At 38.7% G+C, this 122,500-nt stretch overlaps 6 protein-coding genes, 2 long non-coding RNA genes and 9 pseudogenes across 10 annotated transcripts; 11 read left to right on the top strand and 6 right to left on the bottom strand.

Moving 5' to 3' along the window:
• Nucleotides 1-1,669: 1,669 nt before the first annotated feature.
• On the top strand, nt 1,670-63,239 carry LOC148716566 (uncharacterized). Its single transcript, XM_088745141.1, has 2 exons — nt 1,670-2,099; nt 62,768-63,239. The coding sequence occupies exons 1-2, from the start codon at nt 2,042-2,044 to the stop codon at nt 63,166-63,168; spliced, it is 459 nt and encodes a 152-aa protein (XP_088601267.1). The 5' UTR covers nt 1,670-2,041; the 3' UTR covers nt 63,169-63,239.
• Nucleotides 3,708-5,435, top strand: LOC148716573 (uncharacterized; annotated as a pseudogene).
• Nucleotides 5,404-8,069, bottom strand: LOC148716572 (uncharacterized; annotated as a pseudogene).
• LOC111347513 (uncharacterized) lies at nt 16,505-19,200 on the top strand. The gene is made up of 2 exons (XR_015995359.1): nt 16,505-16,663; nt 16,750-19,200. It is a non-coding gene; the product is annotated as an uncharacterized LOC111347513 (long non-coding RNA).
• Nucleotides 25,610-45,355, top strand: LOC148716569 (uncharacterized). The gene is made up of 3 exons (XR_015995360.1): nt 25,610-25,661; nt 31,724-31,793; nt 45,328-45,355. It is a non-coding gene; the product is annotated as an uncharacterized LOC148716569 (long non-coding RNA).
• On the top strand, nt 27,233-28,117 carry LOC148716571 (uncharacterized; annotated as a pseudogene).
• On the bottom strand, nt 31,215-33,989 carry LOC111347510 (uncharacterized; annotated as a pseudogene).
• LOC148716570 (uncharacterized) lies at nt 33,718-37,380 on the top strand (annotated as a pseudogene).
• Nucleotides 49,980-53,807, bottom strand: LOC148716568 (adenosine receptor A3-like). Of its 2 annotated transcripts, XM_088746002.1 has the most exons (3): nt 53,648-53,807; nt 51,634-52,597; nt 49,980-50,438 (listed from the first exon to the last, which is right to left on the bottom strand). In XM_088746002.1, the coding sequence occupies exon 2, from the start codon at nt 52,556-52,558 to the stop codon at nt 51,671-51,673; it is 888 nt and encodes a 295-aa protein (XP_088602128.1). In that variant the 5' UTR covers nt 52,559-52,597; nt 53,648-53,807; the 3' UTR covers nt 49,980-50,438; nt 51,634-51,670. The 2 variants fall into 2 exon arrangements, with proteins under 2 accessions (XP_088602128.1, XP_088602127.1); XM_088746001.1 differs by having other exon boundaries at nt 49,980-52,597.
• LOC148716567 (uncharacterized) lies at nt 58,644-59,957 on the top strand. The gene is made up of 2 exons (XM_088745632.1): nt 58,644-59,197; nt 59,775-59,957. Exons 1-2 carry the CDS (start codon nt 58,793-58,795, stop codon nt 59,955-59,957), a joined length of 588 nt encoding a protein of 195 aa, XP_088601758.1. The 5' UTR covers nt 58,644-58,792.
• Nucleotides 63,240-64,647: 1,408 nt separating the features above from the next.
• Nucleotides 64,648-65,174, bottom strand: LOC148716565 (uncharacterized; annotated as a pseudogene).
• Nucleotides 65,175-66,335: 1,161 nt separating this feature from the next.
• On the top strand, nt 66,336-67,746 carry LOC148716564 (uncharacterized; annotated as a pseudogene).
• A 1,211-nt stretch (nt 67,747-68,957) lies between these two features.
• On the top strand, nt 68,958-71,739 carry LOC148716563 (uncharacterized). Its single transcript, XM_088745713.1, has 2 exons — nt 68,958-69,343; nt 69,701-71,739. Exons 1-2 carry the CDS (start codon nt 69,222-69,224, stop codon nt 70,194-70,196), a joined length of 618 nt encoding a protein of 205 aa, XP_088601839.1. The 5' UTR covers nt 68,958-69,221; the 3' UTR covers nt 70,197-71,739.
• On the bottom strand, nt 71,112-73,290 carry LOC148716562 (uncharacterized). The gene is made up of 2 exons (XM_088745712.1): nt 73,043-73,290; nt 71,112-72,903 (listed from the first exon to the last, which is right to left on the bottom strand). Exons 1-2 carry the CDS (start codon nt 73,214-73,216, stop codon nt 72,442-72,444), a joined length of 636 nt encoding a protein of 211 aa, XP_088601838.1. The 5' UTR covers nt 73,217-73,290; the 3' UTR covers nt 71,112-72,441.
• A 9,629-nt stretch (nt 73,291-82,919) lies between these two features.
• Nucleotides 82,920-84,558, bottom strand: LOC148716561 (52 kDa repressor of the inhibitor of the protein kinase-like; annotated as a pseudogene).
• Nucleotides 84,559-108,028: 23,470 nt separating this feature from the next.
• Nucleotides 108,029-109,694, top strand: LOC148716560 (uncharacterized; annotated as a pseudogene).
• Nucleotides 109,695-116,822: 7,128 nt separating this feature from the next.
• LOC111334391 (melanocortin receptor 5) lies at nt 116,823-118,499 on the top strand. Of its 2 annotated transcripts, none has more exons than XR_002695236.2 (2): nt 116,823-116,982; nt 117,129-118,499. XR_002695236.2 is itself a non-coding variant. In XM_022940112.2 (2 exons), exons 1-2 carry the CDS (start codon nt 117,030-117,032, stop codon nt 117,965-117,967), a joined length of 864 nt encoding a protein of 287 aa, XP_022795847.2. In that variant the 5' UTR covers nt 116,964-117,029; the 3' UTR covers nt 117,968-118,499. The 2 variants fall into 2 exon arrangements, 1 of the variants encoding a protein (XP_022795847.2); XM_022940112.2 differs by having other exon boundaries at nt 116,964-117,054.
• The last annotated feature ends 4,001 nt before the right edge of the window (nt 118,500-122,500 follow it).

Raw genomic sequence — 122,500 nt, 5'->3', positions numbered from 1 at the left:
TGCAGATTTTCAGTTCAAAGTTACAGGGTTTTTTGGCTATTTCTCCAATCTCCTTCACTCAATTGCGCTCATTCTGGTATCGTTTGTAAGATATTTTCAGCCTGTTTAAGTACGTGCTCAAATTCGTGCTCCAGGGTTAAAAGCGATGACGTCACAAGGCGTAGAAAGGGTGTGGGTCCCCATGGGCGCATACGGGCGCACTGGACGTCAATAGGTTAATATTGATTCTTTTGGTTTTTTTTTAAGTAATTAGGTATATGGTTTAAAATTGTAAATAGTTGCTGTCATTATTATCAAACAAAGTGGGCCAATTTTTAAGAAAGAAAATTGGATCAAGATCGGAGTTCTTTTGCTACTCTCACTACTCACTCGTTCATCGCGACGACATATGTGGCTTTCCCTCTCATATGATGCAGAAGCCACAATAACAATACTATTATTTATATTATTAACCCTTGTGATAACTTAGTTTCGAGAACGTTTGGGTTTTTAATTTTTTAAAAATATTTTTGTCTTTGAAATAGCATATTATTATTATCATTCTATTTTGTGAGGTTTGATTCCTTTTAAAATGAAGTTTATTCATGCACTATCAATGACTGTTTTTAAACGACCTTGAAAATTTTTATGAGTACCTATTTAATTTATATATCAATGCTATGCAAACATTTACCCTCATTTCGAACGTTCTGTGGTATCCATTATGATGTATAAATACCAGGTATATGGGATTGATTTTATGGAGCATTTGGGGTACTATTGAACGAAACAAGCAGCCTGCAGACGGTCTTTTTCTTGGCACTGCTTTCTTGGTTAAAAACCATTAGGGAATGGTGATGGTTCTTTTGCAACTAGTGCAAATGTTAAACTAAACTTCTGTCAGTTGGGAGCAAGTGATCATAGTCATCAATCCCTATATAAGAGGGTACGTAACAAAGTCGAAGTTTGATCCCATTTCCTTAGCCTGAGTATCAGGCGTTTCTGGGGGAAAGGGACAAGAGAGAAGCGAGAAAGGAAGAGAGCGAAAGGAAGAAACGCCTGACACAGATGCTTTTACTAAAGCCTTCCACCCCCACACAGCATACTTCAAATCATCCAATCAAAATCACTTCCGGTCATTGCGTTGTCAGCTTCACGTGTCAAAAAACGGGAATTCCGAAGCTGGGAACTTTTTATGTGAAATTTGCAACGAGAATTTGCGATCAAAAAGCGGTGCTTGCGTTGCCACGGTTTCTCTTTCTTTTGAAACCTCCAATAAAGAGTTTTGAAACGCCTGTAATGGAAACCCTGTCGTTTTTGTCGTTTTAGGTGTTTTAGGAATTGTGCCATTGCAAGATCGTCAACGCTCTGTTTGTAAAAAGTGCGCTCGGAAGATTGTGAATTGCTACAAACTGTTGACAGAGTTACGGCAGGCGTTCACTGATAAATCAGGCAGAAAATCATCTGACAGAAATACAGAAAAAGCTTCTACCTGCATTCTTCAAACTCCTGAGAAATGAAGGAAAAAAATTACCGGCGCGTGTCTCAACACCAGCGATCGTCGACTAGAATCACCCCCACTGCAAAGCGTCAAAAGGGCACAGGCGACAGGCGTCCTTATTATCAATATGAAAAAGAAACAAAACTTGCAGACAAATTGGAAAGAACAAAGAACACGGCTAGGGCCCTAAAGAAAAGCTTTTTATACCTTTTTTTAATTTTTTTTTGTAATAAGTTGTTGCCAAGTTGCATATATCTGTATTTTCAAAACACTGCTTTCGTCTTCCAAATAATATTTTTAAAATGAAAATCATGATATGATTCTGTGCTTCCTGATTCGCCGATGCAAAAGCTTTTTAATTAGATCGTTTTCCTTGGTAGACTGATTAGTAATACTAAAAATACATAAGCCAAAATTTGATTGAGTGGAAAATGAACGTCGCTCATAGTACATCAGTGATTTGGACATGATTTGGAAGGAAATAGACAGGAAACGCTTTGGGAACAAAAAGAAGAGAAGAAAAAGGTTTCGAACATTGCCAAGTTCTGAAACCATCTTGCTATGAAAATGAAGAGCATCAAATTGTCATTGGCAACGTCGAAAGAGAGCAGGAAGAAAGGTAACTAATTTCAAACTTTTCCATTATTTGATATCTGCACACCGGAGATAGCTTCATAATCCAAACAGTGGGCAGATACAAGAACTTTATTCGCATAAGTTGTGTTTTTTAGGTCGACTCACGCTTTTAAAATATACTAGCTTCTTGACCGATTTAAAGTGCTTCATAAAACTTTGATTCGGTGAAATTTCTCTCTAGCGATTTGCAATGTTTGCCTCGCGGCGATCTCAGAAATCTTTGCGCAAACATAGGGATCCGATTAATTGTAACTCATTCATTCCTAGTCAACTTATCTAGCACATTGGGTATCAGAGGGTTGTCTGCCGTGAGCTGATCATTCTTGGAACTCATAAAAATTTCCACGGTGCTGAAAATGATATCCAGCTATGTTGGATGGTACCAAGGATCAAAAATCTTTCTTTGGCACACAACCATAGTTGTAGCGAGGGTTGTATTTTTACCGTCTATCGTTTCTTTGTTGAGATTGGCAGGTTTTCTCGCATCACGCAAACGACAATTAGATTGAAATTACGAAAAACAATGGCGGACAATTTAAATTATTTTATGTCGACAAAGAGTCGGAATGGGTGGCGGATATTAATCCAAGTTTATCAAGTAAATCGAACGAAGAAAAGCAGTTAGACGACAATGAAATTTCCGTGCAAATTCCGTTTCTCTTCGTATACTTCTGTCGCGCACATCCCGTAAATAAATTTCCGCGAAATTTTCCCGTACTGAAATAACATTTTGACGAGTTGGATAGTAAATCTCTTCTTAAACTTTTTGTTGTGCAGAATCGTTGAGTATTTTTACTCGTTGTTTGTATTTTGACTCGCACGGGCTCGATAAAATAGGGCACAACTTGTAAAAACAGTCAGCAATACTACACAACAAAACTTTAATAAGATATAGATATATTCTCATGACCAAAAGCTATTAACAAAATGTAGGGCAAAATGACCAAGAAATATCTCCGTACTCAAAAAAGCACTAAAATAGACCGTTCAGAGGCAAAGATGAACGAATTTTCCGTTTATGATAGAGCCCTGTAAAACCATACTTTTTTTTTTTTTTTGCAGTTTTTGATCACGTGAGTAGTCACGTGACACTCGTTAATATGCTTGTTTATGAAATTTCCATCGATTTTTAATCGCATTCGCTTATCTTTGGCGAGTGAAATAGATCACATCCTCGTTTCCATGTTAACAAAATAGCTGTGTATTTTGAAACAAATGAAACTCAACCACTTAAAAATGAACAATCGAATGCCTTCCCGAAAATCCTTGGGCGGTCCAATATAACTCGATCGTTTGTTCCACAAATTCACCTTGAATATATGAAATAAGAAATCACGGACGTTGCAATTGGTGTAAAAGAAAGTTCTTTTAGGAGTAAAAATGACCAAAGATTCGAAGACACTTCCACTCGTCCACCAGTAAGGTATCTTTGTGCGACAAAACTCGTAGAGCGAGTTTCCATAACGAAGCAATAGGCTAGTTTCGAATTGTTAGTGCGAGAAAGTCTGGTAACTAATTAAGAGCACCAAGTCGAGGCTGAGGGGAATAAGCGCTTATTTTGAAAGCAGATCAGAGTGACTGTAAGTGTGATATGAGGTTTTGTGCGATCGCTGTGTGCAAAAACAACTCTAAAAAACGGCCGGATCTCAACTTTTTCGAGTTTCCAGGCGAAGAGAGACTTAAAAAGAAATGGATTGCCTTCTGTCGTCGGGCTGATATGGAGTTTACGTCAATCAAGAACTTACACATATGCTCTGAACACTTTGAGACGAAACAAATCGTAAAGAAACTTTCTGGGATCAAAAAATTAGTACAAAGGACGGTTCCAACAATTTTTAATCCATATTCAGACCCTAGATGTCCGAATCAACGCGAGGAAAGGTCCAGGGAGCGGAGAAAACGAAATTCAATTGAAGGCAGCAAAGAAGTAGTTCCCGCCAAAATTTTCCATGTCTCCACTGATATTGCTTTAAAAGATCATGACTACGTGGTAAAGGAAGACAAAGTTCATGGAATAAAAGAATTCAAGGAAAAGGAATGTGCGTCTGTTTCTTGTCAAACGGACATTGATCACCAACAAATGGACGATTTAATGAAAAATGTGTCGATGCTAAAAGCGGAAAACAAAAGAATTCGAAACGAACTCAATGATAAGCCAGCATTAAAACGAAAACTTTCCATGGACGATATACTGAAAAATGATGAATCCGTGAAATTCTACACGGAATTTCCAACATTGGCCTGTTTTATGGCGATGTTTAATCTACTGAAACCTGCAGCCGAGAAACTGAAATACTGGGACAGCAATAAGGGGAAAAAAGTAAATTTCTAATACAGACCTGTAAAAAAGAGTGGCAAAAGGAGAAGTCTAACCATCTTGCAAGAATTTATTTTGACCTTGGTAATACTTCGATTGGGTTTACTTGTTCAACACCTGTCAGACACTTTTTCCATCTCTAAATCTTCTGTTTGTAAGGTGTTCACCACTTGGATCTCCTTTCTTGCCATTACTTTGAGAGATGTTTTGTTGATTTGGCCTTCTAAAGAAATGGTTCGCCTAAACTTGCCCACGTTTTTTAGAAATTATCCATTCACTAGGGTTATAATTGATTGTGCGGAGATATTCATTCAGAAACCTACCTCTCCTGCTGCACAGCGAGCCACGTGGAGTGAATATAAGAGCCATAACACTATAAGAACGTTAGTTGGAATAACTCCATCAGGATTTTTCAGTTTTGTGTCAAAATTGTGGAGTGGAAGTACAAGTGACCGCAAACTCACCCAAAAGAGTGGAATTTTGGATTTGATTGAGGAAGGGGACCACATCATGGCTGACAGAGGATTTGCAATCAGAGACTTGCTTACAAAGCGAAAGGCCTTCCTAAACATGCCTCACTTCTCTAAGAAAGGTAACTCAATCCTTAACTTATTGCTATTTACAGGACATTCCCCTACTTACCCATCATGCACACAACAGTCATTAGTACTTCCTTTCCTCTCATGGATGTTTGTAACTTAAGAGAGTCACATTATAAAGACAATCTCAACTTGAAATAAAGACTTAACAAAAGACTGAAAGGTCAATATTAAACATTAATTTTTTATTTCTTGCAAAGTAGGTCAGCAGCTGTCCAAAAAGTCACTGAAGACAACAAGATCAATTGCCAGTGCAAGAATTCATGTTGAGAGAGCCATTCAGAGACTGAAAGACTTCCATATTCTACAAGGAAATCTGCCTATACGACTTGTACCTCTTGCTGATAAAATATTAATAGTTTGTGCTGCTTTGTGTAACCTACTACCTCCAATTACAACGTAGAACTCTCCAGTATGCTTCCAATTTATCATAGAAACAACTACAACTAACTTCATGAAGCAAAGAAATCTTTCAGATTTATCTTACCCTTAACTTAACCCACTTAAAACTGTTGCTTCAGTTCACAAAGAAAGGATGTTTTTTGGAATTCATCCACAGAAGATAACACTAGTTTACCAAAAAAAAAAAGACTTGTGATACCACAATCACTTCCGTCATGTTTACAAGATCTGCATCTTGAAGTACTGTCATATATTTCTTGAGTTCAAAACAGTACAACATGCAAAAAAACATGTGTACTCTCTAACCTGCAAACAGGCCATTAATACTATTTTGCATCTTGTAAGTGTATAAATTGACTTTATGATAGACAGAGCTTGAATTGTTACTCAGTTGCGAGTAACCTCTTCAAGAATCTTTCCACTGAGGAGTTCAGGCGCCATGTGTTCCAAAAAGAACTTTGATAGCTTCCCCACCATTTAATCCCACAGTTTTTTGTCAAATTTAACAGGTACCACTAACATTCCCTTAAGAGTGTAAATGATGAGATTACACTGTTCTAATCTAGCTAAAGCTAGCTTTCCTTGCATTTGATAATTCCAAGATGCTTCTTTTTTTACATAATATTTGCCAGCCACTACATCAAGGCAGTGAGCTGCTGCAACATGGGGTTGAAGATTTCTCTTGCTAAAAATGCTCTTGACCTCTAAAAGTGCCTTGGCACATCACTTACAAACTTGAATTCTGTCTGGAGAAGCTCCCAGATACGGATACCGCTTGTCTACAATAGGACCACTTCGAAAAATCTCCAACCCCTATGTTTTGTTCTATGTTTCTTGATATACTCTTTGATGGCCACAACTTCCTTCTCATGACCCCAAGAAAGCTGATGTGGGGTGCTGTCCTCACTAAGAGGACAATAATTCATTAACAACTTCACTGTATTTTTGGAATTGGTTGTCTCTTTCATGTGGCATACCTTGTAAAAATTGGAGGCAGTTATCCTCCCTGCCCTCTGTGAAAACCAAAATTCTGAATTACTTGTACTTTGACTCAATGTTTTCTGAAATATTACCTCAGTTGCAAACTCAGAATGATGCAGAAACTCTAAAAAGCTACTACAATGCTCATACGTAGGATTTTCCAAACTTTAAAAATTATTTTGAACAACAAATATGTCAGCTAAATCTTTAAGGAAATACACCTCTGCATATTCTACTATTTCCTCACGATCAATGTCAGCAGATGTGATCTGGTCCAAGAGTTCTTCCTCGTTCACAGCCTGGATGGGGGGTTTTGTTATAAACTGCAAAGCTACACATGAAGGGGCAGCTTCTAACAAAGTATTATAAAACTTCTCTTGGAATGACTGGGAGAGATTATCAGAGCATAAAGGGTTAAAGTCATGAGGTTTTTGGACAATCCTTGGATATTTTTCCATACTCTGATTTTTGAAATTTAAAATTTTCCATTGGAACAGCATTTTCTGTGATTCTTTTCCGTTTCACCCAAAGGCAAGAAACTGACGTGCAAGTCTCCGAGTCATTTCTTCTAATAGTTGCTTCCAAATCAAACAGAGCAGCAGCTGTATGTCTGCATGCACCATCAGCACTATTATAAGAAACAAAATAATAGGACACTAGTCTCTTATACCTTAAAGAGTCTGAGTTCATTTGCACAGAAGTCAAATAAAACATTAAAAAGTAAAAAACCATCAGTTCATTCGCTTGTAAGGAAAAGGAAAAAATATGGCACACACATGACTCACCCGCCTTTGCAAGCACAGTAGGCAGAGTAAATGCCTCCAGTATATTGAAGAACGATAAAACCCCAGTAGAAGTCTTTTCCATCTTCGGTTTTGGACCTTTCAGTAGGTTTTACTTTGAACTGGAAATAACAGTATCCATCCTTTTTACCTGTCTCGTCATCACTTAAATCGTGGTAGTTCAGATCCTCCACATGCCCGTCCACAAACAAGCGAAAACCCTCGAGACTTTTGTACGAACTTCAACAGTCTTCATCATAGCCATCTTTTCCAACAAGATAATGGTAATAATTAAAAACTAGATCATTGGATAATGCAATTCAAGACTTTTTATTGGCTTAGCCATTATGGTATATCAGCCAATATACCATAATCTACAAATATGGCAAGCGTACGTGTCCGCTTAAAATTAAAAGGGAGCTAAAGATTTAATAAAATTTAATAATTTGATTTAACGTTTTTAATAAAACAATTATTCCACTCGAGCTTGTTGGATATGAGATGATTATAGCCAACGAGGCGCGTAGCGCCGAGTTGGCTATCTATCATCTCATATCCAACGCGCGCTCGTGGAATAATTGTTAAATGTCAGGAAACCTGAAGTATGGAACACCAGTAAAGTCATGAGTCCAATCCTTGAGCGAAAGTGGATGGGGAAGTAATTTTCCTCCTGGCACTGTTATCTTGGAATTAATTAACTCATCGCGTTTCGTTGATTCCTCTTCAATTTTTGGAACTTTTATTTCCGCTGCATTCTTACATAGCTCCAGTAGTTCTGCTCTTCTCCTACTCTTACCGTTAATAGAAATTTGAATATCTCTTTCTATTAAAAACTTTTGAAGCTCAGATACTTTCATATCGGCAAAGTTGACATGGTTCGCTGCCAAGCTGAGACGACTTCTATTCCCCTCAGCCTCGTCTTGGTGCTAAAAACTAATTACCAGACCTTCTCGCACTAACAATTCGAAACTAGCCTATTGTCAACTAGCTTCACTCAGGGAAACAAGAAGGAGGGAAAATGCAAGGGGACTAATTGAAATAAATCTTCGAGTTCTTTACCGTTGGTACCTCACCAGATCGAAGTAAAACCCGTTACGTAAAAGTCCTTTCCAGCACCACAGAATGCCACTGTGGACGACTTTTGCCAAAAGAAATCAGAACCATGTATCCTATATAAGTCCTACTTATACACTTCTGATCAAAATCGTCAGTAAAGTCGAGGAGAAAACTCTGACAATAGACATTAAGTACTAAGAACTTTATACTACATGACCTGATAGCTGAGTTTTTGGCAAAAGTTTGGCCTGAGAATCATTCAGAGATGCGACTTTTAATGAAGCCGCAATATGAGTATTAGGCTGTAGAGGCACTTCGTCCTACAATCAATCAATCAATCTTTATTTTGCACTATTTACAAATAATTATTTCTACCTTAAAGTACATGAAAAAGGAGAGACATGGGCAAACTAAATTACACAAGTAGTGAAAAGCAAAATGTGCGCAGTGACCAAAGTAACTTAAGCTTTCGAGTTGGTCACTGCCACAGACAATTAATTGGCATGAACATTTACATTATAGACATTTACCTAACAGTACAGGTGTAAAGAGGCTTGGAATAGTTTTATCGAAATCAACGCCGCTCACGAGCTGTGGTCTACAGTGTGGTAATGCCTGCTATCGTGATTGAAATGGTGATTAGGGCTTTGAAACAGACGGTGATGAGTCTTAACAAATGAGAATGTAAATGTGTTTTTCTTCTGGGAGTAATGCCCATGACTGTTACTGTGTAATTGTTCACATGACTGGGATTTTGATTCACCCGGCCTAGACTGTATTTTATTCTGTGATTCATTTATTCGACTAAGACTGCAATTTTCAATCACTCAATATCCCTTGGTGAAACACGTAATCTAGCAAAATATTTTCCAAAAGAAGATTTCGATTTCGATTTTTCTTAGAAAATCTCCCCAAAAGGTTGCTAGACAAATACGATCTCCAGCTCCGCTATTTTTGCCCGAAATTAAGTTAGGACCTATAAACACCAAATGAACACGGTAACTAAGTGTTCAAAACTCCAGGTTCAGTTAAACTCGACCATTTACAGGTAGCGATGCGAGATAAAGTGTGCTCCAATGGAGTTTAAATCAAAGACATGTTGAAATAAATTGGAAACTGATCAAAAAGAAATTGACCCTGACGATATGATTTACTGCAACTCCAATGCTGATAGTCTTTTAGTTAATTACCTTGTCTAAGTCTTCAAAGAGTGAGTTCTCTTTACCATTATTGCAAAGGTGGTTAATCGTCAGTCTTTCTTTGGGAGGTTGGATGGAATGTATGTAAAGGAACAGTGTTACTTTGTTTGTACAGTGAAAGACCTCTTTAGAATAATCGTCTTCAAATACATACTTAGAAGTGTTTCGGCATTTCGCATCATTTAGCTTGAATGAAATCAAATGAGATCGAGGTTTTCTTTGATAAGCATGTTGTGCTTTATTTCATGTTTATTTACCAGTGATGCAGTTTTTCTAACCGAAAAGTAGGAATCAAGCTCTAACAGATTTTTTTCTTGAATATTGTTTAGATTTGTTTCATGGAGCTGGAGTATTGTATTGTATTGTAATCTTTATTTAGACACGATCAATTCATCAGCCTATAAAAATACATATCACATACGCTAAGATATTTAAAATTAAAACTACATACTATAACACTAAAGCTGTTTTCCGTGAATGCCGTGCGTTAGACTTTAAAAATGTCATTGATCTTACGTTTAAATAACCCCAGAGACTCTGTGTTCCTTATATCGCGTGGTAAACTGTTCCACTACCATGGATTGGGAGGCAGCTTCAAAGATTATTTTGAATCTTAGAAGTTTTGTAATGCATCCTGTGCGTACCGTTGGACAGATGTTATAGTGTGTGATCTTTCCTTTTATCGATAGCTTCTCAAAAAATATATTTCTAGACTTAACACGTTTCCAAAAAGAGTCAATCAAATGTTTTTTCTTTCAATTTTATTTTTTCATACATTACCCAAATAATATGCCCCTGCACAGGCATACTCGATCAAGGAAAAAATTTTCAAGTGCTCCTAAAAGGAGTCAAGCCTACGACCTCCTGATTAGTACTTCGGACACTTTACCACAGTTCGTTAAACTTCTTCTGCGCAATGAAGAATAAGGCAGATAAAAAAAGTTTTAGCCTGGTAATTCTTAAGAGAAGGATGAAGTTATTCAGTGAATGACCCAGGCATACTCAGAGAAAAAGAACTGCGAGTGCTCCCAACAAGAGCTGAACCTAAATGTGAAAGTCTGCGTCATTTTTTTATCTAGCTTTATCTGCAATGGCGTGTGTAAATCTTGTCTTTCTTCCACCGAAAAACTGAAGTCAAATGAGACGCTTTTTCTACCTAGACACAAGGAGAATGAATAGGACTTTCACTCATAGAATTTCTTCGGTTTCCATTGTGAAATGTATGGTACAAACGTCCACATTCAAGCTAGGGCTTTGCAAAGAATAAGCGAAAGTGTTCTTATAGAAGATCTCAAAACCTCACTCAATGTTTCGCAAGCGAACACATTGTTTGGATAATTCAGATATCAAATGAACGAGAGTCACATTAATCGATGTAATTGTTAACTGAAAATGCCACTTGTTTTAACTTTCTGAGGTACTTTTTGAGAAGGATTATTAAATTACTAATGGTTTTTAAGGCCGCGTGTCAATCTTTTTCCGGCAAAACAAATTTAGTACAACAAAATTTATTCGAAATCAATTTTTGAGCAAAAGCCAGAGTGATTGAGAGAGAGAGAGAGAGAGAGAGAGAGAGAGAGAGAGAGAGAGAGAGAGAGAGAGAGAGAGAGAGAGAGAGAGAGAGAGAGAGAGAGAGAGAGAGAGAGAGAGAGAGAGAGAGAGAGAGAGAGAGAGAGAGAGAGAGAGAGAGAGAGAGGGAGAGAGAGAGAAGACCGAATTAATATTAATTCTTGGCAAAAGGTCGTGACCGAAGTCTTTGCTTATTGATGAAATTTATAATCTCATGTATAAACTATTGTTAGTGTCAGTATTTGTGTGCAATTGTTATGCGTATATGATTATTTTTGTAATAGAATGTTCGCCACACAAATGACGAATACTATCTCTAAATATTATTCTAAAGCAGTGGATCCTGGACAAGTTTCTTGACAAATTTCTCAGAATCTCAGAATCAATTCCCAGCTACGAATAACTCCAAGTTAAAAATGGAGAATTCACTCAACTCCTTCCAGGCACAGGAAGCATTTCTGCATAATTCACTCGTTTAAATACTCCGTTTTGAACAACGCAAGTTAAACCTTACAGTAGAGTGGCTTATGTTGTTTGCTTTCCCGGTTTTCAAAAATTACCTACGAAATGGACTTCAATCTTAACTGTGCAAAAATTAATTTACAACTGACTTCGTAGTAAAATATGCACATATACTGAATAAAACACACCAGAAACACATTGGGGCAAATATATAATGCGTTCTTCTACGGCATACTTTTTCATAAGCCATCTGGGCGTATTTTGAACTTTTCATTTTCGCGATAGAATTTTTGAAAATGGTTCATCAAAAGAGTCCTTAAGGAAAAATAAAATTAATTACGAAATTTTGCAAGTGTCGGTAGATACTCGAAATTTATGGCCAGTAACTCTTAAGACTTCGTCCTTCTCAAGGAAAATTATAAACAATACCAAAACATACCTTTAGCTTCCAAACTTTGCTCTTTAATTTTAAAGTTAAGCAAACCTGGTGTTCACCCTCATTTTTTCACTACGATAAGACAAGTTTTGCTTAGGACTTCCCAAATTCTTATGGACGTTATACTTTATCTTAAATCGTCAGTGTCTCCCTAACTGATTCATAAGTTCGTCTACTTCTGCAGTTCATTAAGACACATGCTAGCAAAGTCTCGAAAGCCACTTGATCGCCACCAAGCTAACGTTTATTAGGAGGCGACTACTTGCCCAAATTTGCCTCATAACTCGTTAGAAAGGCTTATTTTGGAAGCTTATTTCGTCTGGAATACGTCTAAAATACGTCTGGAAATACTGATAAATTTGACCAGCGGTCCTTCTCCCCAAAAACTTACGCTTAACGCTTTTGTAGCTTCCAGGCTCCCGGCTGCTATCTGCTTCTTAGATTCAACTTTTTATTCAAACAATGCAATGGTTTAGAACACTTAAGTGACAATATAGCGAGCTCGTCTATGTTTTGTGCCGAACATACAATTGTTTATTTAATTAGGTCAAGTCTAAGGTTGCAAAATACACTTAATGTGCTACTGAGACCAAATTTAGCGTTTGCCAGATTTTTCACATTTTAGAAGCCTTACTGGCTACTTACCACTCTCACGAAATTTTGAATGAAAATTCGAAGAGGAAGTCTGGTTTTTTTTAGACTTGTTATTCACGATTCAACGTTCGCCATTACTCAAGCTACGAAATGGCTGCGCGTAAGTCTGTGACGTTATATTATCCCCTAAACTTTCGCACGAGCTCGTAGCCAAGAAATAGACAGAGATTGTTGTATTTGAAAAGGTCTAAGAGAGTCTAATCGTCGTTTTGAGGCCGGAAATGGCACCCTAGAGTTGACTTGTACAGGATTGAGCAATTATTCTTTTATTAATACAAATGCTGAAATATCGCTACTCAGGCCAAACGAAATAGTTACGAAAGCTAATGGATGGCATTCGTACGCCTACATCGCTCAAACCTTCACCCGAAAGGAGTATCCACGAATATAAGGCATGAAAAAGGACTGCCTCGGGTGCCATTCCAAGAATATGTAAACCACTTTTCAGCTGTTCATTTCTCCAAGAAGTCGCCAAAGGGCGAATATTGTTAGATCGTGATCGTTCCGTTCCTTCTCACTTCACGTTTTCTAGACTTCGAGAACGCGCAGCGATTGAACTTTCCATGAGTTAAATTTGTTTTGGTTTTCTTTGTTATCTTTTCATTTATTCTCTAAGACTCATGATCAGCCATGTAAGATTTATACACAAAAAAATTTGTTTTGCAGGAATTAAGTCTTACCTTTCCTTTTAAAACTTGCTTTAATGAAGGAATATTAGCTTCGATTCATGAATATCAATAGCTCTATATTGCTAAAGGAGTATGAAACATTGTCTACACTCCTAACTTAACCAGGCCAGGCAAAAGCCATGGAAAAGGCCTTTGCAGTTGAGACGACAAGCTTCCCAGCAGGCTACCATTCTCTGGTTAATCCATTTGCCCCAAAGATGTAGACCAGCTTATACCTATACTCTGCAGGTTTATGAAATTTCATATAAAGCACAGTACAGGTAGTTAATTTCACTTTAGTATAATTTCAGAGCTGAGCGAAGAGTTTCCAGCAATGTGATTGGTCGAGCGGTTCCTTATATGACGCTATATAAACCATTCCACGCGGTTTATATAAAATGTTAAAATAAAATGTTAATAAATGTTACTAAAATGTTATTATTTTAGAAATTTCTCTATTGTTCAGCTCTGAAATTATACTAAAACAATTATTCGCCTCGGGTTCGGTAAATATTGTCGAATAATCCCCGCGACTTCGTCCCGGGAATTATTCGACGATATTCACCTCGCCTTCGGCGAATACCGTAATTGTTAAGTATAAGAATAGCAAAGCACCAGGTACTATTTGGTTAAAAGCAGAATACTTTTATTAGCTAAAAAATTATCAGGAGTATTTATATTTTGGGGGGCAGGTCAAATTAGTTCCTCCATGATATGCATAGCATGGCCACACTAATCATTTCAAAGAGGAAAAGCTGGGACATGTACATTTATTTACTTATAGTTACGGTTTACCATATTATTCTGTTTTCTAACTCTTGGTTCTAAAAAAAATTGGTTAGTCAATTACTTATTCTCAATTGTTGTGCTAAATATGGGTTATCAATCCTGCCACTGGCAGCACTTCATTTCGACTATAACCTTCGAAAGGAAACAAAGGTGGAAAATCAAGGCCAGCCAAGTCTTTGGGTAACCTAGCCAAAGAAGTAAGTAGTACTTTGTAAAAGTTTATCAGCATTCTGATTTTTTTACAAAAGATGAAAATCTGCACAAACACGAGTCCAAAGTAATGTGTAATAAGTAAAACACGATTCATAGAAATAAACCGGCTATTGATCTTCTTCGAAACCATGGTATACCACAGATTCGTTAGGAAAAGTATTGCATAACAGCCTAAAGGCATTGCATGGCAAAGGGAAAAGATTTGAACTTCCAGCAAAATAAGAACAAGGTTAGACTGGCCGGAAGAGTACTTTTCGAAGACACCTTAAAACAATAAATATAGCCTTTCAAGAGATATTTTCATGCTGCTACAAAAGCTTAACTAAGAACAAATGCGCTGGACTTTGTATTATGAACTTCTGCTTCACAAGTAAGCCGCTTTTGAAGCTCTAGCTCCCTCATTTCTTCGCTAGCCACGTTTAAATGTTTTTCTCAAAAGCGACGGCCTCTTCCTCGGTTGCGCGTGGCTCTACTTCTTCGTCATACGGTGCGCGATCTATCCAATATTTCTCCTCCACACTACAACTTTCATGGACCCCTCATTGGAAGAAACAGAACCATTACTGTCGTTTAAAATAAAGAACAGCGACGATTTTCGAGCAAGATCGCCACTGAATTTACTATTTCGTTCGACAGAGCTTCGATGAAAGGAATAATATGACGTCATAATGGGGAAAGACGCTGAAAATTATCGTTGGCTCAGTAGTTGTAGTTTGAGCAGTGGCGGACGAAATTTAGCGAGTTTTAATCAAAATTTTTTTCGGACTTTTCTTGCCGCGATAGGTCTGAATTGTATTTTTCCTTTTCGTTTAGGATCTAAACTTCAATTGTCGGCATAAAAAATTTGTTTTGAAGAACATCAATTTTCGTCTCAGTAGCACTTTAACATTTCATCCCAAGCCTCCTAAAAATGCTCTCCCCAATCTTCTAAGTCTAGATATATAAAAAACATGACTCCACATTGCAAGTCTTGCAGAAAAATTCGTGTAAAAATATCTTGAAGAGGAAAAAGGCACGTGGTCCGAAGGCATTATTTATCTAGAGGTGCTGATAAAGTGTCTTTATTCGATCGTAAACATCGACGAAGGTTTGTCTTTGAAGCAGTTGTGTACAGCCGTTTTAAGGAGAGTATAACGGGGGGTAGCAAACTAAAGAGACTTGGGTGTTTTCTTTATTTAAATCACACCCTCTCACCTCCCCTCTTCCCTCCTTTAGCAACTTAGCTACACTGGTGACGCCGGCCACAGTTTTCTGATAGGTTTAATTATTCATATTGCATTGGTGAAATCTAGAAAATGTGTCTCAAAATGCGTCTCTAAACAAGCTAAGTATTCGTACAATTGCTGTTTTGCTTTAAGTCAAACGTTTATAGTTCAAATTTTATATCGAGGAGAATCATGAAAATTGTAACTGCCAATAAGGGGAGTTGGGGTCATTAGAATACTATTGGCACTTACGGAGGGTGGTCAGGTAAGTTTTATTGTGACACAGCCAAAATTCTACCTCAACAATAAAAACAGTTAACGATGGTCGACATTTTACTCTCCACCACAGCATTTCTAGAAAAACTTTATCATCCTTGATGACTTTAACAAAGAATCTTCCCTGCAACAGCCGTTCAGCCTTTCCATGCTACTTAATGAGTTCCCGAACAATAGAATCTTCAGTTTTCGTTAAGCGCGACATCATGTTAAGTGTCTTTGATGACTATAGGGTCACCATTTTGTGTAACTATCTCAATCGCCTTGTTCCAAGTAAAGTTCCTCACTCTCGATGTAAATTTTTTAGTCGTCCAAGTGTAAAGCTAGGATTACGCTGGTTTCTATTGACTTTCCCTACAAAAATTTATGTCAGACACTATCTGAAATAAAATCATTTTTGGATGAGGAAAATGTAAATAGTTTCAAAAATTGATTAGAAATAGATGTCATATGTCTACCATCTGCATGAATTAAAAGTCCTGAGGGCATTTAAAAGATCAGATACGACCTGTGCGTCCTGCTAAGACAATTGAAAGACATGGAAAGATGTTCGGGTAAACACGTTGTTGAAACGCACACACAATTGAGTGATACAAATTCTACCTTAATATATCTTTATCGTTTATTGTGGTCTAGAATAGAAAAAAATTGGATCCTTTGTGTTTCACTTCATGTCACATTTCAAAATTAATGATAATTAATGCAGGACACCCGAGCTCTGTGACGTACTTGGCAGGCTGTAAACCTATTTAACAAAACAAACGTATTTGAGGATGTTTCTAAGGAGATGCTGCTAAGAAAATACGATTAAAGAGCTTGTTGCTGAGCTGATTTGTTCAGACGACGGAATATATCTCTTTGCAATAACAGGTACCTTTCGAGAAAAAGGAGTCAACCGTTTATTGAGCTGCGAGGTGATGGCGACAAATTTAACAGGAGGTAGAACACAGCTTAGTTTTGAAGAAGTGGCTTTATGCACCCCTTCGGTGGATGAGTTGTATTAACCGATCAATTTTGTTTTACAGCGGTGCACATTCTTTTATCCGTCACAGCATTTCTTGGGAATTCTTTCATCCTTGTTGCCCTTCACAAGGAATCTTCCCTCCATCCGCCGTCCAAACTCTTGTATCGTTGTCTGGCAACAACTGATCTGTTGGTTGGTCTTGTTGCCCAGCCTCTCTGTGCTACCTTGGTCTTCTTGGACCCCTGGACTCTCGAAGACTGGAAGATTTTCCGTTACGTAAATAATGCGACCTTCATCACAACCTTTGTGTTATGTGGAGTGTCTTTATTGACGATGACGGCTATAAGTGTTGACAGACTTCTCGCCCTGTTGTTGGGGCTGAGATACAAGCAGATCGTAACTTTGAAGCGCATATCTATCATTGTAGTTACCATTTGGGTTTCAACTATTTTTGCTTCTGTATGTACCATTTTTGATAGGCGTATAACCGTTTTGTGCGGTTACATATCTTTCCCAATTTGCCTGATGATCTCAATCGCCTCATACACAAAAACATTTTGCGTTCTTCTTCACCATCGAGCTCAAGTACAAGATCATTCCAGTCAACAACAGCCGAGCCAACCAAATGTACTGAACATGGCGCGATACAGAAAGGCAGTTTTCAGTGCGCTGTGGGTGCAGTTAGCACTAGTTGTTTGTTATGCACCACGTTTTGTGGTAGAAATTATATCCAACCACAGTACGACATATCCATTGCACTTATGGGTCATTAGGGAAATAGCAGTGGTCTTAGTTTACTTTAACTCGACATTAAACCCGTTTCTTTACTGCTGGAAGATCAGTGAGGTGAGACAAGCTGTAAAGCAGACAATCAGGCAAGCACTTTGCTGTACATGGAGTTAGATCCCTTATGCGTTGTAGTCGTATTTAGATACTTTAAAGCTGACCTTTAAAATAATGGGTTTTTCTAGAAAGCTCTTAGGATATTTTATCAAAAGGAAGAAATGAGAGACTCAACAAAACCGTCGCACAAGCTGTCGTTCATATTGTTTATTTTCATATGGAAGACATAGTACCTCTTATCCTGAAAACGACAGCACATAATTAAACAAAACAAAAGATATGCGCGCATGGTATAGAAAGGAACGAGATGTTTAATTTTACTCTCTTGTCTTATACTAAAGTATGGAGTAAAACGGAGAGCTGTTGGAGTTTTAGTTGCAATATTTTGGATTTTTTGTTCTTTCTAAAGCGAATTTTGTTTTTAGTTATTTAATGTGTTCCTCCGTTTCCGGGCCCAAAGCGCTAAACAAACGTGTCTGCGATTTGCCATATTCAGTTTCAGTGAAAAGTTACGAACATTTTTGAAATAGGATTAAAAAATGTGGAGTGACCATACAAAAATCGCTCTTGAAAAAAAAGGATTTAGAAATAAAAATTCGGAGACAAGTTTTTGTTGTTTATATGTAAAACTAGCTACTGTCAAACTTTGAGAACAATCGAACAAATTCCCTTTGACTTGTATCTCTTAAAAGGTGATTCGGGCGCTCGCATTTAGAAGTCGTGAAAAATTCGACAATTAATTTTTTTTCAAAATTTTTGGTATAGTCTGTCTGATAGCCAGTCCTATAAGCTTTAATTTGATATAGGCGTTTAGATATCTACAGTTTAAACCGGACGCGCTATATCGCTTGCACGCGAGACACCCCTGAAGGTGCACGGTAACCTTAAATGGAAACTGAATCGTACTTCTCTGTAGAGAACGCCGTAGACTACTTGACTTTGAAACTTAGGCATAACGAAAAGTTTTCTCCATCACGCTATTGTCATAGCATGACAGCACGACTCAAGTTGCGCATATATGTCATGTTTGTTTGTTTGTTAGTTTGTTCGGTTGCTTTGATTGTTTTCGTACTCTTGGCGAATGATATGCCGTCCAAGGCTCCCCGTTAAAGTGTTAGGAAATCTGAAAAAAAAATTTTTTGCCAATGTGTCGCAAGAAAAAACTCTGTTGCTGTATAATTTTGAACGAGATATTTTTGAAATTTCTCGTGATAGGCTGATGCAGCAGTCTCGCCTTTCAGAACAGAATTTTCCCCCTTTTTTTAGCATTTACTGCGCCTAAATTTTCACCCTTTGATGTATGATGTAAACACGTGAACGCATGTGCTAATTCAGTCCGTTACTGTACGAAAAGCATTCTAACCAAAACCAGTTAGAATTTTGATTAACTACTTTGTGGTTACGTAGTTAAAATTGCTAAAGACTAAAATTTAACTTCTATTAAGGATAATATTACTAGGGTGGTGAGCTTTGCGAAGAAGATCGAATCATGTTCACAAGCCAACGGAAAACCAAAATATTAAATCGTGACCTCTTCGAGCTTTCATTTTCCCTCAAGCGTGTAACAAAACGGTTCACTTAGTAACACGAGCAGTTTGGATGAAGTTGAATACTGTTATAAGCATGACGAAGTCGGTAGAAACCGAAAATTATAAACTGTTTCTTTCTACTCATTCGTAAGACATGAATTTATTCTGTGGCTATGCTATTTCACTATTTATTTGCCAAGTTGGACTTGGACGTCATATTTTAGCCCTTGATTTTCATAAATCTGAACTATGGCGCAACTACATTAATCTTCATCCTTTTCAATTTTTTTTCGCTAATGTGGCTGGCCGTTAAGAATCATGTCTTTTCGAAGGTCAATATTACATTAATATTAAAATTACTTGTAGCCTGGGCGTGAGGGTGTGGGAAATGAAAGAGAAGAAAGGCGTCACTGAGCTGTTGGAAATTTCATCATTGAGCATTCATTACTGTATTTTAGCTGTTAAACGTTGTTGTTGCCTTGCTCATCGAAGGGAAAATCGCATGAATAAAAGTAGCCCCTTAAATGGTCACGTGGGCAAACTGCAAATTCAAATGGAAACGGTCGCATTTTGACCGGTCCCTACAGTTAAGTGACTTTGGCAGTATTTCCAAACCGTCGTTTTCGCGTATGATTTATTTAGATTGTAATGCATGCACATGGAGTTAATGACAAGTGGGTTGTAAGGGTATCTTTCATGCCTTGTCAATAGGGTCTCATCTCCCCTTTCCCGGCTGTTCTCGCGCTGCTCGTCTTTCTTCTCACTGTCTGTTTGCATCATCCTTGCGAGAGCCCGTTCACAAGCTAGGCCTTTTCTTGTCAGCGTGTTAAAAATTTTTAACAAAGGTGTTTCTCAGATGTACAATTGTAATGTTCATTCGTGTGACTTATTTCTTATAGTTACATCTGACTACATTATGATTTTTGTCATGAAAGACAATTTCAAACCTGTCCATGTAGGCTTTTGATTGTTGCTGTCATGTATTTTTTATCATGAAATTCAGCATGTCCACAGTACAGTTTATAACACGATAATATCACATGTCCAAGTTCTTTATCAATGTTCAGATGTATGTACGTTGACTCAGTGTTAGAGTGCTGATTAAGTCCCTGAAAATTTAATATGTCTCTTTATCTGTACACATATGCATCACATATGTTCTGTTTGCTGACCAATGCTGAGAGGATAACAAACTGCATGCTCCATTTATGGGTGTGATATAGTTCCTGGTGCTAAAATGCAGTTACATATTGTGTTCTTAAATAAATATAATGTTCGGTGGTGGTAGATTTAATTTGGCATAAAATATACGAGTATCAAATGAGCTTCTCAACTTAGACTTGGCAGCCGCATGGTACAATGTAGTGAAGAACAGCTGGTCCTGTTGATTTGAATGTATGTTTGATGTTCATAGCATTTGGACCGTCTTGGTTGTCCCTCTTTGACATTTAGCATGTTACACTTTTGAATGAATTTATGTACTGGAAACGGTCGATTACATCAACTAAAGGCAAGTACATTGTAGAAGTTGATACATCAATACGGACACTTTCCACAATGCTCTCAGGATGCATATTAACACGCTTTGATTGTAATTGATTTAATATTATTTTTCATTAACTGTTTCAGTCTCAAGTTCTTGATGGTTATTCTCCTTCCACACATAATTTGTTAGTGTTGAGAATTTGCTGTTACACTGGACAATATTCCCTTGATGATTATTTTGTTTATTGTCATCAATTGTCTATTCAACATCATTTTATGATACTGGTGATGGGATGTTTATAACTCCTAGTATTCTAAGAGTTAAACCATAGGTGCTTGGTGTTCATGAGGAATGTTATCTACATGAGCAAATATATTTATTTGTCCTAAATTGCAAGCAATTATCTCTGGAAAAATTTATTATTAGTGACTAGTAACTTTACAGGTTGTGGGAACTATTATTTTTAATATGAAGGTGAGCACAAAATGTCACATTAGTTACAGAGCTGTCAATGACATTAAGATTGGCTTATGGTCACTATAATAAGTCCCTCTTGTACTTATGGGTTGTACAAGGTGTGGCACATTTGTACATGTGTACATGTGATCTATCTGTTTACAGTAGTCAGTAGTATACTGGTTAATCAACTTTGTGTATCCTCTGTTAACTATTAGAAATGCTTTCAGAGCTTATTCTTAAGTGTCCTCCTGCATCAGGTTGATATTGAAATCTCCAAGCAGTACTGTAGGAATTGTAGGTTCCATCGATATTGAGTCATGAAGATGAGTAAGGGCTTCAATCAGCGGTGAAATTTTAACAAGTGGTGTAGTGTACTGGGAACTAGCCTACATCCGGGGAACTGAGCGAGAGGTGTTGTGATTAAAGAAGCGAAGCGGTTGTGTTGTGATTGCTGACTTTGTGTCGTTTCATTTCGGTTGCAAACACTACATTAGCGACGAGGATTTGCCTCAATGGCTGAGAGAGCCCTTCCAACGCTAGATCTATCGGGATCTTCATCACAAGTGGCAAACAAATGGAAGAAGTGGAAACGAGCGTTTGATTATTATGTTGAAGGAAAAGGCTTGGATAACGCGAGAAAGAAAACTTCACAGTTTCTGTACTATGCAGGAATGGAGGTACAGGATATTTTCGAGGATCTTGTCGACCCCAATCCGGCGGGTGATGACGATCCATACGCAGTCTGTAATAGGAAGCTCGATCATCATTTTCGCTCCGACGAAAATATTCCATTTGAGCGCCACGTGTTCCGGCAGTTGGCGCCAACGGACGGTGAATCGGTGGATAAATTTGTTGTGCGTCTCCGTCGACAGGCAAGAGCTTGTAATTTTGGCGATGCTCTCGATGATAACATACGTGATCAGTTAATTGAAAAATTGTCCGACATGGAATTCAAAAAGAAGCTGTTGGAAACCAGAAACATTACTTTATCACAAGTCTTGGAGAAAACGAGAGCTTCGGAAGCGGCGGGACAACAAGTAAAGCACATGGCAGGTTTAACGGACGTAAACGTGGTCGGACGAGGGAGGGATAAAACTAACGATCAGTCAGCGAAAACGTGCTTCAGTTGCGGAAAAGTCGGACATTTTTCACGGGATCTGTGCTGTCCAGCAAAAGGTAGGAAGTGTTCTAGCTGCTCGATGTATGGCCATTTTGCAGTGTGCTGCAGAAACGTCGACTGCAACGTTCCTGAGACAAGACGAGGGCTTCGTCCAAAGAGCACCAGCGATAATCGTACGGTATTCCGAAGACAAATAAGCCAAGTGGAAGATTATGGGGCGAGTAGCAGTCAAGAAGAAGAAAATCCTGCCTTTGCGTTTACTGTAATGGAAGAAAAGGAGGAGGGTGTTTGCAAGGTGTCGACTGCAAGTAACGTACCAACGATGAATGTGAGTATTAATGGCATTGTTCAGGAAGTTTTGATTGACTCAGGGTCTGTGAGCAATTTGATGGAGAAAGATGATTTTCAAAAATTGTCGAATGCGGGTTTCGAAGGGAGCCTCGAACATTGTTCAAAGAAATTGTTTGCCTATGGTGGCAGAGAAATTGAGGTCGTTGGCCAGTTCAAGGCGGACATTGCGGTGGGAAATGCAAAGGTAGTTTCCAGTTTTGTCGTAGTTAAGCGTGGGCGTTGTGTCCTGGGGAATGCTACTGCCAAGGAGCTAGGTGTTCTCCACATTGGTACAAAGGCCAGTCTCAGTGAGGCCAGTTGTAATGAGGTTAAGAGTGACTTTGCCGACCAGCTCAAAGCCTAATACCCTATGGTGTTCACAGGAGTCGGGAAATTAAAAGACTTTGAGTTGAAACTGCATGTTAACCCCAATGTACCACCAGTGGCACAAAAGTTAAGACGAGTTCCTTTCGCGCCTCGAGACAAAGTGAAAGCCAAGATCGAAGAACTGTTAGAAGGGGATATCACTGAGAGAGTGGAGGGCCCCACCCCATGGGCTAGTCCCGTTGTCGTAGCACCCAAGCCGTCAAGTGATATAAGACTTTGTGTGGATATGCGTCGCGCAAACGAGGCCATCATCCGAGAACGGTTGCCGATACCCACTGTGGACGAAGTATTAGAAGAACTAAATGGCAGTACTGTCTTTTCGAAGCTGGATCTGCGTCATGGTTTTCACCAGGTACAGCTGCATGCCGATTTCAGAGACATTACCACCTTTATAACACATGACGGTTTGTTCCGTTATAAAAGGCTAAGTTTTGGGGTCAATGCGGCACCTGAGAAATACCAACACATCATCAGTCAGGTCGTAGCAGACATTGATGGAGTTGTAAACATCGCTGATGATTTGATTGTTCATGGAAAAACAGTTGGGGAGCATGACCAGAGCTTACACAAGCTGTTAGCTAGGCTGGGGGAGAAGAATCTTACCTTGAATTGGGAGAAATGTACCTTTGAAATGGGTAAAGTAGTTTTCATGGGCATTCTCCTTTCAAAGCATGGCATAGGGCCCACGGAGGAAGAGGTGCAAGCATTGAGAGAGGCAACCCCTCCGTCGTCGGCCTCCGAAGTGAGAAGTTTCCTGGGCCTTGTGGGCTTTAGCTCGAGATTTATTCCTGATTTTGCGACCAAGGCAGAACCTTTACGAGTACTATGTCGAAAAGATGAGAAGTTTCTGTGGGGGAAGGCACAAGAGGAGGCTTTCAACACACTGAAAGAAGACATGGCTGGAGCATCCATGCTGGCTTATTTTGACCGGGCCGCGCCCACAGAAGTCATAGCAGACAGCAGCCCAGTAGGACTGGGTGCGGTTTTGGTTCAGGAGGTAGATGGGGAACGCCGTGCAGTTTGCTATGCTAGTAGAAGTCCTAGTGACAATGAACGTCGGTACAGTCAAACTGAAAAAGAAGCACTTGCGCTTGTTTGGTCCTGCGAAAGATTTAGTTTGTACCTGTATGGTCTTCCCGAGTTTGACCTTGTGACGGACCAACAAGCTCTGAAAACCATCTATGGCCCAACCTCAAAGCCATCCGCGCGCATAGAACGGTGGGTGCTGCGGTTGCAACCTTTCAATGACAGAGTTCGCTTTGTGACCTCCAGGGAGAACATTGCTGATGCTCTGTCCCGCCTAACTAAAATTCCAGCCTCCAAAGGATATTTCCAGGATGAAGAGTATGTGCGTGAGGTGACTATACAAGCAGTACCAGTGGCCCTCCGGATTCAAGAGGTTGAAGATGTCTCGTTTCAAGATGAAGAATTAAAGGCGGTGCGTGAGGCATTGGAATCTGGGTACTGGAGCAAGGCCCCAAAAGCCTATGAACTGGTATCCCATGAATTAGCTCGTATTGGCCAGGTCGTACTACGAGGAACGAGAATTGTGGTTCCCAGAAAATTGAGAAATAGAGTGTTAGATTTAGCCCATGAGGGGCATCAGGGCATAGTGAAGACCAAGGAACGTTTAAGATCCAAGGTGTGGTGGCCAGGAATTGATAAAGAAGCAGAGAAGAAGTGCAGAGAATGTTTTGGCTGCCAGATGGTATCGAGGAATGTTGCGCCTCCACCCATTAAGCCCACAAGATTACCTGAGAGAGCTTGGCAAGAGGTTGCAGTTGATTTGCTTGGGCCCTTACCTACTGGAGAGCACCTTCTTGTGGTGGACGATTATTTCTCGAGATGGATGGAAGTAGACGTGCTTCGCTCTACTACAAGTGCTGAAATCATCACATGCTTAGACAACCATTTTGCAAGATATGGTGTACCAGCCGGTTTACGAACTGATAATGGTTCCAATTTGGTGTCAGAGGAGATGGAGAAGTATTTGGAAGAAATGGAAATCGTGCATCACTACAACACACCTTTGTGGCCCAGAGCCAACGGAGAGGACGAGCACGAGAACCGCACACTTCTTAAGGCCATGAGAGTATGGCAAGCGGAAGGGAAAGATTGGCGGCTGGAGCTCAACAAGTTTCTACTGGCCTACCGATCGACTAGTCACACCACGATCAGTGTTAGCCCAGCGGAGTTGTTTTTCAAGAGGAAATTAACCACCAAGCTGCCAGAGTTTACGGATAGTGGAGAGAATCAGATGGATGCGGTTTTGCAACAAGTGAGAGATCGGGACTCTGAAAAGAAGCAGCAGGCAAAACACTATGCTGACACAAGATATCACGCCAAGGATAGACCCATTGCTGTGGGAGATGCTGTGCTGCTTGAGAAAAAGAGAGAGAACAAGTTTAAAAGACATTTCTATATATACCTGCTTGCGTTAAACTACTGCAAAGTTCTTCAAACCATAGAAGATCCAGTAATGAGAAGTTATTTTATTCTTTCCATGTATGCAAATCACCTTCAATTAAAAGGTTATATAAGGAGGGTAGCTACAACTGGTACTCCCAGTTGGGATGCAATTGTCAGGAAAATATTTGAAAGACAATAATTCCTATTTTATTTGGTTTCTTTTTTCAATTGATATTGGACATATTGCTCTTTTTAGTTTCCCAAAAAATTTCAAGAGTTCTTTGACCTAAAAGAAATGGTTCTGGTCAGTGATTACAGGAAAAAGGCTTTTAAGCTCGTGCTGCTTAACTTAAGGTCGGAGTTCCCATCGGAAATGTACCTGACAGCGAGGTCAAGGCATTCCTCAAGGGGTAAGTTTGTTAAAAAGCTATCTATCTATCTTTTTCAGACAAAGATAAATCTTGAAGGAGTCCAAGGTACAATGTACAGTTGGAATGTGTGGGATGTTGGCAGATTGCAAACATATTTAGCCAGGTTATAGTTGTATGTTCCAGTAGAGGACACAATGGAACAAAATGGGAGGATGCACTTGTGTCCATATACATTGGCCCTTTTTCTGTTGTCACACATGAGCATTTTGTTATGCGCTCTAAATTCTACTCTGTACTTTGTATACATCAGAACTAAAGATGACAGAAGAACTGCTGAAACATGTTTTTTATAAAAATGTTGTTTATTTTCTTAAATAAATACACCGTAAGTAGTATTGAAGTTCAATATCAATATGTCCTCATTGTTCACTTGATGAATTTACCTCAAAAAAGAAATTAGGGTGTTGATTTCCACTATTCATGGTTTTGCTGCATCCACAAAGTATACATTACTAGGTATAGGCACTTTCAGTCCTGATAATAATGTGTCTGCTGGTTAAATTGCAGTCTTTCATTGTTGAGGTAGAAAACAAAACCAAAACACAACCGAGGATCGTCCGTTTCAGTAATTACAACGCAAAACATCAACTTTATAAAGCCAGGGTAAATCTACGAAATGCAACTTTACATGACCAAGGAGCGGAAAAGATCTTTGTCAATGAAAACTTAACCACATAGACTGTCAACAGAAGTATCTCTTTGAAAAGTTTTAAAGATTGACGATGATGAGGATCTAAGAACCCTTTTAACTCTAAACATGATCGCTAGAAATTCGCTAGGGGACTTTTTTCTATTACTGTTTTCTTATTTTCTGGTATATATGAAAATCAGAATATGCTTCCTTGTACTTAAGATTAGAATAGAACTGATAGCATTCCAGACGTCTTCCTTGATGTCCTGGCCCCAGCATGCGAAAAAAAATAATACAAGATTTCCTGGTAATTTCAACTTTTTTTTTACCACGAGTATCCATTAACACGGGAAAATCATGACTCGAATTCTCTGGTTCAAAGATCTGGGAAACCGTACCCACCAATTTTACCCGCCTCCCAGTTACCTCAATTAGTTAGAGCGCCAGATTGTTGTGTGGGAGGTCGAGAGTTCAAACCCCGGCTGGACCAACACTCAAGGTCTTAAAATAACTTAGGAGAATGTGCTACCTTTCTATAATATCAAGGAATGGATAGACATTCTAGTCTTCTCGAATAAGGACGAATAAACTGTAGGTCCCGTCTCCTGCATCTATTAAATAGTTAAGTTGGGGCCAAGTCGCACTAAAGGACAAAACTGTTTAATTATATCAAAAATCTGTCATCACGATGAAAAACCAAGTGCGACCGGTTTGATCATCAAAGGACAAAATTTGGTCGTGGAAGGACAAACTTCAAAGATGACGTCGACTACCTCTGGAGCAGGCCAAATTGAGACAAATTTTGGAAACAGTAGCTAGGGTGTTTTAATTCGGAAATGATTTGACAGGTGATATGCAGCACAATCTCTATGCTATAGACTTCGTTGTAAAATTAATCACGTTCTCATTTCGCAAAAACATGAATCGCGGCCCGGGCGACCAATTTTTTCCGTGTGAATATCCACAATATCGACCAGGATGGTTCTATCCTTTGCCAGGCCCTTACATGGTTAATGATGATCGAGGAAATCCCAGCCCATTCTCGTTCGACCACGAGTACTGACTCGTTGCCAGAATCCCTCCAGTTCAGCGAAGATAGTTCAACGCCGGCATCAACCTCATCCTCTTCGCGCCGTGCATCTTCGTCATCCGAGAACAAGAAGGCTCAGGACAGTGGAGTAAAGAAGAGGAGAAGCTTTTAGTTCAACTGTGGGCTGAAAAGCATGATCAGTTAGAAAGCCGAGAGTCAAGGAAAACGTGGGCTTGGATCCCCGAGAAGATTTAGAAAACACTCGGAACCAACAAGACGGCCGACAAATGCATTCAGAAAATAAAGTACATCATTGAACGATGTAAGAATGCTAAAGACTGGAACAAAAATCAAACAGGCGGAAGCCTCGGGAAATCCGTGCACTACGACGAGGTCGATAGAATCCTCGGTTGCTTCGACGTAGTAACCTTCAATCATGTAGCTGAGGCGGGAATCAGCAGCGAAAGTGCCACGGAAATTAATGCGGGACCTAGTGATACTACTAGCGAGATTAGTACTTCATCCAGCCCCAGCTTGCCAGAAACTCCAGCTGAAAGGAGACGAGCATCAAAGAAAGGGAAACGCGCTGCCAATCGCAAAGCGCCTGATAATGAGAGCGACGATGAGGCTCTAAAGAATGTGAGGCAGCAGGGGGAGAAAGTAGCAAGATTCTGGGATTCTTTGCAACAAACACACACGCAGCAGCTTGCCATGATGAGCCAGTTTATGGGATCAATTGTGAAAATCCGTGACAAGGAATAGAATGAGAAATGAACTTTAATTCAAGACCATTTTCGACTCTTGAGAGACAACCATCATCATGTTCATAATGAACATCGCGCTTCTTCCCTCTTTTCGCAGTAACCTCTGCCATACTAAAATCTTGAAAGGCATCCTGTAAAGAGTTCTGGGTTTTTTGGCAGCCCTCGGCCATGTGGCAGCGTTCGGCCAGGAAAAAAATTTTTTCCGACCGCGAAATAAAAAAAAAAAAAAAAACTAGTGGCAGCGCTCGACCGGGTAGTATTTAATTTAGATTTGATTTCATTTATCTTTGGTTTCATTTTATTTCTATTTTACATTTTACTTTCACTTGCTTTTATTTTCAAAAGAAAAATGAGAAATAAATCGAAATTTTAAAAAAATAACAAAAATAATTCCTATAAATTTGAATATTTTCAATGGCAGGTCTCGGTCACCATAGACAACTAACTAAAGCGACGTTCAATTACGACATATGACGACCACAGGAAGAGTATCTGTCAAGAGACAAAATATTTACTCGCCCGACAAAAAATTGTAGGCCTCCAAACCTAGTTGATAGCCTGCGTCGCAGACAATCTAAACCGCCGATACACCGGGGATTGTGTGACACGTCCGGCTGCAACGCAGGTTACTAGTTGACGGCATCTTTGAAGTTTGGTGGCTATTACGAAAATTTTGGTGGGTAAAAAAATCGTTCGCACTGAAAATGGTCTCGCGTTGACAGATTTTTTTGCAAAACAAACAAAATTTCGCGTAGTGCGAACAGGCCCTAATAATCACCGACACCTGAAATCGCGACCAGGTATTCGTTGCGACTCCCCAAGGTTTAATTGTTTTCCAATTTGTCCTGGTCGCTGCCGATCACTTCTTGCGTAAAAACTTACGAAACCTTTGAAGTGGAACTAGGGTGGCTACTGTTGCTTGCCGATATTATCCGTCGACAAAACGTAGAAGTCAGTAAAAACGACCGATTCTGCCAGGGAAATTTTATTGTCTGGAGCTTGAACTTGTCAGGAGAGTTTCCTTGACAGCTAGATTACACCCTATGTTGTGAGACCAATTGTGAAGACATCGCGTTTATTCTTCGCTTTTTTTGTCCCATTTCTTCGCTTCGTGATGTTACAGTAACACGGGAAATCTAACCGGATTTATTGTCGAATATGAGCTTTCTGTGGGCTCTTAGTTTAATGTCCACGTGCAATCCGCCAAAACCTAGCGCGTGTGCCTAAGTTATTCGGCACTGTCACAGGTAACGCAATCTCGATCGCAGACACGTAGAAAAACATCCATCTCCAATGGAAAGCCAATTTTATGATTTAAAGGATAAACAACAACCCCATCTAAAACCACCTATAACCACCTACAACCACCTTCAGAATACTATTGTGACAATGTAAATGCACACCGGAAATGTTATCGCATGTCTCGCCTGTCTCGCCTGTCTCGCATGTCATTACCAGGGAAAATCACCAAGAGAACATTGTTTATACAGGAGTAGCACCAAGAGCATTTAGGTTTTTTGAGTAATAGATAGACTACGTTTTCGTGGTCAGTGTTTTCAAGGTCTGAGTTTTCGAGGTCTGCGTTCTCGCGGTCTGCTTTGAGGTCAACTGGACACCAAGCAGGACCCCCCAGTAGCAGGAAATTTGACGAAGTTGCGTAATTATTTTGTTTATTTTTACAGCCGTGTGAAATGTACGGCTTCATTTCTGTGTTCTGCCGGCGGGATGCCACTTTGTCACCGGAATAGTAAGGAACGTATGGAACAACAGGGAAATCAAAAGCAATCAAAACCAAGAACTAAAATCGGAACAAATTGAAGCCAGCATGTCCGGCAGATTGCGAGAGCTGATTGAATCGATCTATTTCGCGTGTGGTACTCATGTTGCATGTAACTGCGGTAATTTTAGGGAATTTATAAGCTACATGCGTCTCTCGAGATTTGCAAGTTCTGTTTATCACAGCTGTTACATCGTTTAAACTGTCACTGTTCTTTTCCCAGTTTCGTGTTACCAGTTGAGTTCACTTCTCTGAACAATAGTTTCTCATTTTACGCTCACTACGCAGCCCAATTTAAAGCAGTTTAAAATGTTTATCTCCCTGTCTGTTCTACGAAAAAAAAATCAAAACAAAACAAACAAAAAAACCGAATAAATTGTGAAGTAATGGGAAATTAGAGCTTCACCATCAGCCTTTTGTGCATACAAGGTGACCATGACTGAACGATGATAATTTTAGATAAATAAGAGTGTGCGCATTTTCATAATCAACCAGGAAATTGCATCGACTATTATTAATATTAAGTTTATCATCCTCTTCTTCCTTCAATCATTCCCTGATTTGCTACTAATGTAAGAAAAACAAACAGCCACTCTTGACCTTAAAATCAGAACAAAGACTGTTTTTTCGGAAAACTGGATTCCTTATTAGCTCTGTAAGCAGGAGTTACATACATCAGTTGTAATTCTGATACACTTAATCTCCGCTGACCAGTGAAACACCAACAAAATGGCGACTTAGGATTTGAGAGCAATTTTTGCAGTGCAGGCTAACAAACTGGTGACCTCGAACCCTATTTCATCTCCCATTCAATGTGCTTTATGTGTTCAGGCATTCTATGAGTGTTAAAAAAGCGGTTTATACTCATTTTGGAGCCATCAAACAGATGAATTATATGGTTCGACCCCTCTTGTTCGGCAAATATATAATATAATATCTAGATTTAGCCAAGCCTAACAGCAGAGCTCCCAAGTTCGTAATGTTGATGATAACATAAAAGATGTGCATTTGCCAACACTCACCTGAGACAACCCTCCCTTATATTTCTCCTACCCTACCCTACCCGTGCAATCTGAAGGTGTTATGTACTGTATAACACAACAGACCTCACGGTTTACTGCATCCATGATGCTTATAGTATTTTCGCGATAGCATACATGACAAAGGGTACGTACGCTCGGTCAGTCACGTGACAATCAAACAAAAAGAGGTTGGGGCTCTGCCACACGAAGCGCGCGTGGGAGCCGGGCTATAAACATGGTTTGACCCCTCCCGGAAATATATGGCGACCCCCTCTAGGAAATATGATTCAACCCCCCAGGAAATATGTAGCATTGAACCCCCCTCCCCCTAAGAAATCCCGGGCCTTCAACAGGGGGGTGCGGATATTAAATGGAATGGCCCATTGTTTATGTTACGAATAGATGAAACGGAATTATGGAAACAAATGAAAGTAGTTTTGACTGATTTGTTTTCATTGTGAGGACAGAAAATATTCTTTGATAAACTTTTGAACAATAACAATAGCTATTTAACTGCTGAAAATATTTATACAGTAATGGAAATCGTTTCTAATGATTCAACATGCATGTCAAGCACAAATTACAATGAAATATTTTTCATAGTATTTGATCATTGATTTTCTTCTATTTTCTTTGTGAAAAATCAAATAGAGCAAGCGTTCAAGGTCTATGGATGAAACAATTAAAATCCGTTTGAAAAATAAAAATCAGAGACTGTCTTTTAGCAACTCTCTTATATCTTCCCCGTCCTGCATGAAGTCATTGTTCTGTTCATTTCTGCGGTCATCATCGTAATCGTTGAACGTTACCTCGCCAGGGTCACGCGTGGCTTCAGGATAAGGCTTCATAAGCCATGGGGAAATAGGATATGCACTGTCTCCTACTAGGTAAGGGCGAATATCTGTAATACCGATTCTTTCAACCGGTTCTCTGAGTATATCTTCGTTGCTTGCTCTTTGATAAAGAGAGCTGTTTCGATATACCCTAGCGTCGTGAAGACTTCCTGGATAACCCGTAGCAAAGTCAAGGAATAATCCCTTACCGTCAGAAACGGCCTGAATTATAAAATCATGTTGCTGATTTCGACTAAAGTAATCAACAGCACTGTCTCTGGGAGAAATTATTTTGATACGGGTCCCATCTAATAATAATAATAATAATAATAATAATAATAATAGTTTAATATTTGTAGTGCGCAAATTCCATTTACATATGATCAAATGCGCAATCTATGGCTCCAACAGTGTTTGGAAGTCGTGATTTGTCCGTAAATGTCTCTATACACCTCATTGTCTCAGCCACCGTTGTTGGGAATTTGATGTACTCGTTCCTCAATTCATAAAGAACCTCAACGACATCTTGACAAGCCTCTATTGCTATAGTTCTACCGACGTTTAGCGCAGGTCCTATTGTTTCGTACAAATTTCCATCTGCAAGTCGAAGCAAACCACAAGCAAGATCCTTTTCCGGAGTGAGACAATTTCGCAGTATTGTATTGTCTTGTCAGCCGGTTGCGAATTACGTTGAGCAACAAATCGAAGCTTTCTCTGTTCATTCGTAAAAGCCTTCGAAAGCAGTCCCCTGGTATTGTCCGATCAGTGTAATGGGTCTCGAACCACGATTCGACTGGACGAGGAAGAGTCCAATAATATGGTAACGATTTTGTCGACGGCGAATTCGTCGTGTCAATAGCAAGCTTTCTTTTTGTAAATTCTGCATAAATAACAGGCACCTTATCATTAAATTGATATTTGCCTGCTGCTGAATAACCAGAAAAAAGTAGAAAACAATCACTGCGAGAATTCTTCGTGGTAACATGTTCTTAGCTCCCTCGTGTCGCGGTTTTGTGGATGTAAACAGCGAGTGAAGGCAGCTTCGCGGGAAATCGCGGGCAATCGCAAGGCGCTCACAGCATGGTGTTGTGTTTTGTTCACGGATTTTGTTCTGAAGTGCGACTGTAGCCTTCCGGACAAATGTTTTGTCACTGGCCGATTTCAAGTCGGATTTGTCCAGCACAAATCTGAAATTTCCCTCTAGTGCGACTTGGCCCTTGGTTAGGCAGGGGAAGTTAAAGAACTCACTCACGAGATTACTGCGATGTAGTCTGGCCTGTTTACTTGGAGTTGGGGGGGAGGGGGTATCTTCAAAATAAGTTTCTTTCGATTGATTGTCAACTGCTGTTGCAGTTCGGAAAATTCCCCCAAAAAGTGTTGTGATGCGCACTTGATCATATCCAAATGTTAATTTGCGCACTATAAATATTAAATTATTATAATTATAAATTATTATTTTTATGCCCTACAATACCATTAAGAAAGAATGGACACGTCAGCTTTTGCTTAATCAAACTTGATTAATTTGCTTTAGTTTAATTTACTGCTGATTTATTCTTAGTATAGGCTGCTATTTATCTGACCATTAAGGTGTCCAACCAGAAAGCCCTTGCTACCTTGGACACCATGTACATCTCAGCCCTATTTTTATGGCTAAATTTTACCTTTACTTTTTCTCTTTCTCTTATCTTTAATAACTCCTATAAATGTCATCTATAGTGTAAAATAAAGAATCGAATTGAAATGAACTGAATCTTATTGCTATATTTCTAGTTTCTTTTCTCTTTACGAGATCGTTAATAGAGAGTTAACCTCTGGGCTTCCTTTTTCTTAATAACAATTCTTAGCGTAACAGTGCTTGTTATTTTCTTTAAAAAAGTATTGTACTGTATACACTACCCTTCTCTTCTTGACCAAAATAAGAGCAATCATATCAATGGAGACAGCATAAACCCAACTTGCGAACAGATTCTGTAAAATGCATGGAAAGGCTGGGAGAAATATTTCGATGGATTCATTCGTTGAGCACAAGAATAATTCCTTAACGTCAAACTTGGATCTCCTTGACCCAAATTTCAAAGAAGAGTCTGCCCAGAGAATAGAAAGTTTAATTGGTGTCACTGATGGTATTTTGATTGATGGTAGTGAGGATCAGGATTGTAAGAAATCAAAAGAAGATACCAGATTCAAACCTTTTGTGCACATGCCAGGAAGAGAGGGTTATCACTCCTTTCCAAAACTAAGAGCAAACCTTGCGAATGAAATATATTATAGAGACTTGTACAGGTGGATATAAACAAGGCTACACGAAGAGGCTGAGATTTATGAAAATTAATTGCTCTGAAGTTTCTTCATACTAAAGCAGACAGTATATAGTAAAAGTCATAAATTGCAATTGCAATGCATTGTTTTCATTATACTTTAAGGCACGGAACGGTACGTAGTTCTTGCAATAACAAAGGATCACGTGTCCACATTTTTTTTCTCAGCTTGAAGACGTTTAACTTATCAATTAAAAAAGATTTCCATTAGCCAGAAGGTATATAAACCTGAAGCTGAAATATTTTGTTTTGTCTCCAAGTTAAATAAATAAAAATGCAAACTCTGCTGCACTCAAAGTGAAGGTCAGCTGTAGAAGCAAGAGGAATATAACAAGGAGGAGTATATTGATAAACTGGATGTCAACACAACAAACTTGTTAAAGAACCTGAGGTTACAGGTCTCATAGAATGATAGGTATCGAGTGTCAAAGTAGCAACATCACTTTTAGTAGTAATTAGCTTGCCAAGCTTTAACATTACACTTAGCGGCAAGGTTGCAGGCATCATGGATGGTTGGGGGGGATTTTTACCTTCTATTCCCACAGACTTGCTTGAACTCGCAGGTGCTGATTGAGGATATTTGTCAACAGTGTTTAGCACATGGCACATGGCATAAACACAAACCCAAAGTGCATTGTGGGATATTTAAAGTCGATGTCTGATGGGCTATGGCCTCTGTGGGCCTCATGGGCCACGTGCAAAATTTTTTTTCAATTTCGAAAAAAAGATTGTCTTATTTTTTTTTTTTTTTTTTTTTTTACTTTTTATTTTCTTTTGTTGTTATTTATCTTTTTTGCAAGATAATTACAGTGAGAAAATTTTAAAAACTAAATAGATAAAAATGAATAAATTAAAAAAGAAGAAACTGAAAGTAAAAGGAAAAAAAACATAACATAAAAACATTAACATAAGTAGCAAATAGTCTAGGGCCTAGCAAAAATCCTTGAGGAACTCCAACTCTTACAGGTTTTAGATCTAACATTGTTAACTTGAATCCTTTACATACAGTTGCTGAGATAATCATTAATCCAGTTGCACGTAACCTAATATACCGACTGCTTTAAGTTTTTTTGCAAGAATTATGTGGTCCACGCGATCAAAACCTTTGCGAAAATCAATGAATAAGACTCCAACCTTGTGACCTGCATTCAAAGCTCACCAAGATGGAGGAGAAATCTTTCAGTAAAGTATCCTTTCCTAAAACCCCATTGTTTATTAGTTAAGATACCATTAGAAATAATATGCGGTAAATGGTTTGAACCTGGGGGTAACATGTGAAAGTGTAGTGTGATCGTCCAGGTGGTGGTGACTGATGTTTCAACAACCTTTGCGGAAGTCATCATCAGAGTCAAGTGAATTGTTGTTGTCAGTAGAATGATCTTAGTCCAGTTTGTGTAAAACGATTGGTCAATTTTTCCGTTATATTATTGGCTGTAAGACTCAAGCGACGTTAATCGGTCTTGATTAGTCTGTTTCAATCCTTTGTTAAAGTTAGGCCGTTCTGTTCGGTTCATTTGCAGCGTTAATATTGTGAATGAGTCATTTGTATGGAGCCGCTAGTAGTTAACACCTGTTTAGGGGAGTGGGTTCTAAGTAAGTAAACCAGCTTTCCAGAGTCGTCAGTGAAAGTAGTTAGTGCTGTGGGTTAGGCATTGCGCAGTCCCAGTCAATATTGTGGTTCGGAAGTCAATGATGTTCAGCAATGTGATTGGTGACCTCTCCTCGTGGCTCATCTGTGTTCAGTCAGTCTTGTTGCGAGGTTTCTTCCAGTCTCTGATGTAGGAGGCTTGGCAGTCGGAGCAATTGATCTTATAAATTGCTCCCTGTCTGTTCCTCGGTTCGCCCTTGTTTTAACGTTGGTTAGTAACTGATGTAGTGTGGTCATGAGTTTGTGGACAACGCGGATATTGAAGGGTTGTAAGATGCACGAGATGTTCTCAGACATGCCTTTTACGTACGGTATGGTTGCTGTAGTCGTAGGAGTTGCGGTGTCGTTTCTTTCGGTAGTAAAGATATTTGTTCTAATAAGATAAGCTGCCTGTCCTGTTGCATACTAGTTGTGCGCATCGTGTTAGAGTTCTGATAGTTGTGGCTTTGTGTGATGTAGGGCTGTAGGATGACTCATCTAGTAATCTGTCGGTTTCCTGTATACTGTCGTTCATAGTGAGTTGTCGTCACAGCTTAGCAGACAGTCTAGAAAAGGAGGCCATTTTCCTCGACTTCTCTGGTAAGCTGTATGTCAGTGTTTCGTCCATCAAGGTGGTGGCGGAATGCGTCAGGTTTGTTGTGTCCTAAGGCGATGAATGTGTCGTCAATGTAGCGTAATCAAAGCGGTATCATTTGTGGGTAAGTCGATGGGCCCTTTCGACCTACCCACAGACGATGCCGGTTTGGTTACGCTACATTGACAACACATTCACTGCCGTACAACACGATGAAATTGACGCATTCCACCACCACCTTAACGGACAAAACACTGACATACAGTTTACCAAAGAAGTCAAAGAAAATGCAAACTTACTTATCTAGAATGTCTGGTGAGCCGTGACGACAACTCACTACGGACAACAGTTTACAGGAAACCGACACACACCGACAGATTACCAGACAAGTCATCCTTCAACCCTACATCACACAAAGCCACAACTATCAGAACTCTTACACGATGCGTGCAACAAGTATGCAACATGACAGACACCTTATCCAATGAGAACGAATACCTTTACCGTGGTCTTTCAAAGAACAACTACAACCACCACTTCATCCAATGAAACACTCACTGCCCTACTACTACTACCAAAACAAACGACACCGCAACTCCTAAGACTACAGCAACCATACTGTACGTAAGAGGCATGTGTAAGAACATCTCACACATCTTAAGATTCTTCAACATCTGCATCAACCACAAACCCATCACCACACTACGTCAGTTACTAACCAATGTTAAAGACGAGGACGAACCGAGGAACAGACAGGGAGCAATTTATGGGATCAATTGCCCCGACTGCCCAGCCTCCTACATTGAAGAGACTGGCAGAAACCTCGCAACAAGACTGACTGAACACAGACGAGCCACAAGGAAAGGCGATGTCAGCAATCACATTGCTGAAGATCATCGACTTATAAACCACAATATTGAGTGGGACTCGGTGCAATGCCTAACCTACAGCACTAAATACTTTCAATGACTGACTCTGGAAAGCTGGTTTACTAACTTAGAACAGACTCTCCTAAACAGGTGTTAACTACTACCGGCTGCATACAAACGACACATTCACGGCATTAACATTACAAATAAACCGAACAGAACGACCTAACTTTACCGAAGGATCAAAACAGACCAATCACAACCGACTTACGCCACTTCAGTCTTACCACCCAATAACATCACGGAAAAATTGACCAATCATTTTAAACAAACTGGACTAAGAACATTCTACTGACAAACAACTGTTCACTTGATTCTGATGATGACTTCTGCACGGGTTGTTGAAACGTCAGTCACCACCACGGAGAACAATCCTTCTCAGGACAACACTCGCCCAGACAATCACACCACACTTTCACAGGAATAATATGATTATCTAAAGACTTGCATACTACCCTCTCCAGTAGTTTCTCTGAAGCACCAAGCAAAGATATTGGTCAAAAATTGTTAGTATAGACCACTTTCATAAATGGCTGCCGGATTAATACTCTTTTGTTTAAATTTAAATTTGCCTCGGTGGCCTCGTTCTCCAGTACAAAATTCAAAAGAATACATTATCTCAAGCGAGGCCACCCAGGCAAATTTAAATGTAAACAAAAGAATATTAATCTGGCAGCCATTTATGAAAGTGGTCTATAGGGTCAAAAAGATAGGTATAACTGAAGATTCTTCCCACTACTGAGGGAACTTACAACAATCATTGCTCTTTTTTAAGACTTCAACCAATTCTTGGATAATAGATCAGGTGAGATTTGATCTGGTCCAAGTAATGTAATCTATTGCCCTGATAGTCCAAATAGCAACAATTTTGAACTAAAATTGAGGAATCAAATTAATATTTAATTAATGGACATTCTATACCTTTTTAATGGTATTTCTGTGATTTTTATATATTTTTTCATGAACTTGCATTTATATTAATGTACATTTTATTTTTTATTGCTATATTTTTTATAGTTCTTCTTTATCTAGGATATGAAATCCTTAATATGGGTTAACCATTAGAAAGATAAGGGACTGCCTATCTCTAGCAGATACTGAAAAGTTAGTTCATGCATTCATTACATCTAAGCTAAATAACACCAACTCGCTACTATACGGACTACTCAAAGTCCTGATAGATCGCTTACAAAATGTCCAGAATGCCGCAGCTCGTGTCGTCACTCGTACAAGAAAGTACAACCACATCAAACCTATCTTAAAGCAGCTGCACTGGCTCCCAGTTAGCTAGCGCATAGATTACAAGATACTACTTCTGACCTACAAAGCGCTCAACGGCCAGGCCCCTAGTTACATCATTGAACTGTTGAAGCGACTCAAATGAAAATAATCTAATTTCTCTAAAGAGAACGCCGTAAATTACTTGTCTTTGAAACTTAACCATAACGAAAAGTTTTCTCCGTCACGCTATTGTGATAGCCTGACAGCGCGAGTTTATTTGTTTGTTGCTTTGATTGTTTTCGTACTCTTGGCGAATAATATGCTGTCCAAGGTTCTCTGTTATATGCATGTGACTCCTGCTTACGTAACGAAGCGTTACTTAAATATGAAGGCTACAGATGCACAGATAACTGTTTTATTTCTGGACTGGTTGCCAATGGTAACATCAGCACAGTCAAACCGCAAAGCAAATAAATGAATTGCGTTTTAATTATGAAATTACACTTTTAAAGGGCTAAAATATTCGCAGCGAGATGTTACTTACAATGCTGTTGGGTAATCCATGCATCTTTGCACGGCTCTTAACATGTTCTTTTAGTGGATGTGTTCGTTTGATTGTTAGACAAGTATTTAGATTCGTTGCGCCTATTTAAATATAAAAAAGCTAATTCGTCCTCAGACTCTTTGTGACTGCATTTTGGCGCCAAAACGAATCAGCTACAAAAAATGTTATATACTTGAAGTGTAAGTTGAAATTCTTGGTGCAAATCAGCTTGTGTTGACAGAAACAGACTAACTGCTCACGTTAGGCATTGAGAAAAATACAACAAATCTATGCAGTTGAGACTCTTTCCTTGTTCTCATACCCTCATCTAATCACGAGCGAGGCTGGGAGAATTCTCCAAAGTTCTTCAAACAGTATCTCAGTTGTGAGTCTTGATTTTACTATTAAATTTATACGGTAACGCGTTTTCACACGGCGATTTTAACACATCATGGAGAGCAGGATTAAAAAAGAATATGTAATGGTTTTTCAAAATTCTGCGAAGCTTTCTTGAATTCAGTCCTGTTGCGTTTTCCAAAGTCAATAGTTTGGGCAAATTAAGTATTCCACAAAACATTTGGTTGACCGAAGTAGACTGAAGTTTTGGGAAATTTAAAAAAATATTTCTCCATGCATTGCCGAGAGAAAAAAACTCTGTTGCTGTATAGCTTTGAACTAGATCTTTTTCAAATTTCTCGTGTTAGGCTGGTGTAGCAGTCTCGCCTTTCAGAGCAGTATTCTGCGCCATTATTAGCATTCACTGCGCCTAAATTTTTACCCTTTGACATATGATGTAAACACGTCAACACATGTGCTACTTCAGTCCGTTACTGTACAAAAAGCATTCCAACCAAAACCAGTTAGAATTTTGAGTAATTACTATGTGGTTACGTAGTTCAAATTGCTAAAGACTAAAATTTAACTTCTGTAAAGGATAACATAACTAGGGTGGTGAGCTTAGCGAAAAACGTCGAATCATGTTCACAAGCCCTCGGAAAGCCAAAATATTAAATCGTGACGTCTTCGAGCTTTCATTTTCACACATGATCATGATCCACAATTAGCAGCAAACGTCTTTGTGGGGTTAAAATTTTCACTATTGTCAGCTTCTATTGACGTTTTCTCCTCATATTTTTATGTTACTCTCATGCGATGAAAGGAAATCTTGTGCTCTGATCGGCTAACCGAAAAGGCACAATCAAAATTTGCTCTCCGTGATTTCCTGCTTTGATCCCGCAGAATGGTTATTTTAGGAGGCTTAATACTTTGTAATTTCGGAGCCAGTCAATTTTTTTGCATTTGGCTCATGTTGTACAGGTTTTTCGGCCGTTCTGGCTACAACAGAGTCAACGATATGTATTTACGTCGATCAAAACAAAGAAAACTAGGACGAGTCTCACGTATTCATCTGGTAATCTCTTTGTGTCTTTATTTCCTTATTTTTTTATTGTCATAACGTTTGTTGTAACGCTTAATTTCGTTTTCTAGAAATGTTGCCTGGTTTAGCTATAAATACAACAGGTACGTTACCCATTCTGTTGAGGAAATTGCATTGTGCGCGGACTTTTCATCTGTAAACCAATTGAGAGAAACCTAGGAATGTATCAGTGATACATACGTGGCATACTCTCGAAGCGGTTCACAATAAACCAGGAATATTCGAATGAAATTGAGACTTCGCTTTTTTTAAATGTCTTAGGCTTCAGACTGCTGTCATAAATGACATAATGAGAACTAAATATACCTGTCAACTGTCATCCTCTGAATCCGTTTATTCCCCAAAAGATGTCATTTTTCAGTTCTAAATGCCTGAAAATATCAAAATTGATATTCTTCTTCACGATTTCGATAAAAACATCAAATATTTCAAAATTACGATCTAGGAATTAACCCCATGTAATGTCCAGTTTTGTTATTAAAATTGGTCTGCTACTTATCAAAAGTCATCTTGTACATTTATTTGCTGCTTTTTGTCAGCTTCTTTCCTTTTAAGGTTTTTTTTTTGCATTTTTCTGTATCACGATGAGGTCATTCTGCGATTTAAACTCAGCTATTTTCCTTTCGGCGAAAAACATCCCAACATCCTGATTCCTCTCAGAGCAGGACACTCTCCGTCATATAAAACTGAATCGAAAAGAATGAAGTCAATCCGTGAATTTTATTATTGTACCAACAGGACATGCACTCTTGGTTGCACAGATTTGTTCGAAAACAGTATCGTGGCAACGAGGTGACATCGAATCAAACTCTTCAACTACTTAATCCACAAAATCCAAAGATACGGTTGATGTTTCCCCTGTTATTTTCTTATGAATTTCCTTGCAATTTATTGGGGAGAATATATTACTCAATGGAAAACAGTATCGTGGCAAAGAAGCGACATAAATCAAACTCTTTCATTACTTAACCCACAAAATCCGAAGATAGAGTTGATGCTTCCTTTGTTATATTCTTATGATCCTCGCAATTTAATAGGGAGAATACGGTACGGTGTTCAATCGACAAAATATTCTCTTTTTTTCGGTTTTTCTATAAGTCTTGTGATAAATTGTTAGATTTACATCAGTATTTTTAGGAAATGTTCCATCTCCAGCTCTTGTGGGGACTGTAGAGCTAAAAAACTGTACATAAAATAAATTTATAACGTTACCAAAGTAAAGCGCGCGCTCTGATTGGTCAATTTAGCTTCCCCCATTTGCCCATGGGTGTACGCTGCTGACGTGAGCAAATGCAAAGACTATTTTTCCGCGCGAGCGCTTGTTTTTTTCTGGTCGCGTAAGATTTGTTAAATAAAAGGGAACTCTTTGGCTACAATGTATCAATGTTATGTTATAAAACAAATGGTAAACACCACAGCGTACACTATTGAGTTATGGATGCACTTGGGAGGTTTGCTAAGCACTCAAGAAGCTAGAGTCGCTCTCGGCTATCGCCTTGAGCGACTCTTACGCTTCTTTCGTGCTTAGCAATCTCCCGCGTGCATCCATAACTCAATAGTGTACGCTGTGGTGTTTACCATTTGTTAAATATCTTATTAAACTTTTTGTTGTGTAGTATCGCTGAGTACTTTTACGAGTTCTGCCGTATTTTGACGAGCCTGTAGGGCGAGTCAAAATACAAATAACGAGAAAAAATACTCAGCGATGCTACACAACAAAACGTCTAATGAGTTACTTATTATCCAACACGCCAAACTGTTATTTCAGTGCGGGCGAATTTCGCGGATGTTTATTTACGGGGAGTGCGTGACAGGAGTATGCGAAGCGGAACGGAATTGTGCTGCTGTTTCTATTTTCTTCATTAAATGAAGAAATTTCTGGTCGTCAAGCTGTTTTTCTTCGCTCGATTCATCTAATGAACTTGGATCTATATTTGCCAGCCATTCTGACTCTTCGTCGTCGGAAATATGATTCAAATTGTCCGCCATTTGTTTTTTTTCTCGTAACTACAATCCAATTCTTTGCTTGCGCGATGCGAGAAAACCTCTTTAACCGGTACTACAATAGACGAGTACAAATACCGCGTGATATTTGTACTCGTCTATGGCGTTATTTGTACTCGTCTAGGTGTAGTTGGATAATAAATATATCTTATTAGACGTTTTGTTATGTAGTATCACTGAGCATTTTTACGAATTGTGCCGTAACGAGTAAAAATATTCAGCGATACCACACAACAAAACGTCTAATAAGTTATCCATTATCCAACACGCCATACTGTTATTTCAGTGCGGGCGCATTTCGCGCATGTTTATTTACGGGGAGTGCGTGACAGGAGTATGCGAAGCGGAACGGAATTGGCGCGTTGTTAGTTGCTCTTTCTATTTTCTTCATCAAATGAAGAAATTTTCTGGTCGTCAAGCTGTTTTTCTTCGTTCGATTCATCTAATGAACTTGGATCTATATTTGCCAGCCATTCTGACTCTTCGTCGTCAGAAATATGATTAAAATTGTCCGTCATTTGGTTTTTTTTTTTTTTTTTCGTAACTACAATCCAATTCTTCGCTTGCGCGATGCGAGTAAACCTGTTTAACTGGTACTCTACAATAGACGAGTACAAATACCGTGTGATATTTGTACTCGTCTGTGGCGTTATTTGTACTCGTCTAGATGTAGTTGGATAATAATTAGCGATACTACACAACAAAACGTGGAATAAGTTATTTATTATCCAACACGCCAAATTGTCATTTCAGTGCGGGCGTATTTCGCGGATATCTATTAACGGGGAGTGCGTGACAGAAGTGTGCGAAGCGGAACGGGATTGGCGCGGTGTGGTGTTGCTTTTTCTATTTTCTTCAATAAATGAAGAAATTTCCTGGTTGTTTAACTGTTTTTTTTTCCGTTCAATTCATCTAATAAACTTGGATCTATATTTGCCAGCCATTCCGACTCTTCGTCGTTGGAAATATGGTTCAAATTGTCTGCCATTTTTTTTCGTAACTTCAATCCAATTCTTCGCTTGCGCGATGCGAGAAAAACCTGTCTAATTGGCTCTCTGAAGTACAAATACCGCGTGATATTCGTACTCGTCTATGGCGTTATTTGTACTCTACGGAGTGTAGTTGGATAATAAAAGTCTTTCCCGTTATCTTTCCCTGAAAAGTGTTGGGATTTCCTCAAATTTTCACTTTTCCGCTTTCACCTCTACAGCCCCATGAACCTTCTAAAATGATAAGGTGAAGTTATTTCGTGTAAATGACGCGCGCCAATTCTGCACCGAAGATGTTTGCGGTGAAACCTACAGATGTTGCAGGCAAATTCGATGGTGTTATAGATCTCATCCCTATACAATTATTTTGGAATCACCAAAGCTGTTTTTTCTCTTTCACTCATGCAGAGGACGTGAAGATGGAAGAATATAAACGGCGAACTCTATTTCTTAAATTTACATTCATTAGTTTTCTCTCATTAGAATGAAAACTTGGTGCAAAATAAAAATAGATTTATCTGTTATAATCTCTGATGTTCTTTTTGGTATATTGCATTCATCTTCATTTTTTAAGAATAAGTAACATAAATTAATCACCGTCAACAACCTGCATTAGCTTTTCTCACCTGAAGAATGCTTGCAATAAAACTCCAAAAAGCTCTTATCCAAGTAGGATACGTGACTTTTCATTGAAACTAGAGGAAAACAGATTCAAAGCGTTACGCGTCTAATGAAGAAAATGACAGTTTACACCGGATAAAATTCGTGCACTTCTTAGAGAAATATTAGCTATAGACATTCAGGTCGTTGTAGAAATATCTCTTTTCGGAGAAACACTTGGAGTGTCTTAAAAAATCTTTTAAAAAAAATGTCACTGAAGCAGATTTCTGCAAGCTGGGACAGCGTAAGAAAAATCAGAGTCTCTCTTTGGGGTTTTAGAGCCCCAGTTTTTCCTGATTCTGGGTTCAATCGCTGTAAGGGAGGCCGTATACTATAATTCGTATGTGACAAGCGCCGGTCGTAATACTGGAATCAACCATGCATGTTGTAGTTTCATAGATCCTTCATGGGCAGATAAATCAGCTACCTCAAGGTCTATTATTTGAATCTACAGTCAGCATTGCGAGAATTTTTCTGTCTTTAATCTGATAATAGAAGAAAGAGAGGAAATAGTTTGCTTGTTTGTTGATCGAGTAAAGAACAGTTTGGTTCGTTTTTCACGATGACATGATAAAGAATAAATCTGAGCTTCTTTGAAGGTTCAATATCTAAACCCGCAGACCTCCTTTTTCGAATTTCTTCAGTCGACGAAGGAGCTCGAAACTTACTCTCTTTCTTTATCTATTTTCAGACGTGACGCTTTCGAAATTGACTCGTGTTTCATATGAACCAGGTGTATGTCTCATGAAAGAGCGTCCTGTAGATCTAACAACTCGTAAAAATACTCAGCAATGCTACACAACAAAACGTCTAATAAGATATATTTTTTGAAGAAAATAGAAAAAGCAACTCATACTTCTGTCACGCACTCCCCGTAAATAAATATCCGCTAAATTCGCCCGCACTGAAATAACAACTTGGTGTGTTGGATAATAAATAAGTTATTCGACGTTTTCTTGTGTAGTATCGCTAAGTATTTTTACTCGTTATTTGTATTTTGACTCGCACTACGGGCTCGTCAAAATACGGCACAAATCGTAAAAATACTCAGCGATACTACACAACAAAACAACTAATAAGATGTATTTCTCTCACACTTGTGAGGAATAAATATATTTCTTTGATTTTTCATCTTATACTTAACTTATTTCTACCTATATATTTTATCACTACCCGTTTGACATTGTATATCTCTTATATCCCAACTAACTAATTCAGTTCTCACCTTAACTCTTGTGAAAATGTGATTTTTCCCGAAAGCGTGTAACAAAACTGTTCACTCGGTAACACGGCAGTTTGGATGAAGCTGAATACAATTAGAGGCATGAAGAAGTCGGTAGAAACCGAAACTTTTGAACTGTTTCTTTCGACTCATTCGTAAGTCATGAATTTATTCTGTGGCTATGCTATTTCACTCTTTATTCGGCAATTTGGACTCAGACGTCATATTTCAACCTTTCATTTTCATAAATCTGAAGTATGGCACATCTTCATCCTTTTTAATTTTTTTTCTCGCTAGTGTGGCTGGTCGTTAAGAATCGTGTCTTTTTGAAGGTTGTATTCAGAGCGTCAACTCTAAGTGTAAAATTAAGATTTATTTCAGAAATAAAATCGACCAAAACTAGCCTGTTCGTTTCTATCGTCTTACATGAAAAGAAGAGTAGGGGGCGCTCTGTTCTCCTCAGCCCTGCTTCACGTTCCTCTTCATTGCATCCGGTTGATGCAAGAAGCTACAGTCGCTATCGCCTCGCGCAACTCTTACGCTTCTTTCGTGCTTAGCAACCTCCCGCGTGCATCCATAACTCAATAGTTTACGCTGTGCTGTTAACCATTTGTTAATTGTTATTATGTTAATTAAATACTGGTCTCTATCACAAAAAAGTCACCCTCAGCCTCACTCCAAATCAAAGGCTTGGCAACTAAGTACACAACTGTAACATGGCCGTATTTGGACTGAGTTACAGCTGAGAGAAAAATTTTAGTCTAATTATTAGAGGTAGGAATTTTTCTTATCTCCCTTCAGAGAAAACTATGCTGGTCAATTTGGAATTATCTTTCAACCTGCGTGCTTTTGAAAGTTTTTCCTCTCCCAACTATGATAAAAATGAGCAAAGCCATTTATTATCTGAAGATTGATCTGACAGAGCTGTTTCCTTAGACAACTCTTAGGTTGATTCGTCCTCAAAGTGTCTTCAAATTCACATCTCACCAAATTTTATACTCGATTCTTTCCACTTTAAAGAATGATGCAAACATCGAAGGCATTCGTTGTAAAAATGATCATTGTATGATACTCATTTCTTTCTTTTTTTCCGCCACAAATGAATATGACTTAAGAAGCGAGTGATTTAGAGAACCATGGACAAACAAGGAAGTCAAAGCTCTGGATGAAACGCGCAGCCCAGAAATCCGATGACTAAAGGAGATGCGTCAAGGATTCAAAGTCCAGAAGCCGCAAAGAAGTATGGCGGCGGAGTTCCACAAGGAGGCTTTTCATCGCGCGCTCAATCTACTGCACACAAGCAGGAAAATCAGAACAACTAAATGCCTGTGGAACTGTATTTTCATTCTAAGGGAGCGTGATTTCGTTCATTATAATTTGTGAGAGATGTTTGATCGTTGTTTCATCTTTCAAAGTAGCTAGGTTGTCCTTAACTTACAATTCAAATTCCTTGTTCAATAATCATCATCCACCATGTCGTGGTCGTAGCAGTTTGTACAGCGTCGAAGTAAAAACCTCATCTGCCGATTAAGGGAAATGATTGCATTACAATGGAAGTAACTGAAAGAAAATGGTTATGAATGCTACCAGCCGAGAGTGAAGGTAATTTGATTTTACACCAATTCATATCCCCGAAACACACAAAATGCCTGGATCTCAGAATCTCACAGAGAATTCATAGTATCATACAGTCTAATAACGAGTCGACTTCCAAGAATATTTTTCGATTATTATCGTCATCTTATTTTGATCATTATCACTTTTCCAGTGAAAGCCTACAGAGATTCGCGTGTCATCATCACCGTGAACCTGTGTTGTTGGTATTTATTTATTTTATCTATTTATTTATTTATCTATTAGATTTGCCGACAGGCAGGGACACCGCAACAGCTTGCGCCAATTACTGCGGGCCCAGTAAACCCACCCATTCCACCCCAGGGGAGGACCTCCACCACACAATAATCTCTAACCCTGCGGGAGACGGTACCTACGGTTTATTCGTCCTTATCCGAGAAGACTAGAATATCTATCTATTTCTTGATATTATAGAAAGGTGGCAAATTCTTCTCAGTAATTTTAAGACCATGAGTATTGGTCCGGCCGGGACTCGAACCCTCGACCTCCCGCACAACACAATCCGGCGCTCTAACCAATTGAGCTAACCGGGGGGCCAGCTATCTTTCAAATTATCAGATCTTCCCACCCTCCTTCAGCTCCTCAATTGCATCTTTTCTGTCATTTTTTGCGATGTTGTTGAGCAAGAAAAACTCAGAAAAAAAACTGATGCATTATCCTATACCTAAAGCTTGAATTTACATGAAGGATGAAGAGTTCCAAGTCTAGGTTTTTCTCATCCTTGTAATTTCAGCCATGGTATGCACAAGCGTGTCAGCCAGGTCATATGTCCAACTCATCACTGATTTTAGCGTCGGTGGAGAATGCCATCTCAGTCATTCTTTGATAAAGTAATTCTGCTCATAGCCTCGTGTTATTGTGAAAGTTAAAAGAGACACATTTCGATATTTTGAGTATCTTTTTGCGACGAGGAAAATTAATGACAACATAAGTGAACAGTGTCAACGTAAGTGAAAAGAAACCAGAGTATTAGTTTGGTGATAAAAAAACTTTAAAGTGGACCCTACTTTAAATTCGGAGTAATGCGCGGAAATAAAAATAGAAAGTAAAATTGTGGAGAAAACTAATGTGGACTTTTAATTGTTTGCCTTAAGACTCAGAGCCACTATCGATTGTGGAGTCAAGGTATTAGTTAAAATTGGTCACATTTCAACCGTAATACGACAAGTCTTAACCAAGCGCCTTTTCAAAACTACGATGAAGAAACACATTTTTTTCCAAAATAATTTTCAAATTGCAAACTTAAGAAAACTTAGAAATCAAATCAAGCCTTGTGCGCCAATCGTGTGTAATCATTGATGTATCTTTTCTTAACTACATGAGGTCCGCGGGCGAGAAAAGTGTCTAAGCGAGTCAACGGCACATATACTATAACAGATTAGCTTGTAATAGGTATAAAATAAAGCGAAACAGCCAAAACGCCTAGTCACTCTCTAAAAACGTTATCAAGACCATCACAATCACCTTTTATCGTCAGCTTTGACAGGAAGTACAACGTCCGTGGGACTATCCCTTAGTAATGGGTTATTTGCAGACCGTCATGATTGCAAATTGCACAGATCGTGTATTTTCTCCGCCCCCGATGATTGAGGGGTTGTTGCTCAAGCAGATAGATCATAGAAATAATCAGTGTTTCAAAAGTTTTCGAATTCAAAGCTCCAGATTTTTCCATGATAGGTGCTGGGTGATCGCCTGTTCTTCGAACCAAAAACTGACCGAGCGAGCCTTAATTCTGGCCATGTCCACATGTATCCGTTTTCATTTGAATACGCAACTTTTTCATTTCACAGTGAACAGCTATAAATCGTAACTGAAAACAAGCTAATAAAAGACCCATTTTTGAATAAATCTTCTTTTAGTATCGAAATTAGAAACAAAAATATCCGAATTTATTAAAGGGGCTATGCCATATCGTTGAAATGAATTTGGTTGATTAAAAGATCAAGAAACAAGAGAGCAACAAACAGAATTCTGACTCGAAACTTCAAAAGCACATACTTTAGACGACATTGACTTTCTTATCAGGATATAAGTAGCTGCATTGTTTTATAATGGCTCCAGGCGTATCCCTAAGCAAACTCCATTTTTTCACCCTTCTTGTTCTAGTCCATCAACACCTATCGCCTTGTCCTTCTCACCAGACAAAAACAAATTTGGTACACACAGTCCATGCAAGAAGTTATATCTATCCGGAAAATTACCAAAGGCAGAGACCCTAAAAACACGCCTAATTGAAAAAAATATATATGTACTTCAACTCTTCTCTGGATATTATGACAAAAAAAGCGATTCACTTTAATCAAAGCTGTTCGGGTCAATAATTTGTTCCATGTAAGGTGAGTCTGTGCCTTGAAGAATTTTCTTTTTCACTGGGGCAGACCGTTTACCTCAAGGTCCCCACGTTAAACAACTGGATGTGAACAATTCATCTCACTGAGCAAAGTAAACTTAGATAAACATAACTATGTTTCCCTTTCATTCATAAGCAACTATTCTGTTACTTACGTGTGATGCACGATCCTATAAATGAACTTCATATATTTCATTGTATCTGACCTATTCTGTTACTGAAATGAAACAAACAGCAACTTTTGGTGGGTATAGTCGTTTCTATAGTAAAGATATGTACAGATCAAAATACAACAAAACAGCGGCCAACTTTTTCAAGAAAACAAATAGGTAATAATGCGGTATAAGATAGGGTGAATAAGCAGAAATTCTGGACTATTGGTTGAAAAAATAAAGAATGTCACACTCAGCTTTTCCGATAACTTTAGACAGGAAGTCTGATATTGAGGTCTATTGAGGTCTGGGGGTGTGCTTTTTATAGTAAATATTTAAGTAGAATTGATAAGCTCTTTGCCAGGTGTTATAAACTGGGTTACTGCTTAAAGCAACACAGTATCTTGGATATCCGTTGTAATAGAGATAAGAAATTATGGCAAAGGATCTCTTCCACCAACACTGCGTTGAGCGATCTCTTACCTCCCCAGAGAACACGGCAGTTGAGAACTAGGTCTCATAATTATATTTTGCCTAAGGTCCAGACAAGCCGTTTTAAATCAGTTTTTATTAATAGATGTCTTTTCAATAGTAATTAATACCTTTTCTTTTTCCTTATTCATTTTATTCATGTTATTCATGTTAATTGTAGCACGTCTGTTTGCACAATAATTCTTAATAAAGACCTTTAACTGATATCCAGCGCGATGGTAATGATCATTCTTATCAAACTACATCTTTCTCGCCTGCGCACCAGTTGGGGCCAACGAACTTATCTTTTTCGAGCTTCTTACGACTGGAATAATCTAGACAATGACATTATAAAACACCAAAACATTATCTCTTTTTAAAGCCAAACTTACAACCTTGAAACTGAGATAAGCCATACATTTCAATTTGAATTTCCTTCTCTTAATCTTAATTTTTATTTTTAGATAGGCTTTTATCTTTTATTCTTTTAAAAATTTCTTTTGCAGGGCCCCAATGATAACTGCATAGGCGAGTGGGTTCCCTGGATAAATATAAATAAATATTATTATTATTATTATTATCATCATCATCATCATCATCATTACTATAATATATTTACTACAAGAAGCACGAGAAAAAGAAGAGGCAGCATACAGAAAGGGTAATGGAGAACGAACAAGGAACGTTAACTCCCCTAATTTCACGACAATGGCAGATGAGTGTGTTAAATACCGCAGCAGACTTGCGGAGCTGATCGCAAGCAAGAAGGGAGAAAGTTACTCAAGCGCAATTTCCTGGATAAAAGCTTAAATGTCTTTCACCATCATACGCTTTGCGATCCTATGCTTAAGACACTCAAGATCCAGAAGACGACAGCTAGACTTTATTGAATCAGGTTTACATATTGAAAATATTAAAGCCTGGCCGACCTAATCTCTGTTTTTTTTTCGTTTTTATTTAGGTTTTACTTTCTTTTAACTTGTTTCCTTTAAAATCATTATTAAATTGTTACCATAGTAAACGAAGCGTGTATCCACTAGCTTTTCTTTGATTTTTATCAGACATTTTAGTGCATTTTTCGATTTCTAAGCATTTTATCATAATTTTTGTTCATATGTTTAGTGATTATAGTGAATAAAGGTCTATTACTAATTACAATAGATTATTATCGTTATTATTATTACTATTATTACTGTTATTATTATTATTGTTGATATTATTATCGCATTTTAAACACATCGTCGTCGGCGTAACAAATTACTGATGGAATGATCCATTCTATTAAAAAAGTTTACAAACTTCAGCTGCTCTCTTCTGCTATTGTGAGACAGTTCTGAAGTTGTAGACTCGCGCGTATTTTTGAGAAATGCATTTCATAAAATCAATAGAGGATCTTTCCCCGTGCTTGCACAAGTGGATTAAAATCTGAGGTGGATTGGGTGAGTTTTCCAAGGTTTTGCAAATGATGCAACGTAATCTTAGAAAAAGTCGCCACTTGCTTGATTATATTTTCCATACATTACAAATCAGTGTAGCTTTTAAAAATTTCGGTTTGTTTACCCGTTATAAAAACAAACTACGATCAGAAGAAATTACAATATGCACCACTGGAATAGTCCCTTTTACTCAAAAGCAAACCTATCGTACTGGTTTTACCGGTACTTTAATTATTTCCCCCTAAACTATCAGTTTTTCTTTAAAGCAACATCGTCTCCAGCAAAACAAATGGGCTTCACCTGAACATATCAAACCAAACTTCATTCGCATCTTGGGTTAATCAATGAATAAATGTGTCCCTAGGTTTCGAAGTGGCAGATCGACAGGCGCTATCTGTACTACGCCTACTCTGAATCCTGGTATCCGCAGAGCATAAACTAAAGGATTTATAAGCGAGTTGGCCAAGAATAGTATAAGCACAGGCACAACAATAACATGAGGAATCGTAATCTGTGCTGCAAAAAACAAAATTACATAAACCAATGCTGGTAGAAAACAAACTAAAGATACAAGTGTAACGATAAGCGAGGAACCCGTCATTTTTCTTTCTCTTTTAGCCGCTAAATAAAATTGAGGATGACGACTGAAGCGTACTTTGATAAAAATGAAAATGTAAGATACACAGATAACAAACAGAGAAATGCTATAAAAGGGAATGTATAAGGTATTGTTAACAAACCTCTCATGGCTATCTAGTATCTCATATAACACTATTTGAGCGGCTTCTCTAGCTATCGTTGTTAACCAAATGACAATTATTATCCCTCGATAAACCCATTTCTCAATAAAACGATGCCTAAATGGAAATAATGTTGCGTGCAGCCTTTCTAGTGATATGGCAACAAGATTTGTAAGGGAAGTGAGCGGGACTAGATTTAAAAATGCCAGTTTCAAAAAAACAGACAATCTACGCTCCCCATTGTAAGTCCATAGGTTACAGAACGTCGGCATTCTGATTTCAATCTGTAGCGGCCCAGAGACTGCTCCAACTAAAAGATCGACTATCGCCAGATGGATGATCAAATATGTACTCCGCCGCTGCAGCTGACGCTTCCTCTTCACAAATACAACAATGGTGATGATATTAAGGATGACTATGGCCAGACACTCAATGATGAGGACTATGAGCCAAGGAATGCACTGCGAAGCCGAATACGATGGCATGAACCCCTTCTTGGTGTTAGGTAAAGTTTCTGATGTTAGCTGCAATAGAAGTAGCTGAGCTACAGTAGTTGAACTGTAAGATACGATACAATGTAAATTACAAATTTGAAAAACAAAAACAATTTGGTCGGTAGTTGGCCTTCACCGTTGATGGAATTCTTCTTTTTTCAACTTTAAAAATTGTCCTAATAGGGTCCATACGTGACCCGCGTTCTACGTACTGCTACTGATCAGCATTATCGCAAATGTCATGTGTGTAAACAGGTTAAGGGCCCAGGCGCACTAAACAAATTTTTGTTTATTTTGTGAAGAGATCTGTCTTCAGGTCAGTGAGATTAGTGCGCTCGGTTATTTTTTTATCCTACAAATTTTGTGAAGCCTTACCGAACTTCAAAGGCGCCTTCGTCCAGCCTCGAGGCAGGACAACTTTTTGGCAGCGTGAAAATCTGCCAGACATTTCAATTTACAAGCCACGATTTGAAGGACTACGTCAATCAAGAAAATTATCTTACTTTTTATATGCGAGTCTTTCAGGCTAAAGGCCGCCCAAAATATTTAATTTTTACACGGTAATCAAACGGTGAAGATGGAAGATTCGTACCCCGGGATGCTGCATACATTCAGTACCGAGGGCACTCAGAGTACAACTATTATGGCTCCCAAGTTTATTTTTAGCTGAATCCCTAGGTCTTAATATTGCTCAAATTGTACCTCCATGTCACTGAAATTTGGCGGAAACAAATTTTGTCGAGATGTTTGCTGGAGAAAAAAAAATTTTGTCAACCCAAAGCACTCAGGCCCTAAGCGAGTAAATGAATTTGGTCTCAGGAATCAAACCAAGAAAGATGCTATTTTTCGTTTTTTCATGAAAGTGGAAGAGAGGAAGGAAAAAACAAGCTTTAAACAAGGGATGTGAAATAAGAATTCATACAAATCAAAAAATGCAAGCAAACATTTAAATTCCGATATTTAACCACAGACTTAGTAAAGGCTATATCCATCACATTAGGCTATCCATACTGACTCGGTTTTCCTCATCTCGTCAAAGATAGAATTTGCAAAGGATATCATGAGATATATCTAACATACCTTACTGATATTCAAAGTGCTTCAAATCGTCTTAATTACTGAGTTAGAGTCACAATTGAATAAAAGTTAAGCCAAGGCACAGTGAGACAGAGTAAAGATATTATTATCAAGACTCGAAATTAGTTGTCCGAAGGACCGACAGATGTGTGGAAAATGATATGGTGACTGTAAATGAAAAGGAACAACAGGTAACGCTATACTTCACCTGTACGTCGTAATATAATGAAGAAAGTTCTGGTGCCTTCATGAACCCAAATTGAAACCGCCGGGAAAACAGCTTAGTATAGGGAATCAATATATAAATATCAGTTACACAAGGACTACTAATTTCTAAAAAGCCTTGAATGGAATTTTAAAAGCTTTTAGTTTTTACTCGAGAAGAGGCACTGGAGGAGGCAACTTAACTGACCGAGAAAACATTTACACTGTGAAAATTTAAAAACCATTGTTTTAGCTGATTAAAGTCCATAAAAAATAAATGTTTTTTTCTCTCTATTGTTCTCCCTTTTGAGACTTTTCAATTTAAAAGCCCGCCATGTTACTTTTTACTCCGCATTGAAAGTGGTCGTTCTAAATTGTAACTTGAGAGAAATGGGCTGCCGTAGAGTTTTGCACAAGTGATTAAAAAGCTAATGCAAATGGGTAACCTGCCACCCGGAAGGGACAGATGATGGCTAAATGGAAAATGACAATTTAACAACAGTTGAACGGAAATTCTGGAAAGAAGCAAACACCTGCACTGTGTTAATTTGCAAAAAGGTCTGCATCCTATTATACCCCTACTGCAAAACATCAGAGATGTACAATTTCGTCGTTGTTTGAAAACACTTTTTTAGTTCTCGGTTAGTGAGAAGTTGACATTGAAGTGAACGGTTTATCAAACCGAGGAAACTTGCAAAATAGATTTACGAGTTTTTTTTTTTATTATTATTATTTTTGATCTGCCAGTGCATTTGTTGCTAACAGCGGTGGAAAGAGGGAGTTTCGTGGCTGCCAAATAAATTCCAAACTCCACCATGCTGGGTATCATGCTTCAAATTTGAAGTTGAAATTCAACCCAAGTTTCTCGTTTAAATTGTCTTCATTTCAAGATCATTTTCGAAATCCTATCGGTCTGGATTCTGAGACAGCATTATTGAAAAAGGAACATCATCAATTTCAGTTTTTAATGCGTTAGCAAGATAAACTAGGAAATAAAAGAAAAGGTTTCCTCCAAGTGTTTCTCATGGTTGGCCCCTTCGAAATACACGGTGTTACTTTCATGACTGGAACTTCATCCACCTAAATGCAAATCAGCTTCATTGTTTATCAAATACGATGAATATATGAAGTTCATATAATTTGAACTGCGGTTATAGATACGTATGATGCATGATCCTCGCAGTAGAGAGCGCTATTTATGCAATAGCGAAAATCAGACCTGAAAAAAAAAATTAGGCCTGTATGAACTTCATATATTCATCATATCTGATTTATCATCACGGGTTTACTACGAATCAACTTAACGGCCTGCTCCCAGTTGGCTTGTCAGCTCAATTGGTAGAGCGCTGCACTAGCATGGCAGAGGTCAGTGGTTCGAATCCCATACAAGCCTGAATTTTTTCAGGTCTGATTTTCGTTATTGCATAATTAGCGCTCTCTACTGCGAGGATCGTGCATCATACGTATTGTTTATCAAACTGGGTAAAAAGAGAGTACTGACCTAAGCGGACTTCGATTGATTGACAGTGAACATACATTTTTAATTTGACTTGAAAACTAATGACTTGAAACTAATTAAGTCCTTATCGGATATCTTGTGTGGACACTGAACAATGTTTGAATAAGACTTTCTTGTTAACATTTTTTTTTTCATCGCCTTAATGAAAGGGTTGCAGCGCAGGTGTTCATAATTTTCCTCGAGTTAGTAAATATACCTTTAGTAATTTGAGAGTTTATAAAATGTGAATGCGAACAGTGGACGAAAGAGAAAATAAATAGAATGGAAGAAAATAAAGTTCTAAATATCATGAAAATCTGTGGTGTAACTGCGTAACATCAGTAAAATCTATAGAAAGTTCCAATTACCTGTGTTCTCTGGTTTTCCTTCCTCCTCAAAAACAGTGGAAATGAGGAGCCCATTTCCTCTTGGCTTCCACGAGTAAGAGAATAAATAGATTTCTCTTGTCCCGGAGATAAAACCTTCGGAGCAAGGACGAGAACCAACAATAAAGTCAACCTACGTGAGACGTTAGGTTCGGGAATTGAACCCAGGCCACATTGGTGAGAGGCGAGCGCTCTCAGAACTGCGGCCTCGCTTCTCCCTTAAATTGATTTGTCTAACTAAGCAGTAATTCTTTTTTTTAAAAAGAGAAACTTTATCTTCTCCTTGGGATGGTTGCTGGGGAAATGAATGTCTCAAATCGAGAAGTCATTAACTATGGCAGCGTCTGTGCTAAGCCTTTGATCAGAATCATTTTCGTTGCGAATAGCTACCAAGATTGTCGGTGATGACAGAAAAAGAATTTCTCTTGCCCTGATTGTAGTTAGACAGTGTATTGTAATCAGATGGTGGGTAATGCTGAGCCCTAATGTCGTCGCTTTTGCAAAGTATTTCTCCTTAGGAAATGTCGACCGTTCACGTCTGGGATTTAGAATCAAAAAGGTTTCTCCTTCAGCCCTCAACCATGCTTAAGGGAGTGCTAAGGGCTTTTGGATATAACATCCGATCGCCTATTCTTCAAACTCTTCCGAGATGCGCATACTGCATTGTTTTGGATAAATCAACATTCGTATTTGTTATTCTTTCGTTCCAACTTTTTACAATACCAGTGCCTCTTTTAGAATCACTGGAACACTCTTATCTTGTGTATTTATACCAGCATTGTAATTTTTTTATTTCACTTGACAGCCACATATTATCATGACTAAGAACTGCTTTATCAATGCAAGGAAAGGGCAACAAGGAAACATTAACACAAAACATATGTCACTATTGAAAATAATGTTGCATTATTCTGTAGTAACATAGAACTCTTGATCAGGTTTAAAAAGAAAAAAGAAAAGGAAAGATATAAAAACTCTATGGCCCTCATGGGCCACCATACACCACAGTACCTGTGCTCAAAGTTAATTAAAAGAAAGGATACTCACAATTACACAACAAGGAATAAAGAAGATCTTCACATCAATAAATAATGAACAGCAAGTGGCCAACGTACATTCTTATACAGAGCAACTAAGATTTGGAACTCTTTAGACACTTTTTAAAATCTATTCTAAATATTACTACTTTAAAAAAGAAGCTCAAGTCTATCTTGATACAGAAATTTATTGATGAATGATAAAATTGAAAGTTAAGTTTAAAGTTGATTGAAAGATGATCCTTTTATAAAGATATTTGTGAATTTTTATGTTTTGTAAATTGGCATTGAATAGCCATTTATTTGAATGTCAATAAAGTTTGTATTGAGGAAGGACACAATGAATCACGGGATGAAGGCTTACTTCAGTATTTTCATATTCACAGGCATAATTCTCATGTACTGGTCTCAGGACTGCTTTGAAGAACTGACTAGTATTTACACTTATTGAACTCTGAACCCAGGGGAGAGGTCCAGCAAAGCCACTGTATCAAGTTCAGGAAGCAGTGATTGTGATTGTTAAGGGTGATCACTAGAAAACTTGAGCCAAACGGACCCTTATTTAGAGCTGTACCATGGACAGGAAACATCAGAAAGGGCAGAGAGAGGATGATTTTTATAAGTCATCCATATGCATATCTGCACCAGTCTTGTTCAAGAACATGTTTTGTGTATAAAAGCAACCCAGTTGATAACAACTTTCATTTTTTATCGATTAGCGATAACTTGAGTACAATCAGCTTGCATATAATTTATTTTTAGGTACTCAATTAATCTTCCCTACTTTAATATGAGAAACAACTACAATCTTCATTTTGGCCATAATGAAACTAATCTATCATGTGACTTTCAATAGTAAATGTTACTCGTCCATCAGTAAAAATATTGATGTCTAATTAGCATTTGATTCTACAAAAATGTAGTTCACTTTTCACTGATCTTTCTCACTGAAAAGACATTAATATTGTTCCATCTTTCTACCAGAGTATAAAGTGAAGGGGTACAACAAATCCAGAACACTGCTGCTCGTTATGTCACTGGTACAAGAAATTATTACCAGTTTACTCCTGCCTTAGTACAACTTAATTGGTTGCTTGTCTTATATTGAATTGTATTTAAACACGAAGGCGCGCTATGAAAGGAGCCTTAGGTCCCACTGGACCATTTGTCAATCAACCGTCGTGTGATGTAGAACTCTTAGAGTCAAGTCAGCTTGAGCTACAGCTACTCCAAAGCAGTGAACAGCGGGCGCATTTCTCAGAATTGTTTTATGTCTTCGTCACAATACAAGAATTTCTGAGATTTGTATTTCCTTTCTCCAATGGAGACTTTCTTTATTTGTGGCAGTAAATTTGAGATCGAAGTAGGTGGTTCGCACGTTACCTCATGCCACCATGCTGATGGAAGTAAAAAACAGATATCTCATTAGCTCCCTTTGTTCGTCAACCAGCATTTAAATTTGACCCGCACACGTCAACGGTGAGTGACAAAGGAGCCCAGGTCTTCCCAGGGAAGACTTCCTTATATAGCGCGCCTTCGTGTTTAAGCACCCTTTTGTCAATAAATCATTGAATGGTCTCCGCCTGCAATATCAAATGGAACTCTTGGAACATCGCAAATCGACTAGGTCTCTACACTCGAACCTCCAAGACCTGCTGATGCTGCCAAACTGTAAAACTAAAACTTAATTATGGTGATAAACTTTCTCTATATGCACACCAAGATTTCGAACACTATTCCATTGGAAGTAAGACAATCCAGTACAGTATTATCATTTGAGAAAAAACTCAAGACCTTCCTTTCAACTAAATTTACTAAGGCCCCGTTCAGACTAGGTGCCTGTGCCCGGTTCTCGGTAAAGGACACTGACTGGTCTGAACATAGCTTTTTGTTGGTGCCCGCGCAAAAATCTGGGCACCGTGCCCCGGCACGGGCACTACCTCCAAGGGTAGTACTCGGGCACCGTTCCCGGACACGGGAACTTGTCTGAACACGCTGTTGGTGGTTCCCACGTTTTTTTCCCATGCTTCCCTACAAGGCAGTCACCAAGATGGCGGCAGGCGTGAACTGGACAAGCGAAGAAATCATTGCTTTGCTTGATGCATACAGCGAGAAAAGCGTTCAAGACTACATCGAAGGAATGGCGAGCAATAAAAATGTCAACGAAGAAATTCAAAAGATCATGAAGGAGGAGAGTGGTATCGAGAGAACGATACAACAGATCGATAATAAAATTAAGAAGTTCAGAAACGGTTATGCAAAGTTAAAAGATAGGATGCAATCATCTGGTGCAGAAAGACCTTACTTAACAAGTGCCCTTACCTCACTTGAAAAGGTTGCGTTCCAGCATTGGGACGCTTGGATCAAATTCTTGGATCAAATATTATTGAACAACGAAAACAAAGACCATGTTGTTGAATTTTTACCGGTACGTAAGTCTTAAGTGTAGTTCAATAAGCACTAAACACAATTCTTTGCAAGGTATTTTATAGTCCACCCACACATTGGTGAGAGATTTTTTTTTCCGGTGAGAACTATAACTAGTATACAGTCTGTTCCCTGTTCAATGTGCCTTTAATCAGTTTGTGGCACCCATAAAATGTATAAAAAGATTCAAGGAAGTTGATAAATGTTACCCTTTTTTATTGCAAGTTTATACACCATAAAAAATGGGCTATGCTGATTTCCAGAGGTAAAATAGTGAGGGGAATTGCCACTGAGGAATTTGGAAATTCCCCCTTATTTCCAACCTTTCTACCACTTATCCCCATCTCTGTGAAACTTACAGTCCTGCCACATTTCAAAGATGTACTCTTAACCCCTTGGTTTTAGGTTCTCGCCCAGTGAATGACCCTCCACAAGGTCATGTGTTCGAAAGTCAAGTTGAGGAAGAGCACAAATCCACTGTAGCCACAGATGGAGCAAGCTGTGAAGAGCCTGACCCATCAGAGGAAAACTAAACCACAACAAAGCTAAGAAAAGCTTCAAAGAGACCCCTTTGTAAGAAACCACGCCTGGCTGATGCACTTCAACAATCAAATGAACAAATGGAACAATCGAGGGAAACAATATCACAAAATGTCACCACTCTAGAGATGCGAAGCACTGAGAGAAGAGAGGACAGAGAATTCTTTCGTGAAAATTATTGTGGACTGATGAGTGGTGTAAACATGTATCCCCTCATTTAGCTATGTACAGATTGTATTATGTAATCCATAGTTCAAAGCAGGAAAAATTTGTTCTTTAATAGAGATTGTGTTGTACAATCAAATTTCATCGTATTATAGTTCAAAGCTTGAAGCTGTTGCCCTTTACATCTCAAGAGTTGGCTAGTGAAGGCTGAAAAAGAGATTTTGACAGCAGATGAAGTACCTTCCTGGTTATCAGAACCTGTTTCCTACTCTCTGCTGGATACCACATTCCAGCCAGACATTGTCTTTATAAAGACTCAGTTTTCATGCTCAATACAGGTTTGCTAACTCTGGTGCTATAAATTGCTTTCAGTGTCCGAAGGGAGCATTATCAGGGAACAGGTTAAGAGTACATCTTTAAAATGTGGCAGGACTGTAAGTTTCTCTAAAAATAGCAACATGAGCAACGGTTCGTCCTGGGATGAAGACAGTAGGCCAGACGTCAGTGATCTTAAAAGAGAAATTGGTTCAAAGGAAAATAAAATACAATCTTTGGAAAACGAACTTAGGCGCCTAAAAGAACATCATGACGCTAAGATCAAAGAGCTAGAGGGAAAAATAACAAAACTGGAAAACGAAAAAAGACTCTTGGAAGAGGAACTTAGAAAGTTACGGAGCGAGGTCGATCAAATCATGAAAAGAAAAAATAATCGGGATGAAGATTCCCCTTCAACGCTTAAAGCTTGGTGTATCATAGCAACTATGTGCGACGATATGGAAAACATGATGTTTAAAAGAGTTTTCCCTGAACAATTTAACGACAACTTACATTACAAGGTGAAAGATATCGAAGAGAAACTGAATGAAGAAGGACAAAGTTCGAAGAGAAGGGCCTGGAATGCAGTGAAGAGAGAGTTTAATTGGGACAAACAACACCTCAATACGGTCAAACATCTAAAACGGAAAAGAAACGAGAAAGCTCACCCCAAAGAAAACCTGACAAAAGAATCTCTCATGGAAGCTATACAACTGTTAAAGGAAATCGGGGCTTTTAATGCAGGTCTGTCGGTGGACGTCACAAACCAGTTGATCACGATATGGGAGACTCTAACAGATTCCTAGGGTACCTCCATCGGTCACAATCGAAACTTCCCCAGTTAAGATCAATAATTTATTGTTGATGAACGATTTTTTTAACAAGATTTAAAGCATAAGTTGAGCACACGGCAGAAGGGTTGAACTGTGAAGTAAGTGGAATTGTAATTTTATTGATGGTAATTGTTGGTACGTCCTGAACAAGAAGTTTACAGAAGCGAAGGTCACAGGCTGTCCAAAATGCAGCAGTTCTCCTTGTTACACTTGCTAAAAAGTAAGACCCTTATGGTTTCCTGTGCAACTTAGCATCATTTCATTATTTTTGCATGCTTTTGTTAGTTGGCCGAAAGCCCTGAATGGTTTGGCACTATGCTATATTTCTAGTTTTTTAAGTCATCCGAATTATAATTCTAGGACTTAACGTTCTAACATCAGTGGCTTTTTAGGCGTTCTTAGGAGTAGACTAAAAAATTGTGGTGATAAATCTTTATCTGAAGGACAAACCAGTGAACTTGTAAGGTGAGGTTGCCAAAAAATGATTTTTATCGAGGAAAGACTTGGCCAAATGCCAAAATTTTGACAACGAATTTCAGACTCGTAATTATGTCCCATCTTAATTTCTGGGAAATTATTAACGAAGATATCCAAATACCTAAGGGTAAATTATTCCATAATTTGGGTGGTCATAAATTTTTACTTTTGAACATTTCTCTTTATTTATTCATTTGTTTATTTATTTATTTCAAGGTTTTTCACACAAAGTTTGAATGAAGTATGCATTTAATTTACATTTGTGAAAACAAACGATATTAATCCTGAATTTCATAAGAAAATATGCAATCAATTGCTTGAAAAATTTAGCTCATTTATTTAAACAGAATTTTACTTATGGATATTTCTCTCTTTTATTTATGCATTTCTTTTTTTAAGGTCTTTTATGCATAGTTTGAATGAAGTGTACACTTGATTGATATCTGTAGTCAAGAGATTGCTATAGTAACTTAGAATATTTTCATTGTTCTATTATATTTTGTAATTTATCACACAAAGCGTTATGGACAAGTGGTGGATCTAGGCGCTGTGTAAAAAACACACAGTCTGAGACTGCATGTGACTATTAAAAAAGCACAATTTTATAGTGTTAAACAAAAATAGAGTTTGTCTAATGACGCTATAAGGTAGTGTTGTAGAGGATTTATTTTTCACATCCCACATATTTATGAGTATCGTGTACCACTAGAGAAAGACGATTCAAGAATTTATTATTTATCCAACTACATTTAGACGAGTACAAATAACGCCATAGACGAGTACAAATATCATATTGTTATCCAATGCTAAAAAAAAGTTTCAGCTTTAGAATCTCTCTGTGGTGGCTAATTCAAATCATCAACTCAGTTGATAAAACCAAATTATCTTGTAACACTAGTTCTCGGCACTTTCTCAGTTGCATCATCAGTCTATTCACTTTGGAAATGTACTAACAAAGTATTTTATTTTTCTTTCAAGACAGTCACTTTATTGTGGATTGCAACATTGTTATTGCTTATTTCTGGCCTTCTTCCAGTGATGATGTTGAATTGTCATGCTGTTGAATGCATGATAAGTTGCCTCATAACTAGTAGCTTCATGATTTAATGAGGACTGCAATCTAAAAGTTGAAATGTTACAATCCATATGGGAATTGACTTTGTCCTGCAGCAAAGAATGGGTACTTTTTTGTACTGTATCTAATAAACATGAATGATCACAAATTTTTATTCTAATTTCAGATGTGATGCAGTACTTGAAAACTAATCTCCCTGCTGGTGGTTACTGCATCATTGGTCTTACCTGGGCGGATCTTTACCCTGGTGAGGATTGGAACTTTAATCTTGGAGAATCATCATGTGAGGATGGTTGTGCTGTGGTTAGCTTTGGCCATTTTGAGCCACAGTCCCACCACAATAGACATTTAAATGATACTACAGGTCAGAATATTGCAGGAGGGCATTGTGACAAAGCTGATAGAACAGTGCCCCAAGTCCTCTTAGAAGAGAATGACCGAAGTGATGTAAACTTCTACCTGGAAGATTTTGCAGATATAGAAAATTTCAGTAAGGAGATGATTTGGAGACTTTTTAGGGTAAGGAGTTCAAAGATAGATATATGCTGCTGGAACACTGATTGGTAAAGATAAAATCTGTACTCAAGCTAGGTGATTTACTCAGCCAAAGCTTACCCCAGTGTTCCCAGCAAAAAGTAACTACAGGTAATTTCACCACTTTCACCCTGGATGGGATGCTAGTGCATATATCCAAGAAATAAAAATTTTCTGGGCCTAAACCAACTCTTTTCTTGATAAGTGAGCACAGTCTTTGTAAGTTACACATACACAAACATGATTTCTATAGGTCCTGGGTCTGTGAGAGTGCATGTTTGGGTTGGTGAAACATGCCGTGAAACTCAGAAAATCATGAACCGTAAAGTTTGATTCTGACTGATCAACAGTATATTGAAAAGCAAGCAGACCTCAACATCACTAACTTAAATTGCTGCTAGTACTAGTGGTTTAGTTTTCTTATGCCTGATGGCTTTATTCTTTTTGTTTTTTTTGTTTTTAATTTAATAAATTTTACAGCATTTTCTTACATTTATATACAAAATAGAAATTAAGAAAGAAATAGAAAAATAATAAAAAAAGAGAAAAAGGCACACACACACTTTATTCTTGAAGAGCAAACTTTAACTCCATGAATATTTCTGATGTTCAGGATTGTCTGATTTTTGCTACACTGTAAATCACGATGCAGTAGGCAAAAGATTTTTAGTGAAAAACCATAACAAATGTATTAAAGCTTATTTCTTCACATCTCTTTCCAAAGACTTTTTCCAAAAATTGATTTACCAAACTTGGATTGCAGCTTATATGCTAGTGCCGCTTATACGCAAGTGTTTACAATGTGTTTTATAATAAAAATTTGAAAGAGTTTGGTAATTTCTGTCAGATATTTGTAGTCGCACAATTCATTTGCTAGAAGTTGTTATTGTTATCATTTTTACGTTGTCAGAGAATAGACAGTCTTTCCAATCTCCTGTTATGACTTTAGACTGCCTCAGTGCCACTGACAAAGTTAGTACTTTTGCAGAAGATCAGACATGGCCACTCCCAAGAGTGTTATTCTTTAGATTAATGGCAATCTTTATAACTTTTAATCTAACTTAAGTGTTAGAATATTGCATTTCTATTCCCTTACCAGGTTTTTACATAATAATTTTTTTTTGATAAAATCAGCAATTAATGGAACTCTTTGTAATGAAGGAGGGAATTTCTATCCCTGGTGGAGTGCTATAAGATCATATTCAATCTGAATGGTCTACATTTCAGTGATTTAACTTTGAAATGTGCAGGAGCACTAAGATGAGATCCAACCATCGACACAAGATACAAACCAAAATTGCAAAATTAAACTGTTTTAAATATTCCTTCTTTGTTAAGGTAATCAAGTTTTGCAACATACATATCTTTATGTGATAAGTAGGTTAAAAAATTTTGAACTTTACAGCTGCCGTAGACCTACTATATTATGTACGTAAAATAAGATAAATAAACCTAGGGTAAAGTGTTAAATAAGAAACAAAATGAATGTAAATATAAATGTGTCATAATATATCAGAAATAGTAGAAATTTGAATTCTTAATATAAACAACACAGCCACCCTCCTTTCCAAAATTTGTATTTATAACATCATTTATTGCCTTTTTAAGCCTATTTTTAAAAGTAATAGGATTAGAAAAGTGTCTTAAGTTGTCTGGTGGGGAATTCCAGCAATTTCTGCCTTGTGTGCAAAAGAGCTATGGCCAAGTTCAGTATTAGGTCTATCGATCAAAATATTTAGCAATTTTCTAAGATTATAACTTTTAGAGCATGTAATGAGCAGGGAATTTACTTCATTTAAGCCCAAGCCATGAAATGCCATGTGAGTAATAGTTAGGATACAAAACTTGTAGAAATCCTCAAGAGGCATCCACCCAACTCTTGCTAATATATCATCATCCTTCATACATTTTGATAACTTATGTATCAGTCTAGCAGCTCTGATATGTATCATTTCTAGTTCTTTAAGCTTAATGCCAGACCCCCATATCACAATTCCATATAAGACACTTGGGATTACTGTCTTAAAGTAAATAGTTTCTTAAATAGCTCAGGGTAGAAAACTTATAAGTTCCAGCATTTCAAATTTCATATGAAATGAAAAACGAGTTAATTTGATATGTTCAGACCAAGATAACTTGTAATCGATTGTAACTCCAAGGCACACAGAGGAGGATATATACCAAATGTAGTCCTTGCCCCACTTCAGAGGTTTCAAATGAAGGGCTTGGTGCTCAAAATCATCACTTTGGATTTACCTTTGTGGACAAACAGTCTGTTCTTAAGACTTCAGGAATTAACCTGGTCTAAGACTTCTTGTAAAATTATGACAATAACGTCAACAGAATTCCCTATAACATAAATTGTAGTATTGTCTGCATAAATATATAATTTCCCACTGGTCACATGATCCAGTAGGTCATTAACATAAGTAGCAAATAGTCAAGGGCCTAGCAAAGATCCTTGGAAACTCCAACTCTTACAGGTTTTAGATCTAACATTATTAACTTGAATCCTTTACATACAGTTGGTGAGATAATCATTGACCCAATTGCACATAACCCAATATACCGACTGCTTTAAGTTTTTCTGCAAGAATTATGTGGTCAACGCAATCAAAACCTTTGCGAAAATCAATGAATAAGACTCCAACCTTGTGACCTACATTCAAAGCTCACCTCCAAGACTCAGTAAGATGGAGGAGAAATCTTTCAGTAAAGTATCCTTTCCTAAAACCCCATTGTCTATTAGTTAAGATACCATTAGAAATAATATGCAGTAAATGGTTTGAACCAGAGGGTAACATGTGAAAGTGTAGTGTGATCGTCCAGGTGGTGGTGACTGATGTTTCAACAACCTCTGCGGAAGTCATCATCAGAGTCAAGTGAATTGTTGTTGTCAGTAGAATGATCTTAGTCCAGTTTGTGTAAACGATTGGTCAATTTTTCCGTTATGTTATTGGCTGTAAGACTCAAGCGACGTTAGTCGGTCTTGATTAGTCTGTTTCAATCCTTTGGTAAAGTTATAATTTGGATATATCAACAAAGTTGAAATGGTAAATTGGCCACCGTAACGATTACAAAAGCTGACGCTTCGAGCGTTAGCCCTTCGTCGAAGCGAATAGAGGAATTGTGGGTTGTGTGTGCTTTTAAAGGCAGAACTACGTTATTCCCACCAATAACGTAGCTCCCTTTTCACGGTAATGGTTGTTGTAGTCGTAGGAGTGGCGGTGTCGTTTCGTTCGGTGTTAGTAGTAGTAGGTCGGTGAGTGTTTCGTCAGATGAAGTTGTGGTTGTAGTTGTTCTTTCAAAAAAAAAGGTAAAGATATTTGTTCTCGTCCGATAAGCTGTCTGTCGTGTTGCATACTACTTACGCGCATCATGTTTGAGTTCTGATAGTTGTGGCTTTGTTGGATGTAGGGCTGTAGGATGACCATCTAGTAATCTGTTGGTGTGTGCTGGTTTCCTGTATACTGTCATTTGTAGTGAGTTGTTGTCACGGCTTAACAGACAGTCTAGAAAAGAAAGCCATTTTCTTCGGCTTCTCTGGTAAACTATATGTCAGTGTTTCGTCCATTAAGGTGGTGGTGGAATGCGACAATTTTGTTGTGTCCTTAGGCGATGAATGTGTCGTCAATGAAGCGTAACCAAAGCGGTATCGTTTATGGGTAAGTCGATGGGCCCTTTCGACCTGCCCATAAACGATACCACTTTGGTTACGCTACGTTGACGACACATTCACTGCTGTGCAACAAGATGAAATTGACGCATTCCACCACCACCTTAACGAACAAAACACTGACATACAGTTTACCTAGAGAAGTCAAAGAAAATGCAAACTTCCCTTTCTAGACTGTCTGCTAAGCCGTGACGACAACTCACTACGGACAACAGTTTACAGGAAACCGACACACACCGACAGATTACAACACAGGTCATCCTTCAACCCTACATCACACAAAGCCACAATTATCAAAACTCTTACACGATGCGTGCAACAAGTATGCGACACGACAGACACCTTATCCAATGAGAACGAATACCTTTACCGTGGTTTTTTAAAGAACAACTACAACCACCACTTCATCCAATGAAACACTCACTGCCCTACTACTATTACCAAAGCAAGCGACACCGCAACTCCTAAGACTACAGCAACCATACTGTACGTAAGAGGCATGTGTAAGAACATATCGCACATCTTAAAAAATTCTTCAACATCTGCATCAACCACAAACCCATCACCACACTACGTCAGTTACTAACCAATGTTAAAGACAAGGACGAACCGAGGAACAGACAGGGAGCAATTTATAAGATAAATTGCCCTGACTGCCCAGCCTCCTACATTGAAGAGACTGGCAGAAACCTCGCAACAAGACTGACTGAACACAGACGAGCCACAAGGACAGGTGATGTCAGCAATCACATTGCTGAACATCATCGACTTATAAACCACAATATTGACTGGGACTCGGTGCAATGCCTAACCTACAACACTAAATACTTTCAACGACTGACTCTGGAAAGCTGGTTTACTAACCTAGAACAGACTCCCCTAAACAGGTGTTAACTACTACCGGCTGCATACAAACGACACATTCACGGCATTAACATTACAAATAAACCGAACAGATCGACCTAACTTTACCGAAGGATCAAAACAGACCAATCTCAACCGACTTACGCCACTTCAGTCTTACCACCCAATAGCATCATTGACTAATCATTTTAAACAAACTGGACTAAGAACATTCTACTGACAAACAGCTGTTCACTTGATTCTGATGATGATTTCTGCACGGGTTGTTGAAACGTCAGTCACCACCACGGACAACAATCCTTCTCAGGACAACACTCGCCCAGACAATCACACCACACTTTCACAGAAATAATATGATTATCTAAAGACTTGCATCCTACCCTCTCCAGTAGTTTCCCTGAAGCACTGAGCAAAGATATTGGTCAAAAATTGTTAGTATAGGGTCCAAAAGATAGGTATAACTGAAGATTCTTCCCACTGCTGAGGGAACTTACAACAGTGATTGCTCTTTTTAAAGACCTCAACCAAGCCTTGGTTAATAGATCAGGTGAGATTTAATCTGGTCCAAGTAATGTAATCTATTGCCCTGATAGTCCAAATAGCAACAATTTTGAACTAAAATTGAGGAATCAAATGAATATTTAATTAATGGACATTCTATACCTTTTTAATGGTATTTCTGTGATTTTTATATATTTTTTCATGAACTTGCATTTATATTAATGTAAATTTTATTTCTTATTGCTATATTTTTATAGTTCTTCTTTATCTAGAATAGGAAATCCTTAATATGGGTTAACCTCTGGGCTTCCTTTTCTTTATAACAGTTCTTTTGACAGTACTTGTCATTTTTTTTTTTAAAAAAAGTATTGTATTATATACGCTACCCTTCTCTTCTTAACCAAAATTATAGCATTCATGTCAGAGGAGGAAGCAGAAAGCGTACTTGCCAACAGCTTCTGCAACATTTTATTTCCCGTCCACCTCAAGCATCGAAGATTGTATATGATTATAAAAATGCTAATTGGAAGGCCTTTCGCTCCGATCTCTTAAAAGCCCCATGGGATAGCGTATTTTTAGAGAACAATATTGACCAAATGTGGAACAAATGGAAGGAATTATTCTTCGCTGCTGTTCATAACAACATCAGTAAGCGGCATCTGAATAAAAAGGAAAGTGTCCCATGGTTAACTTCTACTATTCGTCGTCTTTTTCATAAAAGGAAGCGCTTATGGAAGAAGGCCAAATTCTCTCAACTACAGTCTGACTGGGATAAATATAGAGTCCTAAAGTGCTTACGTCACGTTTCCATAGCACCGGAATTCTGTGGTCTAAACAAACCAATATGGCGTCCCTAGCGTGACACATTGTCGTTGACCTCGAGCACTTCAAGAGCTATAATAGCGCAATTTATCCTCCAATAATAGAAATAAGATAAAGAGAATCAAGATAACCTTTGGCCTTACTATTGAAGAGTATAATAAGCGGACAAAAGCACCTGGTGAGCAATAATTCGAGTCAAAACGCAACGGAGACGAAGTTTGCGATGGGCCAGTGTTTTCATCCAGATTGCAATCACACATCTGAAAGCCACTGCTGCCGATTCTTTTCGTTTCCAGACCAGAAAAAACATAAAACACTCTATGATAAGTGGATATCATTTGTAAGGTGAGTATTTTTCGAAAAATATATATTTCGATGCTGTACCATCGATTAGAAATAGCTGTTTTTTTTTTATCTCAAACTGATTCACGATTAGCTGTTTCTCTTTCTTGTCTTATTTGTTTTCTCGCGGCTTTGCTTTTCCTTGTCTTCAGTCTTGATCTAAGATTATTTAGTTACTAAAAAACTATATGATAGTTGTGAGTATCAAAGCTTTTACACTAACTAGTATTAAGTAACAAGCTCAGAGAAATACTCGCTTCGCATTCACGTCTTAGACTACAAGGTTAAGCATGTGACCAACTAAACTTTGGGTTTTTTAAGCGCAAGTATAGTAACTGCTTCTGTCTTTTTCTGTTATAGGAGAGGAGATAGAAAGCCCAGCAAACATTCGCGACTTTGCAGTTGTCACTTTAAAGATGGGCGAAAAGAAAATATGCCAACCATCAGTGACAGAAACAGGCACAAGCTGTTTGATAGTTTGGACTTGCTGCCAGGTACAGGACCAACACCTCCCAGTACACCTACCCCCAAGAAAAAACGGAAAGTGTCTGCCGAGCCCACGAAATTACCAACTGTAGCATCTGTGCTTGAAGAGATTAAAGAGAACTCTGAACCATGTTCCACTGAATGCTCACAAGAGGAAAAGACAAGTTCCAAAGAAGCTCTACTGTCAATAGAGCTTGATATGACTTCAACAGAACTTGCTAAACACAAGGAAATGTCAAGTTACTATAGTGCACACTACTCTGCTAAGAGCTTGAGCCCTGAGGTGATACGGATGGAGACAGGTCTACCCACTAAGGATGTTCTTGATATTGTTGTGGGATATGTTTCAAGATTCAAGGGTGTGAAATAAACTATTATGCTGGATGGAAGGTTGAGGGGATCACACTTGAGGACCAGATATCTATCACTCTGATGAAACTGAAACAAAATTATACCAATCTACATTTAGCCCAGTTGTTTTCATGCAGTGTTGCAACTGTTGCTAACATAGTACTAACTTTTGTCCATGTTTTGCATTCTCTCCTGTTCAAAGACATCATGACAACCGTGCCATCTAGAGAAAAGAACAAGATGTGTTTGCCATCCTCTTTCACTGAGTACAGCAGTTGCCGCATTGTGATTGATTGTACAGACATTGAAATTGCTGCACCTAAGCTCATGTCCCAGCAGAATGCTACAAATTCCAGCTACAGGGGAATGAACTCTTTCAAAGTCATTATAGGGGTTGCCCCAAATGGAGTTATAACCTATGTTAGTGATCTTTTTCCTGGCTCAGTCAGTGACAAGGTCATGGTTAAAGAGTCTGGGTTTTGTAAACATTTGAGTGCTGGTGATCTTGTTCTGGCAGACAAAGGTTTTCTCATCAGCGATGTAGTTCCAAGAGGTGTTTCAGTGAACATACCACCATTTCTCAACAATGGAAAGTTTACAGAGAGTGAGGCAAGGGCGACAAAATCAATAGCTCGATGTCGCATCCACGTAGAGCGTGCAAATGCAAGACTTAAGAGTTTTCGCATCCTTGGCTTCATCCCAGCATTTTTGAGGTGCCATGCTGACAAGCTATGCCAACTGTGCTCAGCTCTTGTTAATTTGCAGTATCCATTGATCAAGGATGGCTGCGAAGACTTTGAATTTGACTGAATAGAACTTTTTTTCAACTAAATTATAGTACAATGAGTTTTTGATATTATTTTTGTATTACTAGAAGCCCTACTGTAACAGATCAAATGGTATTGACATAGCTTTGGTCAAAAATATGATGTGGTCAGTTTTACATTTTTCTGATATTCATCTCCTTTATGTTCATTAATACAAACTACTATGTGTTCTGTGAAAATAGATTATAATGAAATCCAGTGACATTCTTAAATTGTCATTTCAACTAAATCCAGGTCAGGGGCATGTGACCAGTATGGAATTCTTTCGTCCAGTAGTTCCAAGTGTGAAAGTCCTGCTGGCTGAAAGGTTTTACTTTTGTGTCTGTGAAGCTGGGAGCCTGAGTCCAGGTGTATAAAACTAAAGCCACACTTAAATTAGCTTTAAGGGATGGTGAGAGGTAGTCAGAAAAAATAACCTGTGCTGCATGGATTTTGTTTTGGCTCCCTCCCCTTCCCTTTGCATTGCTATCCAAGCCTACTTAAGTGTGGCATAAGTTTTATGCACCTGGGCCCTGTTGAGTAACCAGGATAAGTGTTACCAGCTACCAGTAGCCATTGGTTGCAAAAAAAAATTGTTTAAGCTTGCTTTCAGGAAGAATGTAATTTATTATTAAGTTACTATGCTAAATGGAAAAATGTGGGTTCTTCATCTTGTGTCTCTATCTGAGTGTAGAATATGTAATGTTATATTAAGAAATTAATGTATGAAATTTAAAAAAATACCTTTTAACATTAGCTACTGCCTATTTACATTAGCTCCCACTCCCCCCCCTCCCCCCCACTTTGATTATGTCCAGCATCTGTGCACCACTTTTCAAAGTTCTCCCTCGGTAATTTTTGGGAATAGTTGATGAAAGTAAAAATCACTCAAGATAGTAATATTGTGCTCCCAAGATTCATCTCATTCAATCTTGATAACAACACTATCCTTTGTGGTCCATACAACAAAGTAGCAGAATTTGCGCTTTGTCAGGAACATCTGGCCTTGACACTGATGCCAGTAAACATATGTGGTAGACAGCGTATAATTCCCTTCCTTCTCCTCCAAGTAAAAGTCTTTGTGCCCACAAGCTTCCTTGATGGTCGCATTTCGATGTGTGTAGGGGCACTTACACTCAATCACCGAGTCGTCTCCCACAAGTCCATCAGGGGAAGCACCCAGAACTCCCGACTCGTGTAGCCAAAGGCCGGTCTGTACAGGTGTAAAGTTTGTGATGTTGGTGAAGGACTTCAGGGCCTCAGTCTCATTGTCCTGTCCCCATGCAATTGCTTTAACTCCACTCAAGTTGTATTCCCCAAGTAGTCGCTTTATAAGAGACGGTGTAACTCTTTTTGCCTGGAGGACGGAGCCAAAATTACTAGCAGTCAGGCGGCCTCTACGAGCTTGGTGCCATGCAGGGCTGTTTCGCTGGCCAGCCGTGAGGGTGCTCACAACATTTATGGTTCTCTAGCTAGCTCCTCTACTTTGGCATTCTCAATCAAGTACTCTAATTGTTTTTCCTTCGTAGATGCCATAAGGAAACCTTCTGAGTAAATGATATCCTCAATCGTCTTGATCGAGAGAGGGGTAGCAGGTTGTGGTTCGGGACTCAAGATCCAGCAGGTCCCTGTAAATTTGCCATAGCGCTTTAGTTCGCTGTACAGCCACATCCGATCTTCTCGGCTAGGATCGCGCGCCAAAGGGCTGTAATCCTTCTTCTTCGGTGGCGCTGGAAACATCTGGCTTGCAGACTGTACGCTTTCTGCCTTTCGCTTTCGTTTCCATTGGCATTCCAGGTCCGTCCTGCTAAGGTTATGGATGCCATAAATAAATATGGCTGCCGTGTGACTGCACTTGAACTCGCCGCGAGGACACTCGCATTCTGTGTTTTTTATTTCAAGGTTTTCATCGAGATAAATCTGATAAAAAGATAATTCGAAACAGACACGTAAGTTGCAATATATATTCCGCAATATAAACATTAAATTGGAGGTGAAATCGGGGTTGGGAGTTCTTCGAATTGAACATACGTGTTGTGATCCCAAATTGGCAACTTACTGTGACTTTGTAGTCCTTATTTTTCATGCTTGCTTGGACTTCACCTTTGATAACTCCCCTGGAATAAATAAAGCTTTGGACATGGTCGAATTTGAAGTGGTTTTCTCCGCGATCAAGCGATTTCTGCTCTCCAGAAAAGAAAGAAACGAGTGAGCATATCGATAAAGACGCCATGTTTGAAGTATGAGTTTAAACTGTTTAGACCAGAAAAAAATGCTGTCATGGCAACGTGACGTCACACTTTAGGACTCTATAGACAGTGTAGAAACAAGGTTAAATCAGTACTTAACAAAAGCCATTGGCATTATATTCAGTCTCTAATAAATAGCGACAATCCTTAACGTTTCTAGACATATATAAAGTCCAAGACATAGTCAAGATCCATTCCACCTGAAGTGTCTTTTGAAAACCAGAAAGGAGCAAATGGCTTTGAAAAAGCGCAACTCTTTAACAAGTTCTTTACATCGGTGTTTACATGTAGTCCTGGCGTCCCTGAACAGTTGGGTGAAGAACTTCACCAATCAAATTATTTCACCTTTGTCTCGCTGTGAATCTGAGATCAGAAAATTGCTCACTGGTCTAAATGTCTCTAAAGCTCATGGAGCAGTTGGCATTCCTGCACGTATGCTTTGGGAGGCAGCGCCGGCAAGATCAGGACCTTTCACCGATCTATTTAACTATTCACTTCAACACGGCACCTTACCGATTGAATGGAAATCTGCACACATTACGCCAGTGTTCAAGAAAGGTCAGAAAGAGCAGGTCAAGAACTATCGCCCTATTTCCCTCACAAGTCTTATTGTAAAGATCCTAGAAAAGCTAATATATAATTACATTTTTGATTTTTTAGAATCAAATAATCTTCTCAGTGATTCTCAGTTTGGCTTCCGACCTGGTTACTCTTGTACGTCTCAGCTTATTAATCTTTTCCACGAGTGTGCAAACGCACTAGATGAACACCACTCTACTGATGTGACATTCTTAGACTTTGAAAAGGCATTTGATTCTGTCCCTCATGATCGCCTGCTATTTAAGCTGGAGCGCTTTGACATCCACTCATGGCTATCTGACTTCCTCCTTGGACGCGTCCAACGTGTCGTGGTGGAGGGTTGTCAATCTGACTGGGCACCTGTTAGGACTGGAGTACCACAGGGGAGCATCTTGGGTCCCTTGTTATTCATTTTGTATGTGAATGAGAATCCCGATCATCTATCTAGTCCTTCAGTCATCTCTGCAGATGCTGCTCTAATGTACAATCGTTGCCCTCCCTCTTCGACGTCAGAAACTGCGAAGGAGTCAGTCTTGACCAAGTCAGTATTTGGTGTGGCTCATGGCTTTTGAGGAATAATGCTGATAAAGGTGATGCTATGAAGTTCACCAGAGCTAGAAATCGTGCCCAATGCAACTACTCCATTGACAATAAATCTATTGATCAAGTATCTACTCATAAGCATCTTGGAGTAATTCTCTCTGACGATTTATCAACATGATGGAAACCTCACATTCTCTCTATTGTGGCACGATCAAACAGATTGCTGGGTTTACACAAACGAACCCTTGGGTCACACCATGAGGCTTTACTCAAGGGCTACAAAGTTATGATTAGACCAATAGTTGAGTATGCTTGTCAAGTGTGGAAGCCCCACCAAATATACTTGATCGATAAAGTTGAACGGGTTCAAAGAAATGTTACAAGATGGATCGCTGGCAAAGAAACTTCCTACGAAGATCGTCTAAAATCCCTCAATCTTCCAACACTTGCTCATCGTAGAGAATTCCTGGGCTTAGTCCAGCTTTTCAAGCTTATAAAAGGATATTCTGCTGGAAACATTAATGATACTATGTCTTTCAGTAATAGGAAATCTAGAAACTCCCACTCTTATAAACTTTACAAGTCTTTTTTTCGCTCGGATGTATTTAAATATTCTTTCTGGAACAAATATATTGTTGGAATAAGCTACCATCATCTATCGGAGATCATGAATCCATAAATAGCTTTAAAAAAGTATTGAAAAAAGTCTTTTTTTTAAATGATTTATATATTTAAAGCATATTTTAAAATTCTTACACATGCATGTATTGTGAAAGTATTTGTATAGATATATGTAATTTATTATAATTATAATATGGGGTATAGTTAATAGGGGGATCAAGTTCCTCCCTCCATAACCCAATTGTAATGTAATGTAATAGAATGTGAATTACGATTACGATTACAATAAAGCTGTTATATATATATTCATAGAAAAGCTTGGAGAAATATTTCCATGGATTCGTTCCTTGAGCACAAGAATAATTCTTTAAAGGCAAACTTGATCTCCTTGGGTCAAATTTCAGAGAAGAGTCTACCCAGAAAATATGAAGTTTAATTGATGTGATTGATGGTATTTTGATTGATAGTAGTGTACATCAGGATTGTAAGAGATCAAAAGATGACACCACACTCAACGCTTTTGTGCACATCCCAGGAAGAGCGGTTATCACTCCTTTCCAAAAATAAGTACAAACCTTGCGAATTAAATAGATTATAGAGACTTGTGCAGATGGGCATGCACAAGGCTACATGAATAGGCTGAAATTAATGAAAATTAGTTACTGTGAAGTCACTTCACACTTAAGTAGACAGTATATCACGGTTAAAGTTATAACAATAAAATGGATGGTCATCTGTCACTGTGTACTAGACAGGAATAAGTTAGTTCATTTAAGTATCACTAAAAAAACACAGTAGTAAATTTTTAGCATAGGACATGGCTTTAAATTTGTCACTAAATAAATCAACCAAGGGGCCATAAAGTGACTTTTCATTATTATTATTGTAATGCATTATTTTCATCATAGTTTAATGCATAAAAGTGTACATAGTTCTTGTGATTATAAAAGATCACTTGTTCACATTTTTTTCTCAGATTGAGGATATTTAAATTCTTAATTACAAAAGTATTCCCATTTGCCTGAAGGTATTTAACCCTGAAGCTGAAACAGTTTGTTTGTCTCCAAGTTAAATAACAAATGTAATAGGCATCTGCACTCAAAGATGGAACAGGTTCAATAAAGCTTGTCCTGTACAAGGAATATATTGATAAATTTCTGTTTAATGAAGCTTTTTGTAATCATTAACTTAGATATATTACATTAAAATAATTTATTCTTATGTATTTTTAGCTACCATTACTATTGTAAATTTTTATTTAGATATATAAGGTTTTTAATTTTTATTCAGTGTAAAGCACTATTGATCTGTACATGTAAATAGGGCTATACAACTAATTAAAATTTATTTATTATTTATTTATTTATTATAAATTGGATGTCAACACAACAAACCTGTTCAAAAACCTGAGGTTACAGGTCTCATAGAACGATAGGTATCCTAACACTCCAAAGACTTTAACCCAGAACAATCAGCTGCAATAGGAAGACCACTGGCTGATTTTGATGATATTATGGCTTTAAGGATAACAACAGCTTGGCGTGGAGTCGTAGAGTCATAGGCAAACAGCAAGCCACCAACAAAATCTGTGTGCCTGGGTCACGGCTGTACCACCTTATTCCACCAAAGCGCGCCGATTGCCACGTTTATGAGTTGCGCAACAAAAACCATGTATCACTCTTTAAATGCCAGACCGAAAGATTTAAAAAATCTTTCTTTCCAACAATGGTGTCTAACGCCCAGTTCTTGTAGTCAAGCAAACCTAAGCGTTTTTCATTGGTATGTAACTGCCGATTCTTGTAATTCCCAGTCCCTTTAGACTCTTAATTTTAAAGTCAAATGTAAGATTTTCGTATTTTTTAAAATATTTAAAGCATACTTGTAAATTCACATGTATTTCACCACTTGGGTGCCATTTTTGAATATTTTTTAATAAACCTTCTATCATCGTCATCAAAATTTCAAGGTTTCATGCTTTTAAAAAAACTTATTCCTTGCACATCACGTACAGATAACATAATGGGAGATTGCAAGTCATGTGGTGTTTCCTAGCAGCAAGAAAACTATGTTATAACATGTAATCTCTGCATAATGGTCATTTCTGAAAATAACAAAACGTTTTGGTTCACTTTGTCACACCAACAGCTATAACACCATTGAGCTGTGTTGGATCCAACTTTTGAAATAAAGGCAGCAACCAAATGATAGCAAGCTCACAATTTTCAAAGAAAACAGAAAAATTGTTATCCAATATGACACCACTAACACCACTGCATGTCAGTTCACAAGTAGACCTCTACACCGACGATACTACCCTTACAGCATCTGCTCACTTTAATAATTTACCTGAATTTAAACTTTCTCTAAATACCTCCACACAAAAAATGCATCATTGACCCAACTCAAATAAACTCCCAATCAACTAGTCAAAGTCCAAAGTCATAACAACCACTAGAAAGTGCCTGGCGTCTAAGATCAATGATAAACTTGTTGTCACAGTTGAGAACAATAGGCTCGTCAATGTAAAAATTGCAACACTTTTAGGTTGAACAATTGATAGTTCACTCTCATTTGATGGTCATGTTGAAAATCGTTGCAATAAGCTTATGCATAAGTGTTTTGAGTACAATCAGAGCCTTTCTGTCACTTAGACAGCGATTGTTGTTCTTTAATGCCATTATTCGCCCAGTAATGAGCTACGCTGCCCTCACTTGGCCATCATGTGACAACGAATCACTTTACAGAGTCTTGAAATTACAGAAGCATGCAGCTAGAATCATTTTATATGCTGACCGCCTAGCACCCTCTGTGACACCTTTTAGTAAGCTGGGATAGATACCTTTTTATGAACAGAGTAAAATTAACAAATGTGCTATTTTTTATAAGCACGTAGATGGCTCCCTTCTGAACTCAATGAACACTTAACAATTAACAATGCACAACATGACAGAAGCACATGGGATATTGCTGGCTATAATTCCATCTGTCCTGATTTCTCTCAATTGTGGCCCCAATTATGGCGTCATACGTTTCTGGTTGACCTTCAGGAAGCAAAAGTTTGGCCTCGTTAGGCAAAAAAGCTTTTGTGGTAGGCCCGGGTCATGCACCTATTCCTGCCCGGCAAATTTGGTTAAAAATGTTACGAACCGCGAGTTTGTTGAACTGGCTGACTTGTTGTCGGCAAATCTGTGAGCAGTCGAGCAGGAGCCTCACACATTTCTGGAGGGCAAGCTCCTGGTCTCAAAAAAGTGGTGGCTGGTCAAAAACGAAGGCATCCTCACCGGAGGCCTTTACCATCTTTCAAATGGTGATGTGCACCTCCCATCCCCACCACTGGCCAGACTTAACAAAACACAAGTTGCTGATTATCGAAACAGCTCAAGAATCACCAGGTCAGACCTGGCTCAGGACATTCAATATAGACATTACATGACTGTACCTTTGTACTTTCCAATGTTAGTGTTATTCCTAATTCATGCACAGTCAACTTCACCAGTTTGTGAATGCCTATCTCCAAATCCATCATCACCATTTATCCACTCATTTCCAGCCAGCTCAGTAAACAAAAGCCCAGTTTGCAGTCTGCTGGTAATCCAACCTGTGCTTGTCAACTCTTCTATACTAATGCACAAGAGAGCTGTTTCCCTTAGTCTGTGGGATGTCATTCAGGCAACACAAACTTCATTACCCGGCACCAAACAGCCTACCACGAGGGACAAAGCTGAAAAGATCCAAGGGACCCTTGGAAAAATTCTCACGCAGATAGACATACTAATTGTTATTCATGGCAGCACCAGGGAGACTCGTTGCACCAGATGCAGTTCAGGCAATAGTAGCTGCCCAACTTATTGCTAACACAGCCTTTACTGCAATTGTGGCATGCACATCTTCTCCAGCAGAGAAGGATCAAGCAGTTGATCTAACACTGTGCAGAATACATGCCGTTAGCACTGATGAAGGCCATTGAACAATATTGAGAAATTAATCCACACTTTTCATCAATGAAAGAGTTTCCATTTCTCAAACTAATAATTCTACTTTCACCTGAATTTGAGTGACAGGTTATCATACATTGTTAATAATATACCTGGCAAGTTCTGTGCCATACATGTAAATGTACATTAGCCTAAATTGATGCAGTACCTGTCTTGAAATCAAACATAATTAAGAAAATGCTAAGCAACTTGAATTTCCTATATGAATCCACCACGACCTGTCACAACTTGTGCCATATCAATCCACTGAAAAAATTGACACTAATTATCTACTATTATTGATCACTATTCATTTAGACATGTAATGACAAGTTAACTGTAAAGATGAGACAGGCAAGAAGGAATGTTCCTAAATATAGTTGTTTTCATAGAGTTGTGGGAACATAGAACTCCCTTGCCCTTTCCAATTGTGAGGCAACAAGTGTAAATTCTTTTAAAGTCTGATTTCAGGGATTAGTTCATTCTCTTAATGTATTTATTATTTAATAAATTACTTATGTTTATTACTACCATATTTTAATTGCATCATTATTTTCATTCAAGTACCATGGGTGATCTGTTCTAATATGGGGTCTATGACTCTCTTGCATTTTATCCCTTGGCTTCTGTTTTTTGTATGCCATAAATTGTAGTAAGTAAATAAGTACTTACAGTATTTGATGCTTTTGATCTAATCAGTAGCAACTCAAATTCAATAACTTTGTCCTTTTATTTCAGAACAAAGGATGGTTGATTATTTACATAACTTGTCGCCTATAAAGACCAGCCAAAGCAAGAATCAATATTTTTCACTCAATTTTCAAACACTAATTAAAAGTTAATTGTGCTGTCTACTTCTCCCCAGAGAAGCATTCAGTGCTAGAGCCCAAATTCAAGTCTTTACAATCTCTTATTATACAGAAGTTCCAACTAAAAAAAACCATAAGATTGCAAAAAGGAAGAATTGATTCTCAACAAAAGAACAAAAACAAAAAATTCAAGCTCCCCATGAAAGTGAGATGGATTTTGACCTCCAGCAAATAAACAAAGAAACCACGGTAGCAACACACTGCAGAAACTGTGAATGTTCACAGAAAAACTTTGACTAAACAAAAAGTCCTGTTTACAGATAACAGTGGACCTCTACTGCTGGTCTTGTGGAAACAGGACACAAGTAAAATGAAATCAGGCCAATGCTACAAAATATCAAATGTTGCCATTAAAGAATTTAATGGTGCAAACTATTCAACTTTAACAAAAACAGCACAATGAATTAGGTTGACAGATTAAGGATAGATTGAGAAGATGTTGTATTAGAGAAAAAACAACAACTGAAGCTGCAATTCCCACCAAAAGAAATTAACTAAGTTCAATCTTCATGAACCCACGACAAGTGACTCTTGAAATTCATGGACAGTGACAAGAAAATCCTCAGATGTCCTTCAGATGTTCTAAGTGTGGCCTAATGCAGGGTTCGTACACTTTTTCAGGCCAAAGATTCAAGGACTTTTCAAGGACTATCCAGGACCCTACTTAGAAATTTCAAGGACTTTTTGTAATGACAATTTTACCTCAAAATCAATAAAAATATTTCTGTTAACATCTATGTTTTGGGTTTACTGATGGTGCAAAACAAAAGCAGATATTTTTTGATGTTGTTCAATAAAAAATCAAGGACTTTCAAGGACCCAAAACGAAATTCAAGTACTTTCAAGGCCTTAAAATTGGCCTCCTGAAATTCAACGGTTTTCTAGGGTTTTCAAGACGCGTACGAACCCTGCTAATGCAACGGAAGACCAAATCTCACAGTCAAATAATGGCCAGTAGTCTTACCATCGCTGGAAAAGACAACTTCCCTGAATATAATTGATGATACGATTAAACAACTGTATAGTATTAAAGCAGAACAGGATGGGGAATTTGTGAAAGAGTTTGCAGACCTTAGTGATAATGATATCACTGAACTGCTTCTTCCTGTCAAAGCAACAGTTGTATTCAATGACAAAAATGCCAAAGAGGTGATCAAATCAGTGTAAATCATAAATAATTCTCTTTTTATAAGCTGATAGTAATTTATAACTACTTTCCAAAATGTAAATACGGTAGGTCTTTAAATTTCTCATTTGTTTTACTCTAAAAGTTCTGTCAGCCGTATTACATGCAAGTTGTTAGAAGTATATTTTTTTAAAAAAAAAATTCATGTTAATTTTCAAATTATTTGAAACAAAATCGTTTTTGTCACCAGTGGCACCTGAAAACTACCAAGTAATGTTAATGTTTTTCGAATACTTGACACAACCATTGGTTTCAATTGATGAATAGGAATTATTTGTTTTGTAGGTGAAAGTGGGAAATTCCACTTGTTTTACTTCAGAAGTTCTGTTAGATGTCTCTCTTTGCATGTTGTTTGCTCTGTAATTTTGCCAATTTCAAACTAATTTCTGAACTATTTTTGACTATTTTCATTAAAATATGTTGTTTAACAAATAACATCTAAGGATTGCCATGCAATTAACTATCGCTATTAGTTATTTCAAATAAAGTCATTATTATGTCTTTTCTAGACTTTACTTCTTTCAAAGCAAAAACAAAATCACAAGATGTTACTAATTACTACTAATTACGAATTACCAATTTATAAAGCGCATATTTACATGCCTTTAACATTGCTGTTGTTAAGGTTGAGATCAGATGTCAGCATATCAGCTATGTTACCAAAGCAATGACTCATTAATTTCAGTAATGCCCTCTGAACTTAGCTGGTTAATACTTTTTTTGCACATTCGATCATCATTAGTTTATTTTCAAAGCTAACTTTTTCAACTGCTAACATAATCCTCGCCAACTTTCACACATCATGGTTGTGATTACCATTGATAATGAGCAGAAGACAAGTTTGTGCATTCTAATAACACATTGATTTCACGCATCATAAGCAATTAGAAAACAAGCCATCAAAGCTAATACTTATAGACCAATCAGAGTTTTTAACATTAATTACAACTCCCTCCCCCATAAAAAAAGAAGACTTGTCTAAAAATAACAACTATACCCGCAATCCAGTGCTCGGACAGAATATTGTTTGAGTTAAAGGGTGCTCTTAAATCTAAGTTCTGGAAACACCCCACAATTTGACACTACTATATGAAATAAAGGTCATGAATCACTGCGTAAACTATCAATAGGATGTGCCGCAGTATTACCATCTTTTAGATATCCTAGTAGCACTATGACAAAATTACACGAAGTGTTAAGTTTTTTTACAATGTATGTAACATCACACGCTAGGTGGAGTCTGAGTGATTAGAGCAACAAAAGCTATTCATTGTTTATTCATTGACCATCGAAATACATAAAGAAATAATTGGTTTTTAATCTTGAGAGAATTCCTTTGGAAAAGAAGGTAAGACAGGCGACCAAACCACTGCCACAGGGTGCTTTGTTAAGGACCTTGACCCATATTCAAAATAGCGGATTTTACCGCGAAAAGTTCGATAACAACAACAGACTATACAAGGAAGAAAGCTTGGTCTGAGTAGTGCACTAGAATAACAGTAGGTTTGAAACTTAAACAACACTAACGTAACGAAAGTGGTTCGCAAACCTTTAGGAAGCATTGATCCTGAAAACCGTCATATTTGATGTGATCATTTTGCGTCCCAAGAGTTCCAAACACCAGCATTCGATAGAATCTTTTCCTTCCAAAACTTCAGGGACTTTTAACCTACAAGTAGGAAACACAAATTGAAAAAAATAGAAACAGTTATTACACAGATATTTCAAATGACTTCAAAGTGGATTTCGCAAGCTACTGATGAGGATCATGTTTGAAGTCCAACACAATACTCTAAGACCGGATAGGTTTAAAAACCCGAACACGGTAGTATCGAAAGCCATTGTAAATAGAGGGAGCATAAGAATGCTTACCTCTCCGGTAGTGTAACACCTCACAGTAAGGTTCTAGGCGTTTAATTATCGCCAAATCTGATAGTTCAAAGGGCGCGTCGTAGATGGTGAGAAATGTTAACGGTTTGTCAACATCTTGTAGGGCGTAGTTTTCTGAACCAAGTTTCAGAGAATTGAAGCTTAAAAACCTTTCTTTGGCGGTCTCAGACTTGAAAGTCACGACGACTTCCCCATTAAGTTTTCGTTGGAGGCATTGTATGTCTGTAAATTCAATGTTCAGCGCCGAAAAAGCGTCGAAAACGGAACGAGCAGTCGCTGATTTAGACGGTGTAAAAAAAGCGGTTCTCGGCCGCTGCGGCATGTTGTTTTCAATAAAAGCAGAAACCCGCTTGTTTGGCACATCATTTCCAATATTTCCAGAGGTACGTGCAGCTCTCGACGCCTATGATTCTCCATTTACGATCGATGAGTCTTCAATGGTTCCATCGGAAACTAAATCTTCTAACAATCCCTCAGTATTCATACCTGAATCCATAAATGGCACACAAAGCAAATGAAAAAAAGGCCCAAAGGCCAGACTAACCTTGAATCGAGAAAGTTAAACTTTGGCTAATCGAGGAGCTCAAAATCGCACGTCTGAATTAGTACTGTACAGTACTGTACTGTACATATACCTGTATTTCGCATAAATAGCGCTATCTACTGCGAAGGATCGTGCATCATACGTATTTGATAACGCAGTTCAAAATATATGAACTTCATAGATTCATTGTAACAGATAACAATGGTGAAAGGAACAAATGCTGGTAGACGAACAAAAGAAGCTAATGAGATATCTATTGTTTACGTCCACCAACATGGCGCCAATGACGTAACGTGCAAACCACCTATTGTTATAATTATTACTGTCAGGCCCGTAGGCTGGTTTTTTCCTGGGTGGGTTCTTTTTCGCTTAAAACGGACTTTTAATGTTAAACTTAACGTTGTTGCAGAAGATTTTCCAGTTGAAGTCGACGGGGGTGTAGCCGAGCATAACAGTCTACTACAGTGTCCAAGTCCACAGGGGTAGTGTAGTGAACTTGCAAAAGCACAAGATGGGACAAGCGATCTTTTCCCAGCGCCTGCACGCATGAAGTTATTCAGTCGTCGCAAGGTGCTCGCGCTTCGTTCGCATTCGCACGATGTGACTGGAATAGTGCAGGCAATTTGGAGAAGAATGCTAATATTTGGAAAGAAGCTGGCCTTAATTGCGGTTCCATTTCTAAGTATCGACTTCTCCATCGCGTAAGTTCCATTTCGAGCAACTCGGGGGACGGGAGATCATCAGTGTAAGTGTTAACAGTTGCATTGAGGTTGACATTTCTTGAACAGAGAACACTTGGAACGAGGCCAAGTAGTGATGTGGCAACTTTTTCCGAAGGCGAAAACTGCTCTTCGATACAAATGAAAATGTGATCAAGTAAAGGAATTGCCACGTTTCTTTGGAAATACGCTCTAGGAGTTTGGGCTTCAGCATTTGGGACGATGCTGTTGTCTTGATGTCAATCGGAGCATTTCGGCAGCAGTATCTACCCTTCTCAGTGATTCAAAGGTGATTCAAAGGCTTCTTATCATAAAGTTATCGTCTATTCTTTCCTTTCCACAGTCGTCACATTTGCAGGAGTAGTGTCACTTTTTACAACTAAGGTTTCAGTAACATTTTTTGTACGTGCGAGACATGTTTTAAGCCAAGCCGGTCAAATTATTTGTGAGTAGGCCACTGAGCGGACCTTTCCAGGCAGTGCGGGGGGATCGTCCGAACCCCCCGAACCCCCCCCAGCTTACGGGTCTGGATCCCTGGAATATTCTAGAACTTTTTGTAAAACATATATAAGGAGTCGCGATCGGTTGAAGTTGGCCTTTTTTCGGTGAGTTAGTGCTGTCGCGAAGAGCCCAGAGAAGCTTATGTCGTTCCAGAGCCGGATAGAGAGAATTATTGGAATTATTCACAGTTACTGGAATTGTCATCCGTGTGGAAGGCTACATTGAGAAAAGTTTTGTGGATATCGATAAGCTACAAGGATCTTTGAAGAGACTGTGAGTTGTGCAGTAGTACACTGAGATTTATAGTTTTATAGAGGGCTCTAATATAAGAGGATAGTTATTGTACTGGTTACTGGTATCGCTCTGTAATGAGAAGATTACGTCATTGAATAAAGTAGCTGAGTTGGTAAGAGTTGTATCTTTTTGCCGGTTGTGGAAATACCGTAACGCAAGGTCGCTGTGGTGCGAGTTTGAAGGAAAGAATGGAAGAAACTCATGATAGTTTGTGTCATTCAGTCCACTCTGACGATGTGCTTCTTTGCCAGGCATTTGTTCCCTGTAGTGAAATTAAAACATTCGTCTGCAAAAACAAACCGCCATTTTAATTGTAAAGGTCAGATTAAAATTGAACAGGTTCGATCCAAATGTCGAAACGAATCCCAGTTTCATTTACTTCTTTAAATGGTTAGTTATTAGAGGAGTTAGGGTTCCACGTGTTAACACGGAGATATCAATTTACAAAAAACTTGACTAATTTTTTTACATTTATTTACATACTTTTGTCCGTATGATGCACGATCCTCGCAGTAGAGAGCGCTATTTATGCAATAGCGAAAATCAGACCTGAAAAAAATCAGGCCTGTACGGGATTCGAACCACTGACCTCTGCGATACTATTGCAGCGCTCTACCAATTGAGCTAACAAGCCAACTGGGAGCAGGCTGTTAAGTTGATTCGTAATAAACCCGTGATGATAAATCAGATACAGTGTACCGTATTTCTTCACCTATAAGCCGAGCGATTTTTTCAGTTTTCGACCCAAAATTTTGGGAGATTTTTCACGGAGAACGGGGTTCGGCTTATAGCCGAGGGTTTTACATTTTAAAAATATACAGTTGCTGAATAACTTTACCCCCCCGGCTTGTAGTCAAGTTAGCAATGAAGCAGAAGTAATAAAACACAACAAAAATAACTTCTGAATATTGGTTATTCACTTTTATGAAATTGGTGGCTCCTAAAGGAGCCGTTTGACGGATACGTGCAAGGGCTTTCAACCCAATGGTTTACTCGCCATCCGTTTCGTTTTCGCTGTCTGTGTCGAACTCGTTCTCTTCTATGTATTCATCATCTACTTCTGGGGTTTCCTCAGAGTAGACCACGTCGTCCTCTGTTCCGTCCAAGGCATTGGAAATACCGCAGGTCTTGAAGGATTTGACAACCATCTCTTCGGGTATCTCTGCCCATGCTTCCTTGATCCACCTGAGGACAAGATTTCTGCTTGGCGCCTTCTTCTTCCCAGCTGGGGTAAACTCAAATGGCCCAGATGTCATCCACGCCAAGTACTTTCGGCGCACATTATCTTTAAATGGCTTGTTTAGGCACTTATCCAAGGGCTGTACAACCGGGGTTAGGCCACCAGGGATAACTGCGACGTCAATGTTTCGCTGCTTCAGGTCATCTTTCACGGAATCGGTCAAGTGAGCTCGGAATGAGTCCCACACCAAAAGGGAACGCTCGGCACGGGGCAAACTCTGTCGAATCCATTCTCGGATGCCCTGTTCATCCATCCACCCTTTCTTATGGAAGGAAACACGAAGAGGATGCGGCACAACCAGATCTCTCGGTGTACGGACGCCTTTGAAGATGACTTTCGGTGGCACCTTTGCTCCATCGGCAGCAACAGCAAGAACGACGGTGAAGCTCCGCTTTTCCGCTCCGCAAGATTTTACTGGCACTGTTCGGCTTCCACTGAATTCCAGTGTTCGGTTCGATGGCAGCTCAAAACGCATGGGTGTCTCATCCATGTTGTAGATGCGGGATAAAGGGTAGTCGGCGCGTCTTCTTGCTGCAATGACGAAGCGATGAAAGCACACAATGTTCTCTTCGAGATCGGCGGGCAATCGCTGGGCCAGAGTTGTTTTGGTTCGCATGCTGACCGAGTGGCGTCGTTTCCATTTCTCGTACCATCCACGGGAAGCTTTGAAAGCAGGATCATCGGAGAGCTCTTTAGCTTTAAGGCGAAGGATCAATCCACTCACCGCAATACCTACGAAAAATAAAATAACAATCTTATTTTGCTGCGAGATAACCGTAGATTCGTGACTGCAGCACTCTTTTCGTGACATGTTATGAAATTGTCATGACAACAACATATTTCTGACCAATCAAAGTCTCTGTTTCCCACGCACTGAAAGACGATATCATTCAACTCTTCAAAAACTCTTAAAATTTTAGACAGAAAAGTAAATACCAACCTTGTTCTCTTTGCTGTGAAAACCACTCCATCACTTGCTGGTCTAGTTCGGGATATTTCGGAGTGAAACGGCCCATCGTCGCACGTTTTGCAGACATCTTCAGCTCTCCGGAAAGAATAGTCGCCTGGTCTCTTCTCCAGCGTCGTACCATGGACTCGCTTAGTCCATATTCTCGAGCGATTTCCGAGTTGTTTTCTACCGCTTCAGCTTCCGCGATAACTTTTATCTTGAAAGCCATACTATACGAGGAACGGCGTGCTTTAGGCATGATGATAAAAAGTGACAGCGACGAAAGGTATACTCGATAGATTGATACTTTGAAACGTTTAACTGAGATTATTATTGTTGTTGTGGTTAATCTGTTGTCGCGTGGTAGTATTTATACAGTTCGTTGGATCAATTGATATTCATATCTCTTGATTGGTTCGCTTTTTTTCTTTTGTGTTTATTGTAATTCATTAGGTTTTGTGTTTAGTGAGTCAATTTCTTATGTTTTCCGTGAGGTTCGCTTGCTCAAATGGCCAGTTACAATCAATAATTTCGCTCTCGGCTTATAGCCGATGGTTTTACCTTTTTTTTTGGGCAGCTTGAGTGTAGCGTAAAGACCCTGAAAGTCAGGGTCTCGGCTTATAGCCGAGATCGGCTTATAGGTGAAGAAATACGGTATATATGAAGTTCATATATTTTGAACTGCGGTATTAGATACGTATGATGCACGATCCTCGCAGTAGAGAGCGCTATTTATGCGTTCTCTAACTGCGGTTATAGATACTTCATATATTCACCGTATCCGATTTATCACCACGGGTTTATTACGAATCAACTTAACGGCCTGCTCCCAGTTGGCTTGTTAGCTCAATTGGTAGAGCGGTGCACTAGTATCGCAGAGGTCAGTGGCTCGAATCCCGTACAGGCCTGACTATTTTTTTCAGGTCTGATTTTCGCTATTGCATAAATAGCGCTCTCTACTGCGATGATCGTGCATCATACGTATCTAATACCGCAGTTCAAAATATATGAACTTCATATATACATTGTATACTTTTGTCCGTCAGTTTGAACAGCGGGAAACTCATTAGGTCTGACTCCAACTGACAGCTGACGCACGCGCCGGAAATTGGCAATGAATTTTTTTTCGATTTCAAACATTTTTCTAGATTTCACAAATAATCTTGGATCGTAAGTTAGTTTGGGGCTTTAGAAAATTTATTTTTTTGGTCCAACAATTCAAGGCATGCACAAGAGAGAAGACAAGGGTTACTGAGCTTCTTCGCGTGCGTCGATCATGATGTAGATGTAGATTTATTTATATTCGAGATTTATGGAGCTTGTCAGGCACCTAGCTTAGATAGCTAATGAATCGAGTAGAAAATAAATGAATGATAATACTAAAAAGTTACAAAAAAATTCAGAGATAATAAGTAAATATAAGGTTAACTAATTAATTAATTGATTAATCAACCAATTAATAACATTATTAAATACACTAGTATAACTATATACATGCTACTGAAAAGATAGGCTACTAAAACTACATCCAGAGTAAAAATTACATTAAGTCTAAGAGCTACAAAGGGTACAATTACATACGTCAAAAGTAATTTTCCTGATGCGTGTTACAAACTCTTGTAGTGTTCGTGAAGGTCTTAAGTCATTATTTAAAGAGTTCCAAATTTTTGGACCAAAGTACCTGAAAGTATTTAGCCCATGCTTGGTAGTGTTGACTCTGGGTTGTACAAGAATCAGTTCGCCACGTAGGTTGTGTGAGTTGTTTCTAAGCGTCAGCAGAGTACGAAGTGGATTTGATGTTGTCCCGTAAATAACTTTATAAATAAGAATGCACATATCCTGGACTCTTCTTTTGTGCAATGTGGGCATATTTACCGTTTCAAGTAGAGTACTGTGTGAAGGTGTAGTCTGATCGTCCGGGTGAGTGTAGTCCTGAGAAGGACTGTTGTCGGTGGCAGTGACTGACGTTTCGACAACCTGTGCGGAAGTCATCATCAGAGTCAAGTGAATGATTGTTGTCAGTAGAATGTTTTTATTCCAGTTCGTGTGAAATGATCGGTTGGTTTTGCCGTGATGTTATTGGCTGTAAGACTCAAGTGACGTAAGTCGTTCGTGATTGGTCTGTTTCGGTCTGTCGGTAAAGTTAGGTTGTTCTTTTTCGGTCGTTTGTGATGTTTATGTCGTGAATGAGTCGTTTGTATGGGGCGGGTAGTTGTTGACATCTGTTTAGGGGAGTCTGTTCTAAGTTAGTAAACCAGCTTTCCAGAGTCAGTCGTTGAAAATAGTCAGTGCTGTAGGTTAGGCATTGCGCAGAGTCCCAGTCAATGTTGTGGTTGGTAAGTCGATGGTGTTCAGCAATGTGATTGCTGACATCACCTTTCCTCGTCGCCCGTCTGTGTTCAGTCAGTCTTGTTGTGAGGTTTCTGCCAGTCTCACCGATGTGGAGGCTTGGCAGTCGGAACAATTGATCTTATAAATCGTTCCCTGTCTGTTCCTCGGTTCGTCTTTGTCTTTAACGTTGGTTAGTAACTGACGTAGTGTGGTGATGGGTTTGTGGGCGACGCGGATATTGAAGGGTAGTAAGATGCGCGAGATGTTTTCAGACATGCCTTTTATGTACGGTATGGTTGCTGTAGTCGTAGGGGTTGCGGTGTCGTTTGTTTCGGTAGTGGTAGTGGGTCGGTGAGTGTTTCGTCGGATGAAGTCGTTGTTGTAGTTGTTCTTCGTAAAAACACGGTGAAGGTATTTGTTCTCGTCGGATAAGCTGTCTGTCGAGTCACATACTAGTTGTGCGCGTCGTGTTAGAGTTCTGATAGTTGTGGCTTTGTGTGATGTAGGGTTGTAGGATGACTCGTCTAGTAATCTGTCGGTGTGTGTCGGTTTCCTGTAAACTGTCGTTCGTAATGAGTTGTCGTTGTGGCTTACCAGGCAGTCTAGAAAAGGAAGTTTGCCATTTTCTTCGACTTCTCTGGTAAACTGTATGTCAGTGTTTTGTTCGTTAAGGTGGTTGTGGAATGCGTCAATTTCGTCGTGTCGAACGGCGGTGAATGTGTCGTCAACGTAACGTAACCAAAGCGGTATCGTTTGTCGGCAAGTCGAAAGGGCGCGTTCCTCGATGTTCTGCATCACAATTTCTGCTATAACAACAGAAACTGGAGACCCCATGGCAGTGCCGTGTAACTGTTTGTAGTGTTTACCGTTGTACTGAAAGTAAGTAGACGTTAGGCAAATGTTTAGCAAGTCCATGATGTCGTCTGTCGGTAGCGGTAGTGGGTCAGACCGAACAGACCAATCACGACCGACTTACGTCACTTGAGTCTTACAGCCAATAACATCACGGCAAAACCAACCGATCATTTCACACGAACTGGAATAAAAACATTCTACTGACAACAATCATTCACTTGACTCTGATGATGACTTCCGCACAGGTTGTCAAAACGTCAGTCACTGCCACCGACAACAGTCCTTCTCAGGACTACACTCACCCGGACGATCAGACTACACCTTCACATGTTACCCCCGGGTTCAAACCATTTACCGCAAGTAGAGTACTATAGGTACTAGTGCTGTTGTTAAGGACTGATCTTAAAGCACGCTCGTTGATTTTTTCAAGTTCAGCCAATGTTGTTTTTCCACAGTGCATCCACGCTGTGGAACAATAGGTAAAGTGAGAAAGAATGTTGGTTTGAAAGCTAAGAAGTTTTCTAAACCGGCATATGATTGCAATTTGCTTGCTAATCTTCTTGCATAGTGGAGCTACGTGATTGTTGAAATTCAGCCGGTCATCTATAAGCACGCCCAAGAGTTTGCAGGTGGTAGAGGGTTGTATAGATGTTCCATCAATCATGAAGCTGATTTCGTCTTTCTTTGCTTGGTTACGTTGGAGGTTTGATTTAGTGAAGACCAAGGATTCACATTTCTTAGCATTTAGAAGTAGGCCGTTGTCCTTGATCCAGCTTGAAACTACAGCTAGTTTAGAATTTAGGATCCTCTGTACAATTCTCGCGTTTGCGTTACTACAGTAAAGTTGTTTGTCGTCTGCATAAACGGATAGTTTGGCTTTTTTAATGTTGTAGAACAAGTCGTTTGTAAAAATGTTGAATAGCTACGGGCCTAATACAGACCCTTGTGGAACACCTGACCTTATCTTTCCGGTGCGTGAACGAATGACATTTAGCCTAACACATTGTGTTCTGTTTTTCAGATAGTTTGCCGGTAGCTCAAGGCTTTCTAGGCCGACACCGTACGCTGCAAGCTTTTCAAGTAGTAGATTGTGAGGGAGGCGATCAAAGGCTTTGCTGAGGTCAATTAATGTTGTTCCAACAATTTTGTTTGAATCTAGTTCCATTTTCCAGTCTTCAGTCAGTCTCAGCAAGGTAGTATAGCAGCTGTGGATCAGTATCGCTTGCGCCTAACACAACCTTGTTGAAAATAGGATTTTAACTTGATTTTATAGTGCAGAAAATATTTGATTTGAGGTCGATAGTGAGCAAGGCGTGTAAGAAAAAATCATATTACTATCATCTCTTTTTTTTTCACGTATGTCATAACGTACATTTTAGTTAATAGTTAGATTAAGCATCGCGAAAACGGCGAACGCTGAACGTCGGCTAGCCGTTTGTCATTTGCCGTTCCGTCCGCGGTGTTTGTCTGTTTAAGCTTCCCGACGACAAGGCAGGAAAAATGTTCTCGGTCGCCATTCACTACGACTAGAAATAAGGGATACAAAGAAGTAATGTATTTTCCGCTTGAATTTGAATTCTATTAGCTTTACAAGCAGTTCATATAGAAGTAAGATGATAAACGAAGTTTAGCTATAGGAGCAAGTGATCAAAATTTAGAAATAGTCGGTAAAAATGGGTTGCAAATACTCACGTTTTCGCGTTCCCTACAAAAGGGAAAAATGTCCTCCTCGAGTAGAAACGGCGGCCGGCAAACGGCAAACGTGGGAAATGTCAGGTCACGTGACCCTCTCTGCCGTTCGCGGGAAAAAATACGTGGTGCTTAATCTCTCTAACATCTCATCCAAGGGGACACTCCGTTATTGGGCATGAACGGGTGTTTATCGCCCAACAGGGTGTGATTTTTTGGGGACTTAAGTCTAAAACAGGGTATATATATCTTATTAGGCGTTTCGTTGTGTAGTATCGTTATTTGTATTTTGACTCTCCCTACGGGTCAAAATACGGCACAACTCGTAAAAATACTCAGCGATACTACACAACAAAACGTCTAATAAGTTATTTGTTATCCAACACGCCAAATTGTTATGTCAGTGCGGGCGAATTTGGCGGATATTTATTTACGAGGAGTGCGAGGGAGAAGTGTGCGAAGCGGAACGGAATTGGCGCGTTGTCGTGTTTCAATTTTCTTCAGTAAATGAAGAAATTTCCTGGTTGTCTAGTTGTTTTTCTTCGTTCCATTCATTCAATAGACTTGTATCTATATTTGCCAACCATTCCGGCTCTTCGTTCTCAGAAATATGATTCAAATTGTCCGCCATTTTTTTTCCTTTCTTCAATCCAATTCTTCGCTCGCAATGCGAAAAAACCTGTCTAACCGGTTCTCTGGAGTATAAATACCACGAGATATTTGTACTCGTCTAAGGCGTTGTTTTTACTCCACGGAGTGTTGTTAGATAATAAAAAAGTTTATTTTTATCTTCTTAAATCAAATAACAGTGTCTCTGTGACCCTTTCTGTTCTCGAAGTGTGTAAATGTTATGAGTGCGCAGTCCACATGCATGATCGATTTCCCTTTTAAGAGAGTGTGTCTGTAAGAGCGGTCCGGTCGATTTTGCTTGAGACACAGATTTCGCTCATTTCTTGTGTGTTGTAAAACATTTGTGTAACTATGCTAAAGCCACAATCCGTTTGATCGGATCTCTTTATTTTTCAGAGTTTTATGGAAATTAAATTTCACTCGATCGAAGGCCTGTCGTGAAACTTTTCAACACTACTTTGAGACAACTTTGGCGGACAATTTACAGAAAACTACGGAACTCAGCAAAAAACAAATACCACAGCCATGTTTATTAACTCTACCTTATCCATCGAGGCGACTTTCATGAAGATCACGTTTAAATCAAGGAAACAGGAAGACTTGAATGACGCCTTATCGGTTCGCTTAATACAGGTTTTACTGTAATCAGAAATCTTACTCATATAATGTAAAAGGGCTCGTGTGGCCAACCCGCGCTCGCTTGCTCGACAAGAGTCTAAACAAAAGGACGAAAAAAATACGTACCATTTAGCTCACTCATTGTTCTTCCCAACAAAGTGGGAAGCTCCATTTCTGGCTGAGCCTTTGTTACAATTGCAAATTTTTCAGCCTTTCCTTCAATCTTTTCTAATCTGAACAGCTTTAAATCAAACACGCCGAGTCCGAAGTTTTCCACTTGTTCTCTATATTAGTTCCCATGAAGTCGATTAACAAGCTTTCTCCGTTGTATTGTGCTTATCCATGTCAAACGGTACGCGACCTCTGTGTCGTTTGAATGCCGATCCTTGGTCATCACCTCGATAAAAAGTCAGAATAACTTTCACCACGCCATTCGAAGCCATCGCGGAGATTAAGGTATGATGTCACAGGGTCACGCGGCGGGAGAGGCCGTAAATGTCACGAAATAGCTTCGCTGCTAGGAAAAAATTTTTTCGCTTTTATTAACAAAAAAAATCGCATTCAGTATAATAATACAATGTCACTAAACTGTTAACTTTTCATTTATCAGTTAGCTACTAATTTTTTGGCCAAATATCAGTGAACTACTATTTTTTGGGCCAATTGTCAGTTAACTGTTAACCCCATTTGCACCCACTGCTAATGCTTCCATGATGGAGATCAGGAGAAAAAGAGACGTAATAACAAGAAAAAAACTGAGAACAATTGACGTACCGGTATAAATGATTGAATTGTCCTCTTTCAAGTCCATTATGAAGCTCCATTTTACCCTAGAACTTTCTTAAAACTTAAATGTGTTCGAATCTGCAAAGAAAAACAGACGCCCTCTGCTAACCTACGAAAAGTGTTATTGTAAAAAATTTCGTCATGGGAAATGGATGGCAGCTTGAAACTAAAGCAGGGATAAAAACCTTATGGGCTAGGACAAAACACTGACCCCGGATCAACTGACCCCCTACTGACCCCCTCTTAAATTCACTGGAAATCATGAACTGAAGCTAACGATAACAACCTAACGATACAAAATTACGATATAATAATACACTGACCTCTTAAATTCCAAAATGGCGGAAGATGGTCGATCTGTTTAATGCCTGTGTAGTCTGCCATCGTCCAAACTCGTTTTACCACAATTGTTAGTTCTCCTGCACTCATAAACGAGTGGCAAATGTGTCGAAACATTGTGTACTGCGTTGTATACGTTTCCACCGAAAAGAATTGTCTTTCTTCCACCAAAGGGTGAGAAACCAGAAGTTTGAAGTGTTTTCAACGTTGACGGTGGGACCTGGAACTGACAACTTTTGGACCTTTCCTTTGGAACTTTTGGACTTTTGGGCCTCTCCGGTTTTCCGATAGAAGTTTCATTTCTTTTTATTTATTATTCTTTTTGGTGGAACGCAGTTCCCATTTGCTACTCGTTTATGAGCATAGGAGAACTAACAATTGTGGTAAAACGAGTTTGGACGATGGCAGACTCGTGGTATTAAGCAGTTCGACCATCTTCCGCCATTTTGGAATCTAAGAGTTGAGTGTATTATTATATCGTCATTTTGTACCGTTAGCTAGGTTGTTATCGTTAGCTTCAATTCATGATTTCCATAACAGCAATGGAAATGACCAAATTGTGTTCGCTGTGACAATAATGTTCTGAATCCTCTTCGGTACTGAAGTCCAGTTATGATTTTGCAGCTCGTAACACAAATCAACGAAATTCAATTCCAATACCACAATTCCAATTGCAAACAAACCGACGACTAAACCTCCGAGACTTTGAATACGAAAGACATATTTCACAGCCTTCCATAGCGACTTCCACCATTTTATGGATCGAGATCTCTTTCAAGCCATGTTGTCATGGTCCTCCAAGGATGGTGGATCACACCATTGTGAAAGAAGAAAGCAGCTTTCACTCTGTCCATGATAGCGATGAAAAGCGGTAGAGGTAAACTTTTCCGTCAGATGGAGACACAGACTTTCCGCTAGATTTAAAATGAACCACGCCATGGAAACTTTGGACGAAATCATGTACAGATGATCAGGAATTGAAATGTCGGACTTTCCCGTTGGTATTGCCGAATAAGTAGCTAGATATTTCATCCGAAGTTAATTCTGAGAGGAAGTCTTCACGAAAATGCTAAGATGCATTTTAGTTTCAATCATTTGTGATTTAGAAAGAGCACGAAAAATTGGCGATGGTTCGAAACCTAGTCTTGAAACACGAGGAGATGAAAACATCACATGTGCCAGAATGCATTTTTAAACTCTCCAACTGCTAAAAATGTGTCACGGTACTGCGTGAAAACTATACTTTCAGTATTGAAAACTGTAGTGTTTTAGTTTATCATTAATTGTCGAGTTCTTGGGTTCGATAATATTACGATAGAGAGTTATACTCATGGACGCAGAGCTCTAGTCATGCACAAGTCTTTATTCAACTCAACTATCACAGGAATCATACCTAAATGTGGATACGGGTATCACGTGATTACATTCAAGATTAACAGATCACCTATGTACAGCATGTATACGTACAGCATAAGAATATTAATTAGCTAAGGTAAATGATTAACTAAAGCACTACATTCCCTCACACTTATTTTGGGGAGTGGTCTCAAAAGATATCTACTCATCAAAACCCAAGCGTACACGTGGTCTACGCTCCCGTGTTGGATAACGCGGTTGTGGCTCTTGCGCTCTTATCCCTGGTTCTACAACAACCTCATTGCTAGCAGTGGTGGCTTCAGCCTGCCGTGTGTTTTCTGATGTTTCAATTACCGGCCCTGTGCAAGCTGGTTAGGCTAGTGCGGGTGCGCGCTCAGTGTGACCTTCTACCACCATTGCAGGTGCGTGCTCGTGCTCGTTAATTGTGATTGAATTGTCGGAATAATTCGAACTCTCGTTGTCATAAAAATATTTAAGTAGAAAATTACATTTCTTTGAGTAGATTGGTTTTCAGGCGATTTTTGAAGACAGTGACTGAATCGCACAGTTTAAGAGAGTGATCTAAAGAATTCCATAAGTTAACTATTCTATAATTAAAAGTTCTTTGGCCGCTAGCTGTTTTAAAAAGTGGAATATTCAACAATTGTGAGTTTCTTGTGTTACGACCGCTCACCTCTGCTCGCTTTTAGAACTTTGAGAACATGTATTTAGGGGCGTGGCCCGTCATACATTTAAAGGCCATTGTAGCACTTTGATAATATAGCTGGTTTGCCACAGATAGCCAGTTAAGCTCTTTACGAATGGGCGTAATATGATCGTACTTACACGCTCCGCTCACAATGCGGCAGGCAAAGTCTTGCACAGCCTGCAGTTTGTTAATATTACATTTCGATGTATTTGTCCATACATTAGAAGAATAAAATAATTTACTAAAAACTAAAGAGTTTATACTCAAAAGGAGTGTACTTTTATCTAAAGCATGCTTAACGCGGTTTGTTTGGCCAAGGCGGGACACGCATGAGGATGCGGTCTAAATTATGTGTTCATCGTAAGTTAGATGTGAATTTAGTTGGATGGGAATGGAGTTATCTTACTTTATTTCAACTCGACGTTAAACCCGTTTCTTTACTGGTAGAAGATCAGTGAAGTAAGAAAAGCAGTACAGCAGACAGTCAGGCAAGCACTTTGCTGCACACGGAGATAGATCCCTTTTGCGTAGCAGTCGCATTTGAAATACTTTAAAAGTTGACTTTTAAAGTCATGGGTTTCTTCAAAAGCTCGTAGGACATTTGCTTAGGGCACAAGCTGTTTCTGTTATGCTTATTTCCATATGGAATACGGGGAATCGAAACATAATGCACTTATCAGAAATACGACAGTACATAATTAAACAGAAACAAAACAAAAGATATGCACGCATGATGTAGAAAAGAAAGATATGTTTAAAAATATGTGGTACAAAGGAGAGCCGTTGGACGACAGACAAATGCCCGTGCGTTGCACGGGGGTAGGGGGGTTAAAACTTCGAACTGATTGGTGTATTACAGAGTTTTTTTCAGTCTCTCGTTTTTTCAAAATTCGGTTATGACTGATTTTCTTCTTAAGAAGTTGGAGTATCCTCTTACGGTGTAGAATAAGAATACTACAGATGTCTGTATGTTTGAGTCTTAATGGTAGTTGATTCCTGAATTTAGCTTTAGGCTCAATTCTGCATAAAATGTTACGAAGTTATTTCTTCTTTTACCTACAAACTGTCTCCATTTAATTAGTGAATATGTAAATATAAGGTACAACTGAACTTAAACAAAAAAGTTGTCATCTTAATCAATTAACTTAGTAGGCGTAGTTTTAAGAATAAGTGCTCATGGGAAAGTATTTTAGTAAATGTTGCTTATAAAATGAGAATCAGATAATTGCTCAGAGAGTTTTGAGCAATCCTAGGTAGCTACCATTTCCGATTGCGTTCAATAATTACAAACAGTTCTATTCACTTTCGTTTAAGACGTAACACGCGTGATCAAAGGAGTGTGGTTCAACGCGCAAGAGAATCGGAAAAACAAGAATACAATCACCTGTCGTAAGCAAAGCAGCTTGCTTAATAGAAAAACATTTTTCTTGTCTCATGAATTTTAGAATGTTGATCAGTTACGAGAATCTCGCAAATTCCCTCCCCCCACCCCCACAAAAAAAGAAAGCCGTAGAGCCTAAGCCGGCGATCAAAACACTCAATCCATATTCTTAGTACCAATCATCAGTAAGGCTCTGAGCCTTAGTCACCATAAATGGCGCTTGATTGTTATTTCTTTCTTTTTTCTCTACGGCATGTGTAAAGTTATAATATATTTCCCACTAAAAATGAGGCTTACATGGCCCTTTCCTTGGTCTAAGAGAACAGAAATTTTTCCCGCCACTTTCTAAGGGGATTTTTAAAGACGGTACAAACATATATTTTTAATAGAAAGAGAGAGCGTTTATTCAGCATTACTTTGGACTTTGCTTTACCCAATTTGGCTCTATCATGCAACATTGCATTATCCTTCAGTTAGATACATAGATAGATACTTTATTATAAACACCTTGCAGCCTTAGGCTGAATTACGGAATATTTACAAATGCAGATGGTAAAGAAAGAAGTACAAAATATTACAACTTCGTCATGAAGAAAGAAGTAAAATTATCTACATCTTATAAATTTGGCTAAAAATAAAACTGTTCCTCAAGCGCTCGGTTTTGCATATGGGGAGAGTGAAATCACTTTTGCGCCTCAGTGCGTATCTACAACTCTTCCTTTGGGGGAGGAGGCTGTGGAGTCTATGGGTGGGGTTAAGGACTATCTCGTCAAACACAGTTTGTATTTTAAAGAACACCTAACACTTTCATCGCTATATCTGAAAATTTTGATTTATGAACCGGAGGAAAAATATTGTAGTAATTTAACTTTCTAATTAAGATTGGTCACGCCACTTTCTACAAAGATTTTTAAAGACTTTGCTCATATCAGTAGATATATCTTATTAGACATTTTGTTGTGTAGTATCGCCGCTAGGTATTTTTACGAGTTGTGCCGTATTTTGACGAGCCCGTAGGGTGAGTCAAAGTACAAACAACGAGTAACAACACTCGGCGATATTAAACGTTTTGTTGTGTAGTAAGAGATTTATTGTCCAACAGGCCAAATTCTTATTTCAGAGCGGGCGAATTTCGCGGATGTTTCTGGAGTACAAATAACGCGCGGTATTTGTACTCTACGAAGCACATTTACATAATAAAAACAAATATTTTTAATAGGAAGAGAGAGCATGGTTGGCGCAGTGGTGAGGGCGCTCGCCTTCCACCAATGTGTCTCGGGTTCGATTCCCGAACCCGGCGTCATAAGTGGATTGAGTTTGTTGGTCCTTTACTCTGCTCCGAGAGGTTTTTCTCCGGGTACTCCGGTTTTCCCCTCTCCTCAAAAAACCATCATCTTGAATTTATTTAATTTAGAGTTTATTTAGATTTACACACGACCTCATAAGCTGTTCAGCTTTAAACATTATTGTGGCTAAATAAAGGTGTTATTATTATTATTATTATTATTATGCGTTTATTCAGCATTACTTTGGACTTTGGTTTTACCCGGTTTGGCTCTATAAATTGTATTACTCTTCAGTTAGAGTCTGTAATTTAACGAACACCTAGCACTTTGTTCTTCATATCTAAAAATTTTGATTTCACGCGTTTCACACATATGAACCGGAGGAAAATATCGCAATAATTGAACTAGTATAATTTAAGTGTGATCTGTGCGATACAGATTATGTCGGCTTTACAAGCCGACACCTACATCAACGTGTGGAGGAACATAAACGATAGCTAATCGGCAACCATGTAAGAGAACATGGAATCGAACTATGTGAAATCGCAAAGAACTTTAGGGTCCTGAGGAAACGCTCAAATACGTTCGATTGCTTGATTTTCGAAATGTTTTTATAAGGGACCTTAAGCCAAAACTAAACAAACAGTGCGATTCTATTCGCGCGAAGCTGTTTGCTTAACACTTCTTATTAATTAATTTTTATCCTTTTCATCACTTATTTACACTTCATTTTTGCACCTTGTTATTAGTTATTAGCTCTACTATTTATATGTAAATACTTAGCTTTCACCTTCATTCCATTGTTTCAGAAATCGTATATATGCGGAAATTTACTCATGAACTCTAACTTGAAAATGACCGTGGAGCGGTCGAAACGTCGTTCATGTTTTTTATCGCTCGTTTTTATCACGAAATGTTTTAGTGAGAACTTATTACTTAGTATAATTTAGTCTTTGAATGTTAGGCTGAAACTGCTGAAGCCCTCTATATGTCAAACTCTCAAAGTAGTTGTTTATCATCAAGGGAGGGTAGGAAGATTTGGGGGGCGAGGGGGATGAAATGGTTTTCAGGGAGAACGGAGGGGGTACAGTCGTTGCAAACAGAGTGTAAGAGGGAAGGGGGGAACTAAAGAAAATTGAGTGCATTCTTTATCTAATTCGCCCCCTCTCACCTCCCCTCTTCTCTTCTTTTGAAATTGGCTACACTGGTGACGCTGGGTACAGTTTTCTGATAGTTTTCATTATTTATATTGCATCGGCAAAATGTAGAATATATGTATCAAAGCAAAAATATTATTTAAACAAGCTCAGTATTCGTACAGTTATAAAATACTTTTGCTGTTTTGCTTTATCTCAAACTTTTATGCTTCAAATTCTTTATAGAGGAGAATCATGAAAATTGTAATAAGGAAAATCATGAAAATTGTAATAAGGGGGGTGGGGGGGTGAGTCAGGCTTTACTTCCTACGCCAATTAAAGCGCGCCCAGGTTAAGTCAAAGGAACTCGTTTTATTCTATCTTACATGTATGAGATCTGTTATGGAATACGCATGCGCGCTTTTTCACAGCAGCCTACCCCATTAGCTATCAGTTGATTTAGAAAGATGCCAGAAGCGCGCATTACGTATAATTTTCCCTGGTAAAGAATATGACGAAGCGCTAGCGTGCACTGGGCTTATCTCGCTGCATGAGGGGCGCGAGAATATTGCCAACAAGCTCTTTTCTAACGTTCTTGTACCAGGTCACCAGCTGCATAAGCTACTGCCACCTAGGAATGTATCTAGAGTGGACTTAAGGAAAAAGCGCGCTATCAATTTACCTATGGTCCGTACGAACAGGTGCCGTGATAGTTTTATCTTTCATCATTCACGCTCGCTTTGTATAAGCTGACTTTATTGTATGTTACCTAATTTCTAATATTTTAAAAATATGTTACCATTTCTTATATATATTTCTTAATATTGTAAATGAATGCGTAATTCAACCTTTAGTTGCAATGTTTTTCAAATAAACTATCTATCCATCCTTGATGACCTTAACAAGGAATCTTCACTCCAACAGCCGTTCAGCCTCTCCATGCGACTTTTTTCCGAACAATTTAATCTTCAGTTATCGTTAAGCGCGACATCATGTTAAGTGTGTTTGATGACCATAGGCTCACCGTTTTGTGTAATTATCTCAATCGCCCTGTTCCAAATAGAGTTCCCCGCTCTTGATGTAAATTTTTGGTGATCCTAGTGTGTCAAAGACAGAGTTTAAAATAAAACTATGACGATGCTGGTTACTATTGATTTTCTCTTCGGAAAATTTATGTCAGACACGTGTATGAAATGAAATGATTTTTTAATGAGGAATAGTGTAAATAGCTTTAAACATCATTTAAACATAGATTTTATCTGTCTACCATCTGAAATAAATGTCCTAAGGACATTTCAAAGATCAGACGTAATTTGTGTTTCCGCCAAGACAATTGAAGGACCTACAAAGATGTCTGGGTAAATCCGTTGAGGCGCGCGCACATAATCGAGTGATAGAAATTTTACCTTAATATATTTTTATCGTTTATTGTGGTCTGGATTTAAAAAAAAGTTGGATCCTTTTTTAGCATACGAGCTGATGTACCACAGAATTACTTATTAGTAAGACAGAATAAAGAGTGATAATTAACACAAGGCATTCTGCGAAACTTCCGATAGGAAACTGACTTATCTTGTGACAGAACAGTGAGCTCGTGTCCACATTTATGTTAGAGGACGTTGCTAAGGAAGTTTCCATTTTAATGCTCTTAATAACCGATCGCTTTCTTCCAAGGAATTTGTGCAAGGAAAAAAAGGGGAATATTATAGAACTTACTTCTTATGCATACTTATTTCTTTAGCAGCTACGCTTTTTCCAAAAAATGTTTTTTTTTTTACCGCAAGTCACATTTCAGAATTAATGATAATTAATGCAGGACACGGTAACTCTGTGACGTATTTGAGGAAGTTTCTAAGGAGATACTGCCGGGAAAGTACGATTAAAGAGCTTGTTGCCGAGCTGATTCGTTAAGATGAAATATATCTCGTTGCAATAACAGGTAACTTTTAAGAAAAAGGATTCAACCGTTTATTGAGCTGCGAGGTGATGGCGACAGCAAATTTAATAGGAGGTAAAACACAGTTTAGTTTTGAAGTATTAGCTTTATGCACCCTTCGGTGGATGAGTTGTATTAACGATCGATTTTGTTTTACAGCGGTGCACATTATTTTATCCGTCACAACATTTCTTGGGAATTCTCTCATCCTTGTTGCTCTTCACAAGGAGTCTTCCCTCCACCCGCCGTCCAAATTCTTGTATCGTTCTCTGGCTACAACTGATCTGTTGGTTGGTCTTGTTGCCCAGCCTCTCTGTCCTACCTTGAACTTCTTGGGTACCTGGACTCTCGAAGACTTGATTTTCCGTTACGTAAATAACGCGACCGTCATCACAAGTTATGCATTATGTAGAGTGTCTTTATTGACGATGACGGCCATAAGCGTGGACAGACTCCTCGCACTGTTGTTAGGGCTGAGATACAAACAAATTGTAACTTTGAAGCGCACATTCATCGTTGTAGTAGCCATTTGGGTTTTAGCTCTTGTTGCTTCTGTATCTTTCATTTTTGATTACCGTATAACCGTTTTGTGCAGCCTCATATTTATTCCAATTTGCCTGGTTATCTCAATCATCTCATACACAAAAATCTTTTGCGTTCTTAGTCACCATCAAGCTCCAGTACAAGATCATTCTCAACAACAGCCGAGCCAACCAAATGCACTGCACATGGTGCGATACAGAAAGGCAGTGTACAGTGCACTGTGGGTGCAGTTAGCATTAGTCGTTTGGTATGCACCATTTTTTGTGATGGAAATTGTGCTCAGCCATAGTAAAAGGTATTCATTGCACTTATTGGACATTAGGAAAGTAGCGATTTTCTTACTTTACTTTAATTCGACGTTAAACCCGTTTCTTTACTGCTGGAAGATCAGTGAAGTAAGACAAGCAGTAAAGCAGACAATCAGGCAAGCACTTTGCCGTACATGGAGATAGATTTCTATTGCGTTGCAATCGTATTTGAAATACTTTAAACACTGACTTCTAAAGTCATAAGTTGTTTTAGGGAGCTCGTTGGATATTTCATTAGAAGAAAGAAATGAGTTTCATCTGACGTGTGTAATAACAATAATACAATCACAGATGCCTACATGTTTGAGTCTTGATGGTAATTTATTCCTATATTAAACTTTAGATAAACACGTGGTAGTGGGCTACAAGAGGTCCCCGCCTCTATTCTGCATAAAATGTCAAAAACTTAATTGATTTTATACCCACAAACTGTGTCCATTCAATCATTAGTGCAAATATAACGTAAAACCATAATCTCAAACAAAAAATTTTTCATATTAATCAACTAAGAGGCATTTTTTGGGTGTAGTTTTAAGAGTAAACGTTCATGAGGAAGTCTTTTAGTAATTGTTCCTTATGAAATGAGAATCAAATGATTTTTCAGCGAGTTTTGATAAATCCTATGTATCCATTATTTCCGATCGCAATCAACGATCAAAAAAATTGTTTTGTTCACTTTTTTATAAGATGTAACACGTGTGATTAAAGGTGTAGTTAAAACGCGCGAGAGAATTGCAAAGACAAGAATAAAATCACCTGCTGTTTACGTAGCAGCCTGCTTAATACCAAAAAAATTGTGTTATCTCATCAATCCGACGAAGAAAGGAAATAGGATCATAGGGTTCAATATCCTAGCTTTTTTTCGTGATTGTTAAAAACAATCACTTTGAATTTGCAGTCAAATGAAAGAGAGCTGAGCATGGAGAAAAAAAGCGCAAAGTAGTTTGGTGGCCTCAAATTTAACTCAAACATTTTAAAAATATATTCATACTTCAATTGCTTGATGCTTTCGGATATTTTCACGAATTCAATATTTTCCTTGACCGAGTAAAATCATCGCCGGCTGAAACGTTTTGTTTTCAGCTTTCAGTGGCTAATAAAGAGTCAAGTTTCAACTTCAATGATATGATATGAACCTATTAATGAATCCAAATCCAAATAAAGAGTGTCTTGCCATTTCAAAAGATAAAAGACAGCTAAATGGAACTAGAAAACAATTGAATTCCATGCCGTAGATTTCTCCACTTATTTAAAAACATTTGTGTTCTGGGAACAAAAGATTACTAACGGATGTCGGTTGCCATCACCGAGAAAGTCACGTTGAAACTCACTATTTTTTCCATCAGTTTCAGGATTTAAACGAATCAGAATTTGAATCGTAACCAGCAGATAAAAATTTAAAAGGAAAATCGATCATGTGAACTGCGCACTCACAATATTTAACTCTTTTAAACAATTCGAGAACAGGAAGGGTCACAGAGACACTGTTATCAGATTTAAGAAGATGAAAATAAACTTTTATACCCTGTTTTACACTTAAGTCCCCGAAAAATCATACCCTGTTGGGCAATAATCACTCGTACATGCCCAATAACAGAGTGTCCCCTTGGATGAGATATTAACTGAAATGTAAGTTATGATTTCATACTCCTATAAGAAGTCAGCCGTCAATTCTAGTCACCTCATACGTGAAAAAGAGAGATGATAGCAATATGAATTTTTCTTACACGCCTTGCTCACCATCGACTTTCAAATATTCATTGCGCTATTGATTCAAAATAAAATCTTCCTCTTCTCGACAATGAATAAATAAAAAAAAGTCACATAGAGTGGAAGGCTGTGTTAGGCGCAAGCGGTACTGATCGACGCGCGCGAACAAGCTCAGTAACGCGCATGACCAGAAATCCTAGACAAGATGGCTACCAAAATGGCCGCGAGCATGCGCTAAGCGTGGAAATGCGGGTTAAACACGGCTGCGAAGAATAAAGGAAATAATGGGGAAATAAAAATATTTTGCATTTTGTGCTATTACTGCTAGAAACTCAACGTTCCCTATCATCAAAATAGATAGATTCAAGTTGGAACCGTATTTCAATCGAAAGAAAAGTGAGAAAAAACTGGTTTTCGACGGTGTGTTTTCATTCCAATAACCTAATATAATAGCCACACTTTCCCCTTTCTCTTATCCCTTAAAAGTGCGCTCACCTTCATGGTTTCTTTAGCCTGCTACGAGGAAACGGTTGCACCGATTCGGTTCCCCATCATCATATCCGAAAGATAAGAAATTTAACTCGCAAAACAAACGTTTTTTCGCTCCAAAAACATCCCCTAACACGGTGCCTTTTCAATTTATAAAGTGGCATTTTTCAGAATTGCGAGATGCGAGGAAATGAAGCCATCACTTAGGCAAAAATGCTCCTTCCAGCGGTTTGTTTTCTTTTTACTTCGCCCGCCATTTTGTTTTAACACATTTTAATTACCATATATGAGGTACCTAAAGATAAAAAAGCCGCCGTACAAAATAATCAGCTAAACATCGAAAAAACAGAGGAAATTTGAAGGAAACTATAATTGATATTAAGTGCCATATCTGATATTCCCCCCAGAACTTCCTTTTAACCTTGGAAAATTTCTTTTGTGGAGAAATCTTTGAAAGTAAGGGATTTTCCTTCTTTTCGATCTATTCTCCACAAGATCTGCAGAACTAAGAGCATTTAAGCTGCTGTAATAGCCCTTCGAATGACTTTTCCTTTGTCCGTCCGCCATAATAAAAACCGAAATTTACGTGCCCACCGTTTAAGCCACTGACTGTGTACGTTTTCTTTTTATGGTGTCTTCTCTTTAGCGCACGCCTTGAATTGTTGGATTCAAAAATAATATTTCCAAAAACCTCAAAATAATTTGCGATCCAAGATTGTTTGTCAAAATAATATGAAAAATTAAATATATGAACTTCATATATACATTGTAATTGTTTGTCAAATCCATAAAAATGTTTGATAGAGCAAAAAAAAATTTTGCCAAGTGGCGCTTACGCAAGCTGTCAGTTGGAGTCAGAAGTCTAATGAGTTTCTCGCTTTCAGACTGACGGACCAGTATGTAACTAAGTGTAAATATCAAACGTTTATTTCACTTAGCACATATAAAAATAATTTTTTGAAGCTACCCTACTTTTCAAACGATACTTAGGTAAATAGATAGAAAAATTCGTATTTTATTTCAAATTTAAATAGTGATTCTACTTTTCTATGGAGACATGGGGGAGACATTGTTCTAAAAGTCCGTGGAATAGGTAAGTTTTTTTCACTGCTTTTAAAAGTACAAACGAGGCCTTCAAAAATGGGCTAAATTCGACCGTAGAATGACGCTAATTATGCATAAATTAAGTTTTTTCAATTTTCTAGAAAACAAAAGAATTTTTCAACAAACTATATATGTCGTGATAATTTGGATATATCAACAAAGTTGAAATGGTAAATTGGCCACCGTAACGATTACAAAAGCTGACGTTTCGAGCGTTAGCCCTTCGTCTTTCGCTCCGACGAAGGGTTAACGCTCGAAACGTCAGCTTTTGTAATCGTTACGGTGGCCAATTTACCATTTCAACTTTGTTGATATATCCAAATTATTTCGTTACTCCCAACGACGCAGCTCCAAACAGTTTCTTTCGAAACTATCAGCCTTTATATATGTCGTGGCTTGTTTTACCTATAGGCCTACCTAATACTAGAATATGAGCCAATTCGATATTTTGACTGTTGCCGGCGATTTGTGAATTTGTCTGATTTTTGGTGACGTCTTCTCTCAACCTCTCTCTGACAAATGGACACAGCTATGGAAAGAACAGATCAGCAGAAATAGCTTCCGGCTACCAAGTTCAGCCTGCATCACAAGAAAGATTATCGTGCACCCGTTGTAAAGAGCACTGAGCATTACAAATGACCTTCCGGGGTGAAGAAAACTGATCCACTGCAAAGCTAGCTGCACCATTGCTTTAGGAAGAACTTCTGACAAAGGAAAAGCGCCAGTTATTAGCGCTCTGTAATTATCGTCACGAGTGCCGCACAGTGGAATAGTGACATAAAACAGTATATAGGTCAACAACGTAGAAATTAAAAATTGACCACAAAGGATCGGTGTTATCTCTGCAGTTTTCCCTATTTTCGATAGTTTTTCTAATTCTTTGTTGTTGGCAATTGTTCCCGTGACTAATATGGAATTCGTGACGGTTACGGTGAGAAAAAGAGTACTCAAAGGCTTGAACCCCCATGATGTGCCTGATATTCCGTAAAGGTTAAAGAAAAGTCGGTAAGTCATGTCTAAAAATGACACAATTAAACTAATGTATAAGAGATTGAGTCTCTTTACAAGTTGCCAGCCAAACATATTTATTAAAAAGAAACATCGACCATAACTGCACTGAAAATGACCGAATGGTGTCCGCAGTGACAATAATGTTTTGAGTCTTCTTCGGTACTGAAGTCCAGTTACGATAGTGCAGCTTGTAACAGAGATCAACGGAATTCCAATGCCAATACCATTATTCCAATTGCAAGCAAACCGACGACTAAACCTCCGAGAATTTGAATACAATAAGCGCAATCGAGCATAGTTGTCAATAGGCCGCGCTTGTACCTATCATCAACATGACTGTGGTAGTGGACGAGCAGACCACCGTTTGTTGGTTTCACGAACACTTTAGTTTCAATGTGGTGCGCTCGGTTTAGGAGTTGAATGCCGACAAATCCTATCAGCATCTAAGAAGTACAATTATACTCTGGCTAAATGGTTGGACAACAAGCTCAAACCATTGTCGCTAAATCAGCACACAGTCACGGATATTTTCGACTTGTGAATGACCTACCACGAGACCTCAACATAACACCTGGTGATTAACTGGTGTCCTATGATGTGTCCTAGCTGTTCACGAATGTACCGTTGGATGAAACCATTAAGAGTCTCGCGGACAGAGCCGTTAGTAACAACTGGTTTAGCTATGAATACGATTTGAACATCTCGAAGCGGGACCTTATCGATCTTTTGAGTGTGGCTACCAAGAATCAGCTTTTCCAACTCAATGGCTCCTTGTATGAACAGAGCGACGGTGTAGCGATGGGGTCCCCCCTTGGGCCCTTGGTAGCCAACGTATTCATGTCATCTATTGAAGAGAAATTAGACGTTGAGGGTAAGCTGCCACCTTATTATCGTCGATATGTTGATGACACATTCGCTGTGATGCCTGATTTGTCTACAGAAAAGGATTTCCTCAACACCCTCAACCACGCCCACCCCGCCATCAAATTCACTATGGAGTTCGAAAACGATGGAATGCTCCCTTTCCTCGGTATTTAACTCCTAAACCGAGCGCCCCACATTGAAACTAAAGTGTCCGTGAAACCTACAAACAGTGGTCTGCTCCTCCATTACCACAGTCGTGTTGATAACCGCCTCCCGGTTAGCTCAATTGGTATAGCGCTGGACTGTTGTGCGGGAGATCGAGAGTTCTACTCCGGCCGGACCAACACTCAGGGTATTTAAATAACTGAGAAGAAAGTGCTGCCTTTGTAATAACATCTGCAAATGGTTAGATTTTCTAGTCTTCTCGGATAGGGACGATAAATGGAGGTCCCGTCTCACAAGCCCTTATATGTGAAAAAAATTGTGGGACGTTAAAGAACCCACACACTCTTCGAAAAGAGTAGGGCGCGTAGTGCCCGGTGTTGTGGTCTATCTTTGTGTAGTGTCTAATCTAGGGTGAATTGGGGAGGGAAGGTGAGATCAATACATAAACTGAAGTGGCTGCATAATGCGCCTGATGAATTCTGACGTCCGATCTCATCTTAACTAATTGTAAAGCGCGACCGATTATCTATATAGTAGTTTGCGCTATATAAATGTTAGCCTTCCTAAACTTAAGGATCGCTCACCAGTCTTCATTGCGGTTAAAATCTATGACTGAAAACACTACTCGGGCTGTCATACCTTTTAAAGACAAGGAATCAGCTGATATCTTTAAGACACAGTTAAAAGACCATTGACCCACAGCAGACCATTGACCAACCAGTGTTTACGAGCCGCAAGATTACCCAGGAGTTCCCGACAAGCGAAGCAAAGCCTCAGCTCATTCATCAACAATGCGTTGTGTATAACTTCATGTGCCAATGCGATGCTGTTTATGTCGGATACACCCTGTGGCCATCTCTTCGTACGCGTTGATGGACATAGAAGCAAGACCTCGTCAGTGCACAAACACTATGATAATAGACACGAGGGCAGGATTCCGGATGACTTTCAGAGTTGTTTTAAGGTGTTGAAAAAATGCCATAACATGTTTGATTGTCTCTTTAATGAGATGTTACTCATTAAACAATTACGACCGTGTTTGAACGTGCAATCAGACTCAATTCGCGCTAAGATCTTTGCCTGACCTATGCAAATTAGTGACTCTGGATTCTTAGTTACTCTTGAGATCGCATATTTAATTTAGTTTTCCTTGACAGTGGCGCCAAGATGTCGCCGAAAAGTTGGACTTTTATCGTTAGGTTTTGGCTGTATATGTTGATCGAAATCATTGTTGATTAGATTAAAAATTGTTTGAGTTTAATTTGAAGCTTATTTCCAACTGTCTGCCCCTGAAAATGTAAGAATAATTTACATACCGATCACTTCTGGGAGCCAAACGTTTTTAAAGATTTGCCTCCAATTTATTTGATGCGTTATCTATCAACATAGCATTAGGTATAAGGACCCCCCCTCCCCTCCTAAGGATGTCATCATGTATCGCGTTTTGCAAATTTTTTAAAATAAATACACTGTGAAGAATCTTTTATGCTAGGGCTTGAAAGAGAAACAGACTAGCTGCAGGCAATGCAAAACTCAGGTCGGCAAAGCTTTTTAAACTGATTGTGGTATCTTACCTCCTTTACGTAGATGTTGATTCCCAGAGTGACCTCCGATCGGTAGATGTTTATGATACTTGCATGGATACAACGCCGAATACAGCAAATATGCATTTAATTTTGCCGAAATCGCACGATTACTGAAATTTACACTTGGAAATAAGTAAGTCGAACCCGATCGGATGACACAAAGTACATGAAGAAAACCCAGACCTTATAAGAACGAAATTATTTCGCCTAATTACTTTACATTTCTCAACTTCCGGTTCAATCGGGCCCTACACGTGACGTCTTCGTAAAATAAATCCGAAGCTGTCACCTCCTGTAGGTCGATGTTACTTTGACGTAACCCTCTAGAGATTGTAGCTGGGTTGCCTGTGCGGCCCTTAGTCAGTGCGAGATAGCCAGCAGTGAAGATGGCAGACTGAAAACGAGTTCTTGTTTTCCTGTGGATAATCTGCCTGCATCGAGAACTTGTTTGTAGTAAAGACTTTACATCAGTTATCTAAAAACTAGATAATTTTTGAAAGTAAGAAATTGCAAATAGCATCAAACATTGATTAAAAATAGATGTTGCATGTCTACCACCTGTTTTTTTTTTTTTTTTTTTACCATTAGCCTGACAATTGTAGGACATGGAAGCGAATCACTAACGCATTTTAGAACATAGCTAGCAGAGCTGCGCAATCAAATTCAGTACACGTAAGCGTGCTCAAAATCCCGATACCGCACGCTGATAGCGTGAGCAAATCGCTTGGCCAGAAACTTTTTTTTTTCGCGCGAGCGGCCATTGTTAGCGCGGGGAAAAATAATATATTTCGCGACAATAATGGATACAAACAGAGACTCGGCCTACTAGTCCCAAAACGAAGACAATTTTTCGACCTTTTCCCTTGGGCTAGAGTTCTTAAATGAGGCAGAAAAAGAGAAAAACAACGGAAAAGGAGACTCGGCATCAGCGCCGTCACGATTCGCTTCAATTGATATTGTTGTCCGTTTTTCGCGTCGGATTTGGTGCACAATTCCACCGGCTATGTTCTAAAACAATTGTTTCATGCTTTCAGCTGTGCACTATCGAGTTATGGAGCACGTGGGAAGTTTGAAGAGCACTCAAGAAGCTAGAGTTGCCCTCGGTTAATGCCTCGGGAAACTCTTACGCTTCTTTCGTGCTCTCCAAACTTCCTGCGTGCTCCATAACTCGATAGTGCACGCTAAGGCCCGGTTCAGACGCCGTACTTCAGCCGAGCCGAATCGAATTCAACGTATTAAGTTCATGTGAAGTACGGCGTCTGAATCAATTCGGAACGGCTAATTTAATTTAGATCGGCTCGGTCAATTAATCCCGCCTGACTCAGCCGGTAAGAATGGCTGTAGACCGGCTTTGATTCAGACGCCGTGCTCCACATGAGCCGAATCAAATGCACAAATTATTGAAATTATTATAATTTATTTTTCATGGTGGTTTTTACATAAGAGCATGCGCAAAGGAGTGTTGCAGAGGAAAAATGGCGGCTTGGCGGGCTGAGTTAAATGATGCTGACATGTGTGGTTCGTGTTTCGGCAAGACTAAATACACATGCTTGAAATGCGAGATCCCTATATGTAACAAATGTTCGATATTTGAACAAGACGAAGATCACCATAGATGGGTCGTGGTAAAAGCGTCGCTTTTTGCGAACCATGTGCCAAAGAGGCGGGAAAGGACGTCGCTAACGCCGAGAACAACCAATTTACGTCCAAAGAACCGACAGAGCGACGAATGTAAGCTTTACTTTAATATAATCTATTAAACTCTTGTTATCTGTCTCTGTAACAGCGATTTCTCGAACCATTTCTTTGTATGAAATTATCTTTAATTTGTATAACCTGTAGTAAGTGTGAATGGACACAAAACTGTCTCGAAAGACTTAACAGCTTTTTATGTAAGGCTTGTATGATAGATAAAATTACAGAAATGTTGGAGCAACTTCAGAATTGTTGCAGTGAAAAGACTTGTTATCACATTCAAAAGTTGGAGTTTGGTTTGTATAACAGTTGTGTCTCACGTGTAAAAGAGATGTTGCTTGCCTTGGAAACACTAACTCTTGGATGACGAAATTTAACAAATGGTAAACACCACAGCGTACACTATTGAGTTATGGATGCACTTGGGAGGTTTGCTAAGCACGAAAGAAGCGTAAGAGTCGCTCGAGGCGATAGCCGAGAGCGACTCTAGCTTCTTGAGTGCTTAGCAAACCTCCCAAGTGCATCCATAACTCAATAGTGTACGCTGTGGTGTTTACCATTTGTTAAATTTCGTCATGCGCGCGCGGAAAAGTAGTCTTTGCATTTGCTCACGTCAGCAGCGTACACTCATGGGCAAATGGGGGACGGTAAATTGACCAATGAGAGCGCGCGCTTTACTTTGGTAATGTTATAAATTTATTTGGTTTTACGGCAAGGACTAGATTTACCCTCTCTTGACGTAATGGCTGATTTACTCTCTTTTGCCCAAAATTGCCAATAGACTAACACGTGAGAATGTTGCAAAAGATTTGGAAAAAGACGAAGAGGAGTTACTGGATGAGTCTGATGAAGAGAACAGCAATAACACATGAAAGGACCGGAAAAGTGCTGGAATCTCTTAGGACACAGAAACAGCTAAATGACCTCATTGATATCATTTTGGAAAATGAAGAGTACAAAAAAAAACTCATTTTTAGAAACACAAAGTTTCAACGTAATGGAGAGTTGTACAAGAAAATTAAACTTGAATTGGAGGAGAGATGTGGTACAAGGAATGAGAGAATATCTTTAACTGTTGATCAAATACGATCCAAATTTAAAAAATTGGTGAGCGAATGTAAAAAGGTGGCTCTTACAATCAAGACAGCTACTGGAATTAAGTGGTTCTTGGATGACAAGGGCTATGGTGCATGGTTTGATAAACTGTTTGCAATTGTAAAGACCAGAGACAGCTGCCAGCCTGAGCAAGCTATTGAGCCATCAGCACTTGAAGATCAGACTGCAAGCAGTACAGAGGTGGTCTCAGAGAGTGAAATAGAAACCAAACCAAAAAGATTGTATGTCCCAGTGAAAGAAAGAAAGCGAGGACAAAAAGATGACTCTGTGTGTGAGGCAGTTAAGCTCATCAGATGTATTGTAGAAAATGACCCTACAAAGGAAATTATTAACTTTATGAGAGAAGATGCCCAAAAGGCCCGTCAGCATGAGCTGCAATTGCTTCAGATGCTTTCTCATGGAAACTGGCGGCAAAGTCCCCCTGGCTTTCGTACTCCTATGGCTTCTCGCAATAACTACTTTCAGCCTGAGGCCTTCAGTACTCCTCTTGGCAATCAGCATAGCCATCAAGATCTTTCTCAAGAAAACCTGTTTCATCCAATTTCTGTGGCAATGTCTCGACCACCATCTGCTCAATCAAATGCTTCATCTTCAAGCTCTTCATCAACACATAATGTACCTTTTTACCACTCTATGTAAACACAATATCGTGTTTGTGAAATTTTGACACTTTTAGTGCAAGACAGCAATGTATGTTATTTAGTCGTAACTCGTTGTTAGAAATCCCACTTAAATCGGGGAAAAGAATATTTATATTGTTTATGGTAGTCCAGAATAAAACATTTAGATCCTTTTTGAGTTTAACGACGTACCGAAATGCCACAGAATTCACTTATTACCAAGAAAGGATAAAGAGTGCTATTTAACGCAAGGCAATCTCCCAAACCCTGGTCAGGATCTGTCATATCCTGTGAATGAAGGCGTTTTCGTGCTCGAAGTTTTTATTTTGATGCTCTAAATACCCGATCACTTTCTTTAACGAAATTTTGCACCACTGGTGCAAAGAACACTTATTTAAGAAAAGAACACTTATTTCTTCCACATATTCTTTATCATTCACCTTTTCTGCCGAAAAAAATGGATGTTACTAAAAGTGGTAACGGGGAACGGGGAACGGGCGTACAGCGGTAACCCACCTGAGAATTCAAAATGGCGGAGTAAACGATGTTTACAAACACTGATTTTATGGCTAGGTCGCCGCTTGCAGCGAAATTAGACGGCTTGCTTTTATTTAGCTATTGCCCAGGCGAAGCCACGAAGCCCAGCATTCCGAGGCGAGAATTCGAAGTCAACGTTTCTGCAATGGCTGCCACTATTTGTTCTGACGTCTCTCTTTGTTTTTCCTTCCTGAAATCTGCATCTTTTGGCAGAGTTTGGGTATGTTGGCTGTTTGCATTGCCCAACAGCACTTTTTTCAGATAAGTAGCAAGGAGGTAATATCTTAGGTTAACAGAAATGAGCTAGAAAATGTAATAACCAGCCTAGTTACTAAAATTACTACATGCAGATATCTGTTTACCTTACCGCAAAATAACATAAGGAAGGTATCTTTGTATCGACCCAAAAACTTCCATGTAAACAATAGAGAAATCAAACATTGACAGAACTTTTAATAACATTTAATTTAACCGGAAAACATCAGTTATGTACTCAAGAATGTAGGTGTATGAATTCAGATTCATGCTAATGCTTACAATAATATTTACACTGCATTGATCATATTCAAGGGAAAGTGATTCCCATAATGGGCGTGAAAGTCATTCAGCTGTTTGCTTTACAACATTATTGACATTGCTAGGTTGTAACGGTAAAGATATTGGAGGTAAACTTCATTACCTTGCAGTACAAGTACTCTATGAATATAGGAATAAATGTCGCGAGCTTGTAGTTCTGAGTTGATTGTTCAAATGTTGTGCATGAATTGAAAGATACTCACCTCTCCGAGGATTTGATTTCCATGCAACCTGCAATATGTGCCAGACAAAAACTAAATTTATGAGGCACTCAACATTTCAAAGTAAAATCCTTCAATCAAACCTACACTTACCGTCCATGCTTTTTGCTCCGACGATCGCGTTCGAAGAGCACGTACTACTAGTTACCAGACCCTTTTAGTTCCCTTTACTCCGCCATTTTGAATTCTCAGGTGGGTTGTGCGATTATCGGAGGCGAAAGGAAGAGTGGAGGCTAAGTATATATTTAAAGCTATATATTTAATGGGAAGAGGAGCTCACAAGAGCAAGGCCTGAGGTCAACTGAACTGTTGCATAATCACATCAGGATATTTATAAGTCGAGCGCGGTTGGTAGGTAAGAGGATTAAGGGCTAATCCCACAGGTTACCGCTGTACACCCGTTCCCCGTTCCCCGTTCCTCGTTACCAGTTTTAGTAACATCCGAAAAAAATGGGTTTCTTACACCATGTCACGTGTCACGATTAATGATAATAAAAGCAGGACACCCTCACGAACTTCCCGAACTCTGGGACGTACTTGGCAGTTTGTACACGCATTTAAAGAAAACAAACAATACCCTGAATATGTAAATGATTTACGTATCAGAAACTCAGACACACATAATAGATCAACCCGTTTCTGTAATCTTAACTTACGTTATAACATAGCTTGTAAATTCGTACATTCAAATTCAATAGCGAGAGCGTGCTTCAGTTTTCCATTGTGCACGCTGGTGACGTCACCCAACAAATGCCTCGCGAAAAAATTTTTTTCGCGAGTGACTTCAGCATTTTTCATTAAGAAAAGGGAAAATCTTCCGCATAAATGTCAAACTAGACCTGGCAACAAGCGAACAACCCGATGAAGATCTGCCTACTTTTTCTTTGGGAATTGATTTTTTAACTCTCGAGAAAGAACCCAGAGAAAAGGAAAACAAAATGATCAATGGTTTCATCTCGGTTCAGAACTCAAACTTCATTTCCACGCATGAATTCACCTGTCAGTGTTTGACCAATCTGAAACAAGATCATTGAAGCATGGCGAAATACTTTTCCGAACCAAAAGAAACAACGCATTGAAGCGTAGGAGAGGGAATTTCTGCCCTTTATACATAAACTACAGCGTTGAAAGTGTTATAAAACAATTGGTTCATACGTCAGCTGTGTGTTCATCGAGATATGAAGCACTTGGGAAGTTTGGAGAGCACTCAAGAAGCAAGAGTTGTTCTCGGCTACGCTTCGAGCAACTCTTACGCATCTTTCGTGCTCTCCAAACTTCCCGTGTGCTTCATATCTCGATGAACGCACGCTGACGTATGAACCAATTGTTAGTTGCCCTCAATATAAGAGAAGTAAGCCAGGTGGTCGAACGTTTGCTGTGAGAGCAACAAAGGAATGGAATAAACTAAGTGCAGACCTCAAACGGAGTACTAGTGTCCAAAACTTTAAGCGTTCCCTTTTTAAAATAATTTTAAATAATCAAATTCTCACGCAATTACTCATGTAAATTTTAAAATCTGTATATAAACACATTTTATAATCTTATTATGGGATGTGCAAAGGCTTATATACTATTTTAATTACTATTAATATTGTTACAACTATTGCCATTAGTTTGTATTTTTGAGGGCTATTAGCTTATCAGTTTTATTACTGCCAAATGTTACCCTTACAAATAAAGTCTTACTTACTAACACACTGTTGGGACTCGTTGTGACACACGCATAATCGAGTGATCGAAATCCTACCTTAATCGAGGGAAAAGAATATTTATATAGTTTATGGTAGTCCAGAATAAAACATTTGGATTCTTTTTTAGTATTCTCCTAAACTCTGATCAGGATCTGTCATATCCAGCGACAAAAAGGTGTTTCCGCGCTCGAAGTTTTTAATTTGATGCTCTAAATACCCCGGAATCACATTCTTCAAAGAAATTTTGTGCAAGGACAAAAAGGGGCAAACTTAAGAACACATTTCTTATACATACTCTTTATCATTTACCTCTTCTCCCGAAAAAAATGGGTTTTTCATACCATGTCACATGTCAGGATTAATGATAATTAATGCAGGACACCCTCACGAACTTCCCGAGCTCTGTGACGTACTTGGCAGTTTGTACACGCATTAAAAGAAAACAAACGTTACCGAGGAAGTTTCTAAAGAGATGCTTCCGGGAAAGCACAACTTAAGCGCTTGTGGCTGAGCAGATTCTGTTGAGACGAATTATCTCTCGTTGCAATAACAGGTAACGTGCGCAAAAAACGGAATGACCGTTTATTGAGCTGCGAAGTAATGGTGACAAAATATTTAATAGGAGGTGAAACACAGTTTAGTTTTGAGAAATTGGCTTTATCCACCTCTTTTGTTTTAACCATCTAATTTATTTCACAGCGGTGCACATTATTTTGTCCGTCACAGCATTTCTTGGGAATTCTTTCATCCTTGTTGCCCTTCACAAGGAATCTTCCCTCCATCCGCCCTCCAGACTCTTGTATCGTTGTCTGGCAACAACTGATCTGTTGGTTGGTCTTGTTGCCCAGCCTCTCTATGCTACCGTGAACTTCTTGGATAACAGGACTCTCGAAGACCGGGAGATTTTCCGTAACGTAGACAACGCGACCTTCATCACAGCCTATGCATTATGTGGAGTGTCTTTATTGACGATGACGGCCATAAGCGTGGACAGACTTCTCGCCCTGTTGTTGGCGCTGAGATACAAACAATTTGTAACTTTGAAGCGCACAGTCATCATTGTAGTAGCCATTTGGGTTTTAGCTCTTGTTGCTTCTGTATCTTTCATTTTTGATTACCGTATAACCGTTTTGTACGGCCTCATATTTACGCCAATTTGCCTGGTTATCTCAATCACCTCATACACAAAAATCTTTTGCGTTCTTAGTCACCATCAGGCTCAGCTACAAAATCATTCTCAACGACAACCGTGCCAACCAAATGCACTGCACATGGCGCGATACAGAAAGGCAGTGTACAGTGCACTGTGGGTACAGTTAGCATTAGTCGTTTGTTATGCACCATTCGTTGTGGTGAAAATTGTGCTCAGCCATAGTAAAACGTATTCATCGCACTTATGGGTCATTAGGGAAATAGTGCTTGTCTTAGTTTACTTGAACTCGACGTTAAACCCGTTTCTTTACTACTGGAGGATCAGTGAAGTAAGAAAAGCAGTAAAGCAGACAATCTGGCAAGCACTTTGCTGTACATGGAGATAGATCTCGATTGCGTTGCAATCGTATTTGAAATAGTTTAAAAGCTGACTTCTAAAGTCATGGGTTATTTTAGGAAGCTCGTAGGATACTTCACTAGAAGAAAGAAATAAGAGACTCAATGAAATCGTCGCACATATGGAAGACAGGGAATCGTAACAAAATACCACTTATCCTAGATAGGACATTACATAATTAAACAAAAACAAAACAAAAGATATACGCGCATGGTATAGAAAGGTACGAGATGTTTGACTTTAGCGTCTTGTCTTCTACTAAAGTATGGGGTAAAAAGTAGAGCTGTTAGAGTTTTAAATGTAACACTTCGGATTTTTTGTTCTTTCTAACTGAAAGCGCTTGACGTTAGCGCCATATTGTCATACGAGCCAAGTCACAACGTCAGTTTTAAACAGTCATTTGTGTTGTTATATGAGAGAAATGTCCATCTGTCCATAATGCTTAAGAATTCTAGAGATGTTATCATTACTTGCAGACAGTGTGTAGGTCAGCGTATAGAATAAAATTGACCATCACCGTTTCTTATGCGTTTATCAATTCGAAGCTTTTGAATTAAACTTGAGAAGATTTGTTCTTTACAAATTCCAGGCCCCCCGCCCCAATCAATATTGATCGATTCCTTGTCTTATCATCGAATGTTGTAGAGTTTAACAAAGTTGGTGCTGCTGTTGGGCTTTTCGCCTATAAAAATTTCTAAGCCATTCGCTCACAGAAGCAGACTCTTTACCTTTAAACTCATCCATTAAAACACGCGTATTACGCAGGAAAGACTTGACACTTCCGGTTCAATTCCCCACCTCACAGTGGACATAGGCAAGGTTTAAGTTTACCATCCCCTAGGGACAGACGACAGACAAATGCATGTGCGTTTCCCAGGGGGAGGGGGGTTGAAGCTTCGAACAGATCGGCGCATTATGGACTTCTTTTCAAAATTTCTCGTATTTTCGAAATTGAACATAGCGCTCTGTTGGTGTTTCATCTTACGTGCGTAATAACAATAATACAATCACAGCTGTCTGCATGTTTGAGTCTTGATGATAATTTATTCATAAATTAAACATCAGACAAACGCGTAGTAGTAAGCTACAATAGACTCCCGCCTCTATTCTGCATAAACTTGAATTTCACAAACTTAACTCATTTTTTACCCACAAACTGTCTCCATTCAATTATTCATGTAAATATAAGGTACAACCATGATCTCAAACAAAAAAGTTGTCATATTTATCGATTAAGAGGCATTTTGTGGGCGTAATTTTAAGAGTAAACGTTTATGCGGAAGTCTTCTAGTAAATGTCCCTTATAAAATGAGAATCAAATTATTTTTCAGAGAGTTTTGATAAATCCTATGTAGCCACTTTTTCCGATCGCAATCAATGATTGAAAAAATTGTTTTGTTCACTTTCTTATAAAATGTAACAGGCTTGATCAAAGGAGTGTGGTTAAAACGTGCGAGAGTATTGCAAATACAAGAACACAATCACCTGCTGTACACATAGCAGCTTGCTTAATACAAAAAAATTCGTGTTATCTCATCAATCCGTCGAAGAAAGAAACTAAGATTATACAGTTCAATATCCTAGCTTTTTTTTCGTGATTGTTAAAAACAATCACTTTGAATTTGCAGTCAAAAGAAAGAGAGCGTGGAGAAAGAAAATGCAAAGTGGTTTGGTGGCCTTACATCCCGCCATGCAAAACGGAGAGGAAAAAACCTCCAAAATGTTATTCATTACAAATTTAACACAATTATTTAGAAAAAATATTCATAGTTCAATTGCTTGATGCTTTCGGATATTTTCACGAATTCAATATTAATATTTTCCTTGACCAAGTAAAATAATCGCCGGCTGAAACGTTTTGTTTTCAGTTTTCCGTGGCTAATTACGAATCAAATTTCGACTTCAATTATATGTTACGGACCTATTAATGAATACAAATCCAAATAAAGAGTGTCGTGCCATTTCAACAGATAAAAGGCAGCTAAATCGAATCAGAAAAAAATTGAATTCTACGCCCTAGATTTGTTCACTTATTTGAAAACATTTTGTGCTCCGGGAACAAAAGATTATTAGCGGATGTCAGTTGGCATTGGTCGTAAAAGTCGCGTTGAAACTCACACTTTTTTCTATTAGTTTTAGGATTTTAACGAAGCAGAATTTGAATCGTAACCATCAGATAAAAGTTTAAAAGGGAAATCGATCATGTGGACTGCGCACTCATAACATTTACACTCTTTTTCGAGAACAGAAAGGGTCACAGAGACACTGTTATTAGACTTAGGAAGATGAAAATAAACTTTTATACCCTGTTTTAGACTTAAGTCCCCGAATCATAAGCACCCATTCATGCCCAATAACAGGGTGTCCCTTTGTATGAGATATCAACCAAAATGTATGTTATGACATATGTGAAAAAAAACAAAAAGATGATAGTAATATGATTCTTTCTTACAGGCTCTACTCACCATCGTCCTTCAAATATTTATTGTACTATGAATTCAAGTTAAAATCTTCTTCTTTTCAACAATGAATAAAAAGAACTTCACACAGAGTGAAAGGCTGTGTTAGACGCAAGCGATATTGATCGACGCGTGCAAACAAGCTCAGTAAAGCGTGTCTTGTCTCTCCCGCACGCCATGAATTGTTGGATACAAAAATAATATTTCCAAAAACCCAAAATAACTTGCAATTCAAGATTCTTTGTGAGATCCCGAAAAAAGTTTGAAATTGCAAAAATATTTTGTCAAGATCTAGAGGCGCTTGCGCCAGCTGTCAGTTGAAGTCAGAGGCCTAATAAGTTTCCCGCTGTTCAAACTGAGGGACAAGTATGTAAATAAATGTAAAACGATTCATTAAGTTTTTAGTAAATTGAAATCTTCTGTAATGACTCAACTATTTAAAGCAGTAAATGAAACTGGAATTCGTTTCGGCACTCAAATTAAGCCTGTTCCATTAGAATCTAGAAAATGGACCTGTAGAATTGAGATGGCGGTTTGCTTCTGCAGACGAATGTTTCAATTCCACAAACGGGAACAAATGTTTGGTAAAGAAGCACATCGTCCGAGTGGAAGAAAACGACACAAGCTATCATGTGCTTTTACATTTTTACCTCCAGACTCACACCACAGCGACATTGAAATGGAACATTTGGAGCCAATACGTGAACGAGTTGAAGACAAAATCAACGCTTAAGCCAATGGTAACACGGATAAAAAATTCCATCGTCAGGTGCATATCGGTAAAGAACGGTTTTTCGACGTTGTACATAACGCTGTACATCTGTGTGAAGCCGACCGCTGCTATCAGTGCAGTCGATTCTCCAATAATCCTCTGAATGCTTATGTTCGCTACGAGGCGCATGCTTCTTGGGGTGCGAAAGTTTTTTGCACTCGTAAGTAATACTTCTTGGGCACCAGAGCCGCTTTTAAGCTTTTTCAAAATGTAGAACCAAATGTAATCTCGCAAAAGAATAGTTAACTCTCTAACAAATGAATACAGCCATCCAAACAATAGGTTCCATTTCCGCCTCTCTCTCTCGAGTCTGATCTTTTTCGTTCCTCCCCGAGAAGAGATAAACTCCACTGTAATTCCCGCAGATTTAAGAAAACGAACTTGATCTTCCAAAAGTGAAACCGGAGGAGAAATGACATGAACGATTGACTTTCCATGTAACAAAGGCTTCATATCATGCCTCCGCGTCAAAAACAATCGGCGCGGACTGAAAAATCAGCGGCTTCCCGACTCAAGGATAAGTAGTTAGATTTTTTAACCGAAGTTATATATAAAAGGAGAAGTCACGAAACTGCTGATATGCATTTTGGTTATAATCATCTAGGAATAAGGAAATGCCCGAAAAATTTACGAAGGTTCGAAACCTGGTTTTAAAGCTCGTAGGGATAAAAACGTCACATATGCTAGAATGCATTTTTAAACTCTCTAACTGCTAAAAGGCGTCTCGGTACCGCGTGGAAAAAACAACTTCAGTATTAAAAACAACGAGTTTAGTGTATCTAACCAAGCTTTCGTAGAAGTATAGGAGTACATATAAATGTTGTGCCGCGTAGCACTAAGAACACAAATGATGGAACAGAGAATTAACTATGAAGCGTAAATTAAAGTGCTAAGTGAAACCGATGAAAACCCCACTGAGCGTTAGCCCTTGCAAAGGGTATACGGGAACCACACGAGGTAAAGTTTGATTCCCACCCAGGTCACAAGAAGTTTTTCTTTACCTCGTGTGGTTCCCGCATACCCTTTACTAGGACTAACGCTCAGTGGGTTTTTCATGGGTTTCACTTAGCACTTTAATTGACGCTTTAGAATAAATTCTCTGTTCCATCTTTCGTAGAAATATCCTTCCTGCGATTTTCTAGGAGGATCGAAGGACGCGCGCTCGCAGAATAATTTCTTTTACGCTTAATATGACATTAGAATACTAAAGATATTTATGGGGGAGGGGAGAGGGGCAAGTAAGTTTTATTGTGACACAACCAAAATCGCAAGACAACAATAATACAATTGA

The sequence above is a fragment of the Stylophora pistillata genome, chromosome 14, assembly GCF_964205215.1.
Source record: "Stylophora pistillata chromosome 14, jaStyPist1.2, whole genome shotgun sequence".
Lineage (NCBI taxonomy): Eukaryota > Metazoa > Cnidaria > Anthozoa > Scleractinia > Pocilloporidae > Stylophora > Stylophora pistillata.
This window is presented reverse-complemented; position numbering and strand designations above follow the sequence as displayed.

Bases quoted from the DNA above. Each gene is read 5' to 3' on its own strand.
- LOC148716563 (XM_088745713.1), top strand. From the start codon at position 69,222: ATGGGCCAGTGTTTTCATCCAGATTGCAATCACACATCTGAAAGCCAC. The intron at 69,344-69,700 runs GTGAGTATTTTT...TTTCTGTTATAG, and splicing joins AAGTGGATATCATTTGTAAG to GAGAGGAGATAGAAAGCCCA.
- LOC148716562 (XM_088745712.1), bottom strand. From the start codon at position 73,216: ATGGCGTCTTTATCGATATGCTCACTCGTTTCTTTCTTTTCTGGAGAG. The intron at 72,904-73,042 runs GTAAGTTGCCAA...TCTTTTTATCAG, and splicing joins ATAAGGACTACAAAGTCACA to ATTTATCTCGATGAAAACCT.
- LOC148716568 (XM_088746001.1), bottom strand. From the start codon at position 52,558: ATGCCATCGTATTCGGCTTCGCAGTGCATTCCTTGGCTCATAGTCCTC.
- LOC111334391 (XM_022940112.2), top strand. From the start codon at position 117,030: ATGGTGACAAAATATTTAATAGGAG. The intron at 117,055-117,128 runs GTGAAACACAGT...TTTATTTCACAG, and splicing joins GACAAAATATTTAATAGGAG to CGGTGCACATTATTTTGTCC.
- LOC148716567 (XM_088745632.1), top strand. From the start codon at position 58,793: ATGCTTCCCTACAAGGCAGTCACCAAGATGGCGGCAGGCGTGAACTGG. The intron at 59,198-59,774 runs GTACGTAAGTCT...CCCCTTTGTAAG, and splicing joins ATGTTGTTGAATTTTTACCG to AAACCACGCCTGGCTGATGC.
- LOC148716566 (XM_088745141.1), top strand. From the start codon at position 2,042: ATGAAAATGAAGAGCATCAAATTGTCATTGGCAACGTCGAAAGAGAGC. The intron at 2,100-62,767 runs GTAACTAATTTC...TTCTAATTTCAG, and splicing joins GAAAGAGAGCAGGAAGAAAG to ATGTGATGCAGTACTTGAAA.